General features: G+C 35.3%; 8 protein-coding genes across 9 annotated transcripts; 4 read left to right on the top strand and 4 right to left on the bottom strand.

Moving 5' to 3' along the window:
• Positions 1–26,027: 26,027 nt before the first annotated feature.
• On the top strand, positions 26,028–39,429 carry LOC144442942 (chondroitin sulfate proteoglycan 4-like). The gene is made up of 2 exons (XM_078132315.1): positions 26,028–30,843; positions 31,511–39,429. The coding sequence occupies exons 1-2, from the start codon at positions 26,028–26,030 to the stop codon at positions 34,201–34,203; spliced, it is 7,509 nt and encodes a 2,502-aa protein (XP_077988441.1). The 3' UTR covers positions 34,204–39,429.
• A 6,151-nt stretch (positions 39,430–45,580) lies between these two features.
• LOC144442941 (heparan sulfate glucosamine 3-O-sulfotransferase 1-like) lies at positions 45,581–46,732 on the bottom strand. Its single transcript, XM_078132314.1, has one exon. The coding sequence runs from the start codon at positions 46,730–46,732 to the stop codon at positions 45,581–45,583; it is 1,152 nt and encodes a 383-aa protein (XP_077988440.1).
• Positions 46,733–53,299: 6,567 nt separating this feature from the next.
• Positions 53,300–55,117, top strand: LOC144442940 (transmembrane protein 53-like). The gene is made up of 2 exons (XM_078132313.1): positions 53,300–53,351; positions 54,375–55,117. The coding sequence occupies exons 1-2, from the start codon at positions 53,300–53,302 to the stop codon at positions 55,115–55,117; spliced, it is 795 nt and encodes a 264-aa protein (XP_077988439.1).
• Positions 55,118–55,678: 561 nt separating this feature from the next.
• On the bottom strand, positions 55,679–80,229 carry LOC144443184 (IQ domain-containing protein H-like). The gene is made up of 21 exons (XM_078132568.1): positions 80,047–80,229; positions 74,515–74,640; positions 74,063–74,163; positions 72,921–73,004; positions 72,349–72,430; positions 71,549–71,749; positions 70,676–70,859; positions 69,390–69,610; positions 66,023–66,231; positions 65,128–65,464; positions 64,589–64,739; positions 63,698–63,873; positions 62,778–62,919; positions 61,856–61,986; positions 61,181–61,369; positions 60,829–60,949; positions 60,111–60,385; positions 59,397–59,582; positions 58,878–59,003; positions 58,172–58,342; positions 55,679–57,713 (listed from the first exon to the last, which is right to left on the bottom strand). The coding sequence occupies exons 1-21, from the start codon at positions 80,104–80,106 to the stop codon at positions 57,573–57,575; spliced, it is 3,414 nt and encodes a 1,137-aa protein (XP_077988694.1). The 5' UTR covers positions 80,107–80,229; the 3' UTR covers positions 55,679–57,572.
• Positions 80,230–80,347: 118 nt separating this feature from the next.
• Positions 80,348–88,061, top strand: LOC144443352 (alpha- and gamma-adaptin-binding protein p34-like). The gene is made up of 8 exons (XM_078132812.1): positions 80,348–80,414; positions 80,760–80,947; positions 81,872–81,971; positions 83,061–83,192; positions 83,469–83,537; positions 84,365–84,757; positions 85,889–85,996; positions 86,740–88,061. The coding sequence occupies exons 1-8, from the start codon at positions 80,348–80,350 to the stop codon at positions 86,862–86,864; spliced, it is 1,182 nt and encodes a 393-aa protein (XP_077988938.1). The 3' UTR covers positions 86,865–88,061.
• A 4,237-nt stretch (positions 88,062–92,298) lies between these two features.
• Positions 92,299–126,275, bottom strand: LOC144443899 (ras GTPase-activating protein 1-like). Of its 2 annotated transcripts, none has more exons than XM_078133498.1 (24): positions 125,912–126,275; positions 116,192–116,341; positions 115,537–115,672; positions 113,972–114,042; positions 112,786–112,903; positions 112,194–112,225; positions 111,304–111,356; positions 109,295–109,442; positions 108,442–108,520; positions 107,821–107,965; positions 107,050–107,132; positions 106,282–106,355; positions 105,505–105,589; positions 104,870–105,108; positions 103,941–104,187; positions 103,445–103,604; positions 102,609–102,751; positions 101,978–102,093; positions 101,286–101,372; positions 100,611–100,678; positions 100,332–100,420; positions 99,833–99,910; positions 99,320–99,442; positions 92,299–98,257 (listed from the first exon to the last, which is right to left on the bottom strand). In XM_078133498.1, the coding sequence occupies exons 1-24, from the start codon at positions 126,076–126,078 to the stop codon at positions 98,180–98,182; spliced, it is 2,769 nt and encodes a 922-aa protein (XP_077989624.1). In that variant the 5' UTR covers positions 126,079–126,275; the 3' UTR covers positions 92,299–98,179. The 2 variants fall into 2 exon arrangements, with proteins under 2 accessions (XP_077989624.1, XP_077989623.1); XM_078133497.1 differs by lacking the exon at positions 125,912–126,275 and adding an exon at positions 125,087–125,358.
• A 66-nt stretch (positions 126,276–126,341) lies between these two features.
• On the top strand, positions 126,342–133,653 carry LOC144443737 (uncharacterized). Its single transcript, XM_078133280.1, has 7 exons — positions 126,342–126,486; positions 128,307–128,395; positions 129,360–129,501; positions 129,984–130,065; positions 130,430–131,084; positions 131,446–131,528; positions 132,728–133,653. Exons 1-7 carry the CDS (start codon positions 126,460–126,462, stop codon positions 132,895–132,897), a joined length of 1,248 nt encoding a protein of 415 aa, XP_077989406.1. The 5' UTR covers positions 126,342–126,459; the 3' UTR covers positions 132,898–133,653.
• A 1,142-nt stretch (positions 133,654–134,795) lies between these two features.
• On the bottom strand, positions 134,796–137,173 carry LOC144442939 (ileal sodium/bile acid cotransporter-like). Its single transcript, XM_078132312.1, has 3 exons — positions 136,815–137,173; positions 135,812–136,022; positions 134,796–135,401 (listed from the first exon to the last, which is right to left on the bottom strand). The coding sequence occupies exons 1-3, from the start codon at positions 137,171–137,173 to the stop codon at positions 134,796–134,798; spliced, it is 1,176 nt and encodes a 391-aa protein (XP_077988438.1).
• Positions 137,174–144,179: the final 7,006 nt, after the last annotated feature.

Raw genomic sequence — 144,179 nt, 5'->3', positions numbered from 1 at the left:
ATACATACATACACACACACACACACACACACACACACACATGCACATGCACATATTTGACCAAATAATTTCTTCTTTAACAGATGGTGGATATATTCAATCAAATTGTTTTAAACATGTGAGTCTCAAAGAGCTTCATTTGTACAGCCCAAGAATATGCAAATAGCGATATTTTGAAAAATTATCTAATTATTAGAGAGGGCAAAGTGTTACCAGAGAAATAAATGAAAACACATGATAATTTAGTAGAGTGATTAAACTATTCACTAATTCATTATTTGTGTCGCCATAAAACATAGCATAGTTCAATACAGACTAATTTGTGCAATGTCTCTGCTCAATTAACTCTGCATAATTGCTTAAAATATGGGAGAACAATAGATCTTTGAAGAATTTGAAATTATGACTAGGCCATGTGTACAGAATGGCAATAAGCTTAACAAAGTTATTACCACCAATGGACTTAATTAAAACCTAATTTAAGTCCACTGATAATTGAACCTTGCAGCTATGAAATGGCCAGCTGTCTAAATATGAACAGCTTTACACATTTGATGGGCTAGATGACTCAGATCTTACCATGCTTTTAAGCCAGGACTATTTATAACATGTGATTCAAGAATCTTGTATAGACTTTACTTGCGGTATATATATGTATGTGTGTGTAGCACCACACTTCCCTCTGACTGTCACCAGTTTGAATTCACAATTTTAGAACCTGGGTATAAACAGAGAAGGGAACATGTACATAGGATACATAAATTTTCATTGCCAATTGTAAAGGCAGACTCAATTGAAAAAATGGGGAAATTTTCTTCAGGTTCTAGGTTCAATAACAGGAACCATTTTATATATGGAATGAAAATTTTGAAATGTATTGTTTTCCAGCCAGCTGTATTCAGTGATCTCATTTGCTTTTTGACTCCCAACAATAAAAAAAATCGCTTGAAAAGATTCACACAAAAAACAGAGAAGGGAATCTGGGAAAATATACATATACTATGTTGAAGAGAACTCATAAGTAAATAAGCCTTTTGGACATTAGATCAAAATCTTAGAACATTTTCTTTGTACATATACCAGTGACTACTAATGATTCTGTTTTTACAAAATGAAGAATTAACCAAAAAGTGTAGGCAAAACTGTCCATGGGGATACTTTATTCATTAGTTACACCACAAATTTTCTCAAGTCCTGTGTCAACAAAGAAAATGCAAAATATTCATGTGCTAGCTTAATTTCATATGCAGTCTATTTACATAGTACTTGAGAGTGTTTGAAATTCAACCACTCCTGTAAAGTTCTAGAAAATTTAATTCACTCCGTGAAAGTGATTGCAAATGAAAATATCAGGAATAAAATTTCCTTCCTTTGAGAAGTAGAATTCTGTTATGACGATTTAAATGTTAGTCTCTTAGTTTGTTGTACTGTATAATGACTTTAATAAGTCCAACAGTTTCCTGGAAAATTACTAAAAAATGCTGGAAAAGACTTGGAAGATGAAGCTTAGTGTATATTAAGCCCTAGACATGTAGAATTATTTATACTCATCTGAATTTCTAGTGTGGTTGTACACATTTGATGTACATGTATTCAAGTACTGAATTTGTTAGAATTGTATGCTACTATTTAATCAAGCGAAAACAAATTGGACAATCATTATATGCATAAGAAGTATACATTTAAAAGTCATAATACTATTCTCCTGACTTCTAGGCAGACATCAGGGTCAAAGATTTGGAAGGCAAATGGTATTGTCATGCGAAAATTTAGTTAAGTTCAAATCGAGTGATTCATACTGTTGCAAACACAGCTTTAGATTATACCTTAGATCCATTACTGTAACAATCAATGCAAACGGAGAAAGCAGACATGATCTGTACATTGATTCTCAAGATAGTTCATATTACACACAAAACTAATGGATTTTTTTTGTTTTTCTGTTAAAGCAAGAAGTACTTAGCTGCCATTGTTCTTTTATTTATTGTCATGACATCATAACTTAGCGATGACATCATATATTTATCGTTAATAGTAATGACATGATGACATCATATATTATAGCCATTTAGACGAAAAGTCAATACTTTAACGTGCATTTTGTTAATTAATGGAATTATTAGGATTATTTAAAAAAAATAAATGGATCTATTTTGATGATAGTCATATACTGACTATGATTACGTCATCACCATTACACCGCCTAGCGGTAAAGCCAGCAAATGGATAGGATAGTTTGACGAAGCCTGTCAACCTGAACAGGTGAAACGTTACTCGTAAAGTAATAAAATATGAACCGTTGGTCATGGTATAGAATGTATTATTACTACTCATATACTATTTCTATTAGTTATCTCAGTGCAGGCACACACACACTAAACCCCAGAATCCTATCAATTTGAAAATTAAAGCTATCATGACAAAAAATATCCATTTACTAAATCATTCCTCTCGTGATATACTTATTTTCCATCAGGGATGGGAAAGTTTGTATAAATGGTGTATTTCAAGTTATCAAACTTTTAATCAGCGAATCTTTTAAACTCAAGTTGTGCTGAAAAGAAACTATACTAATTTCTAGGCCATCCTGTATCAATTTGAGTTTCAAATTGAAACTGTTATATTACATTACGATATTAATAGCTCATAGTGAACTTATATATTTACTACCTAATGTTATATTAATTTGTAATTTGAAAACCATAATTTGTACATTTCCTTATAGGATACAAAATGTTATCATGGTGAAATGAAAAAAAGTCACACTAAGGGTGTTTGTAATAGTTTCACCAATGTGTTAGCCACGATTCATTATTTGTAATTTGATAGTGGTGAGTCTCAAAGCCAGTTTGAATTGTATCATGGCAAAAGAGTGTATAAATAGTAGATTTGGTCTCTGAATACTGGTGACGTCCAGAGCATGGGCGTCCATAGGGAAATCATGCATATTAAATCTCGTTCGTAGGTGTTTCTGATCTGTAATATTTGTAATGGCTACTGTCTAGGTGTAAAATAACAGATTTGGAGCGACTTTTGTCCTTTCCTGTAATAACACACTGTCGTGTATGAGTAATAAGGTACTTGAGATATATGATGACAAGATGAAATAATACTTCTAGGTTAACGTATACACCTTGGAAATAAACTCTTCAAACTTTTCCTGTTACTTTGTTCAAAAATCCTACTGAGTTAAATTCAAATTAAAAAAATCTGGGGGTCAACGCACAAATTTTTGAAAAACAGGTCAAAATGTTATCAAAATTAAGGTATTTTAGAATCCAATATGGCTGCCATATGCTGTGTTAACTCTGGGAAAATAAAAAAATTAATAATTTCCTTGGAAACATAATGATGAGGTCCCAAATTTCTTTTATTACTTGAAAAGGACCAGGAACAAATTTCCATATGACAAATTTTGGAAAGAATTGAAGAACTTTGATTTTCAGGGCAATTTGTCTATGAGGCATATTCTACATTAAAACGAAAAAAGTGTTTTGTAAATAAATATTGTGAATCATTTAATGTGAATCTTCACGTCTTTCACTAAAAGCAGATTGAATCAATCCAAACAACTTGAAGCAAGAGAAAGGAACGACCATGTCAAAATTGAATGAGGAAAGTTATAAGGAAAAATGTTTTCATCATTTTGTCTATATCAAACAATAGATTATCATACCATACCATGCTTTGTGTAATTTGAATTTTAAAGAGAAAACATGGCGCAAAGATGTGTTGAAATTTTTACAGTTGCTGAAAATAATCTACATATTGCTGGTTTCATGCTGCACAGCTGCCAGTTGGTTCTAAAGTCCTTGAGCGTGCACGATTTAAACTGCTGTTGTGCTTCCAGTCAACCCAGCTTTATGAAATGGTATCTGGTAGGACAAACTGTTATGTGAAGGATGGCAGCATGGAGTACATACTTTCCAAAAGAGTTGAGAAAGTTATAGGGTTGTACCATTATGGGTCTGTGCTGGGATAAACTACATGTAATTATTACTTCGAGCACTATTAGTATTTTATGTATGGAAAGATGATTCTAAAAAGTGCATAATTATAAAGAAATACCTGTGATGAGATAATTACTAGAGTGTTTTTTAGCACAACTGAACTTGTTCAGTAGTGCTATAGGGATCGCCCGGCGTCTGTCTGTCTGTCTGTGTGTGTGTGTGTGTGGATGTGTGTGTGTGTGTGTGTAAACAACTTAAAGTCAAAAACCGCTGAACCGATTGCCACGATATTTGGTAGGTCCATTACCTTGGGTGTCTAGTTGGGAAATTGTTCAAATCAAAATGATCGCATCACAGGTGTGTGATTTGGGTCAAAAAATGTGATTTTTGGTCAAAAAACTTAAACTCAGAAACTACTGGGCAGATTGGTGCGAAATTTGGTGGGAACATTCTTAAGGGGGTGTAAAGTAAGATTTGTTCATGACGGGATGATTCCATCAGTGATATGCAAATTAGGGCTAAAAATGTGTCTTTTTGGTTAAAAATCTATAATTCTAAAATTACTGAGCAGATTGGGCTGAAATTTAATGGGAATGTATCTAGGGATGTATGGACGAAGAAATATTAAGCATACCATGATTCCATGAGTGATATGCAAATTAGGTGTAAAAATGTTCATTTTTGGTCAAAAACTTGTATCTCAAAAAGTACTTGGTCAATTAGTCTGAAACTTGGTGAGATGTTTCTGAAACTGTTATTCTGCAGATTTTCTTAAAAACATTTTGACAAAATTGGCCCTAGCGACCATGACCACGCCCTTTAGCAACAACCAAATGGCAGTATATTTTGGTCAAATAACAACATCATCTGGTAAGCAAGTGAGTAAACATTCAAAAAATGTATGCAAATACCCTAGCAACCATGACCACGCCCATAGCAACAGCCGAACGGTGGTGTAGTTCACAAAAATAACAACAGGGTTTAATAGATAATTGAATAAACATCCAAAAAATGTATGTAAATTTGCATAGCAACAAGACCACGCCCATAACAACAGCCAAATAATCACGTATATTACAAAGATAACAACAGGAATAGAAAGACAGATGAATAAACATTCAAAAAATGTATGCAAATACCCTAGTAACCATGACCACGCCCATAGCAACAGCCAAACGGTGGTGTATTTCACAAAGATAACAACAGGGTTTAATAGACAATTGAATAAACATTCAAAAAATGTATGTAAATTTTCCTAGCAACAAGACCACGCCCATAGCAACAGCCAAATGATCACGTATATTGCAAAGATAGTGACATGGTTGGATAGACAAATGGATAGTCATTCAGCAAATAAACACCTATTGTTAGCATAGACTAGCATATGGATAAACATTTTTAAAAACTACAGTTGTGCTACAACGCCATTGGCGGTATTTTTGATTAAAAGATGGACTCATGCTCCCACCATTCACAAATTTACCATTGCTTTGAAAGAATATGATCAAATGAACACAACTGAAGTCACCGCCTATTACAAAGATTACAACTTCAGCTTTTAGCTTTGAAGATAGACTTTACTGTACATAAAAGCTTAAAGAAATCTTTTCTCACTAGATATACCCATCGGACAGAATTAAGACTTTCTGAGATTATAGATTTCAACTATGCCGGTCTGCCTCTGCTGTGTTCAGTGACAGACCTAACAAGGATGACATCAACCTACAAGACTATGCATAGATAGAGATGTACAAGCATATCAGCTTATCACAAAGTTTGATAACCTAAGGCTGTAGTAGTAACAGTCTGGCTCCCTAATTATATCTCTGATAAGCTTGAATTTCTTGCAACAAAATTTGTGCTAAATTTAAGTGCATTTGGTCAAATTATGAAACAGATATTGTAGTATTTCATAGTGAAAGTGAGAATTTTAGACCTCCCAGTGTGTAATGTGTATGTGTGTGTATAGTGTGCAAATTACAAAAAATGTTGAAGGTTTTTTTTTTGTCTGAAATTTACAAAGATTAAACTTCGGATGTATAAATATACATATACAAGGTAACACACCCCTTCATGGTGATCGTAACACCTGTACATTTTTGTATTTTTGCATTGTAGATCTGTATACATTGTCTAGTACACCTTGGGGTCAGCCTAGTCAATGGTGGAGATCTTATTTGTATGTTCTCAGTCTTCTTTCCTTCCTTCATTCATTCATTCATGATACGTTCATCAGTCGTATCAAAGACATGCATGGATGAATTTTGTTCATAATCAGAATCGAGATAGGACTTTCCTGTTGTATATTTTGCAAGCTTCATTAACGTAATATCTCGGAAACTCTAAATGCATTTCTTGACCAAAATTACCTCTGAGAATCTAGATAGAATGGTCCTTCTTCATTCATGCATGTCATATTTTTGGAAGCTTCATCAATGTAATATCTCAGGAACTCGGAATACATTTCTTTACCAAATTTTGTAGATAATAAGAATCTACAGATACATGTAAAATGATCTTTCCTCCATTCATGTATGTCATGATTTGGCAATCTTTTGCTTGTATAATAACAAAGGAACTCTACCTACATTTATAGAATATCTAGATAAATTTCATTCCTAAATTATATGGATGGTCTTTCTGATAGATATATTTATTTGCATATTTTTTATCAAAGTTCAATTGTTATGATTTCTGTCGTATCAGAATGGCATACAGAATACAGTTTTCAATTTCCAATACTAATAAAATCATGACTAAATTTTCCATACATTGTTAAATAGCGTTACAGTATATTTCCATACATTATTAAATAGCAAGTTGTTGACAGTGACATGTATTGGGTTTATACCTAATTTGCAATTGTTTAAACATCGACATCAAGCCAGTAACATCAACAATGAGTAAAGAAAGATAATTCAGCTATTTTCAGTGAAAAGGTTTGAATTATATTTCATACAACTAACTAAAATTGGTGAAAAGTTTCTGTGTTGCAGTATACAGTCAACTTTGATATGAGTCGACAACTTACATCATACACCCCTAATGAGAGCTTTATCTTAGCCAGCCCTAGAAACAGTAGAATCCCTTATCAATTTGACTAGAGAAAGACTTGATTAGGTACATTTATACGTGACAATTGTATGTTGTGTGTGAGCTATTGTAGCCTTGTCCAACTGTACTGTGTATGGGTTAAGTGCTCAGGAAACTGTGTAGCCAAAAGGTGGCGTCGCAGACAACCAACTGATTGTATTATCATATAGTAGGTTATGTGTATGGATTGACCAGACAGTAATGTTTAGATGTACATTCAAAGCGCCTATTGACTTTGAGGGCAAACTTTGCTATTGTTGTACTACAGAAAGTCTATTCTATTAATGATGACCTGGAATACTTCACATTGTGTGTATAGTGCAGGTTTTATATACGCCTAGAAAGTTCTGGAAATCTTTTATCACTTTTGGAAATTCCTTGAAAGCGCCAAGAAAACTTTAAAGTCAATTCTGATGTTTTTGTCATGATCAGCCATAAATTGTTGTCAGTTCCTGATACTGTTAACTAATTATTTGACAAGTAAGTTTTCTGTTGCGATACTTGCACCCTCTTTCTATCAGGGGATTCTGTTTGTTCACATAAAGCTACAAGTTGAGCAAAATAGGTTGAATTGATGAAAATAACTTCATAACCATGGAAACTCCTGTAAAATGACATCATTCCTAGAAAGTCATGGAAACTCTTCCTTGAAAGGAATGTAGATACTAAACATATTATATATACATGTAAAAGATGGTATCAAGTAAGCTTTCACTTTGAGCCAATTTTCATCACCTTGCACATATTCTGTCACTATATATAATTCTGAATCTAGAAACTGCATTCAGTGTGTACATTTAATAGTACAATGTATAACCAAAAAATTGGCATACTGTACAGGTCTCAAAATTATAGTCCATTTATTGTACTTATGATATCACTTACACATTTCATTAAGAATACCCAATCATTGCAGTTTGTTTGACAATACTATATTGTACAGAATGGTTTATATTGAAGTGGCTATTGGTGTGGTGATTGTATTCAAACAGTGGGAAATCTTGAGAGGAAATATGGGTTGCTAAAAAACTCTAGATTCTATTGTTATTCTGAACACGTTTGTACTTTAATCAAAATGGTGGCTAGAAGTGGGTTTTACTAAAATCCATTGTTAATGTCTTTCTGAGAGAAAATATCAGAAAGGAGGAAATGGAAGTTTTTCTCTTATGACACAATACCACATAATAGTATTCTACATGTTACAGTAACTTACTTTAAAATTTTACCTTACTGTGTGCAAAATGTCAAGATTTTATTGTATGTACTACTTTTTTTTTTGCGTACTGAAAACATTAGCTACATTACAATAATGACTTTGGTATTGGAATGCAACAAATAAAACCAGAATGGCTAAAAGTATGTTTGTCTAATAGACATATGTATTGTTATGATATTATTGAATGTGACATAAAGCCAGAAAAGGCCTCGGGAGTCAGGTCATTTTGTACACGTTGCCATGGCGATAGATTAGGGACCGACATTGCCTTTCTGTTCTATTTAGATTCTGACAGATAATGAGTTGGTTTCCATGGCAACACATTTTCCTTTTCATTGTGCGCGGTGTTTCTGTCAAAGCAACGATATTTTCATTCATTTTTTTGGGGAAAAAAACAGAATTTTTTTCAAAATGAGGAAGATTTTAATACTATTACATAGGATTACATAACGTAAGAATTGCATTGCCCATTATTAGTTTCGATATTTGTACGCCCGGTATTAGTTTTAGTAGATTTAGGTGAATTTGATACATTGGTGTAAAAACATGTCTTCTCGGTTCTAAAACATCTTGAAGAAAAACTTACAATAAGTGTTCTGATTGTACGTACGATAACTCCTCAGCATAATTGTGGCTCTGTACTTTAGTCTTGAACATAATGTACACATGTCCTGTTTTAAATTCTACTTTTTTGGAAAACTTTTATCAAAATATGATGCCAATGAATTATTGATACAGCAAGGGTGGCGGCTATTAAGAAGAATCACACATTACTAGCTTCATAAAAGTCCAATGTCTTGGTCATTGCCCTCCAAATATTCTCCTGCTTGATTATTCCAGACAGTCAGTCAGTCTTCCGACACTATAGCAGCTAGGATTATCTGTGAAATGGGATTATGTATAAAGTCTTAATCCAAGATATTGAGTTACAATACACGGTTGTAATCTTAGAGTGACTTTAATATAGAGAAACCTTCTAAGTTTCAGTGAAGACTGCTCAGTGTTGTTCAACTTTTCACTCGCCAATTTTTTTTCAGTGTTAAGGAGCAGTTAGATTTGGTTCTCTTATTATGATGGCTTCTTTGGCATTCAGGTTGCAGAGCAATCTGCTGTTGATAGTTTGTTTGTGTCTGTAGCAGACAGAATATGTGAAATTCCAGTCAAATATTCTACCAAATGATAAAAATATTGATTATCGGATAGATGAATACATTGTATCAAATTGATGTCTTGTACATGTGTTTAAAGCTGCACCATCTGCAACTGAAATACTTTTTTGACACCATTGTGTAAATAGATATAATGATTTGAAATTTAATGTAATTTAATTTAATTGAAGCTGCTCTAGCTGTAATGGGAACATTAGTTTTTCGATCACACAACCAGCAAATATTCACCGAAAATTGTGAATTTGCTGATATAGTAATTAGACATTATACATGTTAGTTTGAGGTCTATTTTATATAAGTAGTACCGGTAGTATCAAGTTGAAATCATGATATCATTGACGGGTGCCAATTTGATTTTAGGGTGCGGACCAAAAAATCAAATTGATTGAATTTATTGTACCAATGTTGCATATACAGCTTCACAAGTATGTTTACCTACAACATGTCATTGAATACCGTTCACAGTGTACAACATTATGAGTTAGATGTTTTATCTAACAAATCAGTTTTAAAAGAATGCTCCAGTTGCAGCTAGTGTGTCTTTAATCATAATATTGTACACCCTGCACAGTATTAAATATCCTGTTGGTAAACATGTTTGTGTAGCAGTACACATAATATGGTACAATATAACTGATCAAATTGATTTTTGGGTCCGTACCCAAAATCAGATTTTGGAATGATCATAATTTAAACCTTTTAATATACTAATTATGGATAAAATCAACCTCGAATTGACATCTACAATGTCTAATTATTGGTATTTTAACAATTTTCAGTGAATTTATTGTTGGTTGTCTGATTGAAAACTAATACCCAAGTTACAGGTAGTGCAGGTTTATTAAGCAGAATATGCAATTTCTGTCGAACACAGCAGTGCATGGTTGAACAACGTTTGATTCCATAGACAGCTCATCAACAAAAGAAGAAGACAAACAGATTGCAATAGTAGCTTCATCAAAACCTTCCCTCCGGTAGATGATACTTTATAAGTGAGTTTAGTCTAGCCTGGGGGAGAAAACTTTAGTTTTTTAATGACAATCAATAGTCGAGGTATCAAAACGTTGACCGAGTACCATGTTCTACAAAGTAGGCAAACAACCGAACACAACCAGTAATGCATGTAAAGTTGCAGCGTGTAAACCGTAATTTAATTTGTTGCCAGGGATCGCGATGGAGGTGAAAAAGGATGTCGGAGAAGCCAGACTGCATTTAGTTTGTCACTGTTCAAGTGGTTGTTTGACGTTTCTCTAATTTAGGAGGCTATGAACGACTAACAATCGATATGAATAACATTATCCTAGGTGTGAAATGTTATTAACTGGCTTTGGTTAATAATGTGCGAGACATGCTGTAGAGAGCAAAGTGTGGGGATGAAGAATTCATTACTTTTATCAGGAAGATGCGGTGTAGTCATGGTAACGGCATGAATGAAAGATGTATAGTCATGGCTGTCTGACACCTATGTGTCTTTGCAAGAAATGTACCTTCAGTGGAAGAAAGTGTAGGTTTTAGAAAACTAGATTGCAATATATTCTGTCAACATTTTTTTGTTGAATTTTATTTGACTGATTTCATGAATGCCTGTAAGATAACAACATAGTACATAGTTGGAGATACATGTATAGTGATGCAAAAATCATGACGTGAATTCGTGTGATACGCAACAAATCAACCACAGAATTAATTACTAATAAATTGCACCATTCGTTATTATACACTTGTTATTTGTTTCCATAGTAACGAACCTGTGGCCATTGAGGATTGTATTAGGAAAGCTGGCTGCTAATGTGACTCTCTTCTTTTCTGATAAGAATTGAGAAGAAAATTCTGTATTTTCACACCTTTCGGCTCATAATTCAGTATTTGCCTGCAACTGATCGTGATTCCTGGCAAATAATGTAACGGAAATTAATTTCCTTCTTTTTCCAATTTCGTCGGAGAAGTGTCAGCTTAAGGGGAGAATTCTGTATCTTCCGGTGAAATTATAAGAGAACAAACGTGATTGTCTGTTTGGTGACCCCATATAAGCAGACTGTATAACAAAGTATGTGTGAAGACTAACAAAATGGAGTTTGAATCGAAGTATTGTATTGTTTTTTTTTTTACGCCCTATCAAGATGTTGTGAAAAAAGGTAGACTATAGTTTGTAAACATAACATGTAGTTGTAATTTAGTAATGAAATTACTACTCACAGAGTCAAAAAAATTCTGAGAAGCCAATCCCAAATTTTTGCATGTATTTGTAATGTTATTCCCAAAGCACTGTGTAGTCCAGAATGTGTGCACAGTGTGTGATCATAATGATTGCATGATAAAAGACAACACAAAAAGGAAACAAATTTTCTGCACAAGGGAAGAAAATTTTGATTGAGATGCCATACAAATATTTGGGCTTATATAGTGTGCTCGAAATTGTCATGAAGCCACTTGTCAGGCTTCTGTATGGTACTGTCTGAGATACACTTCTGTCTGTGGCAAAATGCTGTAAACCTACACATTTTCGCTACTAGAAAATTTTGTGATTTTTACAGTTTTTAAATAGTTCTCAAAGGCTAATTTTCATGAATAATCAACTGGTATATTGTGTTCATGTAGAAGAAGGCATTTTCAATAGTCAATACATGTACCTATTTTTGCATTTTTTTTCGTCCATCGAAACATAGACCCTCCACGTGGTCTATGATCGAAATAAACAAAATAAGTCTTCAGCAAAAAATTCCAGGTTAACAGTTCTACTCTTGCTTGCAAGACTGGCATGAAAGCAGCCATTTTGTAGAGATGTTTACATCCAAAATTTCCGGCCAAAAATAGCCAATATATTATATACTTTAATATAGGATCTCAAAAAAAAGTAAGTAGGAGTAATGTATCAAATGTGTAGAAGTTCCTCACACCATCTCCAGTATACCAGGTACTTTCACATCATTTATATTCATAAAGTCTGAAAATTTCTAATTTTGGAGACATAACCTCTGCCATGGAGTAAACATAAGTATTTAGTACTGTTATGTCCTGTCATGAGTTTCAAGCTTGAGAGTGCGAGAAGCACTTCACGTCTCTCAAACCACTAAAATTCTTTCAGCGGTCTGAGAATATGTACAGCACCTTCAATATTAAAAGTATTTAACACTTTCAGTTGGAAAGAAAAAATTAATCAGAGAGAGACATTTGAACCAAAGGGAATTAACACTATATCATAAACTCTTCATATCGTGTGACTTGACTTGTAAATGGGTGATAATGATTGAATATTGTCTGAAAGTAATTGGCAGTGACCTTTGACCTGCAGCCATGATGGTTTCCCTGGTTGGTGATTTGTTACGATCACATACAGCAAATGAAATAGGCACTGTACTTGAACATGATTGATGGCTACATAATAAATTATCACCGTTAGCTTCCACTTGACATTATCAGGTGTTTTTTGTGTGTCATATTAATATATTATCTTGTGTATGTGATACTGATATTTTGCCTGATTTTAATAGTACTACTCGGCAATAAATCTGTCTGAGCATAAAACGTACTAAGCTGGCATGTAAGGGCTAGGATCAGAAGGATGAAAATCAGGAAATTAGATTCCATTAAATTTTGGCAACGAATGGTACATGTACCTTGAATATTGAAATACATATTACTGTATGGTATATATAAAATAGTCTCCATAGAGTCTGGATGGTCGACATGGCACATGTTCTTTCTGCTCAGAGCATGTTTGTCACGTCGAACATGTAGCCTTCTACGGAGGCAAGGCATAAAAGTGAAAACATGATAGACCCATGCTAACCCTGTATAATAAATTGACATTCTTATACATTTCACTCACAATACAAGATCTAGATTCTCTATGCAATTTGTGTTTGAAATACAAGTTGAAAATATTAGAAATCACTTCTTTTTTTTCATATTCCTTATATTGTCATTTAGTTGATAAGAGAAAAGGGAAATTTTTCCAAATTTTAAAATATTCATAAAGTTTGTGATAGCTGCACATGTCCTGTGTATACATAACATATTTTGTACTACTACTCCTTTGATGACTTTTATAGGATGGAGTCATTAATTTTCATAGTTGAATATTGATTTTGAAAATGAAATTATATCCATGGAAACTAAAGCCTCCTTTGAAAACACACATCGGTTTTCCACTTCCAAGATGTATTGCGTGAGATGGCATTACTTAATGCTGTTACGTTTAAGCTTGTTTTGTCTTTATTACATTTGAAATAAGATTTTGAAATAATGGAAAGAGACGTTGACCTCTTTAATTATTAGTGACTTCAGAGAACAATGAATAAACACCATTGGTGATAGATAGAGAAGCATTTTACTGGTAAACCCAGGGTATGGACAAGTGACCCCCCCCCAGTAGCATGTGTAAACCCCTACATATGCAGAATACATGGAGTTGCATGGGGAGGCACGCAATGCATCATGGAACTAGCTTTACAGGTCTATCATGAGCTTTAGTACTATAACCGTTTAGCAGCTGTTTTCAGTTCAACCATCATTTGTTGTTGACAAAATTCCTGCACACCATCACACCAATGCATTATCACAGCAGTAACAAATGATCTGAAATTTCAAAAAGTCAGCATTTAACTATACAGTTCAAACATCTCACTCCGTTATTGAAGAAATTCCAACACGCTTATCCCACTAACTTGTTATCACAGCACTTAGAATTGATCTGAAATTTCAAAACTTGTTATCGCCACACTCGACTATTACGTCTGGAGTGTAAAGCTATCACTAAGTCTTTCAGACAAACGTACTGATATTAGGAGATATATTATGGTCTGTCAATGTGTTTGGCACATATATTTACACTGATATGCAATTAGAAGCCTATTCAAGCATAAAACGACAGCATGCCTGATGGCATTTATTTCCAGAATTAAAATCGTGACTGATGATACTATTTACAATCTCTTTGGAATAGCTTTCCTGTCCATGGGGGAAAGAGTCTGTCAAAGACCTATAAAGAAGGAAAGTGATTGGAATGTCTGACAATCCCTCAAGAGGTTTATAGTTAGCAAATATTACCTGTGAATATGATAGGTTGGATGAAGATTAAAAAAACTGAGCTGACAAATATATAAATAAACAAGAAATTTTTACCATGATTTTGTCCGTTGGTGGAGCCATTTTTTTAGCCCCAAAAGGACACTGCATAGGGGATGATGTTGGGTTACTATTATAGTTGGTCTGTCTGTCGGTGTGTCGGTGTGTTAATTTATATAATTTCCGTTACCTCAATTAGGGTTATTGCAGTTTGGTCTATCTGTCAACATGTTCATACATTTTACATTAGCTGACCAAGCTAGGCAAAACTGATTAAACGTAACAGTGAAACATCAGTATAAAGTTAAACTGAATGAGTCAGTATTTTTCAGCGCTCTTCAATCTTGCTCCACACTACCTGCCCACAATGACAAATCTGACATTCAACAGCATATCTACTCTCAGTTCAATTTATACAAGTCCTTGTATTCGCGTACACTGAGTTTGAAGTTGCTGATTAATTGGGTAATTTAAAGCTTGATACAACTGACAATCATACAATTGTTCAGTTTGAGGTGATAAAGTGATTGATGAAACACATTAGACTATAGCCATCATGCATGAATTTCTACCATTCTCTTGAACCAGTCATTAGTCGCTGTCATCTATTAAAAAAAGGTATGTTGAGGAACAGGTTACCATGACAACAGAGGCCATATTGTTATCTCTAGATTAGTATGACCTGTAACATTGGATAGTCAAGTTGCGTCACACACACCACGTTATCATGTAAATCACTGGATCATCACAAAATTTACTAAATGATTTAAGATGATGTCTGATTGAAGGAATTTGCTATTTTCAATACTTTTCCTCAAAATACTTTGAAGGGCGGTATTGATCAAAGTGAATTTTTTTCAAAGTTGAATTTAATAATATAACTATTTGACTTGTTGTGACCAGAAGTATCTTGATGGCTTAGAAGAGAATTCAAATGTTTGACATAAAGACAGATTTTTAAACTTTAAAAAAATCATATTGTGATTTTAGTTATTTTGATATGAGCGTGCATACCAGTGGTTAAGTTGCACTGCAGTGAAATACTAAAAACATTATTGCATACCTGCATGCAAATGATATGCAAATGAGGACACAATTGTTTGCTACACAAACGCGGTTGATCGAATAGTGTCATTTTTACAACGAAATTTCTTGTTTCAGATAAACATATGTAATTTTCATAATAACAACCCCACGCTGAGTGAGTGCCAGTATTACTCAGGAGTATTTGTCCTCATACTTGCAGTATTTTTCTGCCGTCCTTTAATTCACATCACTACACTCGTGAAAGTACTGGAGGAGCAGAAACTACTGTTCGCACTTGTGCAAATACACAGTAATGCCACACTTGCATTGACGCATCCCATGGGGGTTCTGTCAATCATATTATGCTGTATTACAGTATTGTGATGATAGCGCACCCAACACTGAGATTATCATTCAATAAACTGTAAAAAAACACTTATCCTTTTTACTTTAAAATAGTTGTAAAACCAAAAGTAGATGTATATATCCAAGTATTTGACATCTGAGTTGAATACTCCCTGTACGAAATGAAAGTTGATTACTCTCTGTACGAAATGAAACTTACTGAGTCATACAGTTTCTTTGATTAGCCATAGATGTCAAACCAATGTTCACTGTGTCAGTTTACCTTGAAGCATTTCCAACTTGACTGGATTATGGCCTATTACCAGCTTACACATATTACTAAATCCTAAAAAGGGGTTTTTTGATCAATCAGCAATGTTCCCACAAAGCAGATTACCGTTTTTGCTCAGTTCCAGCCACTTAACCCAAGTAAGTGGTTATGATGTTTGGCAGTGTACTGATTTCAAATCCGTCAATGTCAGGGCAATTGTGCGGTCAGCGTATTAAAAGTCTATTCTAAAGACTTTATGATTTGATAACTTTTGGGACATAGTTACTTTGTGTTTTCAGTTCTTTTCTTCTTGTAGCAGCAATTGTGAGTAAACAAAACAGTGATATTCTATGTGGGTATTATGGTATAAGTCTATATATGCACGCCTTTGAAAAACGGTTTCTATTGACAATGGATACCTGAAGTGGTGTCATACAAGTACTTAGGAGATATTAAGATTCCATCATACAAATTTCGATTTCCTTCATCAAATCTTAAGGAAATATTGATCTCGTAACAAGCATACACACTATATCCGTCCTAAGGATACTACTAGCACATCTTTCTCGGCATGTCAGAATCCAGCAGTGAGCTCACATACACATATCAAATACATTATCACGACCATAGGCTCACATATTTAAAATGCACTGTCACAAACAACAAGCTCACATACTCACATTTCAAATGCATTGTTACAGAGAATGGGCTCACATATACATATTTCAAATGCATTGTCACAAACAACGGGCTCACAAACACATGTACACATATTTCAAATGCACACACATATGCATACACATTGTCAAAAACAATGGGTGGATATACATGTATTTCAAAGTGACACATTGTCACAAACAACTGGCCATCAAGTCTTGTGTATACATATTTCGACTATATTGTCACAAACAAAGGGCTCGCAAACACATCTTTCAAATGACTTGTCACAAACAGCAGGCTCACACACATATTTCAAATGCATTGTCACAAGCAATGGGCTTGCGTACGCATAATTCAAATGCATTGTCAAAAACAATGCTCTTGCTCACAAATATTTCAATCACAATTTCACAGACAACAGGCTTGCATACATGTACACATATTTGAAACACATCATCACAAACAGTACTGTGGGCTAACTTTGCATACTCGTATTTCATTTGCATTGTCACAAACAACATGGTTACGTACACACACACACATATATATATATATGTAAACACATTACTTTAAAATGAGGATTTTTAAAATCAAAATATATTAATGAATGTAGTGTGAGGATAACATAATATTATTACACATCACCAACACATACATTCATTTACAATAGAAGCCAGTTAACCTGAAACAGAATGTTTGTTTCGTAGCTTGATGAAAATCTTGCTATTAAATATTGTTATGTTTTCTTTGCGTGCGTTTGGGCCATCAGGTATACTTTAATACCTCCATGCATCATGAAGCTATTAAACTTTAGTTGAACATTACGACTGTATATATTATGATTAATTGTAATATATAATGAAGCTGTCTTGTAAATTATTCATAACTTGAGCTTTAGTTGAAAATAGTCTACTCTCTATGCCAGACTGATTTTGCTGCCATGTTGAGAGTGGGACGTGGTGTGTCAGTGTGTTTAAGATTAGTGGTGGGGTGGGGTGGGGTGGGGTGGGGGATGGTTCTTGTGTTTCTGAGATTATGGATAGGGAGGGGTGATGTGTTTCTGAGATTAGTGATGGGGAGGGGGTTATTGTGTTTCTAAGATAAGTGATGGGGGAGGGGCCATTGTGTTTCTAAGTTAAGTGATGGGGAGAGGTTATTGTGTTTCTAAGATAAGTGATGGGGAGGGGTCATTGTGTTTCTAAGATAAGTGATGGGGAGGGGTTATTGTGTTTCTAAGATTAGTGGTGGGGAGGGGGTTATTGTGTTTCTAAGATTAGTGGTGGGGAGGGGGTTATTGTGTTTCTAAGATAAGTGATGGGGAGGGGTTATTGTGTTTCTAAGATTAGTGGTGGGGAGGGGGTTATTGTTTTTCTAAGATAAGTGAGGGGGAGGGGTTATTGTGTTTCTAAGATAAGTGATGATGAAGGGTTACTGTATCTTAGGATTAGTGATGGGGAGGGAGGTCATCATTTCTTTTTCCAGGGTGGGGTCAGAGATATTTTGTAGATCCAATGAAAAATTCAAGACTGTATTTTCAGGTGTGGATTATTATATAAATGACACAGCTTAAAACTTAATACTGGAATATACCCTGATGAAATATAAATAGTCAACATCTTGCTTCTATCAATATTAAAGTTTGATAGCGTCTTTAAGTATTGACTTCCTTGGCATCTTATAAAGCTAAGGCTTTGCTATCACTTTTAATCATGCGATGAATGTAAATGAGCTGAACATTAAGAAATCCACAGGTGAATACACCAAATTGATTGAAAAGTGCAACTCAATCTACATCATGAAAAATTATCTCACTGCAAGTAATAAATTCTCTTTTTCCTTGAACTTGTCAACTCTGAATTGACCATACAAAAACAGAGAACAGCAGGGAATGGATGTTGTTGACAGAGTTGATGAAAGAGTAAAACAGAATGATAAATTTTGTAGACGGGTATTATCTTTGTTGGAAGGTAGATTGATGATTAAAAAGCCACATAAAGTTTATGCATTTTCAGTTACCTGTATTATAAAATTTACCACTGCAGGTTAATGATCAAATATAATAGGTTGATACTAAATGCTGTAGGGAGGGGTCGGTACATTATACAGCATTCCTTTTTTATCATCTACCAGCAAACCAATTAACTTTATTATTTCACATCTGATTTATACCTTTGAATTAACAAATTGACATTAAGGAGATATTTCAATTTTTAGTGCGGTCAGAAATGCAGGTATGTACTGTGCTGATCTAAATTGAAAGCATTTAGCTATATAAGAATCATGCACCTATCAGGTGCATGTGAAAAGTGGTTGTCTTTCCTGATTGGTCGTTGAACAGATGATGCTATACATATTGACCAATCATATGATCAGCCCATAAATACTACAATTTTACTTTGACCATCTCAAAAATTCGTATATGATACATTTCCACGTGACATAGCATTGTATTAGGCAGGAAACAAGCTGACAGGAATATGGTAAATGATGATTTAGCAGGTACTAGGTATATTATTTGTATAAGTGATGGTGAGGGATTGGAAGCCAGTTTATTACTGGCGTGGTCACTGACTTGAAAGTTCAGCTTTAACAAAATTTGATAAAAGATGTTATCACATTTTAAAAAATTCCGTTTTTGGGTGAATGTTACCAGATACTCTGTCTGCAAGCAGGACTAAACTTGAACAGAACTTCATACATACAGACATTCATCAATGGAAATTTCAAAAAATGGGGCATAATCGTGAGCAAGTTGAGTTGAACAACATTGTTTGTGGGCTATGAGATGCTGTGTATGGTCCCGTTAGGCCATGCATACCCACAGTAAGCCACAAGAGTCTTGAGAATGAAGCTCACTGATTGGTCGACTGGCATTTAAAAGTGTTAGATTTGAGCAAGAATTTCTATAATACAGGGTCATATGTGGGAGGCGATGAAGCTAAAAGAAATGACAATAAACGAATGAAACAGAGGTAAATAAAGAAAGAGTTGTATTCACCACGTCAGACTTTAATCAGATTGTGAACAAAGTGACAAGAAAATGACGATGTGGTATTTATGTTTGGAATGGGAAGCCGTTTTCTCTCTGGTCAAATTTAGAATGTTAAGAGAATACCCATGTTTACATGTAGCAGGAGATGAGTTCAAGGAAACCATACAAAAGTTGATAAGAAATTTGAAGATACAAACTCCATGTCTGGATAAATGCGACAGACAGAGTCATTTTCATAAAAAAGCTCTCGAGTATGAAATCTGACATTCTAGTCCAGTAAACCCATGACAATTAGGTTTACCACAAGCTTTGACTTCTAAGATGTATCTAATTATTTAGTCAGGTGGTGGTTTGTGACAAGGACATATCAGGATTAAATGGTACTAAGCACTATTGATATGTTACTTTCTTCCTTCGACAACACAGATAAGATGCGGTGTCATTTGTTTTCTGATTAGAGTCGAGGCAAGTGAGTAGTACGGTCATTTACTCGCATAAACGCAACTTCGATGTCACGTTTGTCGTTTATTCTGATGGAAGGACATGAATTTTTATTCATTTAGAAGATTAGGTGTTGTCAAACTCTTTGAATTTGTATTTCCTGCGACAAGATTTATAACAACGAACATAATATAATATGTCAGATGTAATTGTTGAAGCAATAATTTGTGTGATGAGGATAATGAATGGATTGGGGCTGCGACAGGGATGAAATGTGAAAATGAGAAGATTTACCTCTTTGCTATTAAAATTTCATACTCAAGCTTGATTCATGCCGAGATGTAGAATAGGCGACTGACTGTAAATGATGCGGTGATCTATAAGAGTGAGTTTCATTTTTCAAAGGATTATTCGCGTACGACAAAAGCAGGAAGTCAAATCCAAGAGATATATTTAGAAATATGACCAGGATTGGCAAGGCTGTAACTAGAAGCCATTTTGCATTGTAAGCTAGATGAGTGGTTGTGGGTATGTGTTGTGGGGGTATATATTGTCCAATCTATCGAAAGGATCGTCTGTATATATATAACTGTCTTTAATTTGAATTATGAACATTCTTTCTACTTTTGTAATGCAGAATTTTGCAATCTGGATTCAGTGATTAATGTAATATGGAGATGATAGTCACATTACACTACTAACACTCAAAGGAAATTCTTATTGCCTCAGTGACTCTGTTTATACATGTAGGTAGCATCCACCATTTTGAATCAACATAACAAAAAGTGAACAAATATTTCCTTACTTACTTGTTACATGTGTATGGCATATACTACATGTACATGTATAATATCAGTATGGTTGATTGCACATACTGAATGTAGATCAAATACATGGAGAAAGATTAGATTTTATAATCACTGTTTGTTGACTTCTTTGCTACTGTCATGTTTGAAGTACTATTTACCATTTTGTATTATCTGTAATGAAATATGGTGTACTTTATATGTGTCGGGGTTGGATAGATTTTGCAAATCACCATTGGCAACCAATAGGAAAACTTAAAATCACATTTAGCTGCCAAATACTAAATGTTATGCAAATCACTTGGCAGCCAAATGCTAAATTTTATGCAAATCACTTTGGGCAGCCAAATACTAAATTTAATGCAAATCACTTTGGGCAACCAAACACTAAATTTAAGGCAAATCACTTTGAGCAGCCAATCAGGAAATATTAATTTTATGTAAATCACTTTGGGCAGCCAAACACTAAATTTTATGCAAATTACTTTGGGATGCTACATTTATGCAAATTATATTGGGCAGCCAATCATGAACAAGATCATAGATTTTATGTAAATCATTTGAAGCTGTAATACCATTTTATTTCTTTGCCCCATGTATGACTTCCAATTGGAAATCATACCTTTTTAAAAATCCTCTTTTCTGTTTGCATTATTCCCATTGTAGTTTCTAAATTAGGCATTTAATTTAGGCTACAGAGCAAATTCAAAGTACAGCTGACAGGTTCATTAAACGCAACTAAAGTGCGTCAAGTTGAAAGAATTGATACAGTGATGTACTTCTCTAAGTCTCCTGTGGTATAATTTGGACTCAAGAGGTATGAATTCCACAGTCTCCTGTGGTATAATTTGGACTCAAGAGGTATGAATTCCACAGTCTCCTGTGGTATAATTTGGACTCAAGAGGTATGAATTCCACAGTCTCCTGTGGTTCAGTATATGTCTTCTGTTGCACAAGGTCAAGTTAGTTTAATATGTTATGAGACAGAGACTCATGGGAATAGAGACTGTTGGGGTTTACTTTAATTTTGAAGTTCGTGTACAAGTGTATGATTTAAGCTGCAATAATGTGATTATTGTATGAATACATGTTTAACTGGATTCTTTGAAATCTAGAGGGATCTATGCGAAAAAGAGGACTGTTAGGTTGTATGAAGCTATTGCCTGTTTCTCTCTCTCTCTCTCTCTCTCTCTCTCTCTCTCTCTCTCTCTCTCTCTCTCTCTCTCTCTCTCTCTCTCTCTCTCTCTCTCTCAATCTCTCTCTCTCTCTCTCTCTCTCTCTCTCTTCCTCTTGGACTCTCTCTTTTGGTCTCTCTTTCACTGTGTGTGTGTGTGTGTGTGTGTGTGTGTGGCTGATGATTGATGGTATGGCTGTGGGTATGAGAGTATGGATATTAGGAAAAGGATTCCGAACCATTCCAGAACATGAACAAGAAACAACATCCAAGTAACTATGACAACACACTCATAACCACTAAACTAGGATATAAGTCCAAACTGATATGATAATGGGAATGTCAAATATCTCTCTCTCTCTCTCTCTCTTCTCTCTCTCTCTCTCTCTCTCTCTCTCTCTCTCTCTCTCTCTCTCTCTCTCTCTCTCTCTCTCTCTCTCTCTCTCTGTTACAAATGAATTTTTTTACTCACAGTTAAAGTTTTTTGGAAACAAATCCCAAATTTTTTACTGACATCTCATTACCATCATTAGGTGTGTACTACTATTTGTCAAATCTCCTAGCAATGCCATGCCAAACCTTTATTGATAGTAACAAACATTGATAATGATTCATTTCAGCATTATCATTTGTGCTGCAATGCCATTGGTATTATGTACGTTTGTTCACTAATTGCAGAAAACAAAAAAGATATATCTAAAAAATAATTCCATTTAGAGCTGGTAGATCATAGGTAATTTAAACATGAAATCATGACTTGCTTACGTTTGAATATAATTGGCTGTTAATCTGAAATGGTGAATGGATACTGTGTTTTGTGGTATATATACGAGAGTCGAAGTCTTGTGATCTCGGTGCTATCATCAAAATGGACACCGCGTTAAAATGTATGCGATGATTCATTCTGTCTTAATGTGTTAAAACCTACAGATATGACAGTGAAATATTGTAATCATTAGGAAAATTAGATTATCATGGCTAGAGTTTTTTATTACTTTGATAAAAATATGCTGCATTATATGAATCCAAGATTACAGTAAACCTAAACGGGTTTGTGGCGCCTAATTTTGACGACCGGATTTTTTTTTTTTTTTTACGATTGTTGTAATACAGCTTCTTGTACTGAACCACAAAATAGAATGATTTCACTAAAATCAGGTAAATCGTCATTCTCTACATAGATACGATGTCATTTACCCTGTTTCCATTAAATTTTAATAGTGCCTCTTTCATAATACCACGTTTATTGGTTTTCGCAAACAAAATGCAGCTATTCATGTTAGTCGTGAAAGAAGGCCTAATCCTTGGAAGTTGATGCAGAATGATCATTCTTGAACAGGACGTGACAAGAGGATGAAGAAAATTAATTTCGGAGATTTTCAATGCTAGAAATTTAGCCCTCATTGGTGAATCACTCGTTTTTCTTGTTGTGTTTTATAAGAGTGACCCTATTTTTTTTTCTGTTTTGCATTACCCGATGACCCAAATTTTCAGCTCCAACATCAAAATAAAAAAATATTTTTATTTTCGCCTGCCATTGATATTTTGTGGAACACTGCCCTCTCTAGCAAGATTTAGTGAGTGTCTGGACTGTCGACATCACCAACAGTCATGGTGGCGGTAACGATACTTGTTCATATACAGAGAATTTCTTTCATGACAGAAGTAAAGGGGTTGTGAGAATTGAACTTCAAATTCAAATTTCTTGTGGCAAGATAAGAAACATAATACAAAGACAACATATGAAGTCGTGTGAAGGTGTGGATGAAATAAGTTTTTGTTCCAACTGTTCAAAAATTATGTTATCTATGTTTTAGGGCAGTGGCCAAATCAAAAGGAAATTACCGTCAGGCCCCTAAAGGCTGATAATATCAGAGAGAGAGAGATGTTTTATACTTCACAATAAGCATAGATATATACTCAGCCATGAAAATCAAGAGTCCATTTACTGCTTTAGTTCTTCTGAATTTCTGTTCCCCATTTGTGAGTAATTTCCATTTCACCTGAATACATTACAGTAAATTTTGTTTCTAAAATTGCATCAAGTTGGTATCATTATTCAAAGATGAACTTGTGTTAACATTCATCATTTGAAATTCCCCCAGGATCAATAATGCAGTGTTTCTCATGACTCTGCAATTATTTTGTTCATTAGCATTTATTTGGATGGCTTAAATTCATTTTCTATCAATCACGTAAGTCAACTTTAAGGTGTATACACTCAATTTATTTAGGGGAAGTTCAACTGTGGGGGCACTAATGCTATTTCTTCTTTTCCTCATGATTAGATTACCCCACCCTTTTTCATATTTTTCTCTGGCTCTGTCTGTCCGTCTGTCTCTGCCTTTCTCTAGCTGTCTTTCTTTCTCTTTCTCATTATTACATGCTGTAAAATTACATTTAATATATTTAAGTTTTTTATGCATGTGTATAAAACAGCGAAGGTATTTTTAAAATAACTTTTCATGATTTTCAACAACAAAAAAAGCTAAACAAAATGGAGTATGAATAAATGAATTAATGCAAAATAAATTTGTTGTTAATTCTACTGATACAGACATGATTTTGTTTTCACCACTAGAGGGCGCTATATCTATTAAAAAAATTGAATCCTTTGGCCAATTTTAAATGCCGTGGAGACGTAATGTAACTGTGAATGTTGGTTGTGTACTAGATAGCTGGAATTGTGAATTCCTGTATGTTTTGATGATACTGGAAAGTGAATTTACTTGCAATATATTTGTCAAACTTTATGGGTACACAGTGTTTATTTTTGATTGTTGAAAATGTAGTACATTTGTATATGTAAAATGTAGTATATGCAGTATGAATAAATGCTGTGTGTGTTTCATTCATTTGTATTTAATACCCGGAAGCTGTAGTATGTGTGAATGCAAACATTTCACAAGTTCATACTAGAGAGCAGCCGACCAAAACTTGTCATGTGTGCCCAATCTTTTTTTCAAAAGATGTTTTAGGTTTTCGATATCAAAATCATCAATTTTACTTCTGCGTCTGTGCTAGCTCCATAACTGAGTCTAGGGGCTATCCATTGGAGTTTGAATCTGATGATCTCTTTACACCCAAGTAAAGTTAGAGTTAAACCCAATGGCTAGCCTCCAGATCACTTCAAATCTTACCCTGTACTAGTCTTGTAGGTAGAATGTGTTGGTGCTAACCTAAACATTTTATGTGATGCAGGCTTTGAAAATTCATGCTGTACCCTGGTGTGAGGCATTATGGGAAATAGAGTTAAGATCATCTTGAAACAATGCTCAGGGCAGCTGTGGGAATAAAAAAAAAACTCCTAAAATTCATTATTTTCAATCCTTGCCCATCTGTATAGCAGAACTCTACAAACCAGATTTGCCAATTACTATAATTATAATTTAGAGAAATCGCACGATACATGATTGTAAAAATGACTTTTCTGTGTCACCTAAGAGTGGAGAAATCATGGAAATATAACTAAGAAAAAATCACAGCATGGACTATGTGCTACTGTAATATGTATAGTATAGTGTTTGTTCTTATGATAATGTTAATAAGCCTTTCTTCGTCTCGCAGCAGATCTCATGAGATCCCAAGTGAGCCATTGCATCCATAGCAACCACTTGAGGGTGGTCAAACTGAAAGTCTCAAACACTTACCAACACTATTGTTCTCAACATCATCACACATAGCCACGATGAAAGCTTGACCACAATCCCGTTTGACAACTGTGGTTGGTAGGCATATTTGCATATCTCACGAGATCTACAATGAGACATTTCTGCAATGAGATGTTTTTGTGCTGATAATCTTTCCTTCTCTGTTTATGTTGACAGCTTCTTTCTACGGTGCCAGTTATATAAGATTTCCTATGACAGAAGCCAGCAGTGAGACAGAGGTACATCTACGTTTCCGTACCAGTCGCTCTAGGGGCCTCCTGTTTTTGGCTGCCGGGAAAACAGACTATTGTATCATAGAACTTCACAGTGGGGGTGTTCAAGTCTGGATGGATTTGGGTGCTGGAATTTTAGAGCTTCAAAGCTCGGATGTGAAAGTAAATGATTTGCTGTGGCATAACATTGATCTGGTGAGAGTGAATGAAAATGTGAACCTGACAATTGATGGGATTCATATGTCAACTGCATATTCATCAGGAGCATCTTATGAATTGAACATTGAAGAAGGAGTGTTTGTAGGTGGTACCGGAAACTTGGACAAAGATTATATTGGGGAATCAGACAAGAGTTTCCGAGGATGCATCAGTGATGTCATGTTTAATGATGTGAATGTGTTTGAAACTGTGCAAGAAATTTTGGAAGCTGACTTGAAACAGTATGTTGACATTCGTGACGTGACATGGGATTGCAGTCCTGAATTTTCAGCTGCCAAAAATGATCCTATCAGCTTTACAGAAAGTGAATCGTTTGTGCAATTCTCTAGGTGGGAAGTAGAAGAACGAGGATCATTTGCTTGTTGGTTAAAAACTCACAGTGAAAAGGGACTCCTTCTCTACAATGCTGGAGAAGATGATGATTTCATCGCTGTCGAACTTGTAGACGGAGCACTGAGAATGCTGGTAAACAAGGGAATAGGAAAAGTTAACTTCCAATCAAGCATCAAGTTGAATGACAAAGAATGGCATTGGGTGTTACTACGAATAGAAGAGTCCTTCTTAGAAATAAGCATCGATCACAAACCAGAAACCTTGCCCTTACCAGATGAAGAGGGTGAAGTCCTTGAACTGCGAGGACCACTGTATGTTGGTGGTTTGGTGGAAAGAGCTCGTACGATGGCATCAAGACTTGATTTAGCATCAATGACAGGTGAAGAAGGGGACGGATCATTCCTTGGTTGTATGCGGGATATTGAAATCAATAATGTTGTCAACAGTCTAGAAGACAGCCGTGTTACCAATTTAATGAAAGTTGGATGTGTCTGGGAATATCCGTGCACCTCCAAAGAACCTTGTATCCCTGATGCTGAATGTACCGAATCTGGCTGGGCCGACTATGAATGCAAATGTAATATCAATGTTTGTGAGAAACCACCTGAAGATCCAACTGACATCATTGAAGATCTAACAGTTAGTAATGCAGACACAGAAGTTGAAGAAGAAGATGATGATGATGATGATGATAAAAAGAACAAAAAGAAGAAGAAGAAAGAGAGAGGAAAAGACAAAGAGAAGAGTAAAAAATTCTTAATATTGCAGCCTCTTTTGGTTCAAGAGGGAGGTGAAGCCACTATCACCTCTGATAAGATTCAGGTAAACGGCGACTTAGGAGAACTTGGACTGAGAGAATCACAGGTCATGTTCAAAATCACTCGTGATCCAAGATTTGGAGAGGTTGTCCACGATGTCTTAAGACGAAATGACGACAGTGATATGTTCACACTTCTGGATATCATAGGTGGCAGAATCATCTATTTTCATGACGGATCGGAAAATTTCCAGGATAGATTGACTTTTGAAATCCAGATTCTTGGGAATGATGGTGAATTACCTGAAGCCCTACAAGGTGACAATGATTTTGTATTTAGAATAGAAGTTGAACCAGTGAATGATATCCCAGTGCTTATCCTTGCTCCAGATAGTGTATTCCAGCTGATCACAAACACAAAACGCGTGGTTTCGTCTGAGTTGCTGAATGCTGTCGATCCTGATAATGCAGCCAAAGATGTCACATACACGATCCTCAACGACATAGCAAATATGGGATATTTAGAAAATGTGGATGCTCCAGGAAAAAGTATTGAAACGTTCACCCAAGACGATATCAATACTGGAAAGATTTACTTTGTGCATGATGGTGCAGAAACTAAAGCTCGATTGGGACTTCGAGTCTCTGATCCAGAGGAAAGGAGTGATCCAGTGTCCTTGAGAATGGAAGCATTGGAGTTGACATTGACCATTGCTAAGAATACAGGAATAAAAGTGAATCCACAATCGGCTGTTATCCTCAACCCTGATGAACTAAAAGTAGTGACGAACTCACCAGGACAAGACCTAGCAATTGCGTATACTGTCATAGTACCACCGAAATTTGGTGAAATTCAACGCATGTTTACCACCGAGTGGGATCTGGCAGGAGATTTTACCCAGCGTCATGTTGATAAAGACAAAGTTCGTTATTCCAATTCACAGTTTGATTCTGAACACATGGAAGACAGTTTCCAGCTCCAAGCCTCATGCATGGAAGTGACGTCTGATGTATTTAGTGTTTATGTTGAAGTTATGGCTGTGTCAGTCAACGTTGTCAACAACGCAAACCTAATTCTTGACGTCATCAAGGAAAAGACAATCACTTCAGACCATCTGGCTTCAGTCTTAGTGAATAACATTCAGAATAATTACACTATCACATACACGATAACTAGAGAACCAGAAGAGGGTCATCTTGTCAGACACTCTGGTGGTCATCTCACAATTTATGATCAGTTCACCCAAGATGACATCAATGCTGGTTTCCTTGGATTCCGTGTCAAACACCACATCAGACAACCTGTGAATGATACATTTGATTTCCAGGTCTCCACAACAGGCTATGATTCCAGTATCTTCACTTTCAGTGTGATGTACACTCCAAATAAACTCAGTACGGGCGTTATCAATTCTGGACTTGAAGTTGGAGAAGGACTGAGCAAAATCATTACTCCAGAAAACCTATATGTCCAAAATCCTCTTGCTGACAATTTCCATTATACAGTTACTGTTCCACCGAAGCATGGTAGTTTGCAGTTCCTCAATCCTGACACAATGGAGGTTTCACAGTGGGGCGTCACATCTTTTACAGACAAAGACATCATGGAAGGTTTACTAGAATATCAACAGGACGACACTGAGGCCATGGAAGATTACTTCAAGTTCATGGCCATGGCAGTCACTAATGAACCAGAACTGAAAGATTCCAGTGATGCTGTCATAAATGGCGTCTTCAACATCACCATTAGCATGAAGAACGACAACAAGCCTGTACGTACTGTTGAAAAACTCTTCAGAGTTGTAGAGAGTGGCGAGAGATTGCTAACTGATGCTGATTTGCAGTACACTGATGCTGATATTGACTTTGATGATGATAACCTTGAATATATACGACAGAGAATTCCAAACGGGGAGTTGGTCGATGTCAATAATGTGAGTGTACCCGTGTTTAAATTCAAACAGGGAGACTTAAGAGCTGGTAAATTACTGTTCAAACATAATGGTGCACCTTTTGGCAGAATGGTATTTTTTGTCTATGATGATCAACGGACACATTTTGCATCAGGAATTCTTGAGATCGACGCTTCAGAACCATACATCATCATAAGTGAAAACAGCGGGCTAATGTTGCAGAAAGGAAAAGGAATAGTACTGTCGGGAGAAAATCTTACAATTGATACCAATCTCAATGCCAAGGACAAAAATGTGGAATTTCTCATCACAGATCCACCGAAACATGGACGACTTTTCAAGAAGGGAGAAGAAGAGGGGCTGGAGAACTTTAATCTAGAAGCATTGAAGAATGAGAGAATTCGTTACCAACATGACGACAGTGAGAATCTCGAAGACAGCTTCAATTTTACCGTCAAGATTAAAGATGTTGAGATGAGTGGCCAGGTCCATATCAAGATCTTCCTGAAGAGTCACCAGGTTCCTCCTGAAGTTGCTCAGAATAGACTCTTGGTTGTCAAGGAGATGGGCGTTGCAACAATAAAGAAGTCTCAGCTCAGAGTAACACATAAAGAAAGTGGTGCTAGTGATCTAGTCTTTCGGGTGACAACGCAACCCCTGAATGGCTACCTTCGACTGTTAACAGAAGAGAGTGCTAAAAATCTTGGTGAAGTACGACCAACAGCAGGATATAGTGTATCAACTGCATCGTATGATGATGTGGAAGAATACGATCCTGTCGTTGAAGTTGAAAGTGAATTTATTGTGTCGTTCACTCAGAATGAAATCAACCAGGGTAGAGTACAGTACGTTGAAATGGCACCCCGACAACTCTCAGATCGGTTTACTTTTGAAGTAACGAATGGCATAATGACAGTAACAGATCAAATATTTGATATTGAAATCATACCAGACATAATTCCACTTCGTGTCAAGGACTTTGAAGTTCGTGAAGGTGGCTCCAAAGCTTTGACAGAGAAATACATCAAAATCAACAACAAGCACATGAAGGAAAAGTTGGTTGATTTCATCATCGTCAGCAAGCCAAAACATGGACACATTGAACATACACGAATGCCTAAAATAGCACTGATGAGTTTCACAAGCGAGGATGTAGACGATGAATTCATATACTACGCCCATGATGGTAGTGACAGTGAACACGACCAGTTTAGTTTATTTGCCAACTCCACCAACTCACAGAAAGTCAGTAATATATACTCCATCAACGTAACTATCACACCAGTCAACGATGAGCCACCTGAAATCACCATCAACAATGGTATGGAAGTCTTCATCAATTCTGTTACCACGGTAACCACTGAAGACTTGAGTGCAGAGGACGAAGACACAGAAGAAGAAGAATTAGTCTTTTCTCTGACAACACCCACCAATGGTTTCATGGCTCTGACAAGTGATCCAAAGTCAGCAACTTTGAACTTTACCCAGGCTGATATTGTCAATGGAAGAGTCCTATTTGTTCACAATGGTAAGTGAAATTACCTGTAGCCCATATCACCCATGTCAAGTTATTCCATTGTGTACCACACTCATAGTTAATTGTTGATTTCAGGTGTAAAATAACTGTGTTTCAATTAATATAAGCTTAGTTTGTGGCCTTCCTAATGTAATCAAGCAGAAAACTAATCCGCCAGCTGTGGAAAGCCATCTGATTACAGTGTGCATAACTACTACAAAAAACAAGCTATATCGGCAAACTTAGATAGACACAAACTAAAACTGTTGTTTTTGCATGTAGTAGATTATATAAGTGATACAACAATGTTCCACCAAATGTACCTATTAGCCTGTCTCAAGCTGTGATACAAGTACCTACTAGCAGCAAGTTTCTATATTAATCACAGTGTAATCTTTCACTACTTTTAATTAGTACATATCACCAGTTGAGTTTGAAGTAGAGTCTTCAGGACAGTGAAACTGTGGGATATCTAATTTGGTATAATAAACAATGTTGTAAAGTTGTATTATGTTCTAGTGCTAATTTAACATCAAATGCTGGAGTGGTTTATTAGTCTGAATGAAGTGACTGAGTGTGTGTGTGTCATATTATATGTGTAGTGACTAATAAATTTAGCATGCCTTTCAGCTTTTTAAGCTAAATTTCTCATTGGCTGGTTCATCTTCTTTCTCTGTAGGTGCAAGAACAGGCGGTTTTAGGTTCCAGGTGAATGATGGACAACACTCAGCCAAACGACAGATATTCAGCATAACAGCCAAACCATTGGTTATTTTAATTGATATCAACAATGGTATGAACGCATATCCAGAATCTGTTCAGCCAATCACAGCAGACAATCTCAGAGCACTGACCAATGAGAGGCCATCCAAAATGGCTAATGAGAGTATCATTTTCCGTGTCACACGTACTACGAGACTGGGCAAGATTGTCAAGATAGTGAAACAGGAGGAATCTCCAGATGTTCTCAGTTATCAAGAAATATCTGAATTTAACCAAAAAGAAATAAATGAAGGACTTATTGCTTACAAGCATGAAGAGATGTTCAGTAAATGGAGTGAGGAAGATAGTTTTATCTTTGATGTCCATCGAATGCCAGCACGAAATATCACAGACCAACTCTTCCTCATAACTGTCTCATATGAAAATATCGCTAGCGGTGGCAAAAGTCCTCTGCTTACGAACACAGGGGTTAAAGTCAGTGAAGGAGATGTTGTGACAATAACTAACGAAAACTTGGATGCATCTAATCTCTATTCAAGAATTGAAGGGGAGCTTGAAAATTACATCGTCGAGTACAACCTCACAAAGTTGCCAATGCATGGTGTACTAGTTCTCCATGGGAACAATATTACTGAACGATATGTCACTTTCCAACAGGAAGACTTGAATAAAGGAGCTGTGAGGTACATTCATGATCATTCGGATACAATGCAGGATTCATTTGGTTTCAATGTATTGCTTCGTAATACTTTGGCCACACCCCAGGATGGAGCACAGAATGACGGCGAGGTCTCAGACTACATCGAAAATAGTCATGTGAATTTACATGACAATTTCAACATTTCGGTTACTCCGGTGAATGACCAGCCATTCAAACTGCTGACATTAGCACCTTCCATGGACATTGTTCAAGGATTTGATAAAATATTCAAACCTGAAAATCTTGAGACTCACGACCCAGACACACCACCTGAAGGTATATATTATAAAATTTTGGATGGGCCATCAAACGGAAAAGTTGCACTTACATCGGACCACAGTGTAGCCATTCAAGAGTTCACACAGAAACACATTAATGATGGAGTGCTGATATTCATACACAATGGCGGCAAAGAGCAGGGTGCATTCTATTTCCGAGTCTCAGATGGTGTCCATAAAGATGTATTCAAAATGTTCAACTTCAATGTTATCCCGCTGTCTTTAACCCTCATCAACAACACAGGTGTTCAGCTGCTGCAGGGCGACTCATCTGCACCAATCATGAGAGAGAATCTTGGCTCAACAACCAATGGTAACCGAGAAGACATCATGTACAACATCACCAAACCACCAAGTTCTGGTATGTTGCTGATCAATGAACAACCACAAACTACTTTCTCTCAGATTGATGTTGACAATGATATGCTTGCCTACTTACAGACAGACAGATCTGCCTCAGAGGATGATTTCCAGTTCGTCATCTTCAACTCCGAAAATGTCATCCCAGCAAATACATTCACAATGAAAGTCCAGGCAATTATCAAGAAGAAACACATCACTCTTCGATCAGGAAATTCCAACCCAATAACTATCAATGAACTTGACGCTACTGAGCTTGCCAATAGAAGTCTGAGTAACCCAGTGTTTGAGATCATTCAGTTCCCACAGTACTGCCAACTTTTGAATACCACCACTTCACAGCCAATATCTCAGTTCTCTCACCAGGATATCATCAATAAACAAGTCTTGATCTCTGCTGATATCCTTGAAATGGACAACCAAACTCGCCACATGTCAGATTCCATCATTCTATCGCTGAAGGCGAAGAATGTGCAGCCAGCCCAGGTCGAAATCCCAATTAACATCAAAGCAATGAAGCAAAAGAGAATATCGGCTACGGATGAGACTGCGACTACAGAATTGGCAGAGATATCCAATCTCCTTGTCTTTTCTGGTGCTCAACCAGATGTGGAGGACTCTGAGGAAGATACAAATAAGGTGAAAGACTGGCTAGGTGATGTATCAAAGGAGTCACAAGATTCGGAGGTATACGAGGCAGAAACATCGACCAGCAACATTAGCAATGCCATAGGAGGAGAACCTGGGTCAAGTCTTGTTGATCCAACAGCTGTGTCTGGTAGTCAGTTAGCTGTTATCATACCTATCATAGTTGTTATCATCTTAGCTACTGTGGTTGTTATCGTAGTCATTTGGCGAATGAGACGTAGAGATTCCAAACCAGCTAACATTGATTCACCATATCCCGAACCAGACGAAGCTCCCCTTCCTGTTGTCCATCCACAGAGACCAGGAATACAAGGTTCTCCTGGACACAGACCTGCCAGTACTGCGACATTTGGAGTGCCACCACAGAATAATCCGATGCCACCGACATCTCCTGGACCAAGTCCCGGAGTGGCAGAACGCAGTCCTCTGGCACCTCAAGTGACCGTGACACCTCTTGGACAACCAGCAGGAATGGAAGACCCAAGATATTCTTCAAATTATCAGAATATGGCTGGAGTTCCTGGACCATCTGGTCAGTCTGTTGTCAGCCTTGCATCTAGTGGGAGTGGTGTTATGGTGTACAACATGCAGGCCGATCCAGAGATGGCAGAACACTGCAGAACCTCTAACCCAACCTTGCAGAAGAATCAATATTGGGTCTAGATCTAGCACCCCAACCCCAGCAACTCACCGGACCCTAGGAAGTGACAGTTTTCCATCCCTAAACTCTCATAGAGATTTGTGTATTCAACCCAAGTACAGCATCTGTTAGGGCATAGTACATGTGACCAAAATAAAACAGTTGAAAATTTTGAAATCTTAATTCTTACAGTACATGGAAGCACCTAGTTCATAGCACAGTGTAACGTCATAGCTAGCTTTAATAAAGATTATTCAAATATAAAAGAGCATACCTTGTAAAATGTAATTTTAGGAGATTGTCGGTACTAGAATTATTGCAATGTGACAGCAGTGTATTTGGAATATTACATTTTTTGTGAAGTATAATTTTTTAACGTGGATTTTGTAGTGAACTATTAGTATTAGTGGGGATAGGGTCTTCCATGAGACTAAATCATTTTTTTAGCAAAAAATGAAAATTGGGAAATTTTTGGAGTAAACTTTTAAGAAATTATGAACCCCAACTCATACATTGGTGCTACATAAAAAGTTTTCTTACTTGTCCACAAGGCATTTCATGTTTGTACTTTCATTAGAAAGAAGGAGAACCTCCAAATTTAGCTGAATTTTACGATTGCAATACATTTATGCAAGAATATATTCATCAACAAGTCATTCATAACATACTCTTAAGGTTAAGCTCAAGTACTTAATTATTAAGATTGTATATCATTCATAAATGTTATATTTTGACCCAAAATCTTGCTGTCCAAAGCACACATACTTCAGTGTGATATATTTCTCCTAAAAATGTAGTTGCTTTATTACGATGCATGAGCTGCCGCCGTCCATCTACAACAGCTTGTGAAGTTGTGAATGAGAACTACTGTAGTCGCATGTTTTTCGACACTGGATTTATTTCAGCTGAATGCACACAAATGTTTTTTCTGTGGAAATAATTCCGTTTAACATACTTTAGGATTTAAAATTGTCATATTTCTATATTCAGCTGTTTTGAAAGGTGTTGCCAACAGTTGCATCGAATATACTGGGCTGACCGGAAGAGTTATTTACAAGTAGTGTCTACTGCCTGCCAAATTAAAGTGCGCCTGACACATCCAAAATCACCATTCCATCAAATTTTTCATGCGCCTAAATAATTATGACTACAGTAATAGTTTTTTCACTAATCACACTTGGAAACGAATCTGGGAAAACTGTCTTTTAAAATTGATAATTGAACTGATAATCCTTTTCTTAATTTGAGAGAGAAATAGTCAACAAATTATAAATTTATAAATTAAATTATGATATGCAAAAGTTTAAAGTCACAAGGCCATTTAGAATGTATTAGTAGTTCTCAGCTGGGTCGTCGTTTAACTTACTTTGCTTACTAATAATGTAAGCAGAATTTAAATCCAGTGACTGCAGAAATTATTTTTTCATACCCAAAATAGTGAAATTAAACCCCAGTGAATTAACTGCAAAAATGACTAGATAGGTTAGCACAATGAAGACAAATAGCACCAATATAAAAGAGAAATTCTGTGTTGCTTTGAAAACAGCATCATACATTTGTTAATTATAGATGTTTCACTTCCTCAGACATGCTTTGAACAATTTTGTAAGATGAAATTTTTGCACCAAATTTTTAGCAAATTTGAATGGTACAATATTATGAGAATATTTGTACATTAATTTCATGTGAAGAAGTCAGACTCATTTAGAGGCAGCTTGCATCAGACTCCTGCATTTTATTGAACTGTAAAGTGACTTTTTCACTGAGGCTATTTTTGTGCAAACTTAGTCAAATAACATTGACTGACTTTCTTTGAATGAATACCAAGTACCCCAGTGTTGTCCTCCCCCCCCCCCCCCTTGCCTCATTCATATCATACTGCCAGGTTTGGTTTTAAGCTCTGCCCTCGTAAATAAAGCACAAAATACCCGCTGCATCGAATGTTGCACTCAAATGCTGAGAAAGTACTTTTACACTTGTCAGTGGTGTCAGTGGTGTTGATAAAATATTGAGAGAAAAAATGTTGTCATAAAACAAAAATTTAAAAAAAAAGAAGGAAAATGTAACAATACAGTGATAATTTAAATTTTGCTCACTGTTAGAGTGATGCTAAGTTCACAGCATTCAGGTTTAAAAAAATGTTTTTGTATATGAAAAAAAGATAAACTCCAATTTTGTTTTGACAAAAAGGTAAACCAAAAGTCATCGCTTTGATTATATAGTCTCTAAATTAGTGATGTGATCTGAATGCAAAATTTCTAATCGTGCATGTGTGAACTTTTTTTAACGAAGCGACATACACAATTGCATTGTGTAGCGAATGAGACAACTTGTGGTTTTCAAAAAAAGTCTCACAAAAAATAGTAGAAACTGAAGATTTAGTGAACAATCATTGAAAAAAAAAAAGAACGAAAATAATTTCTTTTCGTTAATTTATGCTATGAGGGTATATCTTAGACCCAAGTCAACAAAGTTGAAACTATTTATGCCACAATATGTTGGTGTGAAGGAAGTGGAAGAAGAAGAATAAAAACAAAACGAGAAGATATTTTACATGCCTAGCTAAGATGTAATATAATTAAAAGGAAGAATAATAGAAGTTGATTGTTTAACATATATGTACTACTGTGATATAAGACTTATTTAACAACCTGGATATATAACTATTTATAACTGTTCACCATCATAGGGCTAAGTAGAGTAGAATTTCAAGACTTTTACCAAGCACTGCCAGTCGATGTCATTTTTCCTTATCTTTTTGGAAAAAACGCAGTAGTGTTTGGTATTTTTAGCATATATTGTCACTTTTTTTTTGTAACTTTTATTCACTTTGGCAGCTCTTTGGGAATTTCAAGAAATGTGACGTTTTCATGTGTATCCTTTGTTTCATATCTTATAAATATCTTTGTATTTCCTTGATTTCTATTCTCAGTATATTAACTCAAGTGTACCACTTTCAGTACCATACACATATCACATTCAGGACATGTGACGATCACGTGATGATCATGTGATCATTTGCATATTTGCATTCAAAACTTGATTGTACACATATCACGTTCAGAACAAGTGATGATCATGTGCATATCACATTCAAAGCATGTGATGATTATTTGCTTATCATATTTGGATCATGTGATGATCACATGGTGGTCATGTGATGGACTGTGTTAACCTAGCTGACAATGTAGAGGATTAGATAATGTAAGACCTCTGTGTGTCTTTATCATGTAAGCCATTGATTCACCATTCACACTGCCAAGTAACAACCTCACAGCATCAAATTATATATCTGTCTGTAGCAGAATCCAATATATTTTGTGTTTTCAATCATGTGTGTATTCATATAAAGTATTTCAATATTTATTGTATTCGCTTTCAAGTCAGTGTATTTCCAGTTTTGTTTTAGCATTGGACATCATCTAGATAGAAAAGAGTTCTCCTTCAGGGCAAATAAGCTGTAGATGCATGAATGACAGACTTAAACACAGTAGAGAATCTTAGTTGATTTTTTTAAAAGTGTTATCATATATCTTGGGACAATATTGTGACATGAACTTTGATGTTTGCATGTTTTTTTTAAACGTCAGCATAATAGTTTATTGCTACATTCTCAATCGATCTACAAGGGGCAAGTCAGACAGGTGATTATTTTGAAATGTGATAATACTTGGCTGGCAGAGTCATTAAGGTGACATGCTTGCCACAGTAGAATACATGTAATCCCCATTATAACACCTTGTTTTCATATTGCCTTCAGTGATTGGCTTAGAGCGTATCACATGGTATGGACTATTGACCCATAGTGACCTCAATTTGCATATAGGGATACTAGTCACATTTTATTTTCCCTAGGGCAATATTCATGGAGAACTGAAGTCTTTTTTATCGGGGTTATGAAAACACTTATTGCCTGACCTTATTTGGCCACTAGTAGACTTCATATTACCCATCATACTGTTATGTAGCAACTATTTCCTTCGGTTCTCAGCTTTGGGGAAACAGTTGTTACATAACAACTCTTAGGTAATATTCATCTACTAATGCCCTCATAGCCAGGCAATAAGTGTATAATAGTGCCCACATCTCTTTGAAACAGACTTCATCCAACAGCTTCTGACTTGCTCCATTAAGTGAACCATGGTTGTGTACTCGGCAGCAATATAACAAGTTTCTTGGGGGAAAAAATTGACTTCAACTAACATTCAATACATATATGTCTCCAACATATGAATGATAATGTGTGTTATTGTTAAATGAAATATTAATAAACCCTTCAACGTAAAGAACACAATATTTCCCCAACAAATTTGTCATGATCTGCCAAACCGTATTAGATCTGAGATTATCGTCACAAAAAATAACAGATGACAATTTTGTGATTTTTGGTACCTCTGTAGATTTGCACTGGAGGAGAGCAGCTGACTCAGTATAAGAATTTTGTATGTTTATTGTCATGTATGTTTCCAGTGTGTTGTATGTTGCAATAAATACTTAAAAGCGACACTATCGAACACCAGTTGTTTTTACAATCATGGAAATGCATGTTAAAGTTATTTTAAAACATTTCTGAGATAAAGACTTGACAGACTGTTAATGTCAGCATGTACTTTTCAACACCATTTAATTTGCATGTTGGGTATAATTTGCATATTAGCATCTGCCAATCACAACATGAGCCAATGAATGTTGATATTCTAATACAGCAAAGGAAGTAGAAGCACTCGTAAGATTCTACTTTGTACAAATTCTCTGGTTTACATGTATTGTATGATACTGTACACTAGTGTTAATGTGATTGTTTTTTCCCACAGAAGTTGTTCAAACTGGAAAAAATTCTGGGATAAAGACAAGATAGTTTGACAGCTTATCTTCAAATGAACATTAATTTGTGACATTTATAATACACTCTGTTATAATACTGAAAAAATGTATAAACTTTTTTTTTTGAAAAAGTGAACGCTACAGGTTCTTTGGAAGTGTTCTCTCAGAAATCGGATAACAAACCTCAGAAGGGAGTTTATTGAAGAGAAACGAGTATAAATCGTCCTACTTTCAACCGAGATCAATAATCAGTTAAACTCCTGCCTGATAATTAGTACGGGTTAATATTTTTATTTCTCCATTTCTCCAAATTTCAAGGTATATCATTTCTAAACCCTCAGTTATATCTTAACAGGACACATTACATTATGTTACTAAGTTATCATTTATTTCATTTATTGTAAAAAATCATATATTAATGTATATTTTATTATCAGTTGCATGTTATTTGTATGAATATTTTCATTTTTTTTTGTAACTTTTTGTGTTCAATATTTTTATACTAAAATTATTAAAACATGGTATCAGTACTATTTTATTATTAAATATTTTCTTTTGGTATTTTGTTTTGTGTATTTTTGTTATGTATTCCTGTGATAAATAGTTGTAGATTTAGAAATTTTGTTTTTATGGAACTACTTTCTGGTAGGTTGTTGTCTAGACTCCAGGAGGGATTCTTTTTCTTTGGGGAATGAGGGGGTGGTGGTGGGGGGGGGATTCGTGGGCCAGTTACAGCTAAAACAGGCATCATTCGCCAGAAAAAATATTTGTAACGTAATACATTTACGATCAAAGTTGGTCATTTTGCAAGTTTAGGTTGTTGTTTCACTTGATACAATGATAGATAACAACACTTTACTGCTGAAAACAGCATGATTGTCCAACTGTCTTCAGTCCATCACAATCCTGCTGTGTTCAGCAATAACAGTGCTCTTATCTGGCAAGTAAAACAACAACCTGAACTTGCCAAAATGATCAGCTTTGATCATTAAGTGTACCATTTCAATAGCTCACACAGAAGCCCAATGACTAGTACGTATGCGCGTCCAATATACTATGCAATGTTTTTTTTGTGGTTTTACCCAAGGATGCATTGTGGTGCAATGACTACACATGCACACTCTATATACTCTGTGCATTCTCCACTCAGGGGTGGGGGTGGGGGTGTGTGCTATCTACAATATCATCGTGAGGCAGTCAGTCACAAATGAATCTACCCTGCATGAGCTTATCCAAATTTAGATTGCTTGTGAAACTGCAGTAAGTTAAAACTACAAGAACACCCTTTTCCACAACAAGTGCACCTCTGGGGGCTTGCTCATGGAGTTTCACTATGTTTGAAATTATACCGAATGAATGAATGAATGAATGAATGAATGAATGAAACAAAAAAAACCTACACAACCTTAATACAAAAAGATAAAAAATATGACATGTAATTGTTACAAATGATATCTGACAACCAAGTACAAGCCGAATGCCTCTCCTGTTCTCTGTACTTCCAACACGCTGTGCCAAGTTATAACCCAATTCATTGATTTCCTTTCCCCGTTTATGATAAGTTCCACCTGTAAACGCTTGTCTGTCAGTGGTTGTACCAGTCTGGTATGAGAGAATGATCAAAACATGGTTATGAATATTAAGTTCAAAGTGTGATGTCACATTTCCAACATCGAATTTTTTTACAAGTAGTTTATCAAAAAGCCGATGATATGCTTTCATCTTAATTATCAAGAACATCTTGACGAACCTTTCGGATGAACCCTACCTTTACACTTAGGATGACAAAATCTTCTGGGTTTGCGTAAAGTTTATAAAACCCCTTCTCTGTATAGAAGTGAACATTGTAGCTAGTGAAATAGTAATTACATGAACATGTCTGATATTTATCGCTCCGTCGGTGGAAAGTCCTCTGATCTTTGTGTACTTGTCTAGCTTAGCTTAGCCTTAGGTAAGTAAAATAGGGCATGCGCAGTACATGTACAGATTCAAAGCTACATGTCTTCAGGCACGAATGATGGTGGCATGAAAGAGGAAAGATTGCCGCTGAGGGCGTATAATAAAATGATCAATACCATACTTTGAATAATTTCATTCAAAGTTTAACGTGTGATCTGTCAGATTTTCCAACTTAGAAATTTGTACAAGTTGTTTATTGAAAGGCTGATAATAGGCTTTCAACTTATCAAGAACATCTTGACGAACCTTTGGGTGAGTTCTACCTTTTTCTTTACCAAGACATATTATGTTGGGTTTGTGTATTAAACAATAAAACCCCTTTTCTTCCTTGAAGTAAAAATTGTCTCGGATGAAATATTGCTTTATATTTAGAAATGTTTCAATGCTTTGTAATTCGACACTGGGGTCCGTCTTGAACACATCACCATCCACTATGTGTATTTGTGAGGAAGGAAAAATTTTCAACCAATTCTGAAGGTGTTTTATATACACCCCTACACTGATAAGTGGATTATCAGTGACAAGTTTACCGTTTGGGTCTAGAACTGAGGATTCAAAAGTATCATTTATTTTGTAGCCCTCTTCCGAGAATAAATTATGTATGCCGCTTGTTTTACCAATTTTCATATGTTGCACATGGACATAATCAGACACAGCTCTAGTTACAGGATCACAAAAAACAAAGACAATTTTTGTTTGAGGTGAGACGTCTTTGTATACTTTTCGCGGAATGTCAGGTTTGTCAAAGTAGTTCGGTGTTTTCTCAATAACAAGTTGTCCTGCTGTTGATACAGGCATCTGCTGTGAATACCAATCTATACCCTTGAAGTAATTGATATCGAAATAATGTGCCTCTCTTTTAGCAATAGCTACCGACGGATGATAAGACAGAAAATTGCTTATGGCCCCAGTCCCACATTTTTTAGCTCCACCAATGATTACATCCGGAAGACATGTTCTCACTGCAAGTTCTGATTTATCTAGGCTAACCTTACAACCGATGGTGTCGACAGTTTTTTTCTGACCAAGTAGTGTTTGCTCTGATTCGTGTCGTATAAGCTTACCCGCCATTATTAGGACCGATTTATTCTCACCAAGTTGTGGTGTTTGCTGAGATTCGTGTCGGCTAAGCTTACTATCCATGGTTAGGGCCTTTGTATTCGGCACAATTTGCTGCGACTCGAATTGGCTAACTTGACCATTTGTTATTAGGACGGTGCTGTTCTTACCAAACTCTTCCTGTACTCCACCTCGACTAGTATTAAGCTCACTGGTCTTGCGCTGATAAATTGTGTCTTTTTCTGCTTCAGTCTTGTATAATGGTAGCAGACGGCTACTTCTTGATTCATACGTATACATATAAACACCGTGGCAAAGAATACAAACACAGATGATGATAACTACAATACATCCTTTCATGAATTTCTTCGTAGTAGTTGCAGTATATAATTTATGTACATCTCCACATCTCCTGTACAAAAAGAGAAGGTAGACAAATATGTCAATATATCAACTCAATAAACTGTTATTTCGATAAATTATTGATATATTTTTGTAATTGTGTTTAATTTATCAAGCGTTTTGACATAGCTACAGCTTTTACTGTCCAAAGTAAAGTGTGTGCTTATCTTTATAGAGTACTTGAAAGTTCTCAAGTTCTGAAATAGTATGCCTCATCACTGTGTATTGGTTGTACAGACTATAATATATCGAGACAAGATTAGCATACAAAAATTAATAGCATACAACATGTCCGGCATCTATCAAATACAGTAACCCCGAGAGTTTCTTCGATATAGACTACTTCGCATGACGTTTGTAATTTGTAATTTTGACTTTTTTTTCGGAATAAAATCAAAATATCAAATCTTAGCTGTTCCCACGCCTCTACTACGAATTATCCTCAGACAATCCGCTTAAGGTCCCCCTTACGATTAAAAACAAGCAGTTAATCTAGATGACGTAACAGATTGCTTCTCTAATTATTCACCCACCCACCCACCCACTCACTCACACACACACACACACACATACCCACCCATCCACCACCGCCCACCCACCCACCCACACACACACCCACCCACCCACCCACCCAACCACCCACACCGCATCCACACCCCCCCCCACACACACACACTTTTAATTAAAAATGCATTTTACCTCAAAGTATATTTAAGCCAAAACAGCTGTAGCTACCATTCTGTATGGAGTAGTGATAGTGTTTCCTATCAACGAAATCCCAACAAAAATCCCAGAGAAAAAAAGCTAATATTGACCTGTAAAACGTCAATGATTTTTCCATGTATTCTGCTTTAACACCTGATTCCTCTATAATTTAGCATAACTGTAATTAAACCTAGAAGTTGCCAAATTGATAATTTTGAACCAGGACTTACAACTGCAACTTTTTAACCAGGACCTACAGCTGCAACGTTTGGCAACATGCACAGGGACTTGAAAGCAGACACATACTCCTAACACTGATCCATTGGACCCTTTTCAGTACATGTATGTAGTCACCTCTCCGCTTCCAAACTCCAAAAGTTCAGATCCATACATAAGGATGCGAAGAGCTATGGAATAGTAGAAATGTTGAAGAAAAGGTAGCAACTGAAAACCTGCCTTTAAAGTAGGTAATGGAAATAGAGAAACCGTCTTTCAAGCATGCAGGTGAAAACCAGGGGGTTTGACTACAGATTACCCAACTATAGATAACACACTATCAAAATATTTTTACAGTACAAGTAAAATCATGATTTGTCTCAGTATCTCAGTCATTGGATGTACCTGCATTTATTATTTGTGATATATCATTATATTAGTCAATATGGAATGTTCCACTTACCTACTGAGCGCTGTCATGATGGATCTGTATTTCTGCAAATTCGATTTCACACATTAATCATGCATGCAAAATACAAAACAAGCTGCTACCAGTCTTAACTATAAGCTTATATGGGTTCTGTGAGTGTGCACTACTATACTATACTGACGTCATTAAAAGTGATGTTCGTTCGTTCGTTACAGTGTATTTCATTTATGCAAATAACAGTAACTTATATACCATGTCTAATGGAGCAAGGTATCTTTAATACATTTAACAAATGCATACATTGGCCAAATTAAGTCAAACATAATGAGCCCGATAATATTACATCACACAAACTAAACTCTAAAATTTAGAACCAATCACTCAAGCCATAGAAAGCCCATGAATATAAACACACTATATGTAAAGGGTCTGCACATAAATTTGTAACCTGTCAATAGAAGTTCAGGTGGGGTATAATATTAGACAAACTTTCGTCTTCAGTTTAGTCCAAATGATATTGTGCTGCTGATTACTTTAAAATAAATGCTTTACAAAACCATACATCTTTACTACGCGAGATAAATTCTTTAATTTCTCACACAGTAGCTCCATCTACACGTAGGTCGTCCTATCTGAGGCAGTCCCAAGTCCTACCTGAGATAGGATAGATTTGTGTCTACACGTAGGAAGGTTACAGCGGAGATGTCGCACCTTCCATCCTGACAGTACATAGGACGGGTTTCAGGAAACCTCTCAAAGGTGTCCTAAGTTAGGACGGTTTCAGGACAGGTTCAGGACGCGTTTGCGTCTACACGGGCTTCAAACTATCCTGAATCCTACCTCAGGTAGGATTTTTAGTGCCGTGTAGACGGGGCTAGTGGTTTCCTTTATAATGTACATTCAGATATGTCTAAACCAATGCATTTTAAAGTCGATTCAGGTAAAATATTAAGTTCGGGTATTTAAGGAGGCTTGCCTCTCCAGTATCTGGTTTAGAAGTGTTCTAACAGTTTGGTTAGTTTTGTTGTGAACAAATTTTTGTAGCCCTGGCAAAAGTCGTAGTTGTATAACCCAAATATGTAATAATCAACCCAATATGTAATACCATCTTAACCCAATATGTAATACAAACCCAATATGTAATAACACTTAACCCAATGTGTAATAATCAACCCAATATGTAATTATATATAACACCATCTTAACCCAATATGTAATACAAACCCAATATGTAATAACACTTAACCCAATGTGTAATAAGATTTGGTCTGAGATAGTAAAAGTAAACAAGAATATATGCCATTTGTATGTAGGGGGATAACTGTAGGGTTGCCATAAATAAATAAATAAAGAACGGTTCCTTTCCAGTTTCTTAAGAATTACACCCTGGATATTTATCCAGTGATTTTGTATCCAAATATTCCTGTGTTACGTAAGTGCACATAAATTATGGAGCATATCTGGTCAAGAAATTATCGATGGTTTAAGATGTTGGAAATAATCACACGTGTGAAATATATGCATGCAGAGTCTCATCCATGTGAAAAGTTTGGAATATAGATATAAATTCTCGTCTACCTTGGAATGTTTAATATTATAGTAACCACATAATATATCACAGGTTATACGAGCTCCAATGTTATCACTCCGTCGATGGAAAGTCCTCCCTTTCGAATAGTACTTGTTTAGTCTTAGGGCAGTACGCATACAGATTCAAGGGTTTCCATATGGATAAAAGGTGGAAAGGGGAAAGATTACCGCTGAGGGCGTATAATAAAAAGATAAATGTCAAATTTTGAATACGTTCAGTGAAAGTTTAAGGTATGATCTGTCAGATTTTCCAACTTAGAAATTTGTACAAGTTGTCTATTGAAGGGTTGATAATAGGCTTTCAACTTATCAAGAACATCTTGACGAACCTTCGGGTGAGTTCTACCTTTGTCTTCACCAAGACACAGTTTTTGGGGTTTCCACAAACAATAAAACCCTTGTTTCTTGTCAAAGTAAAAGTTGTCCTTGGTGAAATATCGCTTTATATTTAGAAATGTTTCAATGCTTTGTAATTCGACACTGGGATCCGTCTTGAACACATCACCATCCAATATGTGTATTTGTGAGGAAGGGAAGACTTTCAACCAATTCTGAAGGTGTTTTATATACACCCCTACACTGATAAGTGGATTATCAGTGACAAGTTTACCATTTGGGTCTAGAACTGAGGATTCAAAAGTATCATTTATTCTGTAGCCCTCTTCCGAGAATAAATTATGTATGTCGTTTTTTCCAACGATTGGGAAGAGTTTCATGTGTTGCACATGGACATAATCAGACACAGCTCTAGTTACAGGGTCACAAAAAACAAAGACAATTTTTGTTTGAGGTGAGACGTCTTTGTATACTTTTCGCGGAATGTCAGGTTTGTCAAAGTAGTTGGGTGTTTTCTCAATAACAAGTTGTCCTGCTGTTGATACAGGCATCTGCTGAACGTACCAATGTATACTCCGGGAGTAATTGATATCGAAATAATGAACCTCTCCAGTTGTCATAGCTACCGACGGGTGACAAGATAAAAATGTCTTCAAGGCTCCAGTACCACATTTTTTAACTCCAGCGATGATTACATCCGGAAGATGCTTTCTTATCGGAGTATTCAACCTTTCTTCATGCTGATTTTGTGATTTATCTTGGCTTAGCGTATTATTCCTGATCTTATATTTAATTTTCTGAATATTAAATTCTACTCCAAGCTCCTGTTGTGATTCCTGTCGGCTTAGGTTACCGTCGGTGGTTACGGCAGTCGTCAGCTGTTGAAAATTAATATCTTGTCCCCCAATCTTGTATGGTAATTGATGATGGCTTTTAGGTTTAATTTTTACATGGTGAAGATTACGAGCAAGGAAGTAAAGAGAGATGATGAGAAATGTAATAGACACTTTTATGACTTTCTCCGAAGTCATTTTGCTTCGTGAAATCCAAAGCAATAGGTAAGTATTTATAATGTGTTCGAATAATGACTGCTGCTGTACCACTATATATTAGACCTCTTTCATAAACTTGGGTCTCCGGGTCTGAAATGATACATCCATCGCTGTAAAAAAAATATTCTTGTATATCCCTGTTCAAGAGACGTTTTGAAGAAATGGTTAACAACTATGCTGTCGGGCGTAAACAAGGACACGTGTCTCAGAATCAGTGGTATTAAAGGAGGCTATCCAACCAATGTCGCCACATTGATAATTTCAACATGGTGGTATTTCCCACTAGTAGACAAAGTGAATTTGTGTGAAAGCACTGCATTAACTGCATTAATTAAATCCTGTGTTTTGAAATTTCCAGAATTGAACACCAGAACTCACACAGACTAGATTGGCACAATGCGTATACCGACGTTGTCTGGATCACTGAGGTCAGCATCCCTCTGCACCACACTGTTTCCCCCTTCATCATAGTCGTTTCACACCAGTTTCGCCTCAGTCAAAATGACAGACTTGCTCAGTTTGTTTGCCATTTTCAACAAAGTTCGTGTTGAACAATTTTAAGCTCACTTTGTAAATTCTGGTACCCTTACATACCTGCAAAAAGTGTACACTCATTTGAACCGAAACCAAATCCTCTCCTCACACCACAACTAACAATTGACCATGTGATTCACTGCATGTCAGCAGCAATTTGACTGATATATTCTGATATTATATGCTACAATGGTTGTGGCAATGGTTGGATGTGGGATTGGTGGAAGTTAGGCAATGCGTGAAGACGTGAACTTGAATGCACAGCAATCAAAAGTCCCTCGCGGTTATCGCCCGTATGGGTAAGTAATGTAAGACCACCTGCCAGTCTGTCTGTCTGTGAATACGATATTTCAACCATTTCCTACGGGTTTGGCAAGAACTGATTACACATTGGTAATCTACCTTTACATATAGCGACATTATTTGCACAAGTATGAATGATTGTTTTGTAGGTAGGCCTTATGTCATGACGCTTTTTACAAATTTTCTATCACTTGCCACATAATGCAAATCATAACAGATTTTGTACCTTTTTTTTTCATATAATATGCATGTGTCATATTTACACGATACAGATATTTCTTCATTGGGCATCATCTTTGCATTGCTTGTTTGGAATTACAAAATATATTCGTGAATATATCGATTATATATAGATGTATAACATATATATGTACCGTTACTATGATACGCATATTACGTGACTAAATTTGGTGAATAAATTAGTGATGCTATATGCCGCACCCACCCTACTAAATTTCGCCTTGACATAACCTCATAGTGATCCTGCTACGGCCTCGTCTCATATGATACATTAGACTGTCAACAGTCGTTTTGCCTTTCTTGTAATCTATCTTTAATACTGTTTTTTTTGCTGCTGAAATTACATGTAATAGAATCAAAACATGGTGAACGTTGGACGTTCGATGACGACGTCAGATTATATTTATATAATGTGTGCGAATCCTCGGTGAGTAGTAGCCCACGTTCTGTGTCATGTCTAGAACAGAGAATGTACACACCGTGTACAAGCTGATTATTATATCTCATGTAATGGGTTATATATTTGTACATACATATTTATTACTAATTAAATTAGTAATAAATAAATAAATATTTCAAAATTTAGGAATACTACAAAATATGATCCGCGTCTGAATACAGACTAATGATCTATCTCTAGCACTACCAATCAATTTTGGGTGGCAGATGACGACGAATATAATCATCACTAGAGTATTAATTGATGTGGGATTTTATCATAATCTTTATTCTGTTTTATGTATATTTATGACGTGAATTACCATTTTTTTCTGAAATCATGATTATACATAACCTCCATTTATTATCATTATGTTTTTATTATGATCTATTATCATTAGTGTTATCTTAGACTAACAAAGGCTGATATTTCATGACCAAATCATCATACTTATATTGATTCACGAGCCACTATATTTGTTGGGGCGGGGATATGTAACGGTTCATATGAAAGTTAGTTATTGCTTTACTAATCATGGATAAGTTTGAAAAAAAAGTATGATTGATGATAGAGTATTCGTAATATTACAGTTATCAGATTATCTGATATTTTCTACGAATGTATTTTCATATATGAAAATGCATTTCGCAAGTACTCGGTAAATCACAGGGGACCCAGGAACCGTGTGACAAACAAAACAAAACAAAACGAACAAACAAAACAAAACGAACAAACAAACAAACAAACAAACAAATAAATAAATAAATAAATAAATAAATAAATAAATAAATAAATAAATAAATAAACTATCAAATAAATGACAAATGAACAAGCAAACGAACGACAAGTATAGGGATAAATAAAATAATTAAATAAACCAGCAAATAAACAGATACTCGTGGGGGTATACTAGATATGTTTTTTGTACCCATCGCTATTAAAAAGTATAGGGACAAATAAAATAATGAAATAAACCAGCAAATAAACAGATACTCGTGGGGGTATACAAGATATGTTTTTTTGTACCCATCGCTATAAAAAAGTATAGGGACAAATAAAATAATTAAATAAATCAGCAAATAAACAGATACTCGTGGGGGTATACTAGATATGTTTTTGTACCCATCATGTTGTTTTTTTTTATAGTGGTGGGTACAAAAAACATTTACTACGCTGCACTCACCTCTGCACTCACGTGAGTGTAGCGCCAGCAGCGGCAGAAAGGAGGCAGGGGACCAGTGAACATTTTACAGTTACGTCACTTGACTTGCCTTTGAGGATCTTATACAGTGCTCGCTTTATTGTAAAAGGTCCATTTTTATCGTTACAAAACACATTTTTTGCCCCCAGTGATAGTGCATAACTTTATTTGGCACATTTTCTTCATGCAGGTATGTTTTTGTTGAGCAAATGTGCATTTTGTTCGAATTTGAAAGATGACCCTTGTAAATATTTCTACGTAGTGTATAGAGATTGATGCATTTGTAGCAGCAAGATTCGTATGACATTCTAAGAAAACGGCAATCTAAGCAATAATACATGTCCCTGCTAGCCGCTTTCAGCACATCATATTTTAATCAGATTGGGCTTTCTCTCGAGAACCGATTTGTCAAAGTGACTCCAATTCCCGGCCCTCTCCCTTTATATGCTCCCTTGTGACATTTTTTCGCCAGAAACTGGAAACTAGGGAGTTGAAGAAAAAGAATTATTTATATTGGTAATACGTAGATATAAATATTACCAGTATGGAACTTGGATAAAACACGCTCGTACCTCTCTAGTCTATAGGTTACCCAGACTCTGGGAGTTGAGGACTTCACCTCATGCCTATTTATCTGACAGTGCACACGTATTCGACTCACACACAGGGACAGAGCAATGATGAACACAAAACGATGCGGCACATTCACTTCTGGGTACACGGGTGGGCTGATGTTCTATTCAAGGATGGTCATGATACAAAATAACACACTTGAATCAATGTATTTTTAAATCATACAGATCGATTCAAGTGCCTGTGGTTTTTTTACTATTACGTCAACCATCTGACCGGGTCATCGGGTACGTGCTACGTATGTCGACAGTTGTGGTAGTGATTACATGAGCGGATCGACAGTGCAGTACTACTATGCAAAGGATAATCGTGCGGTTAGGACAGGTAAGCAAGCTTTGGACTTTTAATGGTTTTGTTGTTTTCAGCGAAATTTATATATGATATTATTATAACAGGTTGATGCTTAGTCCTGCTTACATGACGGTGCACGAGTCTGTATTACTGACTTGACTCTAAACACCGGGAGGGACAATTGTCAGAATCGAGTCCCGAATTCCTCCGTATGCAAGCAGGACTAGTTGATGCTAGACTACAGATTTCAGTTAATCGTGTATTTTAGTAGTCAAGCTGCAACATACAGTTTCAGATCTCTTTGGGTCCAGTCTTTAGTATTGTAAAATGGCAGTGTTGTTACAGATGGCGTCATTGTTAACTAACTGGACTGAGCTGGGGTGGGATGGAGTTTCGGGTGTGGGTGTTTTGGCATTGAAATTAGGTTCTCAAACTGAGCTGATGGAAAAAAACATACTTCCCCACCAGTGACCCGTGGTAAAGACCACATTTTACAGAATGACACCCCCCCCCCAATACACACATTATTTGTCATTGTAATAGCACTGCACTCTTTCTTTAGTTTTGTCTCCCTACACGATATGAATATTGTTATGTAAGAGCATGGATTTATACTTTAATTACATTTTTGTTTTCTTTGTACCGTTGTTTATCCAATATGGCCCCTACACTGATTATGCTGAAAAGTTGCACCAGAAGTAGTGGAGGGTGACTTTTTATGTCAATGCTGTATCATAGGACCTAGCATAGATACCTGTTTTGACAGGTATAAGGGTAGTAAAATCCACCAAACAGTCGTTTGCAGTGTTGATCTGCATCACTCTGTCTATTGAATTTGTACACCTGGAAATGTAGCATTAGTTTAGCATTTAAACCCAGAACGAAATAAGTTATAGTTGAGAATGAGGTGGACCTCGTCCATGGTAGCTAGGTTGCAGTAATATTGGTATGACCTTTGTGGCCCCATGAGGATGTACTATGCCCATCACCCCCCCCCCCCCCCCCCCAAAAAAAAAAAAAAAAAAAAAAAAAAAGAAAACATGAAGTAGCCTTAATTAGGGTAGGTTAGTCCATTTTTCTCTGGCTTAACAATATACAATAAGTAACACTGAAGTAAAGCACTTTCTCTGTGTACTACACTCGTTTATAGCATTCATATCAAGTCTAAAAGTGTACTGTTTCAATTGGTTTAATTACAAGCCCAACATGTGGCCTTTATAATGTAGTCAGTTAGCAATGTACATTTGATATGGATGCTCTAAAGGATTGTGGTACACACAGACAATAAAATGCTTTACTTTGGTGTTGTGGGTTGTGCTTTTGTTGTATAAAACTTGACTCTGACCCTTGTCCCCATTTATCATAGTGTATACAACTGGTACAGCAGTAGTTTCTACTCTGATGTTTTTGTCCAAGTACACAGTTTAACATGGTCAGTTTCCCAGGGGTATAAATCAGAATCATATACTATTTAACATTGAGAATAACTTTCTTATTATTTTTTTTCAGTCTTTGAGGAGTGATATTACAACAAATTCAAACTACCTGAAGAGAAACATGTCAAGTCGTACAGTAAGAGTTCACAAATATATGGAATTGACGTCTCTCCCTGACCAACAAAAAGGTACAGAACTACAATTTCTTCATCATTATAAAAAAACCAACTATAATTACCACCATGATTTTCAAATTAAATATGCAGCAGTTTTTTTTCCACTGAGAATAGAACAAGGGAACAACCACAGGCACTTGAAGTAATCTGTACATTGTTTTTTTTTTACTATACACTTAAAAAGAAAAAAAATTATACAGATTGATTCAAGTGCCTGTGGGAACATCCTATTAGGTATTGTTATTTAACATTCATTTACATTTTAGTGATAGCATGGGGGTTGTGGTTTACATTATTGGACAAACTCTGTTATTACTATGTCAACATTATTTCTAGTCTATCAGCTAGCCCTCGGATGTTCTTCTGATAAAATACGACACACAGCCGAACAACGCTATCGAGGATGGAACATCCGAGGTCTAGCGAATGTCATCAGGATACAAATAACTGCCAATCAGAGAACCGTATTAGCGACAAGCACAAACAGAGGACAATAACTAAATTTTCATGCATATTCATCTTAAGGAGGGGCTTGTAAAAATAACCACCCATGCGTTAACTAAAATGTGTGAATGACAACGTCTACACACTCATCAAACACAATTACCATAAACTGATAAGACATAGTAATGACATAAATGTATTTGTCAACACCTGCATGCAGAGATTGAATATATTAAAGTATATATATGCATATATGGCCCAACCCACCGCTTATCGTAATCTCAATGGAATGTCCGGTCTGAAAATGACATTCGCTAGACTGTTCGGGCAAGCCCTCACATGCGAACTTCGTTCGCTTATAGTTATAGCATCGAAAGAAAGCCCGAACGTCTAGCAGCAAGACTACATTATTTCATGTTACTATCAGACACACAGGTGTGGTCAAAGAAATATGTATGTCTCATTAGGCCTAAAAATATTGTTTGGTTCCAGTCACCTGACCCCACCTAGTTTTTCACTACTGATCCTAAATTTTTTAAAAAGTATTTGAAGAAAAAAAGTTGAAAATTGAGAAACATTACGAGAAATAGTGGATGCGGAACTGATATCAACTTAAAAGGATAATATAAAAATGTTCTTCCAATCTGTAATGGCTGTACATCAGATGGGAAGAAACTAATAACACAGAGACTGTATGGAAAACAACAGAAAACATAACTACCTGAACTAGACACTCCAGCATGAATAAAAAATAAATAAATAAAAAATCTACCTACCCACCGATTCTAAAATTGAGCATAATCGGAACCACACAATTTTTTTTAGGAATGTAGGGGTTAATAAGTTGCAATGTCAAAGTATGCTACACCACAGAAAGTCATTATAAAAGAATTTAGGATTTGTAAAGCAAGGCGTCCTTCAACTTCAAGCCATTACAAAATGTTTGCTGATTGAATGTCAAAGTACAGATATTTGACCCATGCATCACAGTTTGATTTTTACTGAGGTCAGAGAACTTCATTTACAGAAAAAGGGAAGTATAGGTTGAAACAGGTACAGATTCACAATAGTTCTACAACAATATAATGTTGTTCGAGAACTCCAGTAAAGTGACAGATGAACCCAGGTAAATTTCACCTGCTACTCCCTCTATTTGACTATATGTATACATGTATTTGTCGCCCTTTGAAGTATGTTTTCTCTCCCTTTGGTCTAAAGTGGGGTCTGTTTTTTTTAACTGAAGAGTCTAACATGGGGTCCACTGTACATTATTTTTTTATTTTTACTTGGTCTAAAGTGTGGTCCATTGTCTACCAAATCATAACTGTGCCATTAATCTTCCCAAAATGTTGGGAAAATAAAATACAAGAGTGAAAACTACATTTTGTGACCCACCGTTTCCTTAAAGTATGGAACTACTACAAATCTATTTTGGTCTAAAATTTGATCTTCTAAAAAAACTATAATACTCTAAAAAGGGGATGTTGGTTTTTGGTCAGAATGGCTGTATAATGTAGTCTGGGGTTAACAGTATTGGCTGCACACCGCTACCAGAACTGGCCAATGGTATCACCCCCAGGAGTAGTACTAGTAATCTAAGACTGAGGGATTCATACACTGGGTTCCAAGTTATCATCTTTAAAGCACTCACAATATCAAGGACATTACTGGAAGGTGGTCTTGTGGTGATCGACCACTACTATCTTGTTTCCTTGGTGATAACTCATGTCAACATACTAATTACATATTGACAAACAGAAAGGTTAAAAATTAATTCATGTCAATGTGTCATCTTCACCAAGTCTGCAAAAATACAATCCAGTGATAGTAAAAGTATTCCACAGTATTTTGAAAAAAGGAAAGACATACATGAAACTAAAGTTACGTATGTTAATTTTCTTACCATCTATATGCTTATTTTCAGGGGAAAAGTCACCAACCAAACCACTTGTGATATTGCTTGGGTGGCTAGGAGCAACGACCAAAGCATTACAGAAATTCCATCCATTTTATACAAAAAGAAACTGTGACATTTTAACAATTCGACCACAGCCATCCCACTTTTTATGGCCACCTAAAGCTAGCAGTTTCAGCCTTGAACTGCTGAAGTATTTAGAGGAACACCATTTGAATCGACCACTCATTATCCATGGCTTTTCTATAGGTTGTTACATGTTTGCCATGTTGTTGGTGGAGCTGTCCAAAAAACCTGAGTATGCCCATTTACTGCAACAAGTTCAAGGTCAAGTTTATGATAGTGTTGTGGTCGGTGGTTTGAAACAGATGGCAGTAGGGGTGTCAAATTCAATCCACAGAAATGGAGCTGTGCGTGCCACAATCACTACCTCCCTGATGACATACTTCTCATTAACAAGTAAGGTCACTGTTGAAAACTACGACAAAGGAATAGAAGCTTTCAAGAATTCACCAGTGAGGGCTCCCTACCTGTTTTTTTATTGCCTGACAGACCCAATGTGTGACCCAGACTCATTGGACTCAGTGATGACATCACTGAAAGGTCATGGCTATGATGTCAATTACAAGTGTTGGCCAAAGTCTATTCATGCACAACATTTAAAGAACTATCCTGAGGAGTATGAAGAAATTTTGGAAAATTTTCTAGACAAGATTGGTATGGGTGTTGATAAAACCATATCAAAGTTGTAGTCTGCTCAGGTTGTACTTTTAGACTTGGGTTTGAATACTTGAAACAGAGCAATGCTCAGGTCCAACTTTAGGTTTGGGGTGGAATACTTAAAACAGAACACTGTTTGGGTCCCACTTTGGGCTTGTGTTGCAATACTTGAAACAGAGCACATGGACATGTAACATTGCTTGATTTATACAAGCGAATACTATTAAAGATACCAATAGTCTAGATATTACATGTGGCATGATCTAGGGAGATGTTGCCTGGAAATGATGCCGCCATCTCTCCTACCGCTACCTCTGCTGTTCATGTTTTTAGAAATGAAATCTTCGAGAATAATTTCTCATCAAAAAACATAATTCATATCTACTATAATGCTACTTAGAACTCAGGGGTAGGTGGGGTGGGATATTTATCTAAACAGATGAGGTGATGCCTTCTCTTTCCGGATTTAGAATGATAATGACATTTTAGTACAATAACTTAAAATGCATGTATCACATCTCTTCACCCTGTCTATCTCAATGAGAAATCGTGAACCAAAAGTTGTTCATGCAAATGAGTAAACTCCCAAGTGGTATTATATTTCATATATCCACCAATTCAGGCAAGATTACTAAGTATGTGTCCCAGCGCCGCCCCACGGACAGTCATAATATTTCAAAGAAAAGAGAGGCACCAGATCACAGAATCATAAAATGTATACGACAATATACTTTATTGTAGACAAACAACAAATTTTAGCAGTTACAAATTTACAAAATCACAAAATATATCGATTTTCATCTGTAATTGCACAGCTAGGAATGTCAGTGTTAAACAGTGATAAAAAAATCCACATTTAATTGCCATAGTAAAAAAAAAATTGCATCAGTGTATGCTCACATACATGTGACACTTTATAGATGTGATGTGAAAATATTTATCGAAAAAGTCAAAATATATTACCTTTATTTCCACAAAGAGTCACTGACTATCAGTAAAGAGAAGAAATATTTACAGAATCTAAACATTTTTTTTTTTTTTCATTTAAAGACTGACAGTGATCACCCCCTTTATGGTTTGAAAGATAGTAGCATGGCTCAAAGCTGTTCACCCCCAGGCTGTTGTAAAATTTCAATGGTATGAACCTATATGTATGTGATAGATAGAAGACTGTTCCACTTAAATATTAATAGAGGGGTGGAAATGGACAGAAGTTGTCCAATGATGTTATTAAAAATTATCAACAGTTGTATTTTAATTAATGTACAAATCTACATTCTACTGCAATATTTTTCATTTCATGCGAGATTTCTGTCATTATTTCGTCAGAATTTAAAAAACTTGGACATGAATTTAAACATGTGTTTTCTGCATGCATTTATTTGTATTATATTGTGAAATGTCTTTTTATTTAGTGTAACTATCTTTTATTACTGATATTGTATTGATGAAAATAGCCATTTTCTGTACCTCAGAAAGTTTTGAAGTTGATACTTATTCAATAATTAGCAAGATTGGGATATTCAGAAATTAGTTGTTATATTGGTATCATGGAGAAAACTCCATAATATCTCCAAAAAATAAATGTAAACTTGACACAATAATTGCATGTTGTTTTGATTAATCTGCTTGATGGTTGTTGGAAATGATGTGGTCATTGAGAGTTATATACACAAACGTCAGAAAGTCATTGCCTAGTATGCTAGGGGACCACGTCAAAGTTCAAAGTTGATGTGCTGTCGCTAGTTTTGCAGTGGATCTATAGATGGATGGACAATTCTTGTTTAGAGATAGGATAATGAGAGGTGAACATAAACACACTGGAAAGGAACTTAAAATAACATATCTAACCCTGTCTGTGGTGGGAGTTTCAAATTGCTTTCCTCCACTTTTACAGCAAAGTATCTTCTGTCAGTGGACGTTGCTATGGAATTCTATATAAAAGTATGGCGAAGGCAAACTATAAAGGGACTTATACAAATACTGACATCTTTCTCGCACAGATTAATACGACTACAAAAAAATCCACGAAATGTTCACAACTCTTTATACATATTTACAAGTTTTACAACTATAAAAAAACAAAAAACACGATTCTTTGGATTTTATACAAAAATAGCAAATTTTTACACTTCCTTATTCATTTTAAATTGATTTATCAGTTATGATCTATTAGTTACATATCAAAAGAGATGGAAAAGTTTCTAGAAAAGTTTGGCAGAGTTGAAGTAGAAAGATCTCAAAAGTGGAAGATAGTTTCCTTGTGTTAGAAAAATGGAAGATTTCAACATTTTCAGGCAGATAGACTGGATTTTAGAGAAAAAAACGTCTGGAAGATCTGTTCGTTACTTTATGTTATCAGAGTGAGATTTATGGCAAAATAAAAATATTTGATTTCCTAACGTAGGATACTTGTGAGAAAAGACAACATTTTGTCATGGAATGCAACTTTGATTTCATTTACGACATTTTGGGAATAGTTTTGAATTAACTTTGCATGGAAGCTGCGGATATTTCTTCAGCTCTCTTCTTGTCTCTTGCTAATTCTCTTTCTTCCTGTTCTTGTTTTGCTCTGTCTACGTTCTGTATAGTCGTTCCAAGAATACCCTCTATATCTTCAATAGCAGCCTGTGTATGGAAAGGTTAAAGGTCAGATTAGGAAAAACCATGGGATTCAAACATTGGAGCTAATTTGGACTCAGTAAATTTACTTCTTACATTTTATTTCAATTGCAAGAAAAAAACTGAAAAATATATTGCAAATATCCTAAAATCACAGGTCATACATATCAAACACAGAAAAATAGTATAGTTTATGAGTTGTTGTGAATGTACATCAAAACACAAATGACTAAGAAAATGAAATGTGGAAATCGAGCCCCTCGATTAAAACAGAATTTGACAGCATATACTAACTCGTTCTGAAGTTCAACTGCTTACCCGCGACTTACACATAAATTACAAATGCCATTTTACCCATGTGCAAATAACTGAGTCAACCTTTGCTATGAAAACAAATGGACTGAACCAAAAATCAATACTACTAGGGATGACACGACCTGTACTACACGATAAGCTCAACTTACCTTGAAGTTTGTTTGACCTTGCATGTTTGGCGCCGAGATTTCTTGATGGATGACCGAGAGATTTCTTGCAAATGTAGCCAGTGATCCCTGTAGTTCTTCACCTATCGTCAACATACCAATACCCTCACGTTTGAAACTGTCAATCAAAGTGAAGACTGTGCCTTGCTTCTCCTGAAACACACAACATACCAAACTGAGTATTAAGTTTACTGAAAAACAGTACAAAGTAGTTGGTTTAAAAATGATATTGGCATAACCAGAGTAAGGCATTTGGCATTCATTCTTTCACTTTAATACATGCACAATATGTCAGTGAATATTTCTAGTTCTCAAAATCTGCTGTTTATTGTGTGCAATGTACACTGGTATCCAGAGTTTCTGATGTCTTGTCTTGTAAACAATTTTTTTCTGTCAGCTACTCTTCAATTATGGTTAACAATTTCTTAGTGTTTCTCTACAGCAGCTCTCTTTTCAGTGTATCTTTCTCATTAGACATGCTTTTCTTTTCACTAACTTCATTCACAAAGTTTGCCATTTTCTTGTGATGTTTATACTCTACAAAATGCTTGCAATCTGCCTTTATAATAGTCACCTCAGATTCTACTTTTAACGTAATCTACATTCCTTTTAGGACCTGGATTTATTTATTCATGTCACTGATTACCTTGTTCTAACTAAAGTGATATGCATCAAATATATGGTTTACCTTGATATCAAAGCCTATACCATGTGCCCTGCACATTTGGAAGAACACACTGTAGTGAACAACAGCAAGATTGGTGTGCAGTAGCCTTGTACTCATCACAGCAAATCGATTTATGTTTGGTGGTGCCTGTCAAAGAAACAACAGTTTATATCATAAGCAAAAAACAATAACACAGTATATATGCACACAATCTTGCCACGACCATCAAGAGTAGTTGCTGGGCAACTGAAGCTTATAACGCATAACATATGAGAAAATATTGTGTCTCATCAAGTATTTTGACAATCTAACAAAATGGAAATCATAATTACATACATTGATATAATTATGGTCCCCATCATAAAAATGTTTTAAAATATCTGTCTAAAGCATCTTGACACATTGCATAAAGGTTCATTGTTGTAGTAGAAGAGATACCGCACTGGAATCTAGTTTTTGAAGTCACTACATAGCTTTCATTCGAATCTCTCAAGGTTCGTTGTTATCGAAAAAATAATCGGGACATGTTTTTTGACTTACTTCCGGCTCTTCAGGATCCCATCGACTCCTTCGTTTTGTCTTCTTTTCCTTTTTAGGTGGTGGTACTTCAAGAACACAATTCTTGGTGTCTAGTTTACCACCAGTCACATACAGCATAAGTTGAGTCATGGCCATACTGTCACCATATGATAAATTCAAATCTATTGCCCAAAGTTTCTGCTCCATCTGAAAAATTAACCAAATCAAAAATATGTTAATTAGAGGGAACTGGGTAAAGTGTTCCTGGAACTGTTATATATATATATATATACAGAATGTTTTTAAATTTAAGACAATGGTGGTAGTTTGTATTTGTGCAATATACTATGTATGTCTTTTCTAAAACAGAAAAGAAAATTTTGCATACAACATTCTGTGCGTCTGTCAATTGGTGCTTCATTTGCATATTTGGTGTAATTTCATTGGTTCCTGCTTTTGATTTTGGAGCTTCATTTGCATATCTGGTGTGATTTATTTTGTTTATGTTCTATCCTAATTCATTTCTTTAAAACTTGCAAAAATATGTGACGTAGCCAAGTTCACAACTTCTTTTCTCCAGAAACCTTGAAGTGTGATATCTGTGGTTTTACATCTCTATTTGAAATTGTCTGGAAATGGGAGGGCTTGACCGATGTGTGAGGGCGCCCTGTCTTGGCATACCTTACAGACTAGAAAACCAAGCACAATGCAAAAGATAACCTTTGGTAAACCTACCGTCCTAGCATCAATGAAAGTTACAAAGTCCGCAGTGAAATAGCCAACAACTCCCCTCTGATGACATGCCTTGCCTACTTTCTGACAAGCGTCACTTAATACAGCTGGTTCTACGGATGATTGTGGAACTGAAATACCCCAGGACATAAATGGAGTTTCAGCATGGATTTGGTCACCACATGAGATAACGTTGATCTTGCCGGTTGGTTCTATTAGCATATCTACTGATAATGCTGTAACACTTTCTGAGGGTGGACAGGCCTCGATAACACCACCTGGTGTAGACAAAGACAAATACATGTATCAAATACTCAAGTGAACAATATCAATTATTTACTCTTTATGGTTCATTTAAAAATTTTTTTTCATCTTCTTTGTTTTCTGCTTTATAGATTGTTTTTGTTTGAAGACGGTGTTATTGACCTAACACAAACACAATCTAAACTTCACAACAAAATTAACATCCATGTCAACTAAAACCGTACGTGTGCATGTACGTGTGTGTGTGTGTGTGTATGTACGTATGTATGTACGTTACTATGTATGTATGTATGTATGTATGTATGTATGTATGTATGTATGTATGTATGTACTTATGTATAGACTGCTTTCTATTACATGTTCTACAATCAATAGATGTACAAAGTATAGACAGCTCTTGATGTTGTTCTGAATGATGGAAGTTTTTTCCCCTCAAAATGTACAGTTAGTGTTTTACCTTGACTAAGGAAAGCTTCCAGGAATTTTTCCCATGTTGGGAAGACAGCTGTGTTGACAGGTATACTGTTCTTGGCTAGAACATCTGGGATCTCAGCATGAATCTTGATAAATGCTGCTTCCTAAATAAACAGAAAGACAACAAAAACTCAGAACAGATTCAAGAAGATTGTCTTGTTCATATATACAATGTATAGAGGAATGAATAAAAGAATGATATATGATTGTATGAAATTGGTTGTCTTGCCTTCCAGCTCCTAATGTGCTCATTTGCCTTACTCACTCACTCACTCACTCACTCACTCACTCACCTCACCTCACCCATCCACCAAACCCACCCACTATAAACTTACCTGTGCCCATTTCTTGCTCCATTTTTCTCCATACCTCTGTTCCTCTTTCTTTGCCCATGTGTAACATTTCAGATTAACTGATACATCACAGTATGCAATTCCCCTGCCATCAAATTCATCATCTAATTTAAATAACCATCTTTTGACGTCCAGATTCTCTGTCACTAACTGTGCTAAACATTCATGTAACTAGAAAATAAACACAAATTACACAGTTAGAAAGCTGTAAAATGTAGTTTGAGATTTTTTAATGAACTGTACCTGATATGCCCACCTCCATTCTTTCAATCAGACAAAGATCAATTTTCCAGTTTTGAATTTTTAACAAACTGTATTTGATATGCCCATGTTCATTTCTTCAATCAAAAATGGCAGTCTTTAACCAAATTTATTTTGTTTGCAAGCCTTAGTTTGATATTCTTTTCTTGACATCAAAATTGATGTGCTATGAACAAAATGTGCTGAAATGTTTAAAAAAAAAAAAAAAAAAATTAATCACACACCAAGTTCAGAGTTCTTCCCAGGGCATTACAGAATGGGTGTGGACCATCCTGTGACTTTTTCGAACATATTTACATAAACGCATGATTTCTTTGTCATGCAAATTTCAAATTGACTCTACCATTATTGTTTAGGGAGAACAAGGTTGAGTTGATAATCTGATTGGTGTATTACCTGTGGTAGACTGTATACATCATATTCACTAGGTGGAACTTCGACCTTTCCACTGGCAAACACTCTCTTGGAACCTGACTTGGTACTATAAAGTTGAGCAATGTCTGGTTCTGATGCTAACATTGGAACATCTACAGATACAAACAACAAAACATAGATTAATAACCTTCCTTATGTGTTAGTGAATTCTTTGACAACATCAATGTAAGTATCTTCTAAATACACCTCTGGTAAATCTCAATGTATGTGCATGAACCTCATAGAAATAACGTTTAAGAGCTGGAAGTTCAATACTGGACTTGTTGTTAACGTTACATATTCCTAGGTTATATTCCTATAGGTTTCATGCATATACAATGAGATTTGTAATATGTATATTGCCAAATGAAACCTCTGTATTGACTCATTCATCTGGCTATTTTGTTAATTAACTGTTCAAGTTTCACATGTCATGTCTGTAACATTGTCATTCATGGTGTTTACAATCACATTATATCAAGTCTCCGAGTTGGCTTACCATTGTAGTTTGACTGAGTGTAGCTTTTGCGACAAACTCGTCTCTATTTGCTACACAGGGGTGATCACATCTCCTATTTACTACTATGTTCGCTTGCAACAAGACTGTTTACTGCCAAATTGAAATGGCATACAGACCCTTAGTAATCTGAAGATCACTTGCAAGTATTCATATGATTTCCATTTACGACAAATTTTAAAATGGTCAAGTTTCTAAGTAGGTTGCAAAGAATGTGTTTCATTGACTTTTGAGGAAATGAAATGCATACCTAACTTCAAACTATATAGACATGCTTACTTGTTATATCTGTATCAATCAGAAAAGCCATACACATTGTAAAGTGCAAATTCTTTGTTGCACCTTCACGCCACAACTTACAGCGTGTCTATAGACAGACAGTCTTACCTAAGATATCAGCCAATGAAAGATCATCTTTATGCATAACTCCAGGTACAATGTATGCATCTCTTCCTTTGATTAAATTCTGTATCCTTTGTAAAGCCTTAGGACTGTATTTTAAAAGGGTTGATAGACACATTGAATGGCTCTGAAAAAGATGAAGAAAACAGATAAAGTGTAATGTAAATTCAAAGAGTGAATAGTTACATTCTCTTTTAGCCTGAAAGATCCAGCCTTAACTTCCACTTATATAATGTGCACTCTCTGTGGGGGTAGAGAGTGATTACATAAGTGGGCCTTTCAGACTAATTCTCTTTAGCATGAGTAATTTTCAGGCTTTAAAAGACATAGGGATTATAAACATAGGTATACATCAGCCTGTAAGATTCATGGAGTTCCTTGGACTCTCTACCTTTTGAAGGAACAGCAATGCATACCTATTCTCATAACTATCATACAGGTATTGACAGAATGTCCCTCTGTGGACTGGACTGCATAGTCAGACACAACAATTGCAATGATGTTAACGGTATGTAATTATAAAGTGCCTTTCACAGTGAGTGTCGTCATAGCTCTGTACAATTACTACACTGACACAGACCGATAACAGCACAAAACTTCCCAATATAACTTACTAAAGTACACCCCCCCCCCCCCCCATTAATAAAAACAACTACCTGTAAAGTGAATGTATCAAACTCACTCTTTGTATAACATGAGGGTTGGGGAGTATACAACTTACAATTTGTTAGTCTCTATAAACACATGGGATTAAAGCATTCTCCAAAAAATCCATCCATTTAGAAACAAATGGCAGTGGTGTCGAGGCTTGAACCAGGAACCTGCAGATTCTGCACCGACTACTGTAACAATTAAACCATGGCTACACTTACAAAGCTTAGTGTAACCATAACTACAGTACTTACTGGAAATCTATTGGAAGCCTCTGGGACTATAATTTTATATCTAGGTGTGACGTCTGTTTGGTCTTCAACATTACCACTGTTTACAGCTGATCTTAAACCCATCAATTTTGCATAGTACTGTAATGTTTCATCATTGACTTGAACAGGACAGATGTAAATTACTTCCACATTAGGATCTGTAAGAACACAAGCATACCATTTTCAACATAAATTACCAGTATGTCTAAGAATGTTCTCAACCATCTAGGTATGAAGTAAATAACGAAGTAATTAAAATCTATCCAACTGTACTTGCTGTTGTTTTGAATGACAACGGCAAGTACAGTAGGCAATTCCCCAATGATTCTCATCATCACATGACAATTGTACTCTCAGACTGTCAGGTGTCACTAACCATCTGTCATTAGATCATCAGTTGGTCTGAAGAAAGCGTCCAGGATGGGACATAAAACTGTTGCCATTCAAAACAACAGCAAGTCTAGTAGGATAGATTGTAATTACTGTGTTATAGATTACCAGTACTCATTTTCTTCTTCTTCATATTTCTATAAGAGATTAACCCTTACTATTTCTTCCACTCCCTGGATCCAGTGAGAAGCATCAAAACAATCCATACTGGTACTTAAATCTCATAGGATTGAATCTTTCATTTAACAATCTCTGTTCAGCCAGGTTCCCATTTCATACAGCAGGGTTGACTGACGTAAATTGGTGACTCAAGTCTTGCCCGAGTACAAATTTGGTCTTGCCTAATGGACTAATCAGAACAAATCTGAAGTAGCAAAAATTGACCAACAATGTTCAGATTATGATGAGTTGGACCTGGTGACCCTGCAACCATTCTACCATCAGCCATAGAGAACAATAGTATGTGACAGATTAGATTCTCACCTGAAATATCACATATTCTGGCCATTTGTAAATTCTGTCTTATGTTCATATCTTTGATGGCATCCCTTATTTTCTGTGAGTAGCCCAGTGACGGAATGTGAATTAAAACTCTTCTAGATTTCTGAAGACGCTCCCAGTTTAATTTGAGTTTCTGTTGAATACAAAAAATGTATTATTTGAGTCAAAATATGCATTAGTAAATAAGACAGTTGTAAATAAAAACTGCATATATTGACAAATGCATTCCTTTGTTGTGATCAAATATTACCCGTTATTCCCTAACGTTTTCCTTTGTTGTGCCAAGTAAAATATAAGTGACCTAAGGGGCCTTGTCACTTTGAGTTGAAGACACAAAATAATAAAAACCCTTACGTCACAAGTACTTTCTGGCTGAAGGACAAAAAATATTTGTGAAAAATATGATTACATCTGTGCGAGTATAATCTATGAAAAATTGGAAGTAATGACAACTTTGAATTTTTTTACTTGTCTGTTTTGACACCACAGAAGGAATTATATACGCAACAAAACTTCTTTACCTTATTTCGTTTTCTGAATGATTCTAGATGTGTTTGTCTAGTTGTTTTCAATTGTTTCCTAATCTTGGACAACTTGACATTCATAATCCAAGAAATTGCAATGACACCAGCCGCCCATTTCTTTCTCCTGTATTCTAAGTAAGCAGACCTATCCTTGTATCGTCTCCAGGTGGCCTGTATTTTGGTTGCTGCGACGTGTTCACCATCGGGGCCAAGGAATCGCCGCCCTGGCCTGGTAATTATTGCTTCTACATCATCAATGTTTATAATGACACTAAGTAAGTCTCTGACTGTGGGTTGCTTCTCAAGCTCAAATTCTAAAGATAAATCTGCAAGTCTGGTGATAAAAAGAGAAAAGACTAGCAGTTAGCAAACTCACAAACTATTTATGGAAGACTGAAATGGAAAATGGAGACTTAGTACTTTGCAAAACTATGAAAGTCTCGAAGCTAAAATGGATAGACTAATTTTGGATGATAAAAAGGAGACACCAATGCATAAAAGTTTGGGTGTGCTGAGTGATAGTCTGTCAGGTATGCCACGAGGGAGCGCCCTCACACATCAGTCAATGCCTTTCATGGATCGAATAGACCAGTGAGGGCAGCATGACACAATGTATCTTTAATACACAGTCGAAGTGAGAGATTGAAGGAATGCAAATACTGACAAATCTTTACTATTGTGCTGATTACACACACCAATCATTATCGAGATGGGGAGTTTGGTCTAGTATTAGCTTTGGCACAAGAACAGAGATAGACTCCCTATCTTCAACATAATTTGTACCACTGTCAATAATTGGACATTGTTCTTTATTGCCTACTACGGTAAATCAAGATTGACAGATTCACAAAATAAATCAACAATCAAATGTTACAATGAACAAAGCACTTACTTGTCTCCATTGATAAAAGCCAATGGGACTGCATAGTTTCGTAACATTCTTTCCATATGTTGTAACATTGTAACTATACTACCCCAGGAAAGACAATAATGCTGTTTGAATGCCAAGAAATCTTGGGACTGGTCCCGGATTTTACCATGTTGGATGGCAAACCTATGGCTCATGTGTTTGAATTCACTGGCTGGTGTAGTGGGTGGTGGCTGAAATACAAATAATATGAAATGTTAAAACTTACAGCTTTTAAGAAGAAAGTACCCATGAATAACAACTTTGATTTGAAAAATATCATTTATAATATATTTTATTTATTCATCATTTCAATTTTAGGAATTGTTTTCTAGAACAGTATACACAGTTAGTATGTTGAATAGAATGGCAAAGTCTCAGTATTGGAAAAACAAAAGGTTGCATAATTTGGCCACTATGGGTGCTGTTCCAAAGCAATGGAAGTTGGAGCCAGATCCAACTACCGGTAGTTCAAATACTTCTGGTTTTTTATGATTATTTTTTTAGATGAACTCACATGACACTAGTAAATTTCTACACATTTTGATAACAGCTTTGTGTACTTTAATTCTTTTGTGACAAAAATTTCATTCCTAATTTATCTAATCAAGAACACCCCCTGTCCTACACTTCCTCTAACAATAGCTGTCAAGTGGGTAGCTGGAACATGGTGTATGGGTGCTGTAATTTTTATTTTGAAAATTAATTGTATGCTACCAGGACAGTATTTTACTACATTTTATCATCTGATGAACATGATTGTTGATTCAACATAGCATTGAGGTAAATTGTAAAGTATAAATAAATAAATAAAGTAAATGACAGTGCAGCAAAGCATGAAAACTACAGACATTTAGCAATGATACATTGTGCCAGTGAATGATCTCTAGTGATGATAGCGAGGAGCTGGAAAAGTAACTTGAATTCTTGGTACTGGCAATAAAATTTTACCTCGTTCCAGACGGTTAAAATAGAACAAGATCACCTTATTCATGCATGCACTTATAGTATTTGCATGTGTAGCACACATATAGCAGAAGTTATGGTGTCAACTAAGAATTCAAATAATCGTTACTTCTACCATACACCTAGGGAGTCAAATTCTTTTTCAGGTAAATGAGAAATCAGTATGTGGTTATTTTCTGCCGCTCCATTTTTAAAATTATTTCCTATTTAAGTAGCAAAACGGCTTCCATTATTAATGCGATTTTTAGGAAATATTAACAGAACATCAATGTTCGTAGTATGCAAATTTCAACAAACACTATCATTATTCATTATAGTAGAAAAAAGCAATATCTCTGCTTTCCATTTTCATACAATGCCCTCCAGGGAGTTGATAAACTTCAAATGTGTTTCATCCATAATAAATACTATTTCTTATGAATAGTTTTAGTTTTGCTTTAGGGTATTGAGATATACAGAGAATATTTTGATTAGTACGATATTTTTTTTTGTAATTTGATATACACATGTATTGATTGAATGTGCCTTCAGCAAAAAATGTGAAACGATGTCAATGTTGGAGTGCTTTGAAAACAAAAAGTGATGCGCACTTTGTGAAATTAAAAGAATATGTAAAGAAATATTGACACTTGAAAGTCAAGTCAAGAACTTGAAGAAGGCAATATATTTTTTTAATAAGAGTTCAAATTCAAAAGATCCTGTCAAATTTATATTGTGTATATAAGAAAAAGAATGAAGTTATTTGAAAATGGAGTTCATGAAAATTAAGTATCATTTCAATGTGAGATGGCCTTGATGCTGGATCAACATAGGTGAACAAATAAAATCAAGCAAATATGGTGAAAGCTGCAATAGTTATAACTTGGGTGTTTTTGAAACACAGTAGGTATGATATTCAATAATGAGATACTCTTGATGTTCAACCTGAAGTGTAGTGAATTATCTGTAGGTACATGTAAACTTGTATGGGATACTATACAAATTATCATTAATTTCAGGCAAAATTTCATTTCAATATAATTTTGGGTCTGCTCTTGAAAGTATTTTGATAATGTGAGAATAAATGTTCATGAACTCAGGGTTCATAATTACAAATGCGAATTTCTATGTACCGAGTCAAAAAAATAGAAACCCAAATTTTCACCTAGAATATCTCTAAACATACAGGGATGCACTACATTTTATAATATATGTTTGCATTGTATAATGTGTACAGCCTCGTATTATTCATATTATTTATTACAGCTACCCACATAAGTTTGCAAGTATGTAATTCAATATACTTAAGGATCATATGTACCATACAATATCAAGAGTAAGGCATTAAATATCATAAAACTGACCCCAAAAATACCCCAGTTATACATATTGCAGCATGACAGTGAAGGGTGTGGAGTGTGGGGGGATTGGATGGAATGTGTGGATGCCATGCTTAAAAACAAAATCAATGAGTGTAAAATAAAATCAGTGTGGTGTACTATGAAGTGCAGAAATCTCTTGATGCATTCTACAAACACTCCATGATGTGATCATTCTGTAACTCATCTCAATGAAAACTATTTTGCACACACATGTCAAGACTGAATATCATGCATCAATCTCTTACACACTTACCAATTCAAGGACATTTAGGCTTAGAAATGGCTGATGCGTTAAAAGTCAAACATGAGACCCAAGAATGATATTAGCTTAATATGTTATATATAACAGATGACAAAAATTAACAATCTCCAGGTTTATGTTAAAATACTCTGGAATATGACATTCAGGATTTGCATAATGAAATAAAAACTTGCATTTTTTAATTGGTATTTTGTTTAGTTAATAAAAAAGAAAAACAAAGGATAGTTTGTTTTGTTACTCCTTTTTACATTTCTAAAAATATACCCATGCATCATTTAAAATCCCAGTAGCTTTAAGTCTAGTTTATTGATAGTTTTGTTCATTTTTGTTCAATGAAAAATTACACCAAACACTAACTTGGAAATGTTTCAATCTTTCTAGTTAGCTGAATGACCTGTCTACTTCTCATTCTGTGTACACTGGCTTGATGTCCATGTGTAAACAATATGAATAAACAGACTTTAATTGTTTGTCAACAAATTGTAAAATTATGGGATGTTGATAGATTTTGATCATAAAGTGATTATACATATATCAACTAACATTATAAAAATAACTCAAAAATGAGAAAAATTACGTAAAATAAATTTAATTCCAGTAACAGCTATTCGGGTTTTAAAGATTTGGCATTTGAACATTTATCCTGCATAACTTTACATTTCCATATCAATAGGTAAGGTGAGGTAACTTTCTACTGGTGAATGAATGCGTGAACTAGAAGGAGAGAAAGTATGTTTTTGGTTGACTTTCCTCACATACTCACCAATGGTTGAAGTGGTCCTTCATGAGTTTTGAGGGGTACAATACTTTTTCCAGACTTAGCAGATGATGCCATTCTTGATCTAGGTGTACCATGCCCCCATGTACTGTCACCGTCCCTCTCTGAGGGTAACTTAGCTGACCGTGATCTACCCCCTAGTGATGACGTATCAGAGGGTTTGGTCTGTAAGTCCATTTTGACTGAGGCTAAATTGAAATTACCATCTGAAAGAGAAAAACGAGAATAGAGATTTGCATTCTTTTTATTGACTTGAGAATCAAACATTAAAAAACAACGTCCCTGAGTATGAAGTCTTCCATTCATTGAGGTGAGTACACCAATTACAATAGTTAGGAAGATTTACGATGCACCTGTCATCCACACAAATAAAGCTCTTAGTAAAAGTCGTAAACATGGCTGTATCATACTAAAATACTGAAAAAGAGGGACAGAATAATTATACATATATAATGAACACTGGGCTTTCACAGAAGTTCAAGGCTATGGTTTAAAGAGATGTGTTTTCAGAGTTTAGCATACAGGTATGTACGCCAGCTGTGGAGTTTGAAGAGAAATTGTTTCAAGATGTAGGGGCCATATAACTTATAAGAGAAAAAATCTCAACAAAGGCGTTTGTAAAGTATACATGCACACATGGAATGCCTACAGTCTCCATATTGAAAACCTAATATCTGATATGTCAGTTACAATTACTTTTCACTTTTATTTATGTACATTTAATATATTTCGACTTAACTAATTGGGTGACGTGCACTGCAAACTTGATTAGATTTAGTTGATCTAACAATAAAGTAGTAGCCTTGGGGGTGTAATACAGAGCTCACATCGTAAATTTACTTCTATTAAAGTGGTGTTGTTGGGGACTGAAGTTTATCGAAACTGTCAAGAGATTAGACTGTAAGGTATGCCATAGTGGGGGTGCCCTCATCAGTCAACCTCTTTCACAGCCTGGTAAAGGCAGAGCGACATGATGTATCTGACAGTCTCCCAGGTGATGCAAACAAATAATGGAGTGTGATTGATTTATATCTCAACAAGTTGGGCCCTGTAATTATCAACGTTGTGCCAGGGAAGCATTTGATATTGTGCAATTATCGTATCGCTGTTGTATGACATTTTCTAATAGGTAAAATTCATAAAAAACTCTCTTGGAAAGTCTGATGTTGTGGGTTTACTAATTTTAGGGGGCTGTATCATCTACAACAACCCCCCCCCCCCCCCCTCCCAGTTCATATAGTAATGATGTATTATCTATTAGGATAACTTACCACCAATACCAGCTGCTGGTCCTTTTTGTTCCTTCTTCTCTGTTGGATCCCTTAACTCCATAATTCTGTGTCGTACTGGGGATGGATCTAAGGTCAGCTCTGCTGCGGGAGGAATCAGTCCTCTTTCTAGTAAACTAAGGATACCTTTCTTGGCATCTTTTTCTGTGATGGGTGGAGGGATTATCTGAAATAACAAGTCACAAAAAATTTGAATTTATCTGAAAAGGGTCATTTTTTTTTACATTGAGCAGGAAATGTATGATTTTGATCTTAATATTAGCATAAGATTTCTATCAGCATATTACTGGACAATAGACTGATTCAGAGACAATTCTTAAAAAGTGTCATCAGCGCCCCATAGATTTTCAATTCCTACTGCTTGCAGATTGATGTCACACAAGTGTACACACTACTACCACTAACGAGTACACAGGTAGTTCAGCTTATTAAAAAGGAATGGACCATTCCCCATAAAGATTTTGGGTATCTCCTAATAGACAAAATGTATACCGGTAGTGGAAAAGTATTACTTGGGCTATAGCACAGTGTGGACTGTAAAACCAAAACTACTCATAAATTTTTTAATTTTAGTTAAAATTAGTAAAAATATTCATATGGGGATGACAGAAAAATTGAAATTTGAAAATGTGCAGATTGATCTTCCATTTAATGACAAACACTAGATACTTTAATAAAATCCAGAGTAATCTAATATGGTGACCTACTGCATGTTTTAAATCCCTCACTATTGTATATTTCAACAGGAAGTCGGAAACATTGACAGCAAATCTATAATGGTGGCCCACTATATTTCAAAATCATGAGTTTATATGTTTCCATAGAAACAGACATTTAACAGCTGTATGTACTTACTGATGGATCAACTCGGTTTTGTCTCGGAAGGACTGCAAGATGATCTACCGTTGATCCTATAACTGCTTTCTGTACAGGTGGTTTGTGTTGTCGTTTATCAACAATCAGAGGTAATGATACACCGTAGGTATCATTTAGTACCTGTCTGTTGTGAGAATTAGTAGGATCATGGACAGCCCTCATACTCCATGCATACTTGGACTGGATTTGTAAGAAAAAAAAATTAAAATTAAATTCTTGTATTTAGTGAGTAAATGAACAAGAATGGGCTAAAATCATGCATGATTATGACAATGTATTCAGTATTCCAATATTTAATTGCAGGTTCTTCTGATGGTAGACTGTAAGATATGTTGTGTTGTCCAGCCCTATCAGGCTGTGAGTGCTGGCTGATAGTGTACTGGCATGAATGTTGTATCTTACTGACTATTCTGCTGATGCTATGTGGACATGCCATTATATTCAAGTATCATAATTCTCAGATAAGAGAATAAGTAAAAAAAAAGGAAATTTTAATATTAATATTAGACAGTAGTGTGGTGTGTATAAAGATTCACATACAAATAATTATGAAAATTCAAAAACGATACAACAAGATATTTTTTTAATATGTAAAAAAAATTTGGTGTTCCCCTATCTCTTACTATGTCAGTATGTGGTCACTATGTGGTGACTCAAGGAATGTCGGTTTTTATCATTTTGACTCACAACAACAAAATTTTGGCTATCATTAGAGGGCACACTAGTTGGGAGATGGTATCCATAGAACTGATAGATATGTGAGTACAGAATATGCTTACCTGCTGACCAGGTGATGGTCCTTGCATATTTTGTACAGGTTCCATTCTGGTTAATCTGGGTACTGGTCTCCTATCAAAATCTCTGCAACAACACAAACACAACTTAAGTATCACTTAGTAAACCCTGAGGAAACATTTGAAACTAAAGGAGAAAAAGAAATTGCAAAGAATTTCAACAAAACAGCCCGTGCATGTCCGAGAAATGGTTCTGCATCGATGTATGTATCCTGATTTGTTAGTCTTTCTGATTAGGGTTGCTTGGAGGTAAAACAAAGAAGAAAAGAAAGTCTAGAATTTAAGGTTAGAGGCAGGCACTAACATGAAAAGGTTATCATTTTTTCTAGTTTGACTACGAAACATTTTCACAAACTTTTAACCTCAAATATACATTTTGTTGTAATCATTACAATACCTAACTCCTAATTTCAGAAAGAGTGAAATGGAATAGAACAAACTGTTCCAACACATTCAATAGAAACACATGATTCTGCAATGGAAAACCTTCTAATTCCACACAGAGTGAAAAGGAATGGAAAAAGAATGAACCGTTTGAGATATCAAGTGAAACTCACCGTTCTGCAATTCCCAAAGTGTGTCTCCTTGCCCTCTTTGACAATTCCAGTTGTTGGCCAGTGTGTAGATCATACAATGCTTCCCTGTAAAATATAGATATTATTAATCACAATGGCATTTTGGTTACCATGGTTACTGTAGTATCAAGACTTTCCATACACTATGAATATTTTGTTTTTGTTTTGTTCCACATTTATCAAATGCTTTTATACATGTACAAATCACTTGCCTCTCTATCCCTATGTATTTCATGCATGCATGTGACTTCATGAAAAAAGGTCCTTTAGTTAGAACTTCCTTAAATATACGATAGTACTAATCAAGCATCAATATTTTATTTTGCAGAAAACGACCAGTTTTTAATTATGTTATTTTGATAAATTTACTTTGGGTTCATATACTGAGATAGACTTCAATATTATAATATATAAACAACAGACTCTAAACAATACTTGAACTCAAGATGAAGAATTAAAGTTTGTTTGTGGGATGTATGCATGTTTTACTCTTTCATTCTTACATTTTCAAAGTTCAAAATTGAAATTAAATATATACTATTATGTATATACATACACCAAAACATCACCACAAATAAACTGTCTTTTCTCATTTTGAACCTTCAACTATAGGGCCAGTGTACATGTAGTTCATGTAAAATCTTACATGAGTGTTATTCAGTAAAGTTATATGAACCTAATAAAATGACACGAACTGAGTTTATAATTTTTTTATCCATGTGAAAATACAATGTACATGTACTTATAAAAATTTCCATCAAACTATTCTAGTATAATGTTAATGTCGATGTATGCTTTCTATGACATTACAATTTGTGTTCTGGCATAGAACGGTTGATTGCATAGTAGGGAGTTCCTGTACATTTTTTGGTATGTATAATAAATTACGTCATTGGATCATTTATAAGGTATATCTTAATACCAGGTTTGAGTTCAGTCAATTGCAAGTGGTGGTTAAGTATACACCAGTAAGTAGAATACTGCGAGTACCTTTTAATTTGTAGAAAAAATTCCACCCTAAAAACATATAAACTCAGCTTGTGCCCCTTTAATCTGATGAATATAACCGAGAATGATAATATGAGAGGTTGTAAAAGTAAATCAGATATAAAAATCATACTTACTGTCCGGTCAAAACTTTGGATGGTTTTGTGCCAGCTAGATCTAAAGCTGGCAATGTCATAACCTGATTGTTTGCTGAATGTAAAACATTTTCAGTTTGATACTGAAAAAAAAAGAAAAGGAGAAAAAAAAGCAAAGTTAGAATGAATCAATATTTTAGTCTACAATTGGTACACAATGGAATAAGTGATCGAGAAATAAAAATTGAACAACTGCTTGTTCCCACTCACTTTTCAAAAACGATCAATAAGTTTGATTGATTTGCAGAATTCAACTTAACTGGTATTACACGAACACAAAACAAAATTGGCAAATGTTCAAATTTTCCAATAAAGCCATGTAAACAATGTAAAATATTCATTGTTTATCAACATACTATGAATTCGTTGTACCCCTGGCAAACAGAAAACCCACTTTACTTGATAAATCAATACTTTATTTGAATTCGCCTTACTCGAATGCCTTCTTGAGTTTTATGAATAGCACTCTCTAGAGCTCTTATGTCGTAGACTTCCCTCGCGCCATCAGCTAAACTTTTATGCAGGATATGTTCCTTCAGTTGCTGCAAGTCCTCCTGGACCTAAGGAAGGAACAAAAACAACAACGCAATCACAATTTTTGCCTCACAATTAACTGTATATACACAGAAAACAATGGACTCGGTATCACATACTGTCAACACATTTCTAGTGTTTATACTTCACAGAATACAACACACCATGAGGTGAAAAGCAAAGAACTTAAAAGTACAGCACTAGATCTTAACTGTTTAGTAATTGGATCCATGGTAACAAGAGAAGACACATCAGGTCATATAACTGTACATGTCTCTTGTCTACTCAACGTACTGTGTAAAGTCAAAACACTTCAGTGTATTGTAAACATAATGAACAATAGCCTTGACATACTGTATGCCTCTTGATATATGGAACTTTAAAAAAACAATGTACTGTTATTTTGGAGGGTGTAGAAGATGCTGCTCTCAGATTTGATTTTTAAAAAGAATATGTACTAATAATTAATATCATTTCATGACTAATTACAATACATCATAATTATGATTACTGTCGATTTACAACAATTACTAGTGCCAACCCATCACCCAAAAAACAAATAAAAACAACAATAACAAACAAAAAGAACAACAAATACACATTTTCAAATTCACTTGAGAACTGACAACTTTGTGAAGTACCACACCTGTAAAGACAAATAATTATAAGGCCTGGTGTGTAATGAACCATGTCTTCCTATACAGATAGTTTCATTATACATGTACATCAAGGAATGTCATTTCTGTTCCAGCAATCTTAACACCTGTACTAATTAATGCCCATTCTATACAACACATGGACAATGAAAGTAGACAGAAAGGGTCAATATATTTTATACCTTTCTATGATCTACTTATCTCCCTTGGTGGCAAATCTGTCATGATTTACGATATACATACATGAATGTGAATTCTGGTACGTGAGGACACTAAACTCAGTGTTAAACACAGACCATTATTCTTTATTATAGCCATTGTGATAATGACTGAATATACACCAAAGGATTTATTCAAGGACGTTTTTCACCTCACAATGCTGCATTTCTTGTCAATTCTTTTCCCCATCCTTTGTTTGAGAGAGAGACAATTACTATTGAAAAGGCAGTGCTGATGTCGACAAGGGTCAACTTGGTTCAGATCTCCACAATCGTCACAATTGTGCCCACACCGTATCAGTATGTGGGACTAAAACACTTTTTACAGGCGGATGGGGGGGGGGGGGGGGGGGGGGGGGTGTTGTCTCTGAATTTTTTTTAAAACAGAGAAAATGGATTACTGCATTCATCTTGTTTCTTCTACCTCTGTTATCATATTATTATCATTTTAGGTACAAAAAATTAGTTTTGTGTTTGTCAATTTTCAAAAGAAGGAATTGTATGCATTGTATACACAATGTACCTATCTACACACTACCAATTTGTATCTTCTTGTATTACAAATGCCACAAAATCTTACACCTATTCTAAGGCTTTGATTTGCCATTAAAACTATGGTACATGTACAATGTTGAGAATTACATGCCAATTTTACCAGACTTCAACCCTGTTACCATGGATACCATACCTTTGCAAAAAAAAAAAAAACACACAAAAAACCTGTCGGTGCTAATGGACAACGTGTGACAATAGAAGAATGCAGATAATACTTCCAAACTGACTTCGGACAAGGGCCCACTCGTTGAATTGTTCGCAGGTATGCTAATGTTACTCAGACAACCAACACCAAGATTGTTATCCCTGTACATTACTGTACAACATACACACACTGAGCAAGTGAAGTTGAAGTCAAAACAAATCATTATGCCTTCGGCAATATTTCACAATAATCCCACCTCTCATAGCCAAATTGATATTATATCCTTTTGATGTCATAGCCACAGTGACATTTCAATTTGTGAAATGTCAGGCGACTGAAAAACCACCTGCCCCGGCAACTCTATACAAAACGAGGAAACAGTCGCCCTATCACCACCACTACCAGCTTGAATGTGATGTCATGGACTAGTCATTAAATCTAGCTTACTTCTCACAATGCTCACACTAATCAGATATATCAATCAGCCGCAGGGCATACTCGTATCACAAAAACAGTTCTAAGGATATACAGTATGCACATAAATTATGTAGAAATTTAATCATTCCAAAATTGGGTGCTGACAAAAGTGACATACATGTAGTTTTATTTATAATTCTAAATTAAATTTTTCCTGTTGAGGGGTGGGGGAAGGGAGGTTATGTCATTAAATGAAATGTAAGACTTATGAAGAAAATTTTTGATTAACCAGACCTATACAAACCTATGTGATGAAACAAAGTCTTCCCCTTCCCATACAAAAACTCCTGAATATGTATACTGTATGTATAAATACAATATACACCTGACAGTGCTTTTCATAATCTTTCGAAAGATATTTACATAGAAGATTCAAGAATATATCAAATTTCAGTTTTAAATAATTAAAAGCAAAATATGATATCTAAAGAAATAATGGCAGATATTCTTTTTTATGGAGGGAAGTAACAAAAGATGAGAGCTAATTAAAATTTGAATAGAATGTTTCTCAGTAGCAATTTACTTTAAGTAACTGGATGATTGACAGCTACCCACTTAGTTAATTAAATTGGTATGTTTAATATAAATTGGAATGTTACAATGTATTAGTAGTACATAGTTCTTTCTTCGGTGAGGCTTTCAATCTAAATGAAATATTTTCTGATTTATTCTATATTTCTGCTCTCACGTTAAGTACTGGTACCTGAAAAACGGAAAAGTACAGGAATTTTGTACTTTGCAAATATGATTATTTTCCTTGATTTTTAAGGCTTTATGAATTTCTACTATCATATCTTTTCTTTGAAATTAGTTGCTTGAGAACATGAACAATGATGAAACGATATTTTGAATGTCTGTGAATTTTTAGAACTTCAGTTCCACACATTTGGTGATCAAATTATATCACTGTTCATCTGGACTTTTTTCTTTGGTAGTCCTAATGGGCTACCAATTTCAGAAATTGGGAGCCTATTAAAGGATGGTGACCAATAGTCCCATATTCCTGAACTGAAAACAGATTTCCTCTATTGGAAATATGTGTGTTATTAAAATACTTTTATGTCCATCTTCATCACATAATCAGTGGTAGCCTGAGTGGGCTACCAGCTGCAAATTATGGTAGCCCATGACAGGAATATTGGTAGTCTGTGGGCATGGGACTACTGTTAATTTCAAGCCCTGTCTATGAATGTATACTAGGTCTCCATACATCTAAAGGTATAGAGTTAGTGAGTTCCACCTCATGAATTCTTGAAAAAAAAAAAAATTTCAGAAATTAGAATATGGATAACAGAATTCTATGTTGCAAACAACACTACAACTATTTCTTGGGAAACAACTGGGTTACCTTTGCTTTATATATGTCATACTGTCACAGACTGTTACATGTTGGAATATATATGATCATGCAAAAACTGATGTGTATTTCTCCCCAAGATGAATTCTTTCAGTGTTTTTGTTGTGGGCAGTAAGATTCTAAGAAGGTAAAATGTTCCTGAGTTACCTGTTACTGAGGTTTCCCCAACCCATAGCCCAACCTTAGCCAAAACACTGCTGTACCCCTTAACAATGGCTAGATTTGAAGTTCTATGTTTTATATTATAATGAATTGTTGTTATTGCTTTTATTTTTAAACAATAACCTAATCTATTGTACTGATCTGACTATGAGTGCATTTATCTGTGTATAACATCTGTAACAGAGGACATTACGATTTACATTATAATCGCTTGGTTTGTGATTTAAAGTATGACTTTTGATGTACAGTTATATCAACCTGTATTGTTTTCCTTCTAAATCAAATATTTATCAAGTTTTTCATTGGAACAATTCCAATATCAGGATTAGAATCTTTTCTAAACTGAGTTTTAATGTTTATTGAGTAATCTGTTGTGTTTTTGAGTGTGATTTTAATCTACTGTGACAATTATTTACAATTTGTGTTTCAAGTGTTAATCCCTGTTGTTCTAATCAAAACCCTACATGATGTCATGATGTCAACAACAAATACCATTTCTAATAATAGGAAATCTTTCCCAAATGCATGTGGTTGAATGTATAAATCTGAAAATTAAAATTTTGACAGCAGGGGTTTCCCTAAGGAACTCATAGAGTAGTGGGTTCTACTATATGACAAGAACCAGTTAACATAACAATACATTGCTTTGTTATGCAAATATGCTTTCTATTTATGTTAAACATGTTCATCAGGTCTGTAAAACCATGGAGGTATAAGTTCTCTTAACCACAGTCCCTCTATCACCGAGTGATAGAGGGAGTGTGTCTTAACCCTTCTTGGGTAAAACATAATAACAATACATTCTTGTACCATGACCAAAGGTTTTTATTATTACTTACGAGTAAAGCCGATCTAACAGGCAAAACGTTACCCGAACCTATAATTATTACTACTTTTTATTTTTCTTTAGGGGAACACTGTCTGATGCAAACAGGGTCCATAATTTGATAGCCAACATTAAAAGCACATCATCCTGCCTTTTGTAACTAGTATTCCGGAAAAGTATACAATCATACAGAGAATATATGCAATTACATGTATTCCCTATTTTGTATACGTTGAGGAAATTCAGTTCTCAGGTTATATTTTCAGTCAGTTTCATTCTTCATGAAAAGATATGAGAATCTGAAAGGACTTTTGTATTACGTCAACAAAATGATTATATTGTAGTACCTTTGTATGTATTTGATTTTGAGTACACTGTCAGTGCAGTCAACATCAGTGCAAGTTACAGTCACCAATGTTACCATTATACATACATGTATTATTTTGTTTCATTTCCCCCTAAACTTTTGATGAATTAGTTCTATCTTTCTTGCTTGAGCGTCCTACCGAATGTTACATTTTTAAAAAAAAAAACTCTGCTAAGTAATAGATACACAATATCAAAATCTAGGAAATTTTGAAATTGTTGTTAATTTTTAAACATAACTGTTCACTCAGTGGCCATTTAATAGTTAAAAAGCTACCCCTGGTTGGAAATAACTCCTTCATAATTTAAACAGTCAAACACTAGCGATTGATTTAGTAAGAAAGGCAGTGTTTGTCTTCGTTAAAAATTCATTCCGAAAATAATTTATATATTATGTCTGGTACCGGACGTCTTTGAACCAAAAACCACTTTTGAATTTTAGTGCAAGTTCCGATTTACAGACGACAGTAGGTTGAGAACGTCGAACAAGGACTAAATAATTTTCCTCTTTAGTTCCAATGACTGGTTGAAACGGATAGAAACTTTCTTTTTTAAGTGTCCGAAAGTTAAATGGAGCCAATAAGACACCTGTGCTGTGTGTACAGTGTTGTTGGCAGCCATCTTCCGCCACACTGAACTTGCAAGTTCGTTCCGTGTGTGTGTACATTACCTTGACCAGAATCTCTCCGACCTCCTCGTGCCGTCTGTCGACTTCTGTTCCCGCAAACATCTTGCAAAATATCTCAAGGTACCAGTAATATGCAAGATCAGGGATTATGTGGTAAGCATTCCTTAAAAACGATGAATTTCTCACTACATAGCGGTAAAGTTCGCCATTGCTTTTCACGTAACGTTCCTCGGCAACCAGACGCAAACAAGGTTTCACGCATGCGCTGTGGATATTCTTTTATAAAAACGAAGTAAGTTTTCCAATTTATGTGTTCATCTATTGATGGCGCTAGTAGGACAAAATGGCTGCCCCCTGTGTTGTTGTTGTAAGCTGTTCTCCAGTTTTGGACCCAAATAACCTGATAAAAGGTATATTTGACATATTTCTTTGTACCAGCCGTCCAAAATTTATGACATGTGTTACGGGTAATGATATTTTGAGTTCAGTTTATGTGTACTGCTAGTTCACCGAATGTCATGGGGGGAACGTTGCGCTGTGTCACTCAGTTCAGTTATTGTTGATTCGTTGTGTAAAGTGTGGGCGTGGAGCACCTGTGTTGCCTGAAAATATTTTATTGCATCCGTAAATGTCGCAGCATTGCATGGTTTAATCATGGGTGTATTGGTATAAATCCTATAACCAATGTACACATACACACCATTTGTTGAAACCGAGTTATCCACCATATATCCCAACATATATTGATATTTCAGAAGTTATAGGCGTCACTAGTTTACCAGCATTCAAGGAGAGAGTTGACAACATAGAAGGGTATCCGTGGTCAATAAGTAATAAATATTACAGTGCTGATGTAGAACTGTGTCTTTTACCAAGGAAGACACTGGGAGATCAAGAATTTGCCGAGTCTGTTGAAGCCATCATTGTAGGATTTGAAAATACGGTACTTGTGGACGCTTAAATCTTTTTATAAATCATATTTCTGTTTTTCATCTCTGTGTTGTCCTTGACATTTTATACTATATGTGTTATTGTATCATTGTCATTGTAATTTCAGATTATTTCAATTTCTTCCTTTCATTTCATATCATCAATTTACTTCAGCAACCCTGAGTTGACAATATATATTGGAAATAGTAACAAAAGTCGTGAATCTCTGTCGGATTCATGATTAAAAAAGTACAATTTACTACAAATGTATCCTGTTGATTTCACTACAGGTTTCAGTTCTATTTTTTGTATCTTTCTTCATTCTTATTTTTTATTGTTGTAATATATGTATAAGGATGGCCTTATTTAATTGTTTGTTTCTCATGACCCTATCACCTAGGTGTAAATTTCTTCAAGATGGCAGGAGTAGAAAACATTCATAGCATCACTGAGAATCTAATGGCAACCCATGAGCATGTATCTTAACAAAAAATACCATTTACTACTGAAATTCAGGAAATTTATTAAACACATTGTTTAAAGTTTCCTTCTGACTTTAATTGTCTTTTCTATGTCATTCAGACAGTTAAAGTACAATTATGAATTTAAAGTATCACTCATACAAAATTTTTTCCTCATTTTTAACCGATGTCGGTAACCGTAATTTTTAAAGTGCTATAGTGAGAAAAGGTGTCCTAAGCAGTGTAATAATGTGATATATGCGTCGTCGCCATCATCGTTGTCGTCGTCATCATTATTATGTGGTCATACCGTCAGGAGGAGTGTAAGTTGCTCCATAGAGAATTTGGAGGTTACGTAGCATCATGATCACACCTATGAGGAGTGGTCTTCTGTAGAAGTAAGCCATGGAATTGAGACTTCGATATTTAATCTGCGTAATGATGATTTTTATTTTTATTGTTATTTTTTTGAACAGAATACTAGTTTTGAGGAAGTGAAATCATGGTTGCCATTTCTCAGAGAGTGGAATCCAGAAGTGAGGATTTTAGCTTGTAACAAATTCCTTGAAGATCAAGGTAGAGTTAATGATCAAGTTTTCTTTTCTTTTTTTCATGTTTTCTTTTTTGGTTAAACTTGGATGTTCAGCCATTAGACCTGTATGAGATATTGCATATACAACTTTATTCCTGTACTGATTAATTAATTAACATATACAACTGCTGACATCAGACCATGGATGAATTGAACCCTGTTGTAAACAAGGAAAGTAAACAAAGGAATTAGATTTATAATAACACGATACAGCAGGTTGGAAATGCAGAGATTTGTATTACAGTTTTTATGGTTTGATAACAGTTTTATGGCTTCTTTATGTGTTCATGAAATGCCAGGGGGGACTTCTAATTTGTTTTGTGAATGTGAACTATTATGTAAAGAGGCCATACAACTGTTCTTATCAAATGATGGAATGTAATACTTGTCTAGTTTAAGATCTAGGCATTACTCCAACAGATCTAAGCAACACATGGAAAATAACATCACCCTGAAAAGAAAATATTATTCCATTGTTTCCTGTGTTGTTTTTAGTTTGACCATAGACCCTACGTGTAGGGTCTATGGTTTGACTCCTTACTATCATGTCCATATAATGTGCTGGTGATAAAAGGGTCAAAGGTTAACAAGAGATCACCTGACTGACATCACCTTTGACCTTCACGTATTTAATTCATCAATCAGTGCAACATGAGAGGTTTACTATTATAACAAATAACTGTGCTGTGTTATTTCATTGTCTTCTTTAATAGTACAGGTAATTTTAGCTAGGATTTTTCTGCAAAGCGCATGTTTTGATCTAGGGCAAATCCCATATTAGGGGTTATTTCGTGAAATTGATGTAATTTCTAATGTCTATATTTCCCCCTATCCATGTATTTTTCTAACTTTCTTTGATTCCTTGATAGATTGTATGTTCCCTAGGGAATTTAATAAGTGTAAAGAACTGTTGTATATGTACCATACATGTAGCTTTGTGCCAGGCCGGGGTAATATCAGTAATTGTAAAAAAAACCCACTTAAGTTGAGCACAGTGTTGGAAAGTGTTATGTAAAAAAAGTGTTTGTGTTGGTATAATTCTGAAGTGACAGTGTACCGCTCTTCAATTCCAGACATATCACAACATGATGCCCAACTCTGGTGTATTGATAATGCATTTGAACTTGTAGAATTACAATCAAAAGACACAGATGACAGAGATGATGATGATGATGATGATGATGATGACGACGATGAAATTGAAGGTAAGCTTTGACAATTCATTCAGTGAATCCGTCTTTAGTTTTATACCAGTAGAGCATGTTAAGTGGCCACTCACCATTGGTGGCACAAATCAGATCCAGTTTGTTTGTAGCAAAAATATTTTTATTTATGCTGCTTTAAATTCTTATGATTATGTTCTGCTTGTAAAATATTAACTTTTTACTTTTTTTAAAACTTTTTTTTTTACTTTTATTGTTATTTTTTGCAAGTGTCTTTCACAAGAAGTGAATGATAACAAGATAAATGATTTATTTTAGATGTACCTGGTATTCAAAGAATTATCTCTGCATTACACGCCCACACTTGGCCAAATCTAGTCATGAAAGGTATGTAGAATTTGTTATATGAAAATGTCTTTGCAAGCTGATACAGAAAAATGTTTATTAAAATAACCTTCATATTTGTTTTTTCTATATTTTTTTTCAAAATGCAGTGATCCTTAAAAAGGTCACCTTTCGATAGATTAAATTTCAATGAAGTTTGTGATAATTATGTAGGTTTTGAGAAATTTGATAGTCTGCACTATTATTAGCAAATATTACATCAGATGTTATGGGCTAGGCCCTTGGCACTCTCACGTGAGTCCCATGGCTAATTTATCTTTGTTGTGAATAATTTGATCATTAAAAAAATACCATGGTAACATTCAGCAAATTAATGTTCAAATTGTATAACATTTAGAAGTTATACTCCCTGTGGATTTTGAATGTAAAGTCAAACTGTTTCTCCTACATGTATTAAAGAAGAGCTAAAAGAGGCAGTGTTTGCCAGAAGACTGTACATGACATGTACATTTATGATCAAAAGTTGATCATTTTGGAGGGTTAGGTTACTGTTTTACTTGATAGATAACAACACTTTTACTGCTGTGAACATAGCATGGTTATCGAGGGAAATCTAAAAACCCTCAATTACTGTAAATAAAATTCTCTTCATTCATGATACTGCTGTGTTGAACAATAAAAGTGATCTTGTCTGGCAAGTAGAACAACAATCTCGATTTTGTCAAATGATCGGTGTTGATCATTACATGTAAATGTACAGTATATAACATGCTATGTTCTGTGTTCTGGTAAACATTCCCTGTTGTTATAGCTGTAAATTAATTTTTTGTTTGTATCTTTACTTTTCTGCTCTTTTTTTTTTTTTGTAGAAAGACCAAACCCGAGTCCTTTAGATTACCTTGGTCTCTGTGAAGCGTTTACTTCCAGGTCAAACAATGTCTCTGGAGCTGCTGCAGACAATACCGATGAAAAAACAGAAGATAGTGAAGCAGACAAAGATAAAAGTCATACACTCGAATGTTTAGATAAAAATGCTGCTGAGGGCAGACAAGATCATGATAGTAATAGAGACAATGATAGAACTGTAAGTGACAATGGAAATGATAGTAATACTGACAGCGATAAAATGGAAAAAGCTGACAGTGAACCCATGGAGAAAGAAGGAAAACCACAACAAGTTAAGGAAGAAGAAGGTGCTACAGCTGCAGAACCAATAGAACAGAAAGTGAAAGTCAAACAACCCAGCAGAGCAGACAGGATAGGTTGGTAGTTTTTTAAAACGATAGGGTAATAAAACTATCATCAAACATAGAACATAGCCTGAAAAATATGGTAGACTGCACCCAGGGTTGGCTGTTTTTTTGTCATGTGACTGGTCCATGAATCACTTGTCAAACACATACTGACAGTATATTATATAATTACGCACAGAGGTATGATAATGGTTTGTTATCTAAATAATATTGTAAATTTGTATATCTTTCATCGGCCAGTGATTTTTACCAAGGATCAGTGAAATAAATGGTCATTCGTCCGGGACCAGTAGATAAAATAGAAAATGTCAGGCTCTGTAGAAGGTCATTAAACTATTGTTGATTTATAGAAGATAATTACCATAGTGGATGTCATGACCTTTGCTTGCATAGATTACCAAGATATGACCTTGTTCACTCAGGTTGTCTACAAATATTGGCAATGCCACATGAAATTTAGCATTTACTCTATAAGTTCGTTATACATAAGGATGTTTTAACGTGTATTCATTTAGCAAACTAGGATTGTCATAATTATTTGCACTCCTTGTCCGTTTGTGTGAGAGACATAATGTTAAATACAAAATGAAAGTCAAGATTAATCCATGTAAATTAAGTTGTTGCTAGAGAGGCTGTCATTTCTCTTTCACTTCTGTGTGATGCATGCCACCATTTTGTTAATGAGTAGTTCAGCAGTCTGATCTGGCAAATTCAAATCATCACAAACAACCACAGATTGTCACTACTGATGATTCTAATACTTGCAGGCATCAATAGAGCTTGAGTTGCATTATGCATGTAACTGTTGACCTATGACCGCTTATGTATTTGTCCTTTGACCTCTTATGTATGTAACCCTTGACCTATTCATCTTATGCATGTAACCTTAGACCTTAGTATCCATCTTATGCATGTAACCTTTGACCTATTCCATCTTATGTATGTAACCTTTCAACTTTCCATCTTATGTATGTAACCTTTGACATATCCCATCTTATGTATGTAACCTTTGACCTATTCCATCTTATGTATGTAACCTTTGACCTATTCCATCTTGTACACAGGAGAATCCAAAATACGGTGCCGAGTCAAATTTTGAGTAGAAATATTTTTTAGTAATGTTGTTTTTATTTCAAACAGAATCACTTCTGAGTAGTGAAGACAGAGCATTATATCAAGTACTAGGTAGTGAAGATCCCGGTGAAACGTCCTTTGAAGAACTATTTGAAGAATTTGCCAAAATGAAAGGTGAGTGATAAACCTACAATCTAACTTTTAATCATTTAAATACTTATGTTATCTACGCAGAATGCACAGTCATCCTGTGATATTTCACCGAGTTAGGCTCCCATATTTATTTAATATTTCTAATGACCAAATTGTCCCTACATTGAATCTGACCCATAAATGACGTAACTATTGGGTGTACTCGAATTTCCATTGTCACCATGATCATGGCGAAATGCACCAGCTTATGTATAATGCTATATGTAGATGTCACGCTCATTTCAATATACATGTTAACATAAGTGCTATGATTGTGTAGTCATGATGGCCGAATGGTTCCTAGAGTGGCTGGTTTGGAATCTGCAGGTTGCAGGTTGCAGTTTCAAGTCCCATCGCTGCCATTTGTTTCTGTATGGCTAAAGTCCTTGGGCAAAATTTGAACCACGATTGTGCCTCAGTCAACCCAGCTGTATAATTGGGGACCTGGTAGGATAGAGGATGCAATGTGAATGCTGTTGTCATATGCGCTTATAAAGGTTGGAATGGATTGTATGCTCCCAAGAGAGTTAACGTTAAGGAAGTATAAAGGGCCGTTGTGTCACTATAGATCTGTGCCAGGGGTAATAATTGTAAAGTGCTTTGAGCACAAAGTGGGAAAGCACTATATAAAAACGAACATTATTATTATTATTATGATACTAGATAAGGTTTATGAATTGTATGTATCTATTGATTAAATAAAACGGAAACATGTTTTTTTTCAGAGAAAGCAGAAACGTTACCTCTTGAAGAAAGGAAAGCCTATGCTGAGAAGGTTACCGTAGCATTTTGGAGAGCAATGGGTGGGCAGGAAGATGAGATAGAAGGATTATCCTCAGATGATGACTGAGATGAACAAGAAAGTGATGACAAAATAGTGATGACAAGATAGTGATGACGCTAGATGTTTTTACAAAGACCCAAACTCAAGACTGTCTCCAAATGTCCACAATAGCAATCCCAGTGATGTGGGTACAAGTCAGTGTCTTGTGAAAAGAAGAAAATGTACATATTTCTCCAGCCACGTCCATTTTATTATTAACTGTAAATCACTTTTCTTCCACCTTTTTTTCTTAATAATCTTCCACACCCTATTTACGTTTCAAGTCACTACTTGTTCACATATAAAAGTTAAAATATATTAAATGAAAGGAGTTTACACTTTGAAATATATTAGTTATAATATTAGCTTCTCTTTGTACTTTGCCTTTGGGGGTCAAGTAACACTACTATAGATTTCCTAATGGGTACACATCATCTACAGAATTCTCTCCCCCAGAAAATAATGGTCAAGTCGTGGAATATTTGCATATGACCACAGAGGAAGAGTTTTGGTATAATGTGTCTGAGCTCACCAATTATGTAAAATAGGGGAGGTCAGTCCTCATTTGGTGAGTTGTTACTTTAATTGGAATGCAAAGTAAGTAATTGCTATTTTGAAGAAAAAAATCATGTAACTAATAAAAATATGAAAATAATTTTGGTATAAAAACTAGAATCTGTCAAGTTATGGAGTGCTGAAGGTACAAGAACTTGAGGAGATCATATTTACTTTGACGATAACATAAAAGTCAAAATCTCAATTGATCTTTTCCTGTAAAGTGAATGCCTTATTTTGCCTTAGAATATATAGAAACTTTCCTGGTGGCAATTATTTAGTTTGTTCACAAGGTATTGTCTAGAATTATTTTAGTTCAGATTAATTATTTGTTAGTTTTGGTTCGAGCTTCCCAAATCTACTGTAACGATATGAGAAAGTCCTCATTTTGTGAGCTAACTGCTGCCATAAATGTCACATAGTTCAACTTATAAGGTGGTCAGTAAATATTTTTCATGCCAGGAAAACTGATATTTAGACGTTTAATTTTTAGACTTGGACCAAGTATATAATATGGTGCTATGTGAATGCGCTTTTAATATGTTTTTTCATTCCTTTTGACTCATAAGATTAGCTAGATTTTGAGAAAAGTCCAAGATTTGAAATACAACACACACTTAACTTTTGTATTGTAGAATATATACACTTAGGCGAAAAAAAATAATTGTGTGTTTCCGATAACATGGCCTCAAAAAATAGGGTAGGTAGGTTGGTATTTTATTTTAGCTTTTTAATTTTATTTTTGAAAAATATTGCTTCGACCCAAAACCAAATGAAATGTCGGTCAGAATACCCCTTCTGTGATACTATAGTTTGATGAGATATGTACAGACATCACTGTGGAAAGATGCATGAAGGTCCAGAAGACAAAGAATTTCTTTTCTTTTTGGTTTAAATGTTTAAAAAAAATTTAGAGTCGGAGGCTTAAACTAGGGTCGGTTGGGTTATCAGAAACACACAATTTTTTTTTATTTAGCCTTTTGTAACAATTTTCCAAAGTTCTTTTCTCAAAGAATGTAATTTCAGTGCATAACTTTGTACATATCCACTCCTTATTAGAAGCTGAATTAGAAGGCCTGTAGGTGCTATTGAAATGAGCTCTGTCTGTCTGTCTGTCTGTCTGTCTGTCTGTCTGTCTGTCCGTTCATCTGCCCTCTCCATCTTTTAGTATTTCTCAGCCATTCAATGGTCCATTTTCTTCAAACTTGGTATATAGTTGATTTACAGCTGGATTAGTTTGACTGAATGGTTGTCAATTTTGACCTTAAAATCCAATTCATATTTTGTACTCTATTTAAAGGACTGCCATATATAGAGCAATTCACACAGGTTAAAAGATGTATACGTGTATGTATATTGTTTGGATCAAGTGAGCTAACAGTTTGAAATGTCCATACCCATAATGTCTTAAGCTGAAATTTCTTTTGAAATCATCCAAATTGAATGAACTTGACCATAGAAACCAATAGACTGAATACAATTGAGGATTTTGCATTTATGTTATCCTGGTTATATTGAAAATATACAAATTGACCTTGACCTTAGACTACAAGGTCAAATGTCAGAACTACACAAGTTCTTGTATATGTGTTGTACAAAGTAAATGTATGTTATTTTCTCTTTTATCAAACCTTGTACAATAATTACACATTGCAGCTGACATATGCATGCCTGTTGATTTGCTTATTTTTAGCAATTTGGGCCACATTGCAGTCAAATTTTGAACAAGATTTTTGAATCAAGAACTGTTATACAAAGGGACTGAATTCAAGTGTCTACAACTATATTATCCTGGTTGCCATCTTGACCTTAGTTTTCAAGGTCAGATGTCAAAATTCATCCGATCTTATTGTCAATCACAGATGCTATATGCATCATTAGATTATAGCATATTTACCCCACATGTTCTCGGAACCGTAGGTGCATGAAGAATATGTGTACTGTTGAATTTTACCAAAACATCTCATTGGGATATGTCTTTCAATGAATACTTGTTTTGACGAAGCAAAGCTTTGAACTTGAATTCATGTGAATTTCAATAACAGATTTAGGTTGAAAAAATACATAGGTTGAAATGAATGATGAAACCTGTCGTCAGATTTATAAAAAGAGGTACATTTCAGATAATTGTCTTTCTGACTTCTGTAATTATGTAATTGAATATAGTGATAACAAAAGTGCTGGTAATTACCCTCTGTTAAATTATGATTACATTATGACATATTAACAGATTAAAAAACTGCCAGTCACAAAGGTAAAAAATAAAAAATAAAAATTTGTTTCCAATAACATCACTTTAGAAAATAGGGTAGGTAGGTTGGATTTTATTTTATTTTACTTTAAATTAAAAAAAAAAATTACTTCGACCCTAAGATAAGATACCCATCGGTCACAATACTTCTATCAGAGTTTTGATGCAGTGTAAAAGAAGTCACTATCATTACAGAATGGTTGATATTAAAGCTGTCAATGGATATTAGTGTAATTATACACTCACTGCAGGGTACGATCTTTGATAGCAAGTTTTCCTCAAGTTGCAGCACATTCAACCTCACTCAGTGCTCACACTATCTTGATTAGGCCAAAAAAAGAAGTTGTTTCTGGTCAGGAAATTTTGTCTAAAGTGGTGTGACGATGTGATTCTTTTTTTTACAAGTAATTCTCAACAAACCTGTCACTCAATCTACTATTTATGGCAGTTACTGTTCTTTTTATTTAGTACATGTACTTTAGAGCAAGATGTGTGTGCTTGTTCATGATTGACTCTGCAGTTGTCTTCACTGAAGTAGGGAGGGTTATTTTTGTGTTTCCCCTCAGATCTGCAGACTGCATGGGCTAGACAAACATGAAAAAGAAAGACCGATGTGAGGGGGTATGTAAGTGAAGCACATGCTGACCAGAAACAATTCTTTTTTTTTTGCCTTACCATGCAATTATATCAACATAACCAAGGCACCACTATCAACCTCTTTGTGTAATCTATCACATACAACAATAGTTTTAGTTTGTGTCTATCTTAGTTTGCTGATGGCAAATTTTCCATGGTAATATGTAATGTTATATTTTACTAATAATGTACAGTAAGTTTCTTTTACTGATTTATGCATTGTAATGACTCTACAAAGGAAAGATCATATTGATATACAACTGCTGACATCAGACCATGGACAAACAGAACCTGAGAAAGTAAACAAATGAATTGGGTTAATATCATTTTGCATAGCATGTTGGAATAGCAGAGACTTGTATTACATTTCGTGGTTTGATAAGAACAGTGTTATGGCCTCTTTATGTGTATATGAAATGCCAGGGGAACTGGACATTTGTTTGTAACCATGAACTATTATGTAAAGAGGCCATAAAACTGTTCTTATCAAATGATGGGATGTAATACAAGTCTCTGTACTTCCAACATGCTGTGCCAGGTGTTATTAATCCAATTCAGTTGTTTACTTTCCTCGTTTGTCACAGGTTTGACTCGTCCATGGTTTGATGTCGGCAGTTGTATAACATAGTAGTAGTAATGAAGTTACCTACCAAGTATCAATTCATATTCTAATATATAATGTAGTTTACATATAGTGTACATTCTAGTAGAAGTCCTGGGGTCTGATGAAGTAGCTAAGGCCTAATAAAAAATTTTTGTGTGGTTCCAATTACGCCCAATTTTAGAATAGGTGGGGTAGGTAGATTTTTTATTATTATATATTTTTTTCATGTACGAGTGTCTAGTTCAGGTTTTATTGTTTCCAAATGACCTCTGTGTTGTTTATTTCTTCCTAGCAGATGTACAGCCATTACAGATTGGAAGAAAGGTTTTATTTTGTCTTTTTAAGTTTATGTCAGTTTCCACATCCACTATCTCTCGTGAGACTTCACAATGTTCGCGATTTTACTACTTTTTTCTATGAAACGTAAAAAAAAGTTGAGGGTCAGCGGTAGAAAAGTAGGTGGGGGTTGGGTAACTGGAACCAAACAATTATTTTTTTTAGGTCTAAGTAGATGAGAAATAGGACCTTTTCTAGCAGGCCGTTAGGTAGACTGTAAGATATTTAGTGTCACTCTGCCCTCACCAGCCTCCTCTCAGGGAAGGGGTTGACTGATGTGGGAGGGCCCCAACCCCCATCATGGCGTACCTTACAGCCTAGCCTAGCTCTTAGAAGTAGTTACATGATAAGTTAGTCGTGATATACAAACTTTACACTTATTTAAAACCATGTTATTAAAATATTAAATTGATTTCTTAAAATGTATACAAATGTATTTCATCTGTGAATTTTTTAGAAAACAAAAAATGACGATAACACACACTCTGAATACTATTCTGTGTAATGATAATTCAGAGATAACATGGTAATGTTTATACTCTATAGGGGTTACAGTGGAGATGGCTATAGTTACCACATGTATAGATAGTATGTAAGTTAAAAGAAGAGCCTGGCTCAATATTGTATTGAGTTTTAAATAAAGTTAATAACGATGATAACAGTAATAATGTAATAGTATTTTTTTTATGTGATCTGGACTTCATATATAGATTATTGCAGATGTTACATTGATATCTCTAGCCTACCTTTTTTTCAAAACAAGTTGGTTTGGAAAGTAGATTTGAGATAGTGAAACCATGACAATTCTTGGTACCTGCAGTAACTTTTTACCTCATGCTAGGGTGTCAAAATAGAACAAATAAGGTAGACTTGTGTAGCATGTGGAGCAGAAGTTACGGTGTCGATCAAGAAATCGAATGTTCATTATTTTAATGGCGTGCCTACGGTAGGCAGTAATATTCTATTTCAGATACCAAGAATTCTCTAGCCTATAAACTATCTAGATACTGACAGAAGTTTTAGGTCAACACATCAAAAAACTGACACAGGTAATTAAAAGTGAACAAAAAAAATGTGGATTTTATTTGGTTATCTAACTTTTATAAAGACAACAAATTAAAAAGTAAAACTTGAAAGTCATTCTATTACATCAAGTTGTGTTGCCGTGCCTGGGAAAACCTCTCGAGTTTTGTTTTTTTATTTATTCAAGTTAAGTCTCCCTCACATGCATAAAGTCTTATCAACACATTAAACACAACGCAGAACAAGGACAACGACATATACATTGGCAAGCTCAGCTTGAATCACAATCACATACAACCTTGATCTTTCGGTAAAAAAACTCTTTCAGAAAGTCTCATTAATTCTAAACATTTCTTTTACAGTACAAAAAAATGAACCTAGGACATGTTAAGAAAAAAAAGTACAATACAATCTGCAGCTTAGAAACCATGGCAACAAAATATAGTTTTAGGTGAAAGGTCACTGGACATCTAGCATATTTGACCTTTGACCTGACCTTTGACATTTACTTCACTACCCTTGGGAGTAAAGATTACTATGTACAGACACATCATGGACCACAGATTTCAAATACGAGATTTGCAACAAGAGTACAAATTTGAGAACCACATATTTCTTAGGCTGACTCATCCATAATTCTAAATAATTCTGTCTCTGTATCTATATATGTCTACTCAAAAGAGTGGATTTTACACAAGTTTTGCTTATAGCAAATAAAAATTCCTATTCATCAAGTCATGCTGGCAGTATAAAGACTAACTTTATTTTTGACTTAGTAATAGTATTTCGACTACAGTCCAGAACATGAATGACTTGTTTTATTTTTAGTTTCATATATACATGGTTGGTTCTGTAGCTAAAATGAGATTTTTAACTTGATGTACGTATTTATGCGTTTTTCACTTTAAAGAAATATGGAGACTTTTTTTGAGGTAACGTTTGGTAATCCAAAATAATTTATGAGGCAAAAACTGTGTGTAGTTTGATAATAATATGTCTCAATGTAATGTGAGAAATATAACAAAAGTAATGGTTTTATTTAAAGTTTGTGTCGGTAAGTAGACTACGAAAAAAAAAAATCATATACTGATATATTTAAAGTTAGTTCACTGAAAATTGATAGTGATCAGTTCCATGTACAGCCTGTTTCATTTTAGTGTTCACTGTCATTGTTTGATACAACCATGCAGAAACCATTGAGAAGAAACTTCATGCTACACTTTAAAGATAGCAAGATTGAATGAAGACAGTTTCTTGCTCTGTTTTGTCTAAATAAAATGAACTAACGTGACACTATGCAGACATCAAATGCAGACATCAAAACATCGGCACCTACATGTCTGCATCTAGCTACAGTACATATAAATGGTTTATTTCATTCAGACAAAATGTAGCAAGAAATTGCGATCTTACTGTCTTGAAGTGTAGCATGTGCTGTTTCTTATTGGTTTCAGTGTGGTTGTATCAAACAAAGCCAGTGAACACTAAAATGAAATGGACAGTAAGTTTATATGAAAGTGTTATATCACTTTTGTATGAGGAAACAAGTGAATCTTAAAAAGCCATAACATTTTTGAACAACATGTTTCAAAATTTTGCAAAATGCATCAACCTTTCCCATAAAAGAAAACAATTCAATCCATTTTCTAATTAGCAAAATTCAAAATTCATGTCTATACACACTGGTTTAATGTCCATGTGTAAACTGTATATGAACAAAACACATAATTTTATCATATACCAACACATTATAAATTTGAGAGGTCCCAATGTCGGTAGTGTTGGATCACTACGTGTGAAAAGTACAACAACATAAATTAATTGAAAATAAGAATAAAAGATTATAAAAACGAGGTACCGCTTCTTGGGCTTTAAAGTGACCATATGGATGAGGATTGGGTTTTTATTTTGGATTTATGAAACAATTTTATCATGGCATCCTATTTGAAAAATCAATGTGAAACGACATAGACCAAGTCCTTTTTTGTAACTCAGATCAATAAATTGAAAAAGCATAATAAATGTGCAAAATGTTTGTTATTGTACGTACAATAACAAACATTTTACACATTTATTACTAATTTGCACTGTGTGAGTTACAAACACAGACTTGGTCTCTGTTGTTTCATATATCAAATAGAAAGCCATGACAAAAGTGTTTTGTGTAAATTAAAAATAAAAAAAAATACCCAATCGTCATCCATATGGCCACTTTAAGGAGGACAAGCTGAATTTATGTTTTTGGACGTAATTTATTCTGCATGTTCAAAAGGTACGTGCAGCACTTTACTTACTGAAGCATACTTAACCATCACTTGCTGGTATCAAGATATAACGTTTAAACGATTTGATACACTGTAATTCATTATGCATACGATAAAATGTTGTGGAAATCCTAACTATGCAATCAACAGTTCTAACAATGTCAGAAGACAATTGCGATGCCAAACAGGACATGCATCTCGACATTAACATTATACTAAAATAGTTCAAAGAAGGTTTTATACAAGTATTTTCACTCAAGTACGAAGTTTATAAACTCAGCTTGTGCCCCTTCAAACAGTTGGTGACTGAAGCCACTACACGGGTACACACATACTGTGTACAGAATAACATACTGGTATATACAGGGTGGAAGAAACCACACTTCAAAGGAAGTTGGCATTTTGATATACTTTGTCAAAAGTAAACAAGTGGAAATAAATTGTCATTACACATACAGAAAAAAAAGCCACAACGGAAAATATCCGCAGTACAAGTACAAAACAAGCAAAGTTAGCAAAATATAAATTAAAAATTTCAAAAAATATAAATTAGCGATGAGTTGACTCACAAAACTCACAAAGCTCAGAATCTACATGTATAAATGTATTCAATTTTTCTTTCAATCTTGACGCGAGATTTGTTTGAGTTGTGGAAGTTTTTTTCAGACTACGAATTGTGATTCACATAGTAGAATACAGTGATTTCAGCTTTTTTTTTAGAACCCTGTGAAAAAAAGATGGGGGAAAATCTGGTAGCATTTCAAATTTTCCCATACATTTAACTACAGTGTGGGAGAACTAACACATTGCACTGAACAAAAACACAAATTTTCCCCCCTCAAATTAAAAGCCCAAATGCCCAGACTTTTGCAGATTGATCTTTTCCCCAGTACACTCAATGTCGGTGAGGGAAATATCAAGTTCATTTTCCTTAATTTTTTCTCTGAACAAAACACATTTTTTCCTGTCAAATTAAACAATTAACTGTTCAGACTCTTGTTGTGTGTATAATGCTAAGGAAATTTAATGGTTTTGAAGATGATAAAAGCACTGACCGTCGACAAACTTTCCGACTGCATGATGTTTCAAGATAAGCTATGAAACTACAATGTGTATTTTTGAACACTGAAATCTGTAGAACGTAGTCCCTGAAAACCAACTTTGATTGTGCGGAACATTACACAATATCATAGAACATTTCAAAGTTCTTCATGTGTTTATCTTGGAGGAAAAGGTAAGGTATTACTCTGGTGAGATTATGGTTGACAAGCTACAACACTATATTATTATGTTGGCTGAAATCTGTGTGGGTTACCACCTCTCTCTCCTTGTAACCATGGTAGCCACCTACTCACTCAGTGTCAGTCTGGAGTTAGGGGGCGACATCCAAATCAAAATGTCAGTTTTTCCCTCCGAATCTCTGCAGAAACCAAAACCCACATGCGGGGTACCTTAAAATTAGTGTTTCTGCTAAATATAATACTTTTTTTTGATAAATGTTAACCCAAACATGGAACTCAAATAAAAGCACATCTAGTCTATAAATACTTACTATATAAATATATTCATTTGAAGAATTTTGAAAAAAACAAAACAAAAAAAAAACTTGTCCAAGTTTCATGGATATTTGAAAAAATATCCAACAATCACAATGTCCAATAGTGATCTGGAAATATACGCAGTTGTACAGTCTACGCCAACAAAATAGTAAGTATTTTTTCCTGGCCATATATTTGAACCTGTTTTGATATTTGAAATTCAGTTGAAGTTCACCATGTCAGTGAAATGTAAATGCTGATGTAGATTTCCTGTCAGTCTACATTATAAAATACTGTCTGTCACCAAGATTTGGGAAATCACTACTAGGAGGAGGAGAAATAAATTTATTGTCAACATTAGCCTTTTAAGTGTGATATTGTGAATATTGCAAGTAAAAAAGAATCAAATAAATCGAGGTTACCAAAAAAGTTGATGGGTTGGATTCACTGATGTACAGCAATATTAGTTAAAAATATTGGGCTGTTCTATCATCCTGTGCCCCTCCCCCTGAAAATGTCAAACTATATAAGCACAGTAGTAGCAGTAGGTTGTTGTCAGTTTCTTCTTCGCAAACTAATATCTCTCCATTTCAAGAAAAAATCTAACATGTCTGAAAGAAAGTCAACAAAACTCTACCCTTGGAAGAAGAGAACAAGCTGCGATCAGTTTTGTCATATCACTGTGGACTGTGTACACAACCTGTCAGGGTCTGGTTTGTTATATGTTTTCTTTTGGAAAACATAAAATCGCACAACAAATAAACTGTTTGACCTTATGCAGAGTGAAATAGCAGAAAGACAAAACCTATTTACAGAGTCATTGAGAAATCTTTGCACATACATACATTTACTATAAATTTAAGATCAGCTTCAAAAACTTTCCAATAACGTGCTATTTTTTATTCATATTTTTCCCAACTACTTCTGCGATTTCTTGTAACATACATCAGACACTGTAGCACACATAAACCTAAAATTCAACCTCATGAATCAAAAGATGTAATTTTGTGTCTTTTTTTCTTTCAACAAAAATCATAAAAATGAAACAAAAAAAATCGTTAAAATATTCTACATAATGTGGTATAACCTTAACACATATTCTCAAAGCTGATCTGAAATGTGTAGTAATATAAGTTCTGATAGTCTGAAATATTGCCACAAACACATACTGGTTGAAATTGGTTGGCTGTTGACAGTATTTTTAACAATGTGTGATCGGTATTCTGTGCTGACAGAATCACTACATGAATTCTAACAAAAAAATCCTGTAAATAAACAAAATGCTAGCTGCAAATGTCCAATTCGAATGTAAGATACAGTGTGTTGTTCAGCCCTATATTGTGGGGATTTGGCCAATGTGGCCTCCAACATGGCAAATCTCAAAGGTTATTTGTGACAACTGAATGTTATGAGAAGTTGTTCTGTTTTACTCATATTAGCAAGGCTGAAATACACTGGGACCAACACACAAGTGTAGGTCACACTGGCCTGTTCTGAGTGAAGCAAACTATAATTAGGGTTAGGGATTCTAAAGACTACGTATGGTGTACATGTTTAGCTTATGTATAATTTCTCTATTGCTTAGACAGCAAATTATGTCTAGTGTCCATTTGGGTTAAAAGTTACAACCTCAATGCATTAACTCTCATGCATGAATTGTGATTTAAAAGATGGCAAAGAATGTTTCTTGTAAATTTCCATGACAGTACAGGAGGGTGGTGAAAGTATCCCCCTCCCCTCCCAAACAAAAAATCACAACTGTTACAGTACACTTATTGAAGAAAGTGTCAAAATTACAGTTTTAAAAATGTTACATCTCTAAAAAATATCCGTTATAACACAACCAGCAACTTACTCACAATACAATTTATTTCGTCATCGCGTGAAACCTGAAAGTCAGCTTTCCAATTCCTACTTTAGTTTTTGTATTACATGATTACAATTATATTGCAAGGAAACATATTGAGTTGGGGGAAACACACAGTCTCCATTAGTTATGCATAATTTACATAAGCAAAATGGCACTATTTTCATTATGATTGGCACATTCATTGACCAATCAGCTACATTGCTGATGGTCACATTACACTAATTAGCATAATTCCCATCATTCCTGTTCATTATTCAGCCAATCATCAAGTAGCTTCTCCGGTGTATAGTTTTTGTCTTTGTATCAGTGTCTTTGTGACGTGTAGAAGCTTCTTCACATGAGGCTGTAACGGTGAGAATGAAAAACTTACGTTAATACCCAAATGTTTTGTGATCTTGGGTCAATGTCCCTGAATACTGAAGTTTTTTAAAATCTCTCCAATCAATGAAAGCTGGTTGGTGGTTCTTTTGAAACAATCAAAGAAATTTGACATTTCCCCATTTTTTTTTCAAGGAAATCGACAAATATATTATTTTCCCTTGGTGTCATACGGCAGCCATATTGAATTCTACAATGGCATAATTTTGATATTATCATGACCTCTATTTCAAAAATTTCAATAGCTATTGGGTTTGAGTTTTCTTAAACAAAGTAACAGCAAAAATTTATGATTTTTATTTCTGAGGTGCATGCTACCTTAATAAAGATCAACATGGTTAGTATAAACATGGATGTCGTATCAGTAACACGGCCAACTACGCTTGGATTTACTTTTTACACTTTCACATTTTTGAGCCATATAAAACACAAATCCATCAAGTCAAAGAGAGGAATGTCAAGTGATTACATCAGTATGGTACAATGAAAGTATGATACAAAGTATGCAAATTTATGCAGGTGGTGTCACCAGATTTTCCTTCTCTGTTTAAACAGCATATGTCCTTCTCTGTTTAAACAGCATATGTCCTTCTCTGTTTAACCAGCATTCCATAAAGTGTCGATATGGATGAGGATTGAGTGTTTATTTTGGATTTTTCAATTTATAAAGCGATTTTATCATTGTTTCCTACTTGAAAAATTGATGTGAAACAACATAGACAAGTTCTTGTTTGTAACTCAGTACATTACAAAAGATTAACAAATGTGTAAAATCTTTGTTATTGTACGTACAATAACAAACTTTTAACACCTTTTTTTTTTGCTTTTTGCAATTTGTTGAGTTACAAACACAGGCTTTGTCAATGCTGTTCTACATTTACTTTTCAAGAAGAAAGCCATGATAAAAATGTTTTATAAATTCAAAATAAATACTCCAATCCTCATCCAAATGGCCACTTTAACCCTTGTCTAAAGACACTATCATTAAGTGATGGTTACTGTTTATGAAATCTAGTTAGATACTGACCTTGGTGGTACCTATTCGCTGTATCTCTTTGATCTGAGATGCACATATTTGATGTATTGCAGCAAGATCTCTGCTAACATCTGGGCATACCAGTTGGGTGATCTCTGGCCACTCCGTAATACTCTGCGAGTTCGGAAAAAAACCAGATTATTTAAAGTTGGTCATGGTATGCATAATGTAAAATTAGTCTATAGCTTGATAAAAATATCTTTAGTGTTTCACTGCCTCTAATAATATATTGGTACACTCAGCTCTGGTATGTGTCCTGCCAAAAATTTCTAGGAACGCTAGGAGCTGTCCCTGGGTTTGTGACTGTAAAAGTACCAGTCGTTTCTCTACTTTGCCAATGTCAGTCCCTCATTTTTTAGGTGAATCCCAAAATCCAAAATCCTATACTGGCAGGGCAATAAAAGTATACTTGTACAGATTTCACTTGTGTTCATTTCATATATGTACAGTTAATATAAATATACACTTGCATGGTGGAATGAAATTTTCAAAATTAATACTTACTGAAAGTTCATCGAGATACCGAATCATACGACCTTTATTGAGGATAATAAACGGATTGAGAGCCTCCATGTAGGATTCCTAGACAGATGAGAAACAATCCAAGATTAGTTCATGTACATAATATCACCACACTATCAACTCGTATTTGTATGCTTGACAATACTCAATCTGATTAAAATCTGATGTGGGTGAACTATGATCATATCATAATATATCCATTAAGTATAACAATAATCTTTACACATAACATGAAGTTAACATAAAACATACACAAATTTAATAAAGTCAGTTGACAATCCAGTATCACAAGTCCTTTGCCAAGACTCACTACAGATTGACTTCTTCGTCAGTTTTGATGTGCTTCCTACTTGACATGACCACTTTTTTTTCATTGCCATGATAATTCTGAGAGTACCAGCACTCTATATTTGACCACCACTTTCATTATGTACGATGAACAAATACTGCCAGTAACTACAACTTAGAATGACTATCTCACCTTGGCACCAAATTCTACAATATTGGCCAGGTTCTGGATTGCTTTGGCAACAATTGTAAGAGTTCTTGCTGCAGTCTCTGATGGGGGCTCTGAAGTGAAAAAAACCATCAAAGACATGAGTTTTTTGAGAATATTCTCATGATTTTTACAATTCTTGCAAACTGGACACTCATGCATTCACACACACACACACACACACATACACACACACGCACACACGCACGCACGCACACACAGACGAGACAGACAGACAGACACAGAGTAAGTAAGAGAGTTTACCTGATGTTATGTTGAATTGCCTTGGATTCATAATTGCAGGACATATCAGCCTTAGAAAAATAAACCCCCTGTAGATGAAATAGAGTGATAACAAAGAGTAAGTCACAGACACTTGTAGTATGAAATTTAAACCATAGCCTTATGTAATGACTTATGTCTGGAACAAACACATGTAGGCTATTTCATGTAAATGAAACCATTGCAGGCTCATTTGTATATAAGTACAATACTTGGTATATTGTATTAAGTAACACACTATACTGCCAGTATTTATAGTATATTTAGATGATATTCCCCAATATTTCTCTTTGTTCAGCCAAGGAAAATATGAGTGACCTAAGGGGCTTTGTCACTATGAATTGATAGACCCATACTGACAACCCTTAGGTCATGAGTATTTTCTGACTGGATGAAGACAAATATTGGAGAATAACATAACTATACCAGCACCAGTAATATCAAAGAAAAATTGGGCAAAGTAGTGGTAATTTTGAACGTTTTGACTCATATTTTGGACACAGCAGAACCAGTGACGTAGACACACGTTGTTGTGACATAGACGCGAATTGCTGTGACGTAGAACAACCAGAGTATATGTTCTATATTTTTGTTCTAAATGGCTCATGCATGGTATAAATATGCATGAATGCAAGTAATCACTGAAGTATGGCCTACCCAACAACTCTGGAATGTGTATCCTGATTGTTTGGCCACTTCTTCTTCACATCTTCTTGTAAACAGCCACATAGATAGCGTAGAGGCCTGTGAAAAAAAAACCCAGTAATATATAGTAAAGGAATATATATTATCTACATCTAAAAGATATGGCATTCTCTGTTGAAGTGACAACAGAAGCATAAAAATAATATGTGAATAACAAAATAAATGTGTGGTTGTGAAATTCAAAGTTTTGATTTCTCTGGAGTGGATACATCCCCCAATTGCATCATATTATATCCATCTGCCAACTATTTGGGGTTTGCATACCGGGAAAGTGATTGTCTTGCAATGAGCAATAGTTAAACTTAACACATCCAAAGGAACATCTTAACCAATTTGTGAGACCAGTACATTAACCATTTTCAGTTATTTATACATATCAACACACACACAGACACACACACACACACAGACACACACAGACACACACACACACACACACAGACACACACACACATTCACATACATGTGTGCATACATGTATGAGTACACACACACACACACACACACACACACACACACACACACACACACAAGTACATGCACATATATATGACTCTCTATCATGCCTACAGCTCAAGAGAAACAAGAGTCTTTCGTGCAGTTGTTTTAAAAACATGAAAAGTTTGCATGTCTGTAATACTTACATAGGGCATGAATCTGCTGATGAAAAGATGGCCTCTGCCAAGTCTTTTAAAAAGCATAACAGATGTTCACAATTGACATTAACATCCATTCCTTTCTCTAACTTCAGTGGATTTAACTGAAATTCACAAATGACACATGTAGATAAGTATATGGCTATAGTACAATGAAATAAACGACATCCATTTCTAAAACTTGTAGAAATCATTACAATGACGGTATCAGTATGCTGACTGCATGGATTCTGGATTGAGAATGAACACAATAACTTTTGTGGTGGAAGATATTCTGTCAAAAGTCTAAAACATGTTCACACCATATTTCCAATTGTTAACTATCAAGATGTTGTTGTTTTCAAAGCACTTCCTAGCTAAAAAATCATAAAAATGATTTCAGATAGGATACAATCTTCGAAAATAACTGCAATTTATTACGTCGAGACAATTCAAATGGGAGTGTGCTTAGCAATATTCAATGTTTTCCAACTTTTAGTACAAAATCTACAGCTGATTGAAAATGAACTTCGTCTTGATAATACTTTGATTCTGATATACTGCCCTCACATGACCTGGTACAGTATCAGTGCTAGAGGGCGCTTTACCTCATTTTTCTACCAAATATTTTGAATCTTACCTCACATGATTGTTTAGAGTCTAATATTCTAAGTATAACTTCCTTTACAGCAAAATGTACAAATGGGGTGGCAGTCATCTTCATGTATTTATCCATTAGAGTAGTTCCTATTGTATTTGCACGAAAGAGGGTTGACCTCTCATCTGTTGACAAAGACATCGATATGTTAAGCGCATGATTATCGGGTAAGTTTGACGGAGAACCCCTGGTTGACTACACTATGGTAATGACCGGCTTATACCATCATATGACCTGGGCTATTCAGTGGAGGGATCTAATCAAGAACTGGCTGATAGTATTCACTCATATCAAATGTAATGTCTTCCGACAAACAGCATTAAAACTTGAACAGCTAATATAAAATCAACATAGTCTGAAAAAATGACAAGTTTTTACAGTCATAATTATGATAGGTAGTACAGCCAACATTATACCATGCACACGCCAAGCTGAACAAAACAATATGGAATTTATACCCTGATCATCCTATGTCACGACAACGCATGTCTACACAATTGGTTCTGCTGTGTTCAAAATATGACTTTACGAGTTAAAACAGTCAAAAGTGCCATTCTTTCCTGAGATTACTGGCATTGATCTAATCATATTATTCCCCAATATTTTTCTTCATTCAGCTTGAAAATACCTGTAACCAAAGGGGCTTTGTCACTCATACTATCCTTGGCTGAATAAAGAAAAATATTGGGGAATATGGTATTACCAGTATATCACATGTTATGTTAGTACCTACGTAGAATTACGGTATATCTCTCAATCCGTAACCTGTCATAATGTGGAGACTATACACTGGTATAATGTAATAACCATCTACCCACCTTCTGTTTCTATTTCCCTGGTATTCAAGTTTTTCAGTAACGTAACTTCTTTCTTCTGACTTCTAAATAACTTCAACACAATGGATGCAAGATGACTCCTACTTTTACCACACAGCTCCTCTAGTGCATAGATTGTTTGCAAATCGGAGGAGAAAACCAGCTAAAAAGACAACAAACATAATCACATATAAATATGTCTAGTCAAATAATTTCCTTAGTTCATGTAACCACACAACACGAGCACACTTCTCAGCACACCATACATATATGCAGACATCCACATCATAACATACATACATACATACATACATACATACATACATACATACATACATACATACAAACATACATACATACATACATGTACATACATACATACATAAATACATACACAGTAACACACACACACACACACACACACACACACACACACACACACACACACACACACACACACACACACACACACACAGAGGTGACCCACCATTCTACTCACCTCCTTCAACATAGTATATTCTTCTTCAGGCATAATAATTTCTTGCATATATCTTGAACACATCCTAATGGAGCCCATATCTACTTTACATTGCTGTAAAGTTACCAGTGGATACCAGTCTTCTACAGCTAAACCGTTGGGTAGTTTGTTGATCAGAATCACCATGGTACACACTATGGTATCTTTGGTTCGTTTATTTCTATTATATACACTAACAGTCAGGGACTCGATATCTTCTGACAAATCTCTGTGAAGAGAATGATGTATGACACTTTTTTTAGGCTTTCAGTACCTGGTTTTATATCACTCATTACCAAAACAAGAGAGTATGTGTGACAAACAACTTAACTACGATTGAGTGAACAAGACAGTTTGCAGTCGAAAGCTCTCAGCTTATCAACAGCGCCCTCTATCACGAGTAAACAAGGCTGACTGCAGTCGAAAGCTCTCGGCTTATCAACAGCGCCCTCTATCATGAGTGAACACGACAGTTTGTAGTTGAAAGCTCTCAGCTAATCAAAAATATGTTGTGTGCACTGGTTAAAATTTTAGTACACATCTTGAATATGATTTTCAACTCAAAAAAATAACATGAAACAATATAGACCAAGTCTGTGTTTGTAACACAATAATTGCAAAAAAAAATTTCAAAGTGTACAAAAGTTTGCTATTGTATGTATGGAAGTGATTTGAAAACATACTCAGTAAACACACAAGTAATCACTATGGCTATCAGCCTTGCATGCATATGTCGCCTCCCCATATATTGAAACATCATGCATAAATAAAATAGTTTGATGACTTGAGTTTACTTGTGATTAAAACTGGTTACTTGTACATACCTACGTTCCAGGGTTTGAACTACAGAGAAACGGACTAGATTAAAAAGACGTATATATTTCCTGCAATATATTTTTGTAGATACTTACTCTAGTATAAAAGCTTCATTCCAAATCGGATCAGGTCCTGTCTGTACTTGAGTTCTGGCTACCTTGACGTCGTTGAGTGAAAGAACACAGTACGGGTGGGGGACCTGTTTGACGGCCAGTTTATGGGCATCCATGATATGTACTGTAAGACTCCGTAAATGTTTGACACCTTTTTTAACCATATTGTGGTGTACTCGGTGGGACTTGCTGCAATACTGCCGTATTTGCTGCATCCATTCCTACATGCAACACAGACAATTTGAAATAAATTATTACCGTAGAATTGATCATACTGTGGATTGTTTGCTCCTGAAGAAGTTGAGGAAATACATACAAGATATAGACAACATTATCATTGCATTACTTTAGGTTAGTGTCGCCTATGGGGAGATATGATCGAGTTGCAACCAAGTGTATGTTACACAGGCTTCAAATCTGCAGTTTTCAGTGAATAAGTGATGTCATTTTTCAGAGCTTGTATAGTTCTATTTGACTGCTTTGTTTATTGCCATGTGATTGGTATTCATGAGGAAACTTTTAGCTCTCAAATATTGCGAAAAAATTAATATTTCCAGTAAAGGTGACTGGTCCATTGTTATATGGTAAATGATGGTTGGGTATATTGTTGTACTAACCTGCATTCTGTCACTACTCTCTGCACAAAAATAGTAAATATTGAGATCACCTAACCCCTTGGACACAATCTGGAAGCAGTTTGGCCTGTGGAGACATTTAAAACAAAATACAATATTGCAGGCGTCACACGCATACGATCAAGTCTTCAATTTTGAAACATTGATCAATAACCAGGTGGCGCCATTAACAGCTGGCGACAACATTCAGTCCACTGAAGAAGTCAATCGAGTCTAGATGAAATATTTGGACAAGGTAGCAATTTCTGCTTGTGATAAAATAAACATCATGAATTCATGCTAATGAGTCTCTTTCTCATCTCATGATTCATGCTAGTCCACAGCAAATGTCCACCTTACATTCCAAGCCATACGGCTTCATTTCAGTTAAAAGAATAGAAATCTATGACAGAACCTTGTGATATGTGAGTATAAGTGTGGCGTACTCGGGGTATTTGCATGAGTGCTTGCAGTGTTCTCTGTGGCAGTACTTTCACGAGTGCAAATACCCCTGAGTACCCACACTGGAACTCACATGGTATGGGGATCTGTTATTATTACACACGTTTATCTAAAATGGCAAATTGCCATAAAAATCATAACAAATCATAAAGTGCGATGACGCGATTGATTTTGTGGGTAGCAAATTATCATGTCCTCATTTGCATGCAGGTATGCAGTAAAGTTTTTGGTATTGCACTGCATTGCAAATACCACTAGTATGCACGTGCACCAAGGCCAATAATCTCTGGTACATATGTAATAACATATATTGCTTACCTGCCAAACAGGGTTTCATGCACTGTATATACTGTACTATAGACTAAATCTATAAGACCTTTAGGTTTGGTACGCTGTCAGAGAAACACACATGGATCAAATCAACAAAACATGTGAAAGTTTAAAAAAAAATAATACTATAGCAAGGATTGAAAATGTTATCATTTCATCTTGAGTATAAATGGAATAAATTGTAGTGATACCCTTGTGACATGGTTAGATTATTATAAAGTAAGTTGATAAGACCCGGGAGAAAGATCATGTACGGTGACTGTAAGGGTAAAGCTCGTTTCAAAGGATATGCAATATTTCATTTCTAATTATATCCTGTTGAGGGTGCTGTTTCATTTCTATGAACACACTTGTATATCCTGTTGAAGTAGACAGATAGATTTATCATTGTTTGAGCTCCTGAAACGATGAGCTAAATAAGTAATGACAGATTTTTCAGTCTACTGATGAGGGCGCTTTTGAAATTTCTGAAGCGACTTCAGGAACAGAATGATTGGCAGTCATCTTGTTGCATGGGTATAAATACTTTGTAAGTATTAGAATCTTTCCCTAAGTGGATAGACTATGTTCTGCTACTAGCCTCGTAGACAAATGTTTCAGATTGAGAAAAAAGCATATTTTTCACATCTAAACCTTCAAACCCAACAAGGAAATTGATAGCAGTATTCTTCTGATGAGTAGCAAAAACAATACGGGTATGTGTTTCTTTTAACTCAAGCATTTCAACGATAAAACATGGGAACATTTTCAAATTACCTTTTCATTTTCAAAGAAGTATAGTTGTTGTTCAGCACCATTCAATACAAAATACAACACCTTCCATTTCTTGGTTCTTCCACCTGTAATGACCAAATATAATTAGATTTTAATTCCCAAATATTTTTCTTCATTCAACCGGAAAATACTTAGTGACACTAAGGGTTATCACTACGAGTCATGGAGAATAACATAATTATACCAGTGCTAGTAATATAAAAAACAAAAATCAAGTAATGGAAATTTTGAACTTTTTGATTCATATTTCAAACACAGTAGAACCAGTGACGTAGACATGCATTGTTGTGACACAGACGTGTTGTCGTGATGTAAAGTATATATTCCTTATTTTTGCCTTATGCATGGTATAATCTCTCTTATTAAACGTACTATACACACTTCTTGAATCACAGTGTACAGTTACAGAAAGAAAGACATCACCTGATATACAATATTAAAAAAAAAATTGATCTAAACTATGATAATTATCCTAAAAGCAAACAGTGTCAATAGTAGTCATGATGTCATTTCTACAGTTTTTCACATAAACCCTTACAGGAAATCCTAAAAATGGCTGAACACATGATAATTGCAGTTGGCCTTCTTTGCAAAATTTCAAAGTTGAATTTTAAAGTTACCAAGGTGCTATTTGATTACCCAAAAATCATATTTATACAAATGGAAGTAGATAAAATTAATTATTAATACAGAAATAAAGACAGAAATAAGCCTGACATGGACTTTTCCTCGTTGACATATATATGTACTTACTTTTCTTATTCAAGTATCCTCTCATTACTGATGCATCTACTCTGTTAGACAAAATAGCTGTACCAGTATTTCTTGCCTTGATTGTTGCATACACTGCATGCTTATCTACATTCTGTAGTGTCCTTCCGTTGGTTTCTACCCTTGGCTGTTGGAAAGAAAAGGAAACCACGGCAATTCAGAAAAAAATTGACATGAATACGGAATGGGTATTTCTTTTGCAAGAGTATATTTTAACTAAAACATTGTAAAAATTGGAGAAGCGTGATGTTGAATATGCAAATGAGGAGCCAGATGCTTGTTTCCCAGTGTTCAATTAATGTCCATGCACAGTCCAAGGAGATAAAGAGAACACAAGCTAAAAAATATGATTTCATTTATCTTTTCAAGAAAGATGTGTGATCGAGTGATGCAGATGCAAGAGTTTATTTTTCCTAGGCTCGAAAACATCCAAGAGAATCTATGATAGTTCAAGTCACTCTTCAATTCCATTTTAAGGAACTATGATCAAACAAAAGCATATTGTGTCATACGGCTCCTGAGACTATTGAGGGATAAACACGAATTTGAAATTGTAAATGTTCGTATATATAAAGCAAATCAGAGATTAATTTTCACATTTACCTTCATTTGTACAGGACTGCCAAGAGTGAAACCTTCCACCAACTCTTCTCTCTGGTAATGTTCAATGATAGCCTCAATGCTGTTAATATACAATGTGATTCCATGCTTTATTTATTCAAATATTTCCATGGCGACAAAGATGTTGACGTCAGAATCAGTTTCATAGGGGGTAGTTCATTATTTGAGCTTAATATCTTGCCCCCAACACCTTGAAATGCAGTATCATTATGTTGATTCCCTGATGTGGTCTCAAATGTCATAGTCTTGTTTAAAAGCATTTATGAATGTGTTTTGTAATGAATTACAGTATGAATCAAAATTGTGTGCAGTTTTAATGATCAGACATTTCTCATGAGGACCGTATTCAACAAAGTATCGTAAAAATAAAAATAAAATAGCAACAATGGTATTGTGGCAAAAGTAACACATACAATGATACGTAAGTATGTCCTTATGTACATACATATTTATGCATGCATGGACACATGGACACACACACACACGCGCGCTTGCACGCACACACGCACACACACACACACACACACACACACACACCTACCTAAATACATACATACATACATACATACATACGTACATACGTACGTACATACAATACATACACACACATATACATACAAAATGTACATACATACATACATACATACATACATACATACATACATACATACATACATACATACATACATACATACATACATACACACATACACACATACATACATACATTGAAACACACACACACACATTTTTTCAGAGATACATGAAGACGCAAATCAACAAACTAATTTCTATGATTAATTATAAACAAAATAAGCTTTCATCATGTCTGTACCTGTTATAATATCGTCCACCCATTACAAACTGATTGCCTTGATTTTGTATCCAGAACCTCTGGATAGTCTCATCAGTACGGAAAGACATGGAATAATCTCCTGGGTTTCTTTCACTTGGCCTGATGATGAAGCTTCCAATGTCACCCTCTGTAAAGCAAAGACAATAATAAAAGTTAGGTAAGAAGTGATCAGGGTGTAAAAATGAATGTGTACATGTTTGTTTTGTTGATGAAATCATGTTTATCATTCGTGTGCACTCTCTAGATTTTGCATTTGATATTTTGACATTGTACTTTCCTATAATTGACATATTGCTCAAAGCACAAGACACTAAAATATTACTCTGGTAGTTGAGCCTTCGGTTGACTGAGACAGACAATAATTAAAATTATTGTTGCCACATGTTGATACAACAGTGTGATAAGGTACTGAATGGACATTGGTTTAAGTATAATCTCAGTAGGCAGACACCCTGGAGTTTTATCAACAGAGTTCCATTAATTTGCAGTGTACTGTTTTGGTACTTCCAATGTTTACACTATCTTGATCACAGGAGGATTAGAATCACACAACAGAGGAACCGCTATCACCCACTTGTATAATCTACTACATTGAAGAACAATAGATTTAGTTTGCACGTATCATAGTAAACCGAACGCTTGATTACCTGTGTCGTACCACTTGCACAGACCAAAAATGGCACAATCCTTACACTTCCACAACTTGGGAAGCACAAAATTTGTGTTACCACACAGATCCCTAGCATAACAACCTCTATCTTACAGGCCCCCATGTATATATATCTGGGGTGACTAGGACAGCAGTGAAAAAAATATTGCCCAACAACTATAGCCACTCAGTAGCAAATGGCAGTGGCAAGGAGTGAACAGGCAAAGAGAGAATTATAAACTTGGTATTACCACAGGGGAAACAATTCTGATAAAAGATGCAACATGGGATTCAAACTTTGGGCTTTAGTTTCTGAGTTTGAATTACACAGATACTCAGACACCTCTGGTTCTATGATAAAACACAGCTTTTGAGTATAGCTTCTTTAATATGAAATGTACACGTTTCAATGGTTCAATATGAAATGTACACGTTTTTCCAAATATGAAATGTACATGTTTTTCCAATATGAAATGTACATGTTTTCCAATATGAAATGTACATGTTTTCCAAATATGAAATATACATGTTTTCAAATATGAAATGTACATGTTTTCCAATATGAAATGTACATGTTTTCCAAATATATGAAATGTACATGTTTTTCCCAAATATGAATTGTACATGTTTTTCCCAAATATAAAATGTACATGTTTTTCCCAAATATGAAATGCACATGTTTTTCCCAAATATGAAATATACATGTTTTCCAATATGAAATGTACATGTTTTCCAATATGAAATGTACATGTTTTGCAATATGAAATGTACATGTTTTTGATATAAAAAATCATGCTTGAGATAACATGCTTTTATGCAGAGGAAACTCCCTGGTGTCAAACAGTGAATAAACATCCTGAAATTAATCTCAAAGGTATTCCAAACAGCGTGTTCTTAGCTATGACCCATCAATTAATCTTATCTAGCTTTCATTTTCTAGTGCAATTTCCACGTAATATATTCACATGTGAATACCACAGATATAAATTACCATAACAACGATTACCACAAACATCATACCAATAGCTTCAGCAAGAGTGGCTCCTGTCTGCTTCAATAGTTAACATTTTAACATGTGTTGTTCATGCTCTTCTGCCTTTAACAACTCTCCATAGATGACACAAGCCCCCCCCCCCCCCCCCTTCAAATATCTATTTATCCTACGTTCTCCATCCTTTACAATTTTGATTTCCTTCATGTCAACACATCTTGAAGACACTCATGTTAATGTTTATTTTTTGTGTGATAATTTTACATTAAAAAAATCACGATACATACACGTACTGTAGCATGACATATTTTTATTTTCTGTGAAAAAGTAGGAAAAATAAAGACTCACCTGACATTAGCATCTCTGCAGCTTCTTGCTTACTGATATCACTTTGGAACCACCTATGAATTAAAAAAATAGAATGACAAATTTGAATGACAAAAAAAAAAGGATATTTGAGTTATTTTGTATCATTTTCACTCAAACTATTTTCATGAAAATGCTGACAGCTATGACAGTGTTGTGACAGACGGCACTTTGTGATCACTCTCAATACCAACAAAAACTATGGTGGTAAGAGTTAAACTTTGCAAATTAACAAAATATACACCAGGAGGAGTACCCATTAATGTGATGACCTATGACTGGCACTAGCACCTGAACTCCTTCAGGTTTTAATCCCATGCTCTCTGTCCTTGCCATCTTTTTAGTGAGGCCCATATGATGAGATGACATTATTCCATTCTGTGCCAGAGTATCAGAAAAGATGGTTCAACATAGCTACTCCTCGAACAGTGATGGAAATGGCAAAAGCTATTTCTAATTCAAAAATATATTTTCTAATTCAAGAATATATTTCCTGTTTACACATACATGTAGAAATGTCAGAAGTCATGATTTTTTGTATAATACATGCACTGCCACTTATTAATAGTTGGAGTCATTTGAAGGGTTGAACTGAAGCTCTCACAAGGTCTCACTAATTGGAAAGCTCAGGCAACTATACTTTCATATTACAGGTATAATTTTTACAGCAAAAGATGGGGGTGGGGGAGATGTTAAATAGGACACAACAATGTTTATGTAGACACATGCAACTCCAAACACAAAAGAAACGACTGCACTTAGTTGGGATATAGAAGTAGACTAGTAACCATATTGCCCTCCAATACCTCTAAGATGGAAAGCTGTCTGTTGCTGATCATAACACAAAATAACAAATGTGAGAGATTACTTACGCTTTGCCTTCAAGAGGGTCTACTTGTTGATCCTGAAACAGTGAAGAAAATGAATAATGAGATAGTATGAATCATTATAATTATAAATGTTTTCTTTAAAAGTCTTGAAATTTTAGCTTAGCCTCAATCACTCTCAAGTTTGAATGTTGCACAATCAACAAAAATTCTACGGTGACGTAATTCATTAAAATGTAATGTCCATGTGAAAATGTTGAGTTAAAGGGGAACACCACTGCAAGATATATAGACATGTTCAGAAATTTTGGGTCCTTGGCAGTCATTTCACAAAACTGAGTTGAAACTTGTTCCGCATTCATTGTTCAGTGTAGTTCTCATGGGAGTGAGCATTCAAGCATATGTACTAGCAGAACATATATTCATGACTCACAACTGCTTATCACTTTCAACTAAAACTCAAAGGTTATGAAAATGTCTTTATTTCCTGACATTCCCCTTTAAAGTATCTGAATACCATCATTCAAAAAATGAAATGTGACGCCATTGCTTGATACTCCACTCTAAGTTATGAGTTCTTACTTTTTACTTTGTCTCTCTCATTTCAAAATCTAAGCAAACAAGGGTTCACACTTACTATTTCTTCCACCAAGTCTTTGATGACCAAACCACTTAGATTCGTAGAATGAGATGTTACCCACAGCCAGCCATTTTCTAATTCATTTTGCACTGTGAAGACTTCGCCTTTCACAAAACTGGGGAATTAAGTTTTAAGAAATTTCAGCACAGAGAGATCATATGACATGACATCTCTGTATCATGAGCAATAATGGATCAAAGATACGTTCCTATTGTGAAGAGGCCTTAAAATCAATAGTTGTTTGGTTCCGGTTACCCAACCCCATCTAGCTTTTTACAGTCAACCCTGAACCTTTTTTTATATATTCGAGAAAAAATTGATAAAATCGCAAAAATTGTGAAGTCTTGAAATAGTGGATGCAGAAACTGACATCAACTTAAAAAGACACTCTAAAACTATTCAACCAATCTGTAATGACTAATGGCAGTATATCTGATAGGAAGAAATAAACAACAGAGACCATTTGGAAAACAATGGAAAACATGAACTAGACACTCATACAGAAAAAAAATGAAATAAAATAAAATGAAAAAATTGAATTGAAAAATTTAGCATAGCCGGAACCACACAATTTTTTTTATTAGGCCTGATAAAGATTTAATTCTCCCACTCTCAATTAATAATATTCTAGCCTTGAAAACAGTCATTTTTAGCTGGAACTGCTATATATATAGTTGAGGAAGTTGAACAAATGTCTGCTACACATACCATTCATATGTCAAATGGCGATTATATTCAATACTTTTCCCAGTAATTACCCTGTCTTGCAAGGTCATTGTGTCATAACAAACTAATTAGACATGTAACTCCATAGAGTTGTGACATTTCTAATAATATAATGCCATTTCTAATATCATCATTTTACTGTTGTTTAGAGTTTTTGAGACACACTTGGATAAACAATCCTTTGCTGAACCCAACAAACAGATTTCTAAGTCACACAAAATGCCAACAGGCGCTAGATGTTGAGACATCAAATGACTACTCGGTATTTGTGTCACTTTTTTTGAATTTGTTGTGTCGATTCTATATCTAGCCAGGTGAAACATTACTTGTAAGTAATAAGAGCCACTGGTCGTGGTACAAGATTTAGAACATCTTATTATAAACGGCATATCTAGCCATATTACTATCAGTATATCTAGCTAGTTTTCAATGTTTAAAGACACAAAGTATAACATACCTTAGTTCATCTGTCCCAGGAGAACAATTGTACGGTAAGATTGCCACCACTCGTCTTCTGTCGTCCACAGGCTGTACAAAATGAATACAATGTACATGTAACTATACAATCATTTGAAATCAGATCTTAACTTTCTCCTATTAAAGAGTTTTTTTTGGAGGTACTGTAACTCTTTTTGGAGGTACTGTAACTTTTTTTGACGTATTGTAACTTTTTACTGCATATTCACAGATGCCTGTAGTATTCTGAAACATAGGCTAACCTTCACTTACTATTGGCAAAAGTCAAACTTGGTATCTGCATATACCATACCATATAATCAATTTGATGATATAGGGAAGTACACATGTACTAAAATATGAGATAAACCACAATTAATGTTATCAACTACGCTAACAATACCAGGATACAATATCTAATACCATAGGAGACATGAATTAACATTAACATACTAAGGGTTTTCACTGGTGTAAAAATATCATTATAAGCTCAGCTTGTGCTACTTTATTACTTTTATTTCCTTATCATGAACTGAGAATGTAAACTGATACTTTATTTATAACAGGATGTTTGAAAATTCCATATATTTAAATCCTTTCCGTTATTATTTTCAATTGAGAATATCTTCAATTCCAAATGTTGGCAGGTATGGAAAACAAAAGCAATACATCTACTCAACATTGAGGGCGCTATCACTAGTTTCTTTCTGGCAGTAAGCATAGCAGGGGCGCGTTCGGTAGTCAAAACGTTTTGTCATTGTCTGGCCAGGGCGCCCTGGCCCTGCGCCGAACTGTACCTTGCATGTTGCGCGTGAAAAACAAAAGATGGCGGCACATTCAAACAGAAGATTGTCGCATTTTGTGTACATTCAGCACTCATCATTGAAAAGACGATGCACATAGTTAAATCACACCTTTGCAGTACTGTCAGGATGCTAGAATGCCTAAAAAAGACCTGTTATTTATGCATACACTATTTTCACACTAACGAAGTGATCTTTGACCTGTGACCTGACCCCAAGTTTATCTTGAATGTACGTATCAATGTATGTATCAATGTACGTCAAATCGACCGTACCATTATCCCGACGGATATTCGTATTTCTAAATACCGTTGCCAATTGTAAATGACCAATTCCATGAACTTTTTTGCAGTGCTGAATCAAACCTAATGTTCACTAAGTAATCCTACACAAAAACGGAAGTTCGCCGATGAAGTGAGAATTCGTGGCCGCCATCTTGGCTTTTGGCGAGTCACCTCACTCTTCCGCCTTCCTTCGTCCCGGGTTGCCCGCGAAAAACTATGACAATTAGTCGTTCGGGAACAAAACTTTTTGAAACGTCCGCGGGCGCTTTGTCTACCGAACGCGCCCCAGTTCTGTCGAGCCATTTGTCTTGAGATGTATCACATTACAACTACCAGCTAGGACAAATATAGTTAATCACTTGATTGGGTGAAAAGAACTGATAATGTTGCGATATTCGAAACATAAATTTTATAGGTCCTTGGGTTCCAGACAGTCAGTCACTTATCCCATGTACACAAAATCCAAGTTGATTGCTTACCTCTGGTGGTGGTACTGCGTATAGTAATCTTTCATCTTTGAGGATACATGATACACTAGAGTACCAGCTAATTAACCCTGACAAACTATCAAACTGTCTACTACCTATGTAGTAATCCCCACACACGGCTGTTATCCTACAAGAAATTGGGGAAAAGGATACCATCAAGGGTTTGCTCAGTAATGATGACAGATAAAGTAATAACAAGTAGTTTGTACTCTAGTACAAGTACTACATTTACATGTATTCAAATCATTACATGATACGCAAGCAAAGTTGTAATTGTTCAAATACAACTATGAGATTCTATATCACAACAATATGAGTGTAAGTCATTGGGAAATTGTCGAACTCTGCAAAAAGTTTATAGTATGAGTTGTTTACCTATAAGCTCACAATATAGACAGTAAGATATGTCATGTCACCGGCGATGTGTGACGGCAGCCTGTCACAGCGTACCTTACAGACTACTCAGCGAAAATGAAGACTACGATTACGGATGCTAGAATACAGGATCAAGTTGAAAAAATTGTATATAGAGAGGCTTTATCTGAGGTGAAATTGTTTTAACAGTGAAAGTTGGGACCAGTGTCCTTCTGGTTCACCTACTAAACTTCAATGTATGTAAGAAGTACTACTATATCACTAAACTCACTTGAAATGGTTTATCCCTGTATTTCCGAGGAAAGACAGAACATAAGCTCCAGAGCGGCTACTACTTTCTCTAACAAGATAACTTCCACATCTTCCAGTTGTCAGTAATCGTTCTTCTGCAATGCTTCTGTCTACCGTCCCATGGTACCATCTGTGAAATAGAACAAAGAATGTGAATATACAAGGTTGAATCTCTAGAAGCCATACAACACATATATTTGTACATGCATATATTTATATTGGTCGAATTTTAATATATACAGATCCTCTACCTTTACAAACATGACTGTGGACTAGTTGTCAGTGATGGAGTTTTGATGTGTTGAATGTCCACTGGTAAGAACTGTGGATTGTGTATTTGTGTCCAACTATATGCATGTATGTATAAAATATGTACATATGTGTGTTTGTGTGTGTTTACGTGTGTGTGTTTACGTGTGTGTGTGTGTGTGTGTGTGTGTATGTATGTGTGTGTGTGTGTGTGTGTGTGTGTGTGTGTGTGTGTGTGTGTGTGTGTGTGTGTGTGTGCACATTTATGTGTATATATGCATGTATGTACACGTATATATGTTAAGTATCAACAATTTTTCTCATTATTGCGTGATTATAATCTGGAAAGATTTACTTCCGCAGTACAAATGTATCAGAAAATCTTACAATGTACATACATGTACATGCGTCATTCCATGGCATGGTAAAACAGAAAACAAGGTTAATTATGCAAATCATGATGCAAATTAGCTACCAACTTGAATTTTTTTATCTATGTTTGGGGTCCACGTTTACAGGTGTTCCTCACCTGTGTGAACTGCCTGTCTATTGTCAAAGTTAAATAAATAAAAATAAAAAACCTCAAAAGTGCAAGCAAATCAGCATGATCATCCATCAAATCAAAATCTAGGGTAATTTTATCTTTGATAAACGACACATATTCTCTTGAAAAAAACACAAGGTGACTTGTGATTACACTATAATATATGCATGATACAAACAAAGTAACTCGTTTTAAGTCTATCATGGAGCTAAAATGTCATGACAACTGTCAAACACACAGTTCTAAACATAGAGAGTCACCTAATATGACAGCTGTCCATTCAAATAAACCTTGATGATATCAGCTACATGTAACAGTATACTAAATTCCATTGTTTCCTCATCTGTAGTTAACAGCTATGAGGTACACATAGATACATGCAGGATAGGAAGTGAGAATCACTTAAATTAACGAGAATCGGCTATAATAATTGTGTCAGATAACACTTCTCGTTAAAATCGGCGTTGTATTACAGATGTACACGTATATAAGGAACATCATAAACCTTTACATGTAGTGAAGTAAACTCACAATCTTAGAACTTTGGCAAATCTTGCAAACACATGTATACTAGAGTGTATCATACTTTGGATAAGCTTCTATTTTTGCATGAATTTTACAGGTGCTAAGTTTAACTTTGTTGTACAGCAATGTACAAAACCACAACCCAAATAAATATAAATGGATGATGTGTAGATAAGCAATTTCTGTCATATATATACTGACTTCCCCCTGGTCTGTTATTTGTCCATATTTGTGCCGACACAGTAATAAACACAAGTATTATAAATATGAGTTTATACTACTCTTTGTCTAAGAAATTACGACTGTACTTTCCTTTAAGAAAATGAGTGGTCTAAAATGATGATTAAACTAATTTCCTGAATGGCAGACATTCAAAATTACCATCGTTCCATAGACTTCTGTCTGTCTGTATGTATGTCTGAGCTCTATGTCTGTGTCTGTCCGTCCGCCCCCTCCCTCCCTCCCCCTCCCTCCCTCCCTCCCCCTCCCTCCCTCTCTCTCTCTCTCTCTCTCTCTCTCTCTCTCTCTCTCTCTCTCTCTCTCTCTCTCTCTCTCTCTCTCTCTCTCTCTCTCTCTCTCTCTCTCTCTCTCTCTCTCTCTCTCTCTCTCTCTGTGTTTTTTAAGCATAACTTAACACACATACCTACCTTAATATATCATATGAAAGCATTTCTTTAGCCATGATTCAGAACACTAAATCTACAAAACACGTTACAAAAGCTCCACCAAGTGTTGAGAAGAATATAAGAAGACCAGGAAAAACTACATGTACATACGTACGTACATCTCATCACCAGCCAAACACACACATTGAACCCCATTGCATGTATTTGTAGGTCACACTTGACTAGTATTCATGACGTATTGATATATTAATATACTGGGCACTTCCCTGTGTACTATTAATGTACTGTATGTATTGCTACAATTTGCTGGCAACGTACATCAGATGATGTGCAATATTTAAAGCTTGATGACTCACAAACACAAAACTGTGCCTAGTCTTTTCGTCACGACAACAAAACTATTTGCTGGTAAGTTCTGACGCAAATGGAATTAGTAACATTAATGCATATATTATATTCCACGTATTTCTAGCCCATATTTTGAGACATCCACGAAATAAAAACATAATTAATTATATTTAAACTACAATAACTACCATTTACATTCAAATGTTTCACATATTCTTATTTCTATGCTAGTAATAATGAAGTCAAACACGATTGGCTATTCAGTGACCTGTATATTGTACTGTACTAAAACAACTGTTTTGATTGGCTTGAAAGGACAAAGCTGATAGCTCTATTAAGTGATCTGCATATTACATCACAATGGAACAACATCTGTGTACTTATTTCATGTTTCTGGCAAAACATGATGCATGCAGTGGCAGTGTTCTCAATTGTGCTAACTTGTATACTCCACTGATACTGACAAGATCGTCATGACAAGTGGGGATGGTAGTGTCCATAAATTGGATTCTGAGGATAAACTATATATCAGTATATTCTCTACTCCCAACCAGCATCAGTTTCAATACTGAATGACAACTATTTACGGAATAACATATAAAATAAAATTATCCTTATTTAAAAAAATAAATTATCACATTAGAAAGCTTACAAAAGTTGAAGAAAACTTCCCATATAATGATATATGTTTCAACAGACATAGCTGACAATTTATTTTATATATCTGCAATGCTTGACAGTAAGGATATACCATCGTGTCTAGACAGATTCACGCCTTAGAATTGAACACCGTATGTGAATCATAGACTCATTTCACTACAGCCACACATAGTATGGTCAGTCAGTGTCCTGGCCTACTTATGTTTAAACTAGTTGAAGTATGGAATGATTTAAATACTGATGTAAAAAAATCCTGCCCCATTCTTCAGTCTTTTTAAACGTAAATGTAAATTTCATCTGTTTAGAAACAGTTAGTTTTGTACTAGTTGTCTTGTTGTTCTTCTGGCTTTTGCCGATTTTGCATCTTTTGTGTTTGTTTCATCAGTTTATTTGTATTATATTTTTTACTTTTTAATGTATAGATTATATATTTTTTCTCAACACTGTGTGAAAAGATCCTTTGGCTGAACAGTCTATCGAGTTTAAATAAAGACTAATAATAATAATAATAATAATAATAATAATGAAACTACATGTATGGCAGAAGTTTACAAAGTGAAAAAGAACGACAACCCTGAGATGCATTTATGAATAACTTACATGTAAAGCAATTACTTATAACTGCTAATGTGTGTGTGGTGTATTAGAGGTACATTTTTTTTTCTGCATTTGTATCAGTATTTATGGTGTCCTCTGTGACTACTTTTTTTCCATAAGCAAGTGAAAGAGCAACAGAAACACAAGTGCATTTAAAAACCTTGAATACCAATTCTTGCACTCCATTGCCATGGGGTTCTGTTATTATATCAAATGTTCATCACAAACTGCACATTTTGACGATACATGTATATAACCATGCAGTTGCAATTCACATGAGTTTGTGTACATGGAACATTCATGTTTCAAAAAAAATTTCAATTGTAGGTATGTAATCATGTTTTCGGTATTGTGCTGTCATGTAAATACATGTACCAATAGTATGCATATACCAATACAAGAAATTGGTACATGTATATACACATATATAAATATAATCACTGAATGGTTTTTTTTATGTAATCAGGCAATAATCTAAGAAGGTAAGCTTCACAGTTCATGATTTGGTTCAAGTATCGATGTTAACAAAGTGCCCAATATCATTTGATGATGCAGTTTTTAAATTTCATTATACATGTATTCTAACTTTCCAACTAAATATAACTTGTTAGTATGTTACATGTCTATATAATTTCATTATTCATCTAGTGTTCCATTTTCTAAAATAAATGAAATTCAAATTATATCAAAAATGAAGTCGATATTTTTGTTAACAATCAAAGCTCATTTTTATCCTGTGTTTGATGCCAGCTAAAAAAAAAAGTTTCTGGTTTGGACATTTTATCAAAAGTGGTGCAACAACGCATTTTTTTTTAAATTCTCAACAAACCTGTCACTCAATCTACTATTTATGAAAGTTACTGTTCCTTTTATTTAGTACTTTAGAGCAAGTGTTTACATGTACATTTGTATGTGGGGAAGATGTCATTTGCTTGTTCATGATTGGCTCTGCAGTTTTCTACACTGAAGTAGGGAGGGTTATTTTTGTGTTTCCCCCTGGCTCTGTAGACTGCATGGGCTGGACAATCATGAAAAAAAAGACTGATGTGAGGGTATTTTAAGTGATATGCGTACTGGCTAGAAACAATTTTCATTTTGGCCTTAATACAGTTCTTCTATTATTAGCAATAAATGAATGAATCTATAATGTTAATCAAGTCAATGTTTTCTTCATAATGAAAGTGATTTGAAGACATATCTTTTTAGACAGTATCTGATTTAATGGTTTTGAGTTGCCAGGGTCACTGCAGGAATAGTTAACTCTCTGTTTTAATATGTAATGTTCTTTATAATAAGTAATTTGTTTTAATCTACTTTAGCTGTCTTCTGAAATTGTTATCCTTCATATTTGAAAGAACTTTTGACCAGCAATTTTACACGGCATTTGTGCCCTTTCTTCTGAGACATTTAATTGGTGGTTCTTTTTCCATGTTTTCGTAACTGTTGTATTATTTTTTCATTTTTAGTTGTTAGTTTGTTGTACAATGCGCTGAGAATAGCACATTTGTTTGAAAATTAAAATTATAATACATTGTAATATAATAATAAGATAAGATAAGATAAGATAAGATAAAACTTCATTGAGTCCCTTTTAGGGTAATTGAGTTATCTACTACAAAATCAAAACTGATGACACCGTTCTCCAAAATGATGACTGGTGATAGAACTAAGACATGGGTAAAACCAGATTCCAAAAGTATTGATAATCATGATGCAGGAAATGGATCGGATATATTACAAACAAACATGATAACAATGTTGCACATGTGACAATAAATGTTCATGGACTCTGTGTTCATACTTAGTAATGAAAATTTCTACTCACAGAGTTCACATATTTCTTGGATGCAAATCCCACATCATCAAAAATTTGGGGCTCACTTTCAATAAATTGTTTGACTCTGTGAGTAGAAATTTTCATTATGTTGTACATGTTATCTGTGCTATGGAGAGATAACTTTAGGCTGATTGGTAGGCTAGCCTGTATGTGTACAATCTGGGTGGGTCAGGCCTAACAAAGAAAGTTGTGTGTTCTGATTACGTTCATTTTTTAGAATAGGTGGGGTAGGTAGATTTTTATTTCATTTTTTTATGTGTTTTTTTTTTCATATGTGAGTGTCTAGTTCAGGTAATTACGTTTTCTGTTATTTTCCATATGGTTTCAGTGTTATTGGTTTCTACTCATCAGATGTACAGCCATTACAGATTGGAAGAACAGTTTTACATGGCCTTTTTAAGTTGATGTCAATTTCCGCATCCAATATTTGTTGCAAGAATTCACAATTTTCGTGATTTTATCATTTTTTCTTGAACATGTAAAAATAAATTTAGGGTTGGCATGAAAAACTAGGTGGGGTTTGGTACCAAACAATTTTTTTCTATTAGGCCTTAGGTTGGAGCAGTAAATTTGTGTTTCGGTTACAAAATGTGTGCACGTTATGTTAACCATACAAATAAAAGTAAATTTAGATTGTGAGTGGGAGGTAGGTAGTATGCTATGTTGCCTCATACTTGTATTGCTAGATTGTAGATCCAAATCTCTATTTCCTATAGAATACAATGGCTCATATAACAAGGTATTTTAATTCAAAAGGTTGAAATCCCTACTACATCATTACATGTACACATCCTAAAAAGAAAAAAAAATACCAAAAAAATGTACAAGTACATCTGGATTCACGTAGGGGTGGGGGCTGGAGATACATGTAATAATTATGGAAATGTGTACTTCATCACAAAAAAGTCTACCCAAGTCATCTGCAAGTGATTTGGCACCCCTTCCACAGAGTACGGGTCCCATTGCATGAGATTCGTGTGGCAGTATTATTAGTGTGGGTGTGAACAGGAATGGTTAGGGTTTAATACACTGTCACAGGTACATCATGTACTACAGTACAAATAAATATTACCATAAAAAGTTTGCAGTGAAAAGTATGATGGTAATGTGTGTGTGTTGAAAGTGACGAAGAGTTGAGGTAAAACACACATACACATGTATGACAGTAACTGTGCAAATATGTATAATTATTGTCATAAAAACTTTGCCGAAAAAAGTATGACGGTAATACTGTGGGAGTGAAAGTGAGGGGTTGGGGTAATACATATGTACTATATGCAACCATACAAATATGTACTGCTATAAAAAAACTTTGCTAAAAATAAGTATGATGCCATTGATGGTATCAGTGCAAGAGTGAAAGTGAGGGGTTGGGGTAATACATATGTACTATATGCAACCATACAAATATGTACTGCTATAAAACTTTGCTAAAAATAAGTATGATGCCATTGATGGTATCAGTGTGAGAGTGAAAGTTAGGGGTTGGGGTAATACATATGTACTATATGCAACCATACAAATATGTACTGCTATAAAACTTTGCTAAAAATAAGTATGATGCCATTGATGGTATCAGTGCGAGAGTGAAAGTGAGGGGTTGGGGTAATACATATGTACTATATGCAACCATACAAATATGTACTGCTATAAAACTTTGCTAAAAATAAGTATGATGCCATTGATGGTATCAGTGCGAGAGTGAAAGTGAGGGGTTGGGGTAATACATATGTACTATATGCAACCATACAAATATGTACTGCTATAAAACTTTGCTAAAAATAAGTATGATGCCATTGATGGTATCAGTGCGAGAGTGAAAGTGAGGGGTTGGGGTAATACATATGTACTATATGCAACCATACAAATATGTACTGCTATAAAACTTTGCTAAAAATAAGTATGATGCCATTGATGGTATCAGTGCGAGAGTGAAAGTGAGGGGTTGGGGTAATACATATGTACTATATGCAACCATACAAATATGTACTGCTATAAAAAACTTTGCTAAAAATAAGTATGATGCCATTGATGGTATCAGTGCGAGAGTGAAAGTGAGGGGTTGGGGTAATACATATGTACTATATGCAACCATACAAATATGTACTGCTATAAAAAACTTTGCTAAAAATAAGTATGATGCCATTGATGGTATCAGTGCGAGAGTGAAAGTTAGGGGTTGGGGTAATACATATGTACTATATGCAACCATACAAATATGTACTGCTATAAAACTGCTAAAAATAAGTATGATGCCATTGATGGTATCAGTGCGAGAGTGAAAGTGAGGGGTTGGGGTAAAATATACATCTATGTATGACAGTAACGAGACAAATATGTGGTTGACATAAATGTCTCTTTAATACCTTTTTTCATGACTGTGACTATACATATACTTAGTCATGAACAAACTTTAAGGAGACATTACTTTCACATGAAAAATAACTGAGATTTTAGTAACGTTTGTTCATTTGATTAGATTTCCAAACATGTACATTTACCGTGAAATGTTACGCGGTACTACATGTACAGCCATACATGTAAAGGTTGCGACAAAAAAAAAGTGCTCAAAATCATCAGTTCCAGAATGAATAAAATATATTTCTTGAGACTCAAATTCTTTGATTTACTTAAAGTACTCGACCACTGATAACAAATGTGAAGAAAAAAAATGTGAAAAATAAATATGATAAAAACTAATGAAGGAATTTTAACGAAGGTTTTTTGGTTGTTTTCAAAAATTCAATTGACTCTGTATTTCATGATTGATTTTCACACCAATGTCATACCACTTTGTCACTGCTAATGATGTTAAATTAATTCAATTGTCACATTATCATTTTATTGTAATTATCCATATGTCAAAGTTACAGTTATAATAAGACCAAAGGAAAAAAAATTATGTGTTTCCAATAATCTGAGCGACCCTAGTTTAACTTTAAGCCTCTGACCCTGAACATTTTTTTAAAACATTAAAACAAAAAGATAACAAATTCATTATCTTCTTGGCCTTCATGCACATCTGCTTTCCTTTCCCCAGCGATATCTGTACACATTTCATCAAACTAAACACAGATGGGGTATTCTGACTGACATTTTGTTTGTTTTTGTGTCGAAGCAATATTTTTCAAAAATAAAAAGATACAATCAAATAAAATAAAATCCTAACCTACCAATTGTATTTTTTGAGGCCATGCATAGACCTTACACCAATGCTGGTGGAGTGTCAACGAGCCATGTTATTGGAAACACACAATTAATTTTTATTTCGCCTACGGAATGAATACATGTGATTTTATGTACATACATGTATGAGTATTTTGGGTGTGATCAAAATACCTGTATCACTCATGGGTCAAGTTCATGTAAAAGACAGTGACCATGGCAGGATTTAAAGGGAAATTATTGATATGGATGCCTGGGGACGTTGTTGTTAGTTACACATGATCTTTTAGGACCAAAATTGAAATAAGGTCAGGTACATCTTACCTATGGTAATTCTTATAGACATGGGATATCCTGTTATAGGAGTATATCCTGTAATAATTCAAACCCTTGTACACAGCAATCCAACAAAGTGAAAGCACGTTAGAGCAAGTACTCCAATGTTGAGTCCATGATTTTCGGTACCGTCTGAGACTGTTACTACCATCACTGTGGTCCATCCATGGTAAGGCACACGAATTACTGAGTTCAGAAACTATACAATCAAGACAAGACGTTTCATCGTCTGTCTCTTCCTGTAGCACTGTCCATGACATGGTTGAAAAAAAAAGTTTGCTCCCAGAAATTTACCACCGGTGTATCATTGCCGACGACCATTCACTAATGAATGGCTTTTGTGATGTCATAGACGAATGGGAGGAGCACACAGCCCGTCCCACACAGTAACTTATAAAGATCAATGGTACCACTTCCTTGGGTGGCTTGTCGTTACGACCTGATGATAGTGATTCTGTTATTCAGAGTTGATTATACAATGAGACAACCATGACCCGACAACACGTCTGCGCAGGAAGTAACTCTGACCTTTTCCTCACGACTGAGAGTTATGGTGGACTTGTGGTCCGGAATTTCTTTGACATGAAAGTCACGGAATGTTATTCGGGGAATAAAATTATGACCACAAAACGTGACGACTTATAGTAAAGGCCAAGCCTGCTACCTAACAGGAAGTCTCGCGAATATGTAAGCAATGCTGTGGAATGAGTGGGCGGGGAGTCTCGACCAACAACACCAATGTCAAAGATAATAATGCACTCAATTATCAAAATATATAGATAAGACAGAACGCAATTTCTGAGGAGAACTTACTCATTTTCCGGAGGAGCTGTCATATTGATGTCCACGGTTTCATCGAAGCTGGCCGAACCTCCTTCGAATGGGTCGAACTCATCCTGTATAGTGAGGTCTTGAAGCTCCTCAGAGCTACGATGAAGTAGCGAGTGGTGCGAGTTCGAACCACGGCTGTTGGCCGCCATTTTGGATTTCCTTCTCGGCCTTGCTGCATTTACAGTATAAACACGACTCGAGATTCCACTGACAGCCCCCACTTTGCCCTAAATTCTACAGTATTATAAATCTAATAAATCATCAACTATAATATACAACCCTGTCGAACCACACGGTGGTATAATTTGGAAAGTAAGATCGCCAAATCACAGCGATAGTCCTTGAAGTTCCATCCGTAAAGCGCCCTCTCTGGCAAGATTATAGAAAATTATTTCCTTTCTAAGTAGTAACTTCCGGTCCTTGTCGATACACATGTGTGTAGGTGACAATCGAGGAGTCGTTAAAACTGTATCATTCTAACGTCGGCAAGTTGAAGGATCAAAACTTCATGACATCAGTGAATAGACAGTATGGTCAACCAAAGTTTGAACAACGAGGTAAGCAAGGGTTGATTATGGCTGCCTAACCATGTTTCTCGTGTACGTTGCAATGTTGTAATGCAATGCTTCAGCAGCCTGCAGTATCTGCATACATATCTCTGCAGCGTCGATGTATGATTAAAGAGTAAACTATGCAGTGTTTATATTACTAATATCGATTTTCTCTTGCTGCTGATGTCAACTGCATCTTCGTAGAATCGTAGACGTACTTTGAACTAGTAGAACTGTAACAATATAGATTGAACTCGTTACATACCGTCTGTAGATTTCAATAGTGACAATATGTTTAACATCAAGATCCATATCCAATCTAGTGTTTACTGTTAACTCCCACCTAAATGATTATAATATAACACACACACACACACACACACACACACATACACACACACACACACACACACACATATATATATATATATATATATATATATATATATATATATATATATATATATATATATACATTAAAATTATACATGCATGCAGGCATGTGCAGTGACACACACACACATACATGTACATACAATGTACATACATACATACATACATACATACATACATACATACATACTTTAAAATTATATAATGTTGGTGTTTATGTAGTGTTTTCCCACTCTGTGCTCAAAGCACTTTATAATTATTACACACATGCACACACAGACACATACACACACACACTGTACATGCATAAGCACAGATTTTAATAATATCATAACTAGGCAAAGCCCATAAGCTCGCGCAGGGTAGATTCATTTGTGACCGGCTGCCTGGGCCAGGGTTGATACACTTGATTTGGGTCATTTTCCAGGGGTATTGACCATCAAAATTTATTTTATTGAATGACAACTAATTCTCTGACATGGACGAGAAGTAAAGCAAGTCAACACTCTATGCAGTTGTTGGTTTCAAAAACCATCATAGCCATTAGATTAATATTGTTCATTTTCAATCAGCCAACTTATCATAGACTCTCCACCAATGTACGTTGGTCTTTGGACAATTCAACTCGATGATTTAGGAATGTTACTGTACCAACAAACATAGGAAAGTAGATATTCTTTTTAAAACATGTAAAAAAAACCAATTATCGACAATATAAATATCAAAACCACACTTCCACAACCCGGAAATTAAATGCGCTATGTCATCAGTGGTCCGTATCACGTACCGCCGTGCATCAAACTTCCAAATAGTGTAACAATTTCTCCTTGAGGTACAGTGATGCCTCGATACTCGTTACAATGTTACGATAATCGTGCCAACAGGCCTACTGTTACAATATTGCAATGCATGGTGATGTTATGTTGCCTATGATATACGATGATACGTAGCGCGTGGAGAATGCACGTAGTATATAGAAGGCGCATGCGTAGTCAGTGTGTGCCGCAATGCATCATTGGGAGAACCAAATTTTTTCGCATAGTATATTCGACGCGCATGCGTAATAGTCATTGAGCCGCTTCGCGACAGCTTCGCTGCCGCTGCACGAGCTAATATTTTGTGTGTGTGACAATATCCATTTTAATTAGAGTAGAGTGTGTTTAGTTGTTGGTGATAATTTCTATGGGCAAAGATCTGCATCAATTTTTTGGTGATTTTCCATCTTTGCTCAAAGTAAAAATATTGGCCTATTTAAACATGTATGCCTTTCTCAGATGGTATCACTTCTCTGCCAGTACTAAGTAATGATTCCAAAATGTAGATTAATGTGAATAACCATTCTTCAATGAAACTACCAAGAACAACCGTACAGTTCTAGATTAGTCCCTGAAATCAACATTCATTATACATATATTGTATCTTGTTAATTACAGGTAGTGCATATAAGACCAGTTGTCCGCCGTGCCAAGGTGATAGTTACCCACCATCTTATCAGACGTGCCAAACATTTACGGAGTAAGAAGTAAGTAAATAGAGAGAGAGTTCTTCTTCTGCATGTATTGTGTATCAGTGTTTGTTTATTATCATTTCCAAATGTGGAACACTTTGTACTGTAGTTACATGTATGATGTTAGTACCTATCCATAAACCACCACCTTTCACCTGGAATGTCATGTGATGTGTGAAACAAAGTGGCACAAAAATTGCCATTACTGTAACTTAAGATATTAGTGCTTTTTGATGAAAAATGCAACTGTAGACAACATACAAAAAATGTAGTCTTTAGTGAGTACACTGCAAATGTTCTTGAATAAACAAAGTATGATGTTTTTTATATATGTTTCCAAATTGTATATATCAAAGAAAAGTCAGTTGAGGAATTTCATAGAAAATATTAATTACATTGTGTCATATAAATTATGTACTGGTTTAATATACCTGGACTTTGCATTTATTTTCAATGGTCTGTCAGATATATGTCATGGCGCCCTCATCGGCCTTTCGATCCCCTCTACAGAAGGTCAATATATGATGGAATGACATTATGTATCTTGCACTGTAAGTCTGCCATTTTGAACAGAAACAGAAGCTGTGTGATGTCATCTCAATTTAGGGCTATAACTTTGTAATATGCATGAAGCAGCAGTCAACTAGATGCTCCTAAAACCCAGTGGTTTCACTGATTAAAAAAAAAAGTGTAATTGTGAACAAAATGTGGATGATTTGGACTGGTTGCAAGTCTCACCAGCTTTATAGTCATGGAAACGTGGAAATGAAAACCTTTTAAAATGTGTAAAATCTCAGACCACTAACTATTTGTAATGGTCTGAGGTAAAATACTCAAGTGCTGTTACCCTCACTTCTGGTTCAAAAGCGCAGAACAGCACCCCTAGTGGCCAAACTATGCAATGCAGGGTTAGATAGGCTCAGTACATGTGATATCTACTTAACCCCAGTTTACAATGTGCATGTATCGTACTCTACAGAGGCAGCGATGAACAAAAAGCTAAGAATGAAAGAAGGGCTGACAGAATGATGAATGAGATTGAAGTCATCAAAGATCTCAAACCTGACGGTGTTATCAAGAAAGCTCTGAAAGAAGACATCACACTTCAGCATTTGGATAAGGTAAAGAATATAGATTCTAATTTGAGATTTGACTTATGCAAAGCATTAGGATGACTCTATTTTGTTACGTTTTTCATTACTTTTTCATGGCAACTATGGTTTGGTCGGTCGATTTTTAAAAAAAAAAAAAGGTAAAAAAACAAAACAAAAACATCTTCATGTTTCTCTGTATCTCCTTGTCCTCATTATCTTCTCTTTTATTGGATTCCTGGTAACAAGCCCTTTTCCAGCTTCTCTGCACAACTGTCATGTTTTCAGCACCTCTACTTGAATAACTTCCAATAAATTTGATAATTTCACTTGTTATTTCTGTTTCAAAATTCTGCATTTTTAGCCATCCTTGATTTCTAAGAAGTTCATTTGAAACTTTGTGTGGACTAATTTCTGAATATCATGTACGTCGTCTCATACTTGATATTCAGAAATTATTCCGAAGTACAAATTACATTTTTAACTTATGAATAAAAAATTTCTTAAATCAGCCAACAGCGACAGCGGAGGAAAGAGCTGTGGCACGAGTCATCTGTCATGATATCGTCAAAAAGTGTGTTGACAAAGTCAAAGGTAAGTCAGCAAAAATATTTGTATGATGTGAGTGATGTGAGTGATGTGAGTAACACATGTATGGAAGCACTAAATTTCCCTTCCACCCTCCCAAATTTTCTTTCTCCCTCCCTTTCTCACTCCCTCCCCATCTATCCATCCATTCACCCATCTGAGCAAATTTTGTGTTAAGGCTTTGGTCACAGGTCAAGGGTCATGGGTCACCTTCAAGCTTTTCCTTTGTAATCAAAGACACTACTGAATAGTGAGATGTAGCTTATTTCTATGAAATTTGATATACAAAAACAGTACAAGAGACATTGGTATATGAAGGAATACTTGTGTATGATTATCATCTGAGTGTGCGGTATATATTTTATTTCAGAAAAATATTCTCAATCTGATTTTGATCGTCTTCAAAAAAAGATAAGCAGTAAAAATGTTAACACAAAGAAAAGACAGCAGAAGAAGCCAGGCAGTAGAAGCAGTAGAAAGATGGAAAGACAACAACAAAAGGCAGACAGTGAGAGAAAGGATGAGGGAGATCAGAAGACAAACGACACTGATGATGAAGAGGATGATAGTGATGATGATAGTGGTAATGTTGATGAAGGTGACGGCAGTGATGATGTTGATGAAGGTGACGACGGTGATGATGTTGATGAAGGTGACGACGGTGATGATGTTGATGAAGGTGATGATGTTGATGATGTTGATGAAGAAGCTGTTGAAAACAAAAAACAAGATGACAGTGTTAATCTCACAAATGATTTAGCTTCAGGGGCGAAAGCTGACTCAAATTTCAAATCAGCTAGATCTAAAGAAAAATCACTTTTTTTCAGTGATTCAGACAATGAACAAGTTAGCGAAGAAAAACAAAAGAGGACTGCTTCAAATTCTTCACGAAATGTAGTCGATTTTAAGGTTATGGGAAAGAGGACGCTTCAGTCAACATTTCACGGGAGTCTGTCATCAGCTGCAACTGGACAAGAGAGAAGATATAATAAACAACCAGACAGAAGGAAAGACGCACCAAGACAGTAAGATTAAATTATGGACAACTATATATATTATTTTTCTATCATAGAATTAGTTTTGATTTTGATTTCCCTTCTTGGTGAAATTAACAGTGCTTTTGAAAAGTTACTGGCAAGAATGGGTACTTTTACCATGCTATTTGTTGTACTTTATCTAAATCATACATTTAAAAATAACCCTAAACAATCTGGTATCTGTAGGATTATTGCATTTTTCCCAGTTCAGTCGTCAATATTTTTAAACAGATGTACAATTATGACATAACTGTCACCTTCATATGCTGTTTGGATGCCAAAAACTTTAATGTGAATAACCATTGTTTTGCCAAAATTACACTCTTACTGTGTTTTTTTTTCGTTTCAGAAATTCTAGAAGTAAGCCTAATCACAATGGAATGAGAACAGAGAGGCAAGGACGAGCAAACCCATGCAAAGCAGATCTCGGAGGTGAATCATTATAAATAGTTCCTTCTTTTCAGATGAATCAATTCTTTCAAGTTCTAATTGTTTTCTGGTGTTTTTACTAACTGAGATTTAAAATCATTCTTAAATTGTGATTGATGGATTCAAAGTGTCTGACGAAAACAATGTCTTTCTTGATTTTGATACTATAAATGTGTTTGTAAATCATGATATGGCACTACCATCTAGTGTCATCTAATGGCTGAAGTTCTTGGGCAAGATTTGAACCATGATTGTGCCTCAGTCTGTATAATTGGGAACCTGGTAGGATAGAGGTTGTAATGTGAATGTTTTAATCCTATGTGCTTATAAAGGCTGCAATGGATTGTATGCTCTCCAGGGAGTTGAGGAAGTAAAGGGCTGTTGTGCTTGTATAGATCTGTACCAGGGGTAATAACTGTAAAGCACTTTGAGCACAGAGTGGAAAAGTTAGCATTATTAGTGTCTTAGTTTATTTTTTAAATAAAATGTACATCTGACTTCAAGCCCCAGCTCATCATATAAATTTCACATGATTTCAAGGAGAAATATTGTACTTCAAGCATTCAAATTTTGAGTATATTCTTCTTTGTCCCATCAAAAAATTGGAAAATACAGACAATGGAAACAGTTTTAATGGAAACAATATGTCATCTGGATCGACTGAAATCTTGCTAACATTGAGAAATCTTATCATCTGGCTCAATGAAAATCAGATTAAAATTGCTACATTTTAACATCTGGCACAATAGAAATTGAAGTACAATTGTTACATTTTAACCATTGACATACCTGAAAATGTATACATTGTTACAAATAAAATGTAGCAATGTTGGCAAGATCATTGTCACATCAGACAATGAAAAGATGTGTTAAGATTTCTTTTGCACCCAGACAATAAAATATAACAATGTTTATAGTAAGATTTTTGTTATACCAGATTATGCAAAGGAGCAGCAAGACATTTTGTTTCAACTCAACTTGTTTCCAGCATATGCACAAACGTACTTTAGACTTTTCATTCAAAGGACCTTGTCTCTACCACTCCCTTAAAGTCGTAGTGGAAAAGGCCCCTTATCTCACTTGTATTTCACTTAGCTGAACTAGGAAAAAAATGGGGTGGGGGACTTTTTAATTGTCATCTTTGTGAAAATTTTTAGTTGGTCATGATAACGTAATCAGTATTATTTTGTTTGTTTTTCCAGTCAAGAGAAAATCACCTGTAAAAAGGAAAGAAGACATCATAAAAGCTCAAACTTCATCCACTCAGTCAATTCATCCGTCATGGGAGGCAAGTAGAAAGAGAAGAGAACAAGAAACAGCTGTCGTCAAATTCCAAGGCAAGAAGATTAAATTTGATGATGATGAAGATTAAATGACATTGAAATAAAATATGTGAATTATAAGTTGTCTTTATTCTCTGTAACATATATTTCATATTTTAATAAATACATAATAATGTATTATGTGTCAATTTCTGGGAATAATTATCAGTTTTAATATCAAAGCATCCAATACTCTTGTTTGAAATTGTGGCTGCCGTTGATTTAGATCTAAAGCTTGGTGTTTAACATGAGACAAGGTTTTTAATGCAATCATATTTAGTGAAAAACTTCTTAGTGAAAAGCTTTGTGGTGAAGCATCAAGACTCATCTGTGCTGGTGAATATTTACAAATAAATTTAAACTTTGTACTGCACCAAAATACTTGGATAAATCCTAGCTTTCAATCTGAGTCTTCAGGTCTTCATCAGGGGATGCGAAGTCATGATTTGTACACATGCATGACTTCTTAGAAGTCTTTGTCAAATTTTTCACTGAAGGCAGTTAGAGATCATGATATCAGCCATGAAAAGAATTCACCAAGAAAGTAGTTTGTGAAAAAATGAACCATTTTACAAATGCTTGAAATTTTGCAATACACTTTTAATGAGTTTCCAAAAATTATAACTAAATATCCTTTAGATATGTTGAAATCAAATGTCAAATGTAATTTTCAGCCAGTTTGAATTTTGACCAAATTTTTGGATTACGTATCATTTTCATCCATTACTTAGCAACCTTTTAAGAGTAAAAACAAATTTGATTTTATGATATGAAACTAACCAGCTGCAGTATTTTTTATGAAACTGTTTTTGTAGCCTATGTCATAAACTTTAAAATAAAACCTTAAAATTATGAGTACGTAATTCTGAATCTAGAAATCTTACCAACCTGAGACCAAACTCACCTAGTCTAGAGATTGGGCTATCTGGCTCAGCAAATTGGCGAACAACATTGCCAGACCAGATAGCCAAGTCTCTGGGCTGCAGGCTAACCTGATTCAGTATCATTTATTAAACTATTTTTGTAGCCTGTGTCATTTTTTTCTGGGAGTTGATATCATAAAATAATGATTACGTCATTCTGATTCCGGAAATCTTATGAGCAGTAAGCCAGAGTAATCGCAATAACTCAGACTCAGAGGTTGAAATTACAATCATTGGTGGTGCTCCACATGTTCTGCTAATTCCCACAAATGTGTGTGGAGTACTGCCAAAGACCCCAGGCCAAAGACTACAAACTCTCTGATGGTAGCACATTCCTTATGGTGTCTGCTAGAGCAGCTGAAAGAAGTGAGCCACCAGTCTGGGTAACAGAGACTAGATGACAAAACTAAGGACAGTACTGAAACTAGTCTGTAAGGTACGCCGTGATAGGGCGCCCTCACACATCTATCAATCTTAAACCCACTCTGTACATGGGTTAGGACAACATACCTGGTTGTCAAGTCATAAACTTCAAAGGCAACAACATAGTGGTGACATACAGATGGCTGTGTATATTTAACATTATGATTATATCACTGTAGGATGATCAATATTGTCATTGAATGCTTGACTTATGCAAATTATAAAGTGTTATTATAGTCCCTGTGATATATACTTCTTTATCACCAACACATACCTATGGTATGACTAAGACTTGAAATAACATTTCGATTTTCTTTAAATTTCTCATTTAAAATCTGGCTATGAGACGCTGTCTTCAAACTGTCAGGCACACAAGGTAATTTAATTATATGCAAGTGTGTCCTGGAGAAACTTTAGGAACTGAAATTTGTGGAAGTAGTGTGGTGGTTACATGTATATGTTTTCTCTACTGCAAATTCCAAATGGAATTCATGTCATATTCACTGTTCACCTTTGACCTAAAATACTGCCCCAAAGCGGATTTTTTCAGGACATATCAATATTACTAATTTCAAAGTTCTGTTTAAATCACAGAAGCCAGTTTATTTCTCTTCTATGTTGGTAGTGGATATTGTACCCCCATTGTTAATTTCAGTGTCACTCACTTCGTCTTTGCTCACTTTGGCATCCACAACAAGTGTGACGTCATCATCATAGACATCTGCAGCTTCGTTAGTATGGCCGTTCATCTCAACATCATCGTGGTGACCTTTCTCCGCCACCTGTACCTCCTTGATTGCTTTAACATCGTCCTCACTTACAGCTGGTACGTCCTTATTCTTCTGAATAAACCTATGGTACAGCCTGTAGCAAATGATGAATATACATGCCTCGGCACCCATAAGGGGACCGTAGATGGAAGGAAGGATTTGCATTTCAGCACGCAATGGGCCAACTGGAAACGTTAGGTTGATAACTGTCAGTGCAAGGGAGAGATTTTGACAGCCACATTCGATTCCTGTTGTACGCCGTTTCTTGTAACTCATGTGAATGCTGCTACTGATAAGGAATGCATAAATGAAACCAAATGGTGGCAAGATGGCTGCAAGAACCCACGTTTCCCAACTGCTTATGTAGACTTCGGGGTTTGCATATGCTCTTAGAGCTATACCAGCAAAGATACCAAGGAGACCAAGTGCACTGCACACCTGTAAATAACAAAATAATTTATATTGGTAAAAAATCAAAATTTCAGCCCAATCTGTCCAATTCCAAAACTTAAAAAGATTTTTGACAAAAAAGTAATAATTTTAGACCTAATTTGTATATCTTTGACTAACGACTAATATCTATGCCGTAGAAAAATTAGAATTTGATTGTTATGTCAGTGTGGATGTACTTCCATGATAGTGGTAGACTGTAACAAATATGTCGTCAGGGCGTGAGAAGATCATTGAAATGTACTGGTCAAGTGATAAAAGTTGTAAATACGGTATAATATGCAGCCTATATGTTAACCTGGTTCCTATTTTAAGGTATCTTTACGATTTACACCTCCTTTATAGTTAGAGCCCACGTTGGCATCCAGACTGCCTACTACTGGTATATGTAGACATACCTGTGTGAGAATGTTTGTAAATTTGCGTGGTAACTTCCAGTTGATAATAAGACCTGCTACTGTTGGGATAACGATGGTTGCAAGGGACGAAGCTACGTTCACATACGGAATAGCGATTTTAGTATCGTCTGTCCATTTACCAGTGAATAAGAAAATGTCCAATGGCATCATGCCAATTGCCAGAAATGTAGAACAGGTGGTCATGCAAATACTGTAAATATAAAACAGAGAAAGAAAATTAGCATTTTAATATCAGGGGTAAACTGTTTTGTTAAATTACAACTATTTTGATGCATTTTTCGACCCTTCATTCGCATTCGTCGACCAAACATCTCAATGCATGGGGACAACCTAACACTGAATTCTTCCAAAATAGCAATGGGGAGTTGCAGCAGCAGTAGTTGTGTGTGTATATTAGTAACAACACTTCACATCATGACTGAACACTTAGAGATTCGTCACACCATGTTAAGACTGAGTGGACACTCTTTAGATCGCAATTAAAACAATATTTCAATCTCCCTTGAATAGAAATCATGCAAAATTACCGGAGAATATTTATGGCCACATTTATCTAGTACATCGGACCCTAACGAAATATGCCAAAAGAAATTCCGTTTACTGCGTTCATTTAGTGTTCGATGGTATGGGTATAATTTATGTCTACGAACGTTTAGTCATACAACCATGTTTAATACATGACTTGGAGACAGATATAAAGGAATCAGTGTCTTGTATGTACAACCCCCTTTTCCTTTGTTTTTGCTCACAAACAATATGAAGCCTTTTTTCGAAAATGGATATAATTTCATTATTTAGTTTAAAAAAAAATAAACGTGTCATTGTCTCTCTTGTGCTATCATCCAAGTCAAGATCGACAAAAACAATAACACTTAAATGAATCGATGACGTGCACGTATACTAAGTAAAAATATACTATATTTGTACTGCAATTGTTTTAATTATATCGGGGTCATGATTAGCGCCACCTGCCGGTCCTTACCTGAGAGACACGTCTCCGAGTGAATAGTACGTGAATAGGTTTGACATGGAGCCACCTGGGCAGCAAGTCATAATAACCGTACTTATAGCCAGAGCTGGAGAGAGATCAAAGGCATGTGCAAGTCCAAAACCCGTCAACGGCATTAAAATGAACTGGACTACGAAACCAACAATAATACCAAAAGGTCGTTTTATTATTTTCCACAGTTCTTTTAGAGTCTGTGTGGCTCCCATCCCGAGCATAATAATCACAAGTGTTGTTATAGTCAGTATAGCGTCAATTGATCCAAGGGTACCATCAAATTCATCATCGGCCTCTGTGCCGTTGGTACTGTTGGTCGCGTTCATCATAAGATCCATTTTAACAATCTGGGAAAGAAATGGTTCGGAAACAGTTTAGAAAAGACAAAGACAATGCCGCCTCCCCCATCTCTCTCTCTCTCTCTCTCTCTCTCTCTCTCTCTCTCTCTCTCTCTCTCTCTCTCTCTCTCTCTCTCTCTCTCTCTCTCTCTCTCTCTCTCTCTCTCTCTCTCTCCCCCCCGCGTCAACTTTTAATATAGGTAATGGAAATGCATCCTCCCATTCCCATGATGCGATAAATTATAACTTTAATATGACATATATTTTCCGGTCAAAATGTGATATACTTTTTGTTGATCAAGTTTAACGAATGTGCATCAAGATATTGCATCGCCATAAAAAGTTTAAAAGTAATATAGCAACTAAACAAGGCTAGGTTTATAATGTTTCAATCCACGCAATGCCATGAAACTATATACAATTTGGGGGTAGAGTCACTGAGAATGGAGAAAGGAAGGCAAGGGAAGGTATCTCACCTGGTGTGTACTTTCGGTGTGCCCACTGTGCAAGTTGGAACCAGACTGAATAAGGATGCTGAATGTTCCAAGTTGTCAACGAAGAATGCACGTTTTGGTGAACGTGTTGTCACAGAATGTGGAGCGATATATGATATACAATGAAATAAAATAAATAAATAAAATATGATTAGGTAATAAACTTAAATAGCACCATAGTCATTTGTTCCAAGTAGGTGTCACCAAGACATCAAGATTGTTGATAGGCGTTCGTAAGCTTCAAGTTGTTTGAGCTGCCTTTTAGGGTAACCATACCTCTTCCCGATACACATTTTTACACAGTATCATTCTAAACAGATATTTATTTCTCATATTTACTTCAGATGCTGAATTGTGTAGGTCTATTTTTTGTCCAAAGAGAAGTAGAAACGATTCGTAACACTTCTTTTATAAAAATTAACGTGAGTTGACCGATAATTTTTACACGAAAATTCAGAGCATTTTACATCCGCACAACGGAATACTAAATGTTTTCCACAAAGAACATGTTATGTTTGCCAATATGGAATTTTTGAAAACTATCTGATTTTCTTTACTAGGCGATTTTTTTTTTGCGATAGCATACGGCCACAGTTTGCCTAGATTGACTTTATGAATAAAAAAACTGAAATTTTAGTACTATTCTATAAAAAAAGCCCACAAGGTTGTCATCACACAAATAGAGTTGGAAAATTTCAGAGGATTTGGGATTGTATTGAATCTTTGTTGTGTTGTCGTAGCTTTATTGTGATGTTGAATAGCAAATCAATTTTTGAAATTCTCAATCGGCGTTCAAGACCAAAATTGGTGATCACCGAGCGAAGACTCTCACCTGCAGCAGACTGTTTTATTCGCGCAAGATACTAAGCTAAGGATTTTTGAATGAATTTTTTTTAAATGAAAGAGTTTCGTTTATTTCCCTTTAGTACACATATTGGTATAGGTGACCGCAATCTCTCTCTTACGTAATGATATCACAAAATGACGTACTTAAGGTGGAGTGTCGAAATAATATGCCAAATATGACAACAAATAAAGATAAGAAAGTTTGCCTTTGCTTTATCCTGGATATCACATACATTCCTGTATTTCCTGTCATCGGTGAAAAAACAAGACCAAAAGGTTACAGTCGTTCTTGCTTGACAACGAACTGTTTTAGACCACAGCACGCTGTTTAAGAGATGCTTCGATACCACGTTAGCCTCTAGGCTCTAGTCTAGTTCCTATACGGTATCATTACAATTTACACCTCCACTCACGAGACAACGTTGGCATCCAGACTAGATGACCTCCAGATTAACGATTTCTCATATATTGTTATGGTGGTTTCTCATTGAATTGACATATTCACATGTGTGTACTTGTTCATTAGTAAAGCGCATAATGTTTATCTAAAGAAATACACGACATATAAAACCCTGATATAAAACATACAATTCTTTGCATTAAACTTTGAGAGTCCCAGCATGCTTACAAATCTAATTATGGATTGTTCAAAACGTCATAAGACAAAGCTTTTATTTACTATCTGTTAAATCTCAAGATCTCTCCTCACCCCTTATGGTATCTCTTCTATGAGAAGAGATTCAAAGCCATGGATAACCTCTAGACTATTATAACATGTGCGTCTTGTGGAATAGTAAAAACTTAATTGCAATTGTTGGCTAATCTCACATTAAACGGTCTTGTGAGAAATTGCTAGAAATTGCAATGGTCATGTCGTGGAAGAAATTCTAACGCTTGATCAACTAATTCTGGTGTCGAACTGTTCGTCATCGTCTAGTTTTATGGCCAACTCCTCCTTTAAATATAAATCTTGGAAGATATATCCTAGTCTAGAAGCTATCCGAGGCTTAAAATGTCAATATCTCACCCCTCTAGACTATGTTTCCAGACTAGTTTATATTGTACCCTGGGCAAAAGTTCAATGCCGCTATACAATCATTACCACGAGCTCATGCATGGGAAGAGGCGATAACCAAAAATCATAGTCACGGTCTCAGTGCAGTGGAGGCTACCCGTGCCGTTAGCTCAGCCCAGTAGCCTGTTTACAGAGCTCGGGGTACGCCGTTTACCTCTCTTACCAACGTGGTATGAGAGATAAACGGACTACCACTAGTGCCGTGTACAGGCTACTAGCTTAGAGACTTGTCGTTGTCTTACTATCTAAGCTAAGCCTTTGTATTATTTGGGTAGCTTGAAATATAAGACCATCTGGGTTAATAATTCGTGTATTTTCTATAAGCATAAGATTGTTTTTCACCGTATTTGTCATACCACTTTGAATAACTTGAAACCCCCAAAGGCTTATTCGAGTACACATTCATCCATGCCACAGAAGAGGACCAGGAAGTATTGGGCCAAACTTTCCTGAAAGGTAGAGTTGAATTGAAATAACATGTCCGGGTCTTTCCATGATCTTTTTCGGTAACAGGAAAGGTCGATGACACAGCCAGTCGTGGAAATAGCTGTGATCTGCTGAGACGCGGAGACGAACGAAAATATGACGTCCAGGTGACATTTCACTTTGCAAACACCTTTGTTTTGTGAATTAATAATTAATCGATAACATTTCGTTGCCAGACTTTGAGTTTTTGAAGGTTAAAACTATGAAATAATGTAAAGCGTTAATTCATTTTCAACCTCGTTTTAGATCAGACATATGCGATGTGGCAAGGTACAATAGGAATGCGGTATGAAAGAACAATACCTGAAGAATTTTACAGAATAGAGGAATGCAATGTATACACAGCATTTCTCTAGTATGGACAATTACCCAGAAATAGATGCAGATCTTTCCCCACGTGATATCACCTACAATTAAACACACTCACACTGTATGTACTCTCATTAAAATGGTTACTTTGTCACAAATTAAAAAAAAAAAACTTTTAAAATCGATGCATATGCATTTAAGTGTGTGTGTGTGTGTGTGTGTGTGTGTGTGTGTGTGTGTGTGTGTGTGTGTGTGTGTATGTGTCCATGTGTGCGCATGCATGCATGCATGTCCATGTTTGCGCACGCACGCATGCTTGTATGTATGTATGTATGTATGTATGTATGTATGTATGTATGTATGTATGTATGTATGTATGTATGTATGTATGTATGTATGTATGTATGTATGTGTAACAAATTTGTAAGGGGGTCTTTACCTCTTCTGTTAAGGTAACCCCCTTCATGTTACTCTCTCTCTCTCCACTCTGTACACGGGATCGACTTGGACTTTTAGAGAATTAGCTCAAACTACACACAATGTTCATGGTTAACCTGGATCATTTGGAAGTGGCCACGGAGCAGATCGAAGCTCCTGACCTCGGACCGTCTCTTCCAAAGACTGAATCCATCATTTTATTATTCCATCAAATTCTTATAAACATAAAATATACAATACTCAAATGATTGGGTGATAAAGTAATCAGCACCATAAATGACTAAAACGGAAGTATTGCCGTCGCCTTAATTCAATGCAAATGATATTGGCAAATATGAAAACTAGCCAAACAATGTGATCACGTCATTGTTCTTTCAACTGTCTGTAATTAGTCATTATTTGACATCAACGATCTTTTAATAACTCAATGTTGTCATCTTAGAAGAATACTATTCGCGAAATGCAAACATTTGTTCTAAGTGTTAATTCATGACAGCTGAGAGTTCACGGTGACCTCGCAAAACATCGAAACTTAGCGAATATTAAAAAGTTGTATTCTGTCATCCGTAACACTATCACCTTTTCCCAAAGTGTGGCGTCCCCGCCACACATTAAAATATCAAAAATAATAGCCCTTCATAAATGAAACACTTTTTATGATTTTGTAAATCGATAGAAAAGGAGAAAAGTACAAACAATTAAAGAAATTAAACTTGGAATATTATGGGTGTGTGCTCATTTCTTGAACAGCAGTCTGATTTCGAGACAGGCAGTTTACTTTCAAAGATTGTGAATTGCAGCGATTATCTTTTTCAACATTGACGATAAATGCGAGTGGTTATTCAAGAAGTACCTTTAAAGTCCTCTATTATACAGCTCCTCTGTCATACAGCGTCTGGCCAGACTATACAATCACTCACACAGCCGTGCCTATCTTTTACCCAGATAAAAAAATGAAACCCTTTTGAATTTTGACTTGTAAAATCTATCATACAGGTACTCTTCATTGACAACTCAAAAATCGAGAAATAGATGATAATTTCATCAAACAAATGATGCCTTTCTTTTTTGTGAAAAACAACAACTTTACGTCGTTTACGATTGAAAAAAGTTGGACTAGCAGTTATCATACGGGTTTTTAGCATCTGAGGAATTTCAGAAATTCTTGCGGTATTTGAAAGGAATTTTTGCATAGACAATAACACAGCTCATTTCGGTCGGATCTCTGTTTTAAACTCAAATTTTGAAAATCAAATATTTATCTTGTACTGCAGATTCAATAAAATACTATATCAACATAGTTCCTTCCTTTACTGTGTAGGAACTATACATCACAAAATCAGACTCAACTTGTGAGCAACGCATTTATCTGTCGCGTTTCGGCTCACTACAACTCAGAGTCAACAAAACTTCGAGGAGTTTCCAATACTCCATACTTCAAAAAATATCCTTATTAAAACTAAAATTTTCTCCATAGATAAATCAATAATATTCTTTCTGCTTGTACGCGACCATTGAGATGTAAAACAGCATCACTGAATTGGTTGTGGTAAGAAAATAGATTCCCAGAATTGTTCGTAGTCAAACTAAATCGAACATACAATTATTATGTCTTACACATGTTTCTCATGATTAGCTTTGTACACACAGTAACAAACTCGCTGATCGTGAATAAAAATGAATTGAGCAATAATAATAATGTCAATCTTTAGCAAATCTCTACTACCGTATGATTAATGAGTTGTTTGTCCTTCAACAGTCTTAAACATGTGGTTCACATACGAACTGCTTCGGTCTGCATCAGCGTCCGATACGCGATATCTCCAATCGCCTGTCAGCTGTTCGGTCCTCGTTGAAGGTTTCACTGCTACGTTTGTCAAAGTCTCTCTCGCTGTCTGTTTATTCACAATTCCACGTTTTGAAACACAATTCCTCCTTCTGCGTTGTCTTAGTCGATCACTGCAATATTTTACGAGTTCTAGTTCGAGTTTAATTCCTACCATTGCGACATAATCATTAAAAGTTTCCTTTCGAAAAGTTCTCGAGTCATCGATTTGTCACTCACCCAGCGGTGGTTTTTTTTTTCTTCTCAAAGGTTGTCAATTATTCTTCATAAAGTGTAAATTTGTCTCATTACGCACACAATGGTCCTTCTAGTCCAAGGCCGGTTCTTCCACCAATGTAACAAATTTGTAAGGGGGTCTTTACCTCTTCTGTTAAGGTAACCCCCTTCATGTTACTCTCTCTCTCTCCACTCTGTACACGGGATCGACTTGGACTTTTAGAGAATTAGCTCAAACTACACACAATGTTCATGGTTAACCTGGATCATTTGGAAGTGGCCACGGAGCAGATCGAAGCTCCTGACCTCGGACCGTCTCTTCCAAAGACTGAATCCATCATTTTATTATTCCATCAAATTCTTATAAACATAAAATATACAATACTCAAATGATTGGGTGATAAAGTAATCAGCACCATAAATGACTAAAACGGAAGTATTGCCGTCGCCTTAATTCAATGCAAATGATATTGGCAAATATGAAAACTAGCCAAACAATGTGATCACGTCATTGTTCTTTCAACTGTCTGTAATTAGTCATTATTTGACATCAACGATCTTTTAATAACTCAATGTTGTCATCTTAGAAGAATACTATTCGCGAAATGCAAACATTTGTTCTAAGTGTTAATTCATGACAGCTGAGAGTTCACGGTGACCTCGCAAAACATCGAAACTTAGCGAATATTAAAAAGTTGTATTCTGTCATCCGTAACATATGTATGTATGTATGTATGTATGTATGTATATCAACCAACCAACCAACCAACCAACCAACCAACCAGTCAGTCAGTCAGTCAGTCAGTCAGTCAGTCAGTCAGTCAGTCAGTCAGTCAGTCAGTCAGTCAGTCAGTCAGTCAGTCAGTCTGTCTGTCTGTCTGTCTGTCTGTCTGTCTGTCTGTCTGTCTGTTTGGCTGGCTGGCTGGCTGGACGGACTAAGGAAGGACGGACGGACGGACAAATGGGCGGATGGATGGAGCAATACCATTGGCTACTGAATCTGTGACAATTCAGAAATGTCAAATGTGGGCTGACAGTACGCATGTTCCAGTGTATAGTAAAAGGATATGGCAGTTGGTTTACAAATACCTTGAATTTTTACCAGGTAGTTCAAAACAAACTTATCTGTTTTAATAAACAAACACTGTGATTTTGTTAATACGGCATGGGTTCCATATACCTATGACAAATTCCTAATATCCTTTCACGAGTTTTTTTTTTTTTTTTTTTTTACATGTAGCATGCCTTGGTTTCTGTTCAGTGGCTGTGAATAGATTTTGCCTATTGCATACATGA

The sequence above is a fragment of the Glandiceps talaboti genome, chromosome 12 (assembly GCF_964340395.1).
Source record: "Glandiceps talaboti chromosome 12, keGlaTala1.1, whole genome shotgun sequence".
Taxonomy (NCBI): domain Eukaryota; kingdom Metazoa; phylum Hemichordata; class Enteropneusta; family Spengelidae; genus Glandiceps; species Glandiceps talaboti.
The sequence above is the reverse complement of the archived record's forward strand: the minus strand, read 5'-3'. Positions and strand labels throughout refer to the sequence as shown.

Excerpts from the sequence above, each read along its gene's own strand:
- LOC144442942 (XM_078132315.1), top strand. The coding sequence starts at position 26,028 with ATGTTGACAGCTTCTTTCTACGGTGCCAGTTATATAAGATTTCCTATG. Across the intron at positions 30,844-31,510 it reads AGTCCTATTTGTTCACAATG|GTGCAAGAACAGGCGGTTTT; the intron begins GTAAGTGAAATT and ends CTTTCTCTGTAG.
- LOC144442941 (XM_078132314.1), bottom strand. The coding sequence starts at position 46,732 with ATGACTTCGGAGAAAGTCATAAAAGTGTCTATTACATTTCTCATCATC.
- LOC144442940 (XM_078132313.1), top strand. The coding sequence starts at position 53,300 with ATGTCAAAGTATGCTACACCACAGAAAGTCATTATAAAAGAATTTAGG. Across the intron at positions 53,352-54,374 it reads TATAAAAGAATTTAGGATTT|GGGAAAAGTCACCAACCAAA; the intron begins GTAAAGCAAGGC and ends GCTTATTTTCAG.
- LOC144443184 (XM_078132568.1), bottom strand. The coding sequence starts at position 80,106 with ATGTTTGCGGGAACAGAAGTCGACAGACGGCACGAGGAGGTCGGAGAG. Across the intron at positions 73,005-74,062 it reads TCCAAAGTTTTGACCGGACA|GGAAGCATTGTATGATCTAC; the intron begins GTAAGTATGATT and ends TATATTTTACAG. Across the intron at positions 65,465-66,022 it reads GCTTTTATCAATGGAGACAA|ACTTGCAGATTTATCTTTAG; the intron begins GTAAGTGCTTTG and ends TTTTATCACCAG.
- LOC144443352 (XM_078132812.1), top strand. The coding sequence starts at position 80,348 with ATGGCTGCCCCCTGTGTTGTTGTTGTAAGCTGTTCTCCAGTTTTGGAC. Across the intron at positions 83,193-83,468 it reads TGACGACGATGAAATTGAAG|ATGTACCTGGTATTCAAAGA; the intron begins GTAAGCTTTGAC and ends GATTTATTTTAG. Across the intron at positions 83,538-84,364 it reads GCCAAATCTAGTCATGAAAG|AAAGACCAAACCCGAGTCCT; the intron begins GTATGTAGAATT and ends TTTTTTTTGTAG.
- LOC144443899 (XM_078133497.1), bottom strand. The coding sequence starts at position 125,358 with ATGTCATGGACAGTGCTACAGGAAGAGACAGACGATGAAACGTCTTGT. Across the intron at positions 102,752-103,444 it reads CAGGGAAATAGAAACAGAAG|ATGAGAGGTCAACCCTCTTT; the intron begins GTGGGTAGATGG and ends CTTTGTCAACAG. Across the intron at positions 100,679-101,285 it reads ACACATTCCAGAGTTGTTGG|GGGGTTTATTTTTCTAAGGC; the intron begins GTAGGCCATACT and ends TTTCATCTACAG.
- LOC144443737 (XM_078133280.1), top strand. The coding sequence starts at position 126,460 with ATGGTCAACCAAAGTTTGAACAACGAG. Across the intron at positions 128,396-129,359 it reads AAACATTTACGGAGTAAGAA|AGGCAGCGATGAACAAAAAG; the intron begins GTAAGTAAATAG and ends CGTACTCTACAG. Across the intron at positions 131,529-132,727 it reads ATGCAAAGCAGATCTCGGAG|TCAAGAGAAAATCACCTGTA; the intron begins GTGAATCATTAT and ends TTGTTTTTCCAG.
- LOC144442939 (XM_078132312.1), bottom strand. The coding sequence starts at position 137,173 with ATGGATCTTATGATGAACGCGACCAACAGTACCAACGGCACAGAGGCC. Across the intron at positions 136,023-136,814 it reads CTCGGAGACGTGTCTCTCAG|TATTTGCATGACCACCTGTT; the intron begins GTAAGGACCGGC and ends TTATATTTACAG. Across the intron at positions 135,402-135,811 it reads TTACAAACATTCTCACACAG|GTGTGCAGTGCACTTGGTCT; the intron begins GTATGTCTACAT and ends TGTTATTTACAG.